The 144,179-nt window shown below is 39.3% G+C and overlaps 1 protein-coding gene across 4 annotated transcripts; it reads left to right on the forward strand.

Moving 5' to 3' along the window:
* The first annotated feature begins 6,876 nt into the window (after positions 1-6,876).
* On the forward strand, positions 6,877-107,845 carry LOC111562881 (zinc finger E-box-binding homeobox 1-like). Of its 4 annotated transcripts, none has more exons than XM_023261659.3 (8): positions 6,877-7,022; positions 72,947-73,126; positions 86,652-86,810; positions 91,878-92,080; positions 93,675-93,801; positions 99,606-101,422; positions 102,731-102,911; positions 104,344-107,845. In XM_023261659.3, exons 1-8 carry the CDS (start codon positions 6,965-6,967, stop codon positions 105,060-105,062), a joined length of 3,444 nt encoding a protein of 1,147 aa, XP_023117427.2. In that variant the 5' UTR covers positions 6,877-6,964; the 3' UTR covers positions 105,063-107,845. The 4 variants fall into 4 exon arrangements, with proteins under 4 accessions (XP_023117427.2, XP_035800069.2, XP_035800070.2 ...); XM_035944176.2 differs by having other exon boundaries at positions 102,734-102,911; XM_035944177.2 differs by lacking the exon at positions 6,877-7,022 and adding an exon at positions 7,149-7,719.
* The last annotated feature ends 36,334 nt before the right edge of the window (positions 107,846-144,179 follow it).

A 144,179-nucleotide genomic window follows, 5' to 3' on the forward strand; every position in this document is an offset into this window, starting at 1 on the left:
TTTTCATGGCCAGCATTATGACTTATTGCAGGAAAAGAGTCCTGATTCATTCAGCTGCCACAAAGACATAACAGCTCTTTGGTTTGTGAAGCTCTGACCAGAAATTAATCAATAAACATGACTGGAATAGACTTTGTGATGATCAAGGAAGATATTTTGTATTGTGATGCTAACATGGTTTACTGGAACGCTCCAACAGCCCACTGTGTATGTTAAGTCAAAATGCTGTGAAAAGGCTCATTATTACCACACAGTGTGATTGGAGTTGCTTAATTGGTCAATTTAAGCTTAAAAAAGACACTTTAGCTACAAATTGAAGCTATTCAGAGCTCATTTAGTCTGTAAAATGCACAGAACTAATTGCAAAGACTTAGCACGAGGTACCACAACCCAACACACATCATATCTTTAATTCTTAGATTACAGAAGAGAAATTTCACTCAGTCTCCATCACTGACTGAACGTAAGTCTGCACCGCAAAGCTATGTCATGTAGAACTTTAGACATGGAACTTTAATTTTCTGATCAAAATCGTGACATTTTCAAAGATTTCACGCTTAAATATAGGAGAAAATATCACTAGAAATTACCTGAAAGCCAACAAGTTATATTTCCACTTACTTGTTTGGTGAGGAGTTAAACTGAACTGGAGCCCACCAATATCCAAATCATCATCTCAGATCTTCGTTTCCTTTGTATGGTGTGTCAAGTTGAGTCAGTCCAAGTTGATTCTGATGGAATTCAGGAAATATGTTCCAGCAGCATCTCAGATTTTGCAGAGTTTACTTGTTTGTATTTTAGGACCCAAAAATTGGTATGAAATATAATATTTTGGCTGAATTTCAACTGGGAATTTTTGTGTTTTCATCCTAAAATAAAACATTTTACCCTTAAAGCCATTTTAAAGCTTCAATATCTCCATAAAAATAACACATACAGCCATGACATGTGGTGGGGATGCAGACAAAACTGTGTTCAGCATATCCATAAACTGAAACAGCTCCAGTAGAAGCCAGATTTTTACTTATTGACCATTAAAAATTGAAAAAAAAAAAAATTGCAACCAAAAGTGGTGTCGTAGCTCCAGAAAGTTCCTGTAAATGTATATATTTATTAGTGGTGGATGCGATTAAAAAATTTAATCTAATTAATTAAAGGCTTTGTAATTAATTAATCGCAATTTAATTGCCTTTTTGTCAAATAGCAATATTTGACACAATAAGTGAAGTTTTTCAATTCAAATAAAATTGTGGTTGACAGTTGAATCAATGAATAGACATATACGTGTTTATAATTTAAAATTTATTTAAAAAAACGAAAATGGGACATATAGAAAAAAGTGATTTTGATGACTTAAAGCCTGAATTTAGTTGTTGTTTCCACTGTATGGCACATAAAATCAGCATAAGTAGTTCAAGGAGCTTCAGAAAGTTGAAAATCCAGAGATTCATTCTGTTTTCATCTTTTCTGGGTCTGATAAATGGTGTAATTTTGATGGTTCTTTTTATAGGAAAATCAATTTTTATTTATGTAATTTTTTATGAACAAAAAGTTTATAATTACGTTATTAAAAGAGATATTTTTGTTGTTTAGGTTATTACTCCTCCAAGGAGGCAGAGCCTCGACGGAGTAAAAACTTAAACCACAAAAATGTTTCCTTTCTATTTATCTGCATTTTTCATCTGTCTGCTACATTCACAGATTACTGCAAATCTAAATGCAATTATAGCGATTTTATTCAGCATTTGAAGACTTTCTGTAAACTCAAGCACTGTCTAGAAAAGTTGTCTATTATGGGATGGCTACACCGTTAGCCGTTAGCATGACTCGTAGCTAACGTTAGCTCTGGTGCTAACAGCAACATGTTTTACATTGAGGTGATACCGTCGGCTTGAAGTGACGCAGTGATCAGAAAACTCTTTGTTGTACAATTTGCACACAACCAGGCTTTTATCCAAGCTGCCATCAGGAAGATTTTTAAAAGAAAACTTTCTGCCCAACAAGCTCAATCTCATCTTCCTTCACCGTTCACCAGTGCCTGACTTCACTCAGTGCTTCCTGTGCTTCTTCTTCATGGCTACAAACAGACTTTAGGTTCATTACCGCCACCTACTGGGCTGGAGTGTTCATCAGAGTTACCGGTGTGCCAGAAATGAGGGAACTGAGGAGGGTGCAATTAATCGCGTTATCAAGTTTTAATGCGTTATTTTCTCGGCAATTAATCAATCGAAATTAACGCGTTGCAGTCCCAGCCCTAGTATTTATTGAAGTAGACATATTTGTTAGTGAAAATGTCATCTTTGGACAACATTTCACCAACTTTGAAGGCTTCTAACATCAGTAGAATTTGATATGTGGCAGGTTTTATAAGACAAGGTTCCCATTTTTTGCTACTTTGCCAAAATGTTGATGTGGACCCACTGGTAGTACTACAAAAACTGTTGTTATACGTGCAAAGTTACTAGCTGCTTCCTTTTTGTCTTTATGTTGACATTTAACAACATCTAAGGAATATTTTTGCTACATAATAATAATACTGATAATACAAAAAATCCCAGCTCTGAAAACATGTAAGATGGAAAAAAAAAACCAGCTACAAATAAGTAAAATCTGAAAAAAAAATCAGAGATGGTGGAGCAACATATTTCCTACATTCTGTCTAAAGTGACACAAACTGTTCCAATAGATTACTACAGAGAGTTGTATGTTTTGGTATTTAAATGCAATAATATTTATATTAAAATGTTTCACCTGACATTAGAGACTGAGAAATGTATGTAAAATATCTAGAATGTTGATGATTAAATTGGTAAAATACTATGATAAATTGTCTGCTTTAGCAACAATTAAGCGTTTTCCTCAGTGTGCTTCCCACCTGTATAAAACCAGTATAATCCAGTTTATGTTTTCATTGTTGTCAGGCGGTTGAATGCACCAAACCGACCATGGAGCACCTTTACAACAATGGATGTAATCTCCAGCTTTCTGTCCTCCCGTTAAGCCTCTGCAGTCTAATTTCATCCCCCTCCGTCCTCCACACAGCAGCGCCAGGACGTCCAGGGAAACCCGGCAGCACCTGGTATGTCTGAACTGGAAACCTGATCGTCGGCAGGTACAAGAATAGCTCAACTGGACCTTAAAAGGCAGCTCGACTGACCTGCCCTGAACTGTCATTGAACTTCTGAGGACAAAACCTGCTCAGTGCATGTGAGAATATAACTCAGGTTTTCTTAGCTTGCATCTTAAAAGGTCCAGACATTTAAATAACTGATTGTTTTCCGTGAAAAATGTTGCATTGTTACGTTTTCACATCAGCGGTTAACAAACAATACCGACAATGGGGTGGTAAACAGCTTCTAGAGTGCATTTGACATAGGTTTTAGCTGCTTTAAAGTAGATTTCTATGCAGAACAAAACAAGAAAAATAGAATTTTATATCAGTGTAAATGGGGATAGAAGAATATTTAAGTTTTAGCAACTTACAATCAAGAAAAACTTTGAAAATGAGGTGATGTATCAGAGAGAAACCACGTGGCTGTTGGGAAAAAGAGCACAACAGAGGAAATGGAGTCAATGGATGCAAGCTTAAATTACAGATTACTGTTTTTCAATGAAAAACACCCATCTTCCAAGATATCTGCATAGAAGGAAGACTTTTCTTTCAAAATATTACTTATTTTAATTTGCTAATTGCATAACTTTCACCTACAATTAGCATCTTCAGGGGTGTCTCGGTAGGTGGATGAACTAGCTTAATCCCTCTGTGGCATCCTCATATATTTACCACACATCTGTTTGTATATATGAGCCAGTATGTATTGACATATATTAAAGTATTTCTCACTCCTTTCCTGCTCAAAATTTAAGGAAGCTTTTCTATACATCTGCACATGTATTGGAATAAATATTTTAGACCAAAAGTGTTCCACCAACACACAAAACGTACATATTTGTTAATGTCAAAAACAATAAATCAGCTAAAGATATGAAGTCAGTCATGTTATGGAACATGTAGGATCATTTTAGGTTTGTTTTTGGGCTTTATTACTTAACTGAATATGCAAAAAGGGCATAATGAGACACCACACAACATGAGAGTTAGATACTGGAGTATGAAAACGGTAAACATGTTTGGTTTCTCCACTTAGAGATGAGCTGTTTTTCTGTTATAGTAAGTTGGTGTTTGCTTCCTGGCTCCAATTACAATCTAGCAGGTGAAACAACAGATGCCCGCTGCCCTTTCACATTTAGAAAACCAAAGGAAACACCTGTGCAACAAGCCAAACATGTCAGTCAGTTCTTAACTTACTTTTGTGCATTCAAAAATCAGAAACTCAAAACTAAACCCACTCTGGCCTGCGTGAGAGTTTCTACTTTAGTTTCATTTTAATGTAGTGATAAAAAAACCAAACAAACAAACAAAAAACTAAAGTAAAAATGAAATTGTATTCTGAATAATGAAATTTCAATAAAGTATTACACTGAAGTACAAATTCTAGGTATTTGTACTTTAGTGTTTTTATTTATCAGTGGTGGAAAATGTGCTTAGATTATTGCTGAAATACCATTTAAATATAAAGGTAAGTTAGCTTTTTATTAGTTAGATTTTTTTTAAGGTGCTTTTTGTTATTATTAGATTCCATCCATTATCTATACACCGCTTAATCTCCATTAGGGTTGCGGGGACAGGGGACACCCTGGACAGGTCACCAGTCTGTCGCAGGGCGTTATTATTACATTGTTTTTAATAATTAACTTTATTTTTGACTTCCATTATTAGATGTTTCCTCCAATATTTCCATTAAATGCTACTTTATACTTCTACTCCACTGCATTACAGATTGAATTATGATCTTTGTTACCAACTGAAAAAAATAATTACTTTTCACTGAAGAAGAGCAAGATAGTCTAGCCGTTTAGATAATAATGATATTTTCTGCACTTTCAATTTTTTTGATTCATTTTTGGCTAATTTATTTTATGCCTGCCTATTTTTTTTAGGTGCTTATTTTTAATTTTTTTTGGCAACTTTTAACACATTGAATACAAAGATTGACTGTGGTATTGCCACTTGAACAAACTTTTGCTTTTTTGTGTAATTGAGGTTTATTACAATTTTCTTCTCTCCTCTGGCTCAAATATGTATTTTAAGTATTTTCTTCTTGTTCTCTCTTGACTAAAAGAAATTTGTTTACACCTTTTGGACATATATATTCCCACCCAAAGACAAACACTTTGCATATATATAATGTATTCACCACTGTTTTACATTATCTTTAACCATTTGATTTTACTTTTCAACTATTCTTAAGTATTTTTTAGGATTTTATGGAAATTTTAATACTTTAAATACAGTGCAGGACTGTTATATAGAGATTTTAACAAACTTTTGATTTCATTTGCATCATTTTCATTTTTTAATCTTATAAGTGATACATAAATATATTTAAATATTTCATTGTTTCAAGCAGTCTTCTTTGATTAAAACCAATTTGTTTACACTTTTATGACCCCTCCCCCCCTTTTAACATATTTATTCTCACATTCCACGTCTAGACAATCACTTCGCAGTTATATAATGTATTCAGCACTGTTTTACATAATATTCAACAAATTAATTGGATTTTTCAGTATTTCTGGGTAATTTCTAGGCTTTTCTGCAACTTTAAACACTTCAAATACAGTGCAGGACTGTGATATTGATCTTGTCTTTCATCACTTTCACACTTTTTCCAAGTTATGTGATAAATATATAATTTGGTTTCTCTTCTTTGGTTCAAGTTAAATATTTAATTGTTAAATACTGTATTTTTTTCAATCACTTTTTTGTGTAATTAAGAGTTATTAGAATTTTCTTCTCTTCTCTGGCTCATTTATTTGTTTCAAGTATTGTCTTCTTCTCTATTGACTAAAACCCATTTGTAGACATCTTTTTGACATATTTCTTCCGACATTTCCTGTACCTATAGATAAACACTTTGCAGTCATACACTGTATTCAGCAATTTTTTTAGATTATTTTTAACCATTTCATTTTAGTTTTTGACTATTTCTAAGTTTTTGGGGTTTTTTTGGTTTGTTTTTTAGGATTTTCTGTAACTTGTCACTCTTTACATACAGGGCAGGACTTAAACTTTTCAGTTTGTTGAACTTCCTAGGACCTGGCGTCCACATATATGGACATCATCCCCCCCGCCAAAAGAGCGTATTGTTGATAGTAATGATAACAATAAAAACAATAATAATAATAATCATAATAATAACAATGACAACAACAATAATAATGACAATATAAATCTAATTTTAATATAATACTAATATAATAATCAGATATTACATATTATCCAATTATTATATTTATTGATTACTCCTTATCCCAAATAACTAGAACAAATCTAAAAAGGAAGGCCACTCGAAGCTCAGGCCTTAAGAGGATAAGTAAAGGCTTTAAATACTTTCGTCATCACTAATTTCACTTTTAGAACTTCCACTTATTTTTCGTCTAACTAATAATATATTAATATTTCATTGCTTTGAGCAGTCTTTTTATTGTTCCTTGACTAAAACCCATTTGTGGACGTCTTTTTGACATATTTATTCCTGCATTTGCACCTGTAGACAAACACCTTGCAGTTACATATATTCTATCCAACGGTGAGGAGGACCAGAACTGTCACCGGGGCAGACCCTCCCTCCACAGCCTCTCAGCTCACCCTGAGCTCGGCCATGTGCGGCCAGTAGGAGGGGCCGTGTTCTGAGGTGTAACCAGAAGGTGATGCCGTAAAGGCTAGTCGTAGTGTCGCAAACCAGGTGTTTTCTTTTTTTTTTTTTTTTAAACAGGGAGGGGGGGGGAAGGTGATGTCGTAAAGGGGGAGGGGTGAGGAGGGGTGAGACAGGAGGAGGGAGGAGGGAGGAGGGAGGAGGTGACTCGCGGACGGCTGCGTTTCAGACTCAGCGAGAGGATCATGGCGGATGGCCCCAGGTGTAAGCGCAGAAAACAGGCGAACCCGAGGAGGAGCAGCGGTAAGTCCCAACTCCTCCGTAGCCGCCGCCGGGGCGACCCGGGCTCGGCCGCCGGTGGGCTTTCCACTCGGTAAAAGTCCTCGTGGGGACTTTTGGGAGCGACTTGGTGCTCGTTTGTGGGAGTTTTGTGGCGGAGCGGTGCGCTGGTGTACCGTTATACCTGGCTGGCTCCTCTCTCCGCCTAGCGGTGCATGTTGGCCGCCCGGGTGGACCGTTATATCCGCTTGGTATAATAACCAGAGGAGCGCCTGGTACTTGTGTGTTTTCTCCACTTTCATACACTTTTCAAGCCTCTTTTTTTCTTGTTTAGCCACTTTTTCTAGCCACTTTCCTTCGCAACACTTTGCGCTTTCCCCACATAACAACGTGGCCAGCTGAACGCAGCTTTGTAGCTTCTAGTTTTTGCTGGATGAAATTTTCAGGGCGAGGTTGTTGCGGGTTCTTTTTTTTTTTTTTTTTAGTTTCGAGCTAACTTGCTGCTCAGTCGGCCCCCGGATGAAGCTGCTCCTCGCTCCGGTTCACATCACCCAACTTTAAGCGTGTGTTTGGTGAAATAGTGCCGTCGGGGTGAATATATGAGGTTTTTTTCATGAGGTCTGGTCCCCGTCAGTGATGGCAAAGAGATGGGATGTTTATTTTACCTCCACTTCACCCTTCCCTGCTACAGCTGCAGCAGCACATGCTCCCTTTAGTTAAGGTAAGAGTGGAAATCACCTTGTTTATTCTCTGAAAGCACATTTGACGACTTTGTGCACATACATACACGCGTTTCCTCATTGGGCGCACCGGGTTGCGTTTAAAAATCTGGCGTTTTCCTTATTCGGCGTGTGTTTTGTGTTGATTGTGTTGCAAAGTGCTCCGAATGCACGTTTTCGACTTTTCTCTTTTGCACCTGTTAGTTCGGCTGTGTTTTATATTAGCAGTGCTAAATATAAATGTTGTTTTTGGCGCATTTTGGACACATTTTGTAGCATTTACGCATGTTTTTGGAGTTATTACAAACATTTGAGCACATTTGTGGTTAGTTGCAATAACCCAGTGGGTTTTATCTGGATGATATGTTGACATACATGATCTCAGAATGGGTTTTAGTGCGCTGGGTCGTTTTTATTAAGAAGTAAATGATGTATAAACAGTATTTACATGGAAATGGGTGTAATAACTTTAAATTTAGACAACCTTCCGCAGCCACATTCCCTCATTGGACGGTTCCTTACCTGTCCTCTCCCCCTCTTCCATCGCATCAACCAATAAAAAAAGTAAACCCATAAATATATATATATTTCTGGACACGGTTATGAGGTATGATGTGTGCAAGCCGAGGGGCTGGAAAGCACCTTTCTCTTTTTTTCCCCTTCTCTCCTCCTGCTGACGACACGACGGTGACTCTGTGCGTCTGTACAGGAGCCATCATCATCATCATCATCACCATCATCATCGTCATGTTTACCTGAACGCGGATAACGGAGGCTGACAAATGGCCTAGAAATAAGCAGAAATAACACCTGCGGCTCTGCACCGTTTAACGGAACAGGATCTGCTCGCCGTTTTGTCTAAAGGCTGTGCGCGTCGTGAGGAGCCAGAAAAAAAGCAGCTCCAAATGTCAACTTGTGCAGGTAGAGATGATGTTTTTTCCCCTCCTCCTCATGGATGCTCGCCTCCCTTCATTCTCGCGGGATTTATCGTTTCTGACCCACTTGTGCATGTTTTTTTTCTCTGCTTTTAAAAAAATATGTTTATTTGTGCACCGGTTGCCTCGTTTGGTCGAGTGCACTCCGCAGCTCTCTGCACAAATAAGCGCCGCACACGGTGGAGATTCCGCCGTTATTTCGTCTCCAAACACCGTGTGCAGTGAGAGTGCATTAAAGCGCCCACCGCCAAACCTCTCCTGTCCATCTATTGTGTGGAGATAATTCGTTATACAATTTCCAGAGCGGTGTGCGGAAGGGAATGGCGGTCAGTACCATTACTGCAGTGAAGGCGGGGTTGTGCTGCCTGCTTTTTTTTTTTTTTTTTAATCTGGACCGGAGACAGCCAGGTACGCAAGGTGATGCAACACCTATAAAGGTGTATTTTAACCCATTTTCGCGTCATCCTCTCGCCGCATAAGACACAATTTCCGCATCAGAACGTCCCCAAGTGTAGTATTATATCATAATTCCCGAAAATGTAATCTTAAATGACCATATATTGAGGAAAAAGGAGCCGGTCCGTGAGAAAGGGGCGCACAATCAAGATGGCAAAAGGTGCGCAGCGCTTCCTTCTGCACACCTGCATCTCTGTTTATTCTTCCAGACTTGGATTTAAAAAAAAAAATGTTTTAATCCACATGACACAGAATTAGAATTTCCAGAGAGCTCAGACATCGTTAATGTACCATGACCTCTAGCGAGACATCATAAGACAAACAGCTGTTTTACTGTCACAAAAGCTCTAATTTTGGGCTTGTAATCTTCCTGCCAGCTCACATTACTTGATAATGCTCACTTTTATGCTATAAATATTAACATTGGTGGCCATCAGATAATGGATAAACTCCTTAAATTGCATGCCAACCTTAATTTTCCAGGTGGTTGTAGATTTATTTCACTTTACAGGTTACAGATGACTCTTGATTAATTGATGCCACATTTTGTGTCACATAATTGTGGAAAATGTGCAAGAAAACATGCAAATCATCACATTTTAGAATTTAGAGATAGAGATTGTTTGCATATTTGCTAATTAAGACTTAAACCTCTGAATCTCAAGCAGCTTTTGGGTGTTTTTGCTCACTATTTGCACCTAAAGAGATCTGAAAAATGACATCTGTGCAGTAAGGCTCGGTTAGAATGCCATGAGTCCTGAAAAGGATAAAACTATAGCTAAGTTTTGTTGGTTATGAATTTTAAAAAAAAAAATTAAAAACAAACTTAAATCCACCTGTTCAACATGTATCCATGTGCCCACAGATGTTACCAGTACTGGGGGGAAAAGGTGATGTATTATTGATAATTTACTATTTACATTTGAAATTTGTTTCCACATTTGTCTCCTCTTCTTGATATACACTGCCTGCAGTTCAGCAGAAAAGTCTCAGAATTTTTGCCATGTCACTGTTGATTGCTGCTGAGTCACAAATGATTTCATGGTTGCAAAGAAGAGTGCAAAATATTTAATTTTTAACCGAATCTGATTAGTGCAAATAGTTGTTTTTTTGGCAAATTTTTAAACGAGACATGTAGAATAGAGTTAGTTTGATAAAACATTAAGATTTAATGCTTAGATTCGTGGAATTTTCACAGCTGGTCCACAAAGCATAGATGAGTAGTTTAAGGACTGTTGGAAAGTAAAAAATCTGACCTTTTTTTTTGAGTTTTTACAGTTTCTGGCTCTGATTAATAGTGAAGTACGGGTCCTTTTTTCAAACAGAAAATGTACTTCAAAGTTGGTGGCAGGTTTTGGGGTTCAAAGGGTTAGTCTGCTGATAGATTATTGGAATGATTGCTTCATTCATTTACGTCGACTCACTAATCATTTCACTAAAACATTAGTAGATTGTGATCAGCCAGGGCAGGTAATCCGTCATTGATGCTGGTTCGATGCAGAGTTAGCGGTGATGACAAATACGCTTTCCAGACCATGTAATTTAAGCTAATTACTGACTGCGCTCTTTGCTGTGGTGTCTTCTCTGGAGTCTAGTGACAAACACACCAGGAGAAAAGATGGATGCGAGCAGAGGATCATACTTTGATTTATCCTTGATTCATTTTTTATGCATGAGCCGCACTGGCAGTCAAGTCCATCCATCTCTTCACGCTTTGTCTGAATATTCTGAAGTTGTGACTATAATAAGCCACATCAGAGTTTGTTTTTCAAGTGCCACCAAACTTCAAAATTGCCTTGTGGTTGCTTATATAAACAAAGCTTTGAAAGTTAGCAGAGAGCTGACCTGGCTGTAGCTATATGCATCATGATTTATAATATAAAAGCCAAGCAACAACCACCTTTTAACCTAAATTAAACGTTTACCACCCGTTATTTTAGTCTTTAATATATTGTAGCAGCATGCATAGTGCATAAAACAGATATTCTAGTTTTTCTAGACGGACATCTTGCAGCAACTCAAGCAGAGGGGATGGTAGGAAGTAGTTTTTGCTGATTGTGTGCAGCTCTACTGTAAATGGCAGGTGTCGGCCCTCCATGCTCCCTGCTTGTTGCTGCAGACGCCGCCGCCTCGGTCATGCCTTATCATCCAGCTCTTCAAAGTTGCTCCGTGTTTGTCTGCCGTACGAATGCATTCTCAGCTGGACTGTAATCTAACACTGCAATTTATGGACTACAGGAATGCAGCGTGGTGTTAACATACCTTGACAGGATAAACACAGCGGCCTACTCCCAGCCTCTGGACCTCATACCTACGAGCCCAGAGCCTGGACTCTTGCCTTTGCCGGCGTCTGTCCTCTGGAAGTGAAAATTGTACTTGGGGATTGGTTTCGTTTTGGTTCTCTTTTTGGTGCTAGAGTTGCTGCTGCTGTGCTAAAATTGTTGCTCAGTTTCATGTTTTATTGTAATCCTCAGGCCTGTTTAAAATAGCAGATGTGCGTTTGTTGAAATTAGATGGGAGCATTTCTACGTGTAAAATTTACGAAAGCTTGCACTGATTCTTTTTAATAACTGCTGCTTAATATGAGACATATGCTGCTTGGAAAGTGTTTACTCTTTGACCAGCCTGCTGTTGTTTGATGCACAGATTAGTGGCATTTTATTTTCTCCATGTTTAGTCATTACTGTAGATGCTAACTACTGCTGCAGTGCACACTCCATCTCTTGCATCTTGTACCAGCAAGCTTTGCATCATCTTTTCACTGCTCAGAAAGAGAAGTTTTAACTATTAAAGCTGCAGCATGTTTTCTAGTCCTCTTTTGTCTTTCTGTGTGAATGAACCATGTTCTTGAGGTCACCCTTAGGTGCTCTAGTTACAGCTGTCTTAGAGAGGAGTCATGTGGGCGTCCATGCCTCTGGGGTCGTACTGAGCGTTCATTTGTAGCTAACATGTCTTGCTGTCAGCCGGGTTCATCTTTGTGCACTCATTAGATTAGTCTGATATCAAATAATTGATGCTGTGTAATTGAATTTGCACAAACTTGCTATTGCATTTATGTTTATGTGCACCCAAAGCTGCCGTGACGTAGAGGAGTAATTCTTCAGTCTTGTGCTACTTGAATGAATGTTTACATCTTGAGGGAGACGACAGGCTCAGAGGGAAGTAGTCTGAGTGGCATTAGAGAGGGGGTTGTGGTCAACAGTAGCTGTTAATTGATCCATGACCGGTGATCATTCATGTTACTTTCTCCTTGTGCTAAAGAGCCCAAGGCTGTGTGTGTCTGTTAGTGTGTGATTGTGTGTGTATGTGTTGCACAAATGGGCCTGTGGAATGACAAAGCACTACAGGATGTCTTTAGCGAGTCAGCATTAACCCCTCCCCTTCGCCTTTTATGGTCTGGAGGGGGAGGTTCGTAAGGGCTAGTGATGCCGCTGTGACTAATTGAGTCGTGAGTGTGTTTGTTTGTGCGTTGTGCTGCGTTGTGTGGATGTTTGCATCAAGGTGGGAAACTGCTGCTTACCTCCAGGCTTTGCATAACAACACGGGCCTGCTTGTTTGGATTTACATGCATTAACACGGTGCCTGCAAGGGAGAATCGGCGGTTCTCTGCGTTTCAATTAGATGACGCCGGCCGATAAAGGCACCTTGACAGATCAGGTGCGGAAAAGTTCAAGCAAACGACTCGATGCAGCCTAATGAAGACGTGTATTGGGTTTAAACAGGTTCAAGCAAAATACGCCCCCGGTTTTTGAGTTGTCATAGCAGGTTAAATCAAACAACAGAGGCAGAGTTGAGATCATTCTGTTCGGTATACAAGAGCTTTTTCTGTTATGTAACTGAGTATCTGTGGGTAACAAAAGCAAACATGCAAGTCACGCCTAATGAGCCTGAGGTGAGGGAAATGCCAAGTGTGGATTAATGATGTGGATTTGTCAGATGGATTTTAACAGCGAGGAGAGTTTGTAATGTGTAAAAGTGGTGCACACTGTAGAGGTTTGCATGTTTTTTTTGATCAACAGGAGGTAAACTGTGTCAAAGAGAGCAGCCACAATCGCAATCACAAGTTGCAAATGTCAAATGTCACTCGTGCTGCAGGTGTGATTTGCCACTCTCAGAATTATTTATAGTTGAGACGAAAGGGAAACGGTGCGCTGTCCTCTGATTCGGTATGAAACTGAAAGTGTGCCATGCGTGCCACGCTGCACCGAGTTGTCTGAATAAATATGAAAACCTCCTTCAGTGGTCTCGGAGGTCAGAGGTCAGTTGGTGGAGCAGCCCTGGAGCTGTGTCATGGCAACATGAAGCAACATGTACCAGGAAATTGACTGAGGATGCTCAGTAGGTTTTAAGAGTTTCGGGTGATACTTTCTGCTCAAAGGTGAACCGAAAGTACACAAAGACATACGTCAGATAGAAAGCGAGAGCATAGCATAAAATTATACAAAACGTGTGTCTTTACTGGAATAATCTCACATTTAACCCCTTGAACCTCAAGCAGTTTCTGGGTGACATTTTTACTTACTTTGGGCAAATTTTTTTACGGTGAGGTAAAGTTCTGCACCTTCACGGAAACAGCACAACCGTGACTAGAAGGACAGAGGACCCAAATGTATGTTGTGCAAGTCACAGTGCCGTAAATCATAAAAGAGAGACAAACAAAAGTTAAATTTCTTGGATTATTTATTCTACAAAATTTAAAAAACTATGAGTCAACATGTACAACTTTTCCCCAGGTGCCCACAGGTGTTACCAATATTGGGGAAAATGGTAGCTCCACAAGCTGTAAATATTTTACCAAATATATTTTTTACAATCTTGACAAACTAAGTGCTTTTCACACTATTCTGCATATCAACTCTGGAAAGATGTTTCCCCAGGCTGAATGTATCCTCCAACAACTTGACAGTTTGCTCCTCTGTATTTTGTTATTGAGCTGTACAGCCTTTATTTTATTTATCCAGTATGTTTATGTCCTATCTGTTCTATGTAAACACAGCCTGCAGTTCAACCGAAAAAATCTCAGAAATTTTGTCATGCGCCTAATGTCTCCCCAGTTGCACCAAAGATATTAGATTTTATTAGTTTTATTTTTGTCATAACCTCTATTTAGTGTGTAATTGCAGCATTTTTCAAAGTAAGACATGAAGAATAAAGTGGTTTTGATCAACTGGCACAAATTTTAGCTAGAATTTGATTATTTTTTCATTCAGGGCACGTTGAAAATCTGACGATTCTTTGTATTTTCACAGTTTGTAGTTATGACAAATGATGTAATTTTGTTTAAAAAAAAATTCCTTTTAAAAAGATACCATCCCTCTCAAACTCATCAGTGGGTTTTGGGGTTCAGAGGATTGAAAGAACTGTGTGTGGCAAAATGTAAACAAATTAGCATGTGTGAAAGACTTAAACTGCAGTAAAAGCTCAAAGATAGATGGACAGAGGAGGACAACGTTTAGAAGTAACTTAGTCTTTTCTCATTCTGTGTCCAAGCTGCAGAAATTATTTAATCTCAAGTCTTCAAATATTGATAATTTTGTGTAAGGAGGCCCTTACATTCAGGCATTATCCACACATGTAAGAGATATCAAGATTTTAATGTCTGTTCTTTCTGCATAACTCAAAAGAAAATGTCCCAGAAAATGTTGTGCTTTGCTAAGACTGAGGAGCTCAGGAGACCGTTCTGTTCCGTACAGTATACCATGTTGAAGTAAATTAGATTACAGTCAAACCAAATCCTGCTCCACATTTACAGCGCCGTTCAAAATCGATGTTATGATGACAAAGTTTGCTTGCTGCCACCTACGCTCCAAACAAAAGCCGAAATGTGGAACCAGAACTGAAATTCACCTCTGGAGCCGACGGTGCAGAAAATCTCTGAGGAACTGCCAAAGTCGTGTTTTCATTTAGGTGGCCTAACCCATTTCCACAAGTAACCTGCTTTGCTGTTGCCTTTCATCCTTCCCATTCAATCACCTGAATATTCATGTATTCAAGAGGCTCCCTGAGCAGCTAACAGCTAAAACTTTAATCTATCCAGTGGTGGAGGCTGATCTGCAGGAGAGACCCACTTTCTGCTGCTGCTGACCAGCTCCCCAATTAATGCTCATGTGTGTTAAAACCTTCATATATGTGTGCATCTGAAGACAAAACAGATGCGTGAACTCATTTGTGTGATTGTGTGTGTTACGTGTGCTCACAGGCCAGTGTGTGTCTAGAGAAAGAGACCCATTCAGAAGTCCTGTGTGAGTGGGAGAGGGGGAGCACTCTTTCACACTCACCCGGTGGGAAACTCTTCTCCTTCTCCTTTGGTGGCGCTACAATTTGCATATCCTGCCATCCTCCATTCTCTTTTTTTTCCTGCTGCCGCCTCAGAGGCAGAACAGAGGCTGAAGAAACCAGTGAAAAAGGCAGCCCAAAGCCCTGCCGCCAGCCTCCAGGCTCAGTAGTGAGTGGAGGGAGCCGTGCAGCAGGGACCCAGTCGACTTGTAATCCCAAACGTGCTGGTCACTGAAGTGGATTGCCGCCTGCCTGTGATAGCCAACTCACTTTGATTCACTTCCACTTAAAATTGGGACACATCTCTGAGGTAATCCCGAAAAGAAAGAGGTGTAGGGAGGCAGATACGAAAAGAAGCTCGTAGAGCAGGAGGGGAATGATGGAACTCATAAATAAAAGCAAAATAACATGCAGAAGAGTGAAAAATAACAAAAATCAAAACCAAATTTAACATTAGATTCCCTGACCTCTACATTTGTTGCAGTACAAAACTGATAAAGACATTATTGCTTCTTGGGGCTGCAACTAACAACTATCAGTTAATGAATTCATCAACAACAAAAGCACTCAGAGAGTGCAGTACTTTGCCAAAGCTGCTTATTTGTATCATTCTATCATTCTGTTCAATCTTTAAGAAAAAAATTACCCTGTGGTGAGCACAGGTGTGTGTTATGCATGTGTACGTTATGTACAGATACCGAATCATGACCTAAATATGTAGCGGGCGGTGGGTGATGGGGCTTGGAGACTTCCTCACAACTTAATCAATTGTTCCTTGTATCATTTCTGATGGACAAGTCCCGATAAGTCTGCAGCAGTCGATTTGTAGTAGGATCATAATCATGTGATCGTCAGCAGGCAGCTGATGTAGTGTTCACTTGTTGTCATAGTTACAGCGATGCCATGTTGCTGTCTAGCAGTGACACAGAAATCTTTAACAAATCTGTGGATCCAGACTATAAGCCACATCACTGCCAAAATCTATTAAGTTGGTCCTTGTGTCATTTTTGACCTTCCCTGAAAATTTCATCCAAATCTGTTTTTCTGTGTTTGAGTTGTGTTGCGAACAGACAAATGTACGCCAATCGTCACAAAACTCCACCGCATTCTTTGTTCCTTCCAAATGTCTCATTTTCTCTACAGCCTGAAGATATTATTGCTGTCACAGAGGAGGAATGAAACAAGAAAATAATCAGATTTAAGAAGCCTGAATCACAGAATTTTCTCAAATCGATTAATCAAATATCAAAATAGATAGCGATTAATAGCTGACAACTAATTGATAATTTTTTGCAGCTCTAGTGCCACTCAGTTGTACCAACAAAGTCTACTAACAACTAATCAACAGAAAAATATTGTCTTTAAGCAAAAATACTAAACATTCATTGGTTCTGGCTTCCTAATTGTGCAAGTTTTAGTTGTAAAGTGCAAATCATCCAAATTACTGACTGGTTTTAATAGAATACGGCTGCTGACTGTGAGACGTCTTTAGTCTGTGCTTTAAGAAAAGCATTTTTTTAACCTCCAACTGCATTGTATGTTTCGTAGAGGTCTGCAGTATATAGAAATGGAAAATATTTCTTTAGGCAAGTACCGTAGCGTGTCCGTTTTTGCCTTCTTACAGGAACCAGATTATTTTCATAGGGATGTGTTAAAATAACTTCAGCGAGTGATTTGGCATTTTATTACTTCAACAAACCGGAGCTATATAAAAGCTCAACCCAAACCACGTCATGCTGTGAGTATTCCAGGTTATATGTGATCGAATGAACTTGAAAAACACAGTAAAATGTACAGTAGGAGCGGAGGAGTCGACCTCCCAGCAGCCCCTGTTGGTCTCAGGAGACATAAATCATGAGCGGTGGACAGGTGGGTTAGGAGGGGCCTGACTCACTAAAGACACCCAGGAGACTTCAGAGGGTGCAGCAGCAGCAGGACAGGTGGGAGTGGAATAGAGAATTAGATTAGAGGCCCAGCAGAGTGATTTATTCTTCCCCCCCACTTTTGCACCGCTTTCCATTTGAGTCATTTTTTTTCTGTCTTTGAGGCAGAAAATTCAAGCAGACGGCGCAGGAGCCATTTTGTCGTTAAATGCATACATTTGTGTTTCATTTGCTCCTCAAACCAGCAAGCGGCACCTCTTTGAATAATTAGAGGTTGTATTTAAGGAAGTCGGACGCAGGTGTTGCTGATTGTACTGTTTTTTTTTTCGTGTGGAATATTCATTCCTGTTACAGCGGATTAAGATTGAAGATCAGCAGGCGGTGAACTGATTAAACACGTGACTCTGATCACGCACAAATTGATCATAAATCACAGCGATTTTCACAATAGCAGCACACTGGACGTTAATGAATTTATGCGACACATTGCATTAAGTAAAGAGGCAAATCAGCTTGCTGTTCAAAAAATGAGTTGTCTTCATTTATAAACCCACAGTTTTTACACCCCGTCTGCTCTCTGGAGAGTTGTTGCAAGGGGAAAAAGTCTGTAGTAACATGACTTTCTGGTGTCTTTCATGCTCCTGTAGCTTGTGGATGTGTTTAGCATCCTGGTAATCTGCACACACAGCTCTGATTGGTCGGCTGTTTTCTGCTGTACCGCTGCAGGATGAGTTCATTGCTGGAGTTGTGTTTCCATCCTCACGTGACAGTGGTCTCCCGGATCGGCTTGTGTTACACCACCGCTCCTGAGTCTCGTAGTAGTAATGGATGAATGCTTTTTGTGGCTCGGTTTACAGTAATTAAAGCTAAGACAGTTAAGTGATGAAATTAATGAGAAACTGTGTTGATCTCTTCTGAACCCCGAGCAGTTTGCAGGAGGGTTTTACATCTCCATGGAAAGAGCACAACCGTGGCTAGAAGCACAGAGAATTCACAAATGACAATTATAATGCCATAGATATTAAAAACCAAAAATGAGTGTTGAATTTCATTGACCATTTCTTTTACAAGAGTTAGAAAAAAAACCTAGAATACTGTGGAAAAAAAGGTTGCTCTGCATATTATAGATACTTACATTTTTAAGCTGCTTCAATAGGTGTCTCCTCTCTGTTCTATGTATACACAGCCTGCAGTGCAACCAAGTTCAACATTAAAGTGCCTGAATTTTTGCCATGTGACTGTTGGTCGCAGCTGAATTATTAATGACTTCACAGTTGCACCAAGATACAGAATTTACATAGTTTACAAGTTACAGAATGTGCATAAAGCAAGTAGTTTATTTTTTGCCAATTTTTAAAACGAGTTGCGTAGAGTGAAGTGATTTTGAGGAAATGTTGCCTTTTCTAGTTAAGATTTTTGAGTTCCCAACAGAATATTAAGTTACAGATGAGTTGAAGTTGAAAATCTTAGAATTATTTCTAATTTTACTGATAAATTTTGTAATTTTGGCTCTTTTTTAAAAAAAAGATAACATGCTTTTCAAACATGTTAGCAGGTTTCCAGGGTTACGTTTGTTAAATAATAGTTCAGTAAACAGAAAATTGATCACAAACTATGTTAAGTGATTAATTGTTAGTCATTTATTTTTTCAGCAAGAATAACAAGCATTCAACAGTTGTAGCATCTCACTGTGAACATTTGCCTCTACTTATCTTTCACAAACAGAATACCATTTAAATTGGAATTTTGAATTCTAACAGGCATTTTAATCATTTTCAGATTTTTTTCTGATTACCTAAAGAACAAATTTGAGCATATATGTGTGGATTTACCTGCTAATAATTACATGATTGCTTTTGCTTGGTGGATTTCTTGTGTTTTTTATCATGGCGTATTATTTGCTTTGCAGCTGAGGAGGGAGATGCTGCCTCTCTGTCCATGCAGGACGGATGGAGACTGAATATGTTGAGACAGAACAGAGGATTTGATTAGAAGCTCAGTAGAGATGTGCAGCGTTGACTCTCCCCGTGTCTCTCATTCATCCTGTGTCCTGTGTGCTTGATTTGCAGTCTGTGGAGCCGGCCAGATGATAGATGGCGCTCGTAAAAGCGAACACGAGAAGGGAAAAAAGGGAGAAGAGGCGGACGACACCTTACTCGCAAAACAAAATATGCGGGTCCATTCAAATCTCTTAAACTGTCAGGGTCGATTTAGATGTTGATGCAGGAGAACATTAAGCAGCGTCCCCTCTTTTTTGTAAATCACACAAGCAAATTCACGGCCGAGTGAAAGAGAAAGCTGGAGTGGCAGAAAGAAAGGGAGTGTTGTTATTGAATTACAGGTGATGGCTGCTAATTGGGCCCTCCAGAGATGGTGTGTGTGTGCGCTTGTTGTGTCGAGTGTGTGTCGGGCTCCAGGGATGCAGAGTTGATGAAGCTGTTAGGGTAAAGTGCGGGGCCCCAGCGCGCCGCCTGAGTGCTGTGCTTTAGAGGCCGTCCTGTCCCCGCGGAGGAGCGCTAATGGAGGCCACCCAGCCCTGATGAATAACACCCAGACTGGATGGATGGATGAATGGATGGATGGATGGATGGATGGATGGAGGGACGACGGAGCCGGGGGTGATGCTGCTGTAATTGAGGCGGCTTGCTGAGCGAAAGGAGTGCTCGGGTTTTGATGAGCTGTCGGCATGAAGCAACACGTTTGTGCCGAAGCTGTGACAATAACAGCATTAGCACTCTGCCAGGGTGTCAGCGGGGCCTGAAAAGTCATACACAACCAGCTGTAGTTTTAAATCCGAGTGCATGTTGCTTTACTATTACTGATAAACATGACAATAGCAACTCAGACTATAGTGTGACACTTGATGTCAAATCTCTGGGAAGGTTGTGTACAAACACACAGTTGAACTCTGCGCAGTTAATGGGTGCTATTTTTTTCCTCTTGTCACCTTTTTTCCTCACTGTGGGATCATTTTTCACTGTAGTATAAAGTCCTCCAGCTCTATGGAAACAACACAACCATGACTAGAAGAAAACAGAACTAAACTACAAAAAGCACTCAGAGAGCGCAGTACTTGACCAAAATTGTTCGTATGGCATTGTCAGAAATGCAGCTTTTGTTTTATTTATTTTTTTTAGAAATGCAGCATGTGCTTATTAGTTGTTGTGATCAGAAATCACAGCAGCATAGAATGGAAAACACCCTCACAATTTAATCAACTGTTCCTTGTATCATTTCCGACGGATAAGTCCTGATAAGTCCGCAGCGGTCGATTTGTAGTAGGATCGCAATCATGTGATCTTCAGCAGGCAGCTGACGTAATGTTCACTTGTTGTCATAGTTACAATGACGCTGTGCCACTATCTTGCAGTGATACAGAAATCTTTAACAAATTTGTGGATCCAGACTATAAGCTGCATCACTGCCAAAATGTAATCAGGTGATCTTTGGTGTCATTTCTGACCTTCCCTGAAAATTTCTTCCAAATCCATTAGTCCATTTTTGAGCAATGTTGTGAACAGGCAGACAGACAGGCAATCAGACGGACAAACGTACGCTGGTCGTTACATAACTCCACCGCGTTCCATTGCCGGAGTAATTACATCCTCTGTGCTGTATGACACAGTTATATTACTGGAAATCATTAAAAAGAAAACATAACAGTTTATTTTCCAAAAATAAACAACAACAAAAAACATTTTTCCAAGTGTCTCTTCTCCTTTGGTGGCACTACGATTTGCATATCCTGCTATCCTCCATTCTCTTTTCTTTCCTGCTGCTGCCTCAGAGGCAAAAAAAATATACAAATGCTGCGAATACAGTGACTCTCCATACTGTAGATATTTCACTATTAACATTAGTAATTTGTTTCCATACTTTCCATAACACATCCTGCAGTTCTTCTGAATTCTGCTGAAAAGTCACTGAATTTCCGTCACATGACTGTTAGTCGCAGCTGAATCAGTCGTGGTTTCTCAGTTGCACCGAGGAGTACAGAATAAAATTTTTTACAGAATCTAGCCCCAGCAAATGGTTAATTTTTGACCATTTTTTTAAGCAAGACAATGTAGAATAAATTGGGTGAAATATCCAGATTTTAGGCTTACACTTGGTTGATTTTCCAGACAAAACTAAAAGTCACACATGATTAGTTGAAAGATTGTTGTCGAAAAGGTGAAAATGTAGTGATTCTTCCTGTTTTTACAGCTTCTTGATATGACAAATAGTGTAAATTTTGTGATTTTAAAACAAGTAATATGTCTTTCAAACCTGCTGGTGGATTTACAGGTGGAGTGGGTTAACACAATATTCAGAAGAGTTAATTATATGATAATTATTTTTAGGTTTAGCATCGTTGATTTGGTGTTTGGAGGGATTTGGGCGCATTTTATGAACTAAAGCTGCAGTGTCCACTAGCTTGTGATTGGCTGAACACAGGTGATCCAGCTGGTCAGGTATTGGTGAAGCTGGGTGGAAATATGCAGCGACTGAGGCCTAAAGGAGGAAAAAATGCATTAGCTGCAATCCTAGCAGCCTCCAAAATAAACACAGAATAGAGCAAAAGTCAAGAGCATTACAGCAGCTGCCCGCCATGTTTTGGTTTCATTTCCTTTTCACATTTAGAGCTTTAACTGTTTATTGATTAGTTGATCGACATACAGCAAACCAGCTTCTCAGTTGTGAGGATTTGCTGTTTTTCTTAAGTGATAATAAATTTGGGTTTGGTTGAGGTTGGGTTAGTAGAACGATAAAATAATCAGAATATTAATGGATGATATAACAATTAGCTGCAGCCCTGGCGCAGTTTCACAGTTAGTGCACTGAGTATGAATGACTGAAAACTAATTTCACAGTGTTCCAGCCTTTTTGCATTCAGTATGCGTCCCCTTTTGTGAACGTTCAGGATGTGGGACACACGGTCGTCTCTGCTGCCACTGAGGATGCCGCCGAGCTCATCCACTTAGATTTCTGTTGATCAAAGCAGTTCTGGCGTCGGTGTTGATGCTGCAGCACGATTGCTGAGGTGTCAGCTGTTTAGTCTACCAGAGACGTGGAGCAGCGACGGTGCAGACGCTCTGGGGAAGGCCAGACCACCTTCATCAGCGTTGGAGTCTATGTGTTCTCTACCTTAGGAAGACAAAAGGTTGAATTTATCAAATGTAAACATGTATGTAAGTGGAAGTGTGGGATTTTGTGACTTAGGTGGCTTGTTGTGAGCATCAGGGTCTGTTCTTACATGGTTTTCCTGTGTAATACTGCTGCAGATGTGGAAGTTGTGTTGTTTCCATAGAGGTACAAAACTTTATATTGCAGTGAGTTAAAATGTGACAGGGGCAAAAAACTGTCCAGAAACTGCTTGAGGTTCAGACGGTCAAAAGACGGTAAAATTGTAGGATTTCGCCTTTGGTCTTAAAATGTTGGTATCAGCGTTATCACTCCAAATTAACTGTTGACTTTTGGAAACTCAGCCGGTGCAGTCGATGGGGCTAAAAGTTTAATTTCCTGCCCTCATCAAGCATAAAACTGGAGCAGAAGTCTGGCTGAGCTGCAGTTTCCCTTTTTGGGCTATCGGTGTTTGAGAGTTGGCCCAGTGCAGCAGCTTTTACGTCCTGACTGGGTTTCATCAGCGCTGTTTGTTTTCCTCTCTAGTCTCATGCAGCAGGCATCTTAATGTGAGCTCAGAGACACTTGGAGTTAATCTCACCAACCTGTAGCGAGCATGTGCACAGGCTCATTAGTCACTTCACCTTTAAGAGACAGAAAAGGCAGCAGAGGACCAGATTCCAACTGAAGGACCTGTTTTACAGGAAAACATCATCAGTAGCTATTAACGTTTTTGTCTTCTCCAAAGGTCACAAAGGTTAATCATTCAATTGGTCAATCCACAGAAAGTTATTCAACTACTTTGCTCATAGATTAATCATATTAATGAATTTTTAAGGAAAAGTGCCTAAAAGTCACCAGTTTCAGCTTCTTCACTGTAATTATTAACAGTTTTCTTAGATTTTTACTGAAGTAAATTTAACATTGCTTAGTTTTGGGGCTGCAAAACAAACTGAATAGATACCAGCTTATTTTACGATAAAATGTTTTACCAGATTTTTAGTGTTATCAGATCAAACAATTAATTGAGAAAATAATTGGCACAATTAAATGATTATGAAAATGATCGTGACTTGTAGTTAGAGCTGAAAAGTCGATTCGGATAAATTGTGTTGTTCCAAATACGAATAAGGAAAAAGGCTTATTTAGAATTTAATCACCTTAGTTTAAAATGAACCACTTTATCGAACGCTGCCGTTCAAAGGTTTGGGGTCATGTTTTCCATGAAAACTCACACTTTTATTCATGTGCTAACACAAGGGTTTTCTAATCATCAATTAGCCTTTCAACACCATTAGCTAAGTAGCATTAGAACACTGGAGTGATGGTTGCTGGAAATAGGCCTCTGTACCCCTATGTACATTAAAAATCAGCTGTTTCCAGCTGGAATAGTCATTTATAACATTAAGAATGTCTAGACTGGATTTCTGATTCTTTAATATTATCTTCATTGAAAAAAACTGCCTTTCTTTCAAAAAGAAGGACATTTCTATGTGACCCCAAACTTTTGAACGATAGTGTGGGTAATACTTTTGATGTTTACAAAGCAATGAATACACACTCAAATGAATACAATCACACACTTAAGTAAAGAGACATAACTAAGGGTAACGTAAAAATCACTTGGCGATTGTTCATGCAGCCAAACTGAGCATTTTCATTCGATATGTTTATGGTTTTTGCATCTTGTCCATTTAAATGAAACTACTGAAACCATTTTTGTTTTGCTATTGATTTAAGTTTCAATCACTGGTCCATATACCTATTGTTTCGACCAGGCCTAGCTGTAGCCTTAATTTGATTAATGACAAATGTCTCTTTTGAGAATGGAAAAAGGTAAACACAAGTCAACTTTATATATATATAGCTCATTTAAAACAACAAGAGTTAAACCAAAATGCTGTACAATTGTAAATAGCAACCCACAAGACATACACACAAGGACTAAAAATACAAATCTGAAAAATACACAATAAGATAAAGAAAAATAATATACAAAAAAGGAACGAATGGGTACAGTGAGATTTTTTAATACTGTGCAACCTAAAATGACCACTTTCTTTCCACGTCTTCCTTGGAAAGACTGCCACCTTCTTTTCCCTCCGACTGAACCCATGTCAAGACACGTCCAGTTTATTTATTTACATGAATCCCTCATTGGATTTGTCTAGCAGCACAGCGCTCAAATATATCTAATGCTGCAAGCTGGAAAACAAGCAGAAACAAGCAAACTGAAGGATTTGCTGTCAGTAAATGGTGTTTGTGGTAGCATGTGTACACTGCGGTGTGTGTGTGTAGACGTCGTCGCCAGCGTAGCAGGTGTGCCTGGGCTTCAGTTCCATTACAAGTCTCATAAATACCACCTGACACCGTTACAGCAGGCAGGCTTCGATATAAAACTCTCTTCCCGTGGCGTGCAGCCCTTCAGCACAATTATATTATACCTCACTTGAGGGGAGGAAAGCTACACCCCTGACCGGTACCTCCTAACAGACCGAGCTGGTCCGATTGCACATACCTTTCTCTCGAGCCGTCTTCAAATTTGAGCTGTTTTTATATCTCGACTTCATTAATTAATTCCACTTGACTTGATCTTGGCTTCTTTTTTAGACATTTTTAAAACTGGATTCCCCTCCAAGGCTATGATGTATATTCTCCGTCGCCACACATGTTAATTTGAGCCCTCAGCCCTGTTTAAAAACACACACAGTTGTATTATTACACACACTTTGAGAGGCATCAAGTGTACTGGCAGTTTAATGGAAAAACCAACACCAAGCAGGCCTGGGTGTTCTGGATTTTTAATGCCTCTGTATCCTTTAATTGTTTCGGCAAATTGGGCAGCCAGAAGGTGTTGTAATTATAAATATTTGCCCAGCATTTGCATTGTGCAGATACAGCCTCTTTGCCCCCTCTCCTGGATGACATTTCAGTCGACCGGCGATCTGAACGTGCTTGACATTTTGCTAAACTGCGTTCGGAAGGTCCTGCCTGTCCCTGTTTTCCTTCCCCTCCTCCCTGCATTGTGTGGCTGGGTAAACAGGCACTAACACACACACACACTAACACACTCCATATCCTCACAGTGCTGCTTATACATCTGGGGAGTTTGCTTTGTGTAGGATTATGCTTTTGTCTTTACAACAGAGCGGCATTGAGTTGTTTATTTCTGATGTTTTTCCCAAAACACACCTGTAAAGGAAAAGTAGGCTAGCATCTCATTATGCTTTTCACAGGAGGGTCTGTGCTGCTCAGTTCTTTTCTGAACTCAGGCTTTAGGAGTTGCACAAAGTAGGTGGAGCAACCTTGTAATGCACCACATATGACTGTTTGATCTGTTTGCATGTAACTTAATAGGCTGAAGATGATCTAAGACACTTTGTGGGAACCGTTCCCAACCACTCTGCTGCCTCTTCCCTCCATCCCAGAGGTCCTGTTGAACTTTAAATCTAATGGCTGTAGACATATGGGGATCAGACGGCATCAGATGGTCTTCATTTAGCGAGGACAAACAAATGGTGACTATGTACTAGAGATACTTCACTACTTACATTTTTAATTTGTTTCCAGACACAGCCTGCAGTTCAAACTAGTTCTGCTGGGAAGCTGCTGAATTTTGGTCATGTTTTTGTTGGTCACAACTGAGTCAGCAATGACTTCTCAGTCTCGTAGAAAAGCACAGAATTTTAGTTTTTTTACAGAATCTGGTCACTGCAAATGGTTTATTTTTGACACATTTTTACATGAGACATGTGGAACAAATAGATTTTTGTGTAAAATCCTAATTTTGAGCTCAGATTTGGTTGTTTTTTCAGACAAAACCAAAAAGCACACGATTAGTTTGAGGATTGTCTCAAAGGTGGAAATTTTGATATGATAAATTATGTGTTTTGGTGGTTCTATACAATAACATGTCTTTCAAACGTGCAAACTATTCCTAACAGTCACTTAGCTGCTGAATATCTTTAGGTTTTGCTTTGTAATTTGATGATTGGAAAATGGCCTTGAGCATTTTACATTTGGGTGCGTTTTATAAACTATAGCAGCAGTGTCCAGTGGATGGTCTTCATTTAGGACAGATAAATGGTGACTCTACGTAGTATAGATACTTCACTACTTCTAATTTGTTTCCATGCTTGTTTCCTGTCTGCTCTGTCTAAACACAGCCTGCAGTTCATCCTAGTTCTACTGGAAAGTTGCTGAATTTTGGTCATGTCACTGTTGGTCACAGCTGAGTCAATCATGGCTTTTCAGTCATGCAGAAAAGCACAGCACTTTATGTTTTTTACAGAATCTGCTGACTGCAAATGGTTTACTTTTGACAAATTTTTACACGAGACATGTAGAACAAATACATTTTGGTGTAAAATCCTAATTTTAAGCATAGATTTGGTTGTTTTTTTTCAGACAAAACCAGAAGTCACACATGATTAGTTCAAGGAAAATCTGATGCTTCATATTTGTACAGCTTCTTGAGATGATAAGTGGTATTTTTTCTGTGAATTTAAGAAAATAACATGCCTTTCAAACTGCAAAATATTCATAACAGTCATAGTTTTGTAATTTGATGATCAGAAGATGGCCTTGGGCATCTCAAACCATTTGGGCACATTTTATAAACTAAAGCAGCAGTATCTATTGTGCTGCTCAGTTCTTTTATGTGCTCAGGTTTTAGGAGTTGCACAAAGTAGGTGGAGCAGCCGTATAATGCACCACATATGACGGTTTGATCTGTTTGCATGTAACTTAATAGACTGAAGATGATCTAAGACACTTTGTGGGAACCATTCCCAGCCACTCTGCTGTTGTGCAGTGAGGGCTTTGATACGACGCCTGCAGCTCTGCCTCTTCCCTCCATCCCAGAGGTCCAGTTGAACTTCAAATCTAACGGCTTGAGGCATGTGGAGATCGTCGCCCTACCCTGCGACTCTCAGACATGAAGCTGTCCCTCGGCACCGGTACCTGGGCACCGTCTCATCTCCCAGCGTGATGCTCCCCCGCCGTTGACAGCCGTTCAAAGAGAAGCTAGCTGCCCGTCCGGCATCCAGACGGCAGCGGATGGTCTTCATTTAGCGAGGACAGAAGCGCCGTGCCAGGCGAGGCGACGTGCCAGAGCGCTGCCTGCGGAGCTAGCCATGGTTGCTGCCAGCTCCTGACATACAGTAGATGGGTGGTAGCGGTGCCAGAAATACTGTGGTCTGATTAAGTAATATGATGTAAGATGGTGGGATGGTGTGAAGCGGCCTGCTGGATGTGGAAGATGGAGATATCGTTAGCGGTGAAAGGGAGGGGGAGGCAGCAGCTCTCTCCGTTCTCCATCTGTGTTCTGATTATGAAATTAGGCTGCTGACTGGATATACAGACCCATTCATAAGGGCTTAATCTGCGAGGAAGGTGGGACTGCAGTAACAGATGGATTAGTGCAGCTACAGTATGATAGTAACACCACTTTATTACAGTATTTAGATTTTGCTAGTCACACCATCATCTCTATACCCAAAACTGCAGTCAAATTAATCTCACTCATTATCACTTCAGTAGCGAGTATGATTGTGTCTGATGTATGCTCGTGCTTTTGTTTTGTTTTTTTTGTTTTTTTATTTAGTTTAGTCGGGCTGCACAGTGGCATAGTGGTTAGCACTTTCACCTTGCAGCAAGAAGGTTCCTGGTTCGCGTCCCGGCTTTCCCGGGATCTTTCTGCATGGAGTTTGCATGTTCTCCCTGTGCATGCGTGGGTTTTCTCCGGGTACTCCGGCTTCCTCCCACAGTCCAAAAATATGCTGAGGTTAATTGATCATTCTAAATTGCCCGTAGGTGTGAATGTGAGAGTGATTGTTTGTCTTTGTATGTAGCCCTGCGACAGACTGGCGACCTGTCTAGGGTGTCCCCTGCCTTCACCTGAGTCAGCTGGGATAGACTCCAGCCCCCCCATGACCCTCGTGAGGATTAAGCGGTGTATAGATAATGGATGGATGGATTTAGTTTAGTCTTTTTAATTTATCCTATATTTATTTTTACCTTATATTTATTGTTACCTTTTATAGTATTACCCTTATTTCTGCACTGAATGGATGTGAGAAGTTGAGTTGACAAGGACTGTTTAATTCAGTTTTGTCTGTATGTATTTAGTCTGGTGTTGTTTGATAATCTGCTTCTCTTCAGTAGAAACCTGTTTGTTCTGAATTCCAGAAGCTGCCAGTGGGTTTTAAAAACGTGTTTTTAAAACATGTTTTCAAGGAAAAATTAACATTATCTAATTTATCAGTGCAAGAAACTGTCAAGACAATGAATTTTTAGCTTTGTCATAATCCTGAAACTGACCACGTGCTATATATATATATATATATATATATATATATATATATATATATATATATATATATATATATATATATATATATATATATATATATATATATATATAAATAAAAATATAAAAACTGCATTTCACAGTTTAAAAATTTGCCAAAAATTAACAAATTGTGACAAAAAAAACCTTTGCTAATTGGCGCAGCTGTGAAGCCATGACTGACTGAGCTGTGACAACCAGTTATGTAACAAAAATTAGAAGACTTTTCGCCTGAACTGCAGGCTGCGTATACACTGAAAAGATGAGACAAGCAGGAAAACAAAAGAAAATCTAATTGGTGAACTATCTATAGTATGTACGGTGGAGCCACCATTTTCTTCCAGTTTTGGTAACACTTGTGAGCACTTTTGTTGTTGATTCAATGGTTTCAATGATGGCATGTTGTTGTAGTCCATATACAGCAAAACAGGCCCAAATCATGAGAATGCCACCACTGTGCTTCACTGGTAGGATTATGTTTCTATACTGAATTGTAATGTTTTCCCTTCTCTAAACATAGTTACACAAAAATTTTATTTTGGTCTCATCTATCCACAAATTCCATCCATTCATCCATGCATTATCTATGCAAAGCTTAATCCTGATTAAGGTCGTGAGGGCCTGGAGTCTATCCCAGCTGACTTGGGGTGAAAGCAGGAGACACCCTGGACTGGTCACCAGTCAATCACAGGCAACATATAGAGACAAACAATCACACTCACATTCACACCTATGGAGTATTTAGAATCATCAGTAAACCTGAGCATATTTTTGTACTGTGGGAGGAAGCTGGAGTACCCGGAGAAAACCCATGCATGCACAGGGAGAAAAGGCAAACTCCAAGCAGAAAAAGATCCCAGGCCAGGATGCCACCCGGGGAACTTCTAGCTGCAAGGCGACAGTGCTAACAACCAAGCCACTGTGCATCCCAATGCTTTTTCAAGTTTTGTAAAATTAATAATCAAAGAAAGTCTGTTAATTTTTTTATGATTTATGAGATTGTAGCTGCACAGAATATATTCTCGACTTCCATCTACGTCCAGTCACGGTTGTTCTGTTTGAGCTGGACTTTAAGTTGAAGTGAAAAATGAGCCCATAATGAGTAAAAATATAACAGGAGTTAGAAAAAAAATCACCCGGAAACTGCTTGGAGTTCAGAAGTAGAAGTGTACAGTCTAAACTACCACTTGCTAGTACACATTAGTGCTTGAGAGAAATGTCAGAGCATCTTTAGCTTCTGTAGCGTGACTTTTTTATTCCACTCTGCCCTTGAAAAACCTGCATGATTTGTTCCAGAATGTACAATGGTGTCTAAGCTCATTTCTCATAGAGAAAAGCGAGTGTGTACTTTAAGTCCAGAACAAACATTTTGACTCCCGTTACCTTACAGTTGACCTCTGAGTGCCCAGACAGCTGAGGTCAGCAGTGTTATCCCAGAGCAGTTTTGACATGACAACAGCAGCCTATGTGTGCTACAGCGTGTTTGCCCTGACGCTGAGGGCAGTCTCACATGAGGCCTTGGCTGAGTGTTAAGCTGAGCGCTTAGTTTAGCGTGGCGTAACCCGCTGGAGCGTAGAGCAGATACAGAAACTGCTCACGGCGATACACACTTCCCCCACAGGCTGGCTTGTGTTGCACAGGCAGCGATCTCCTCCATAGACACAGCTAAACACACAGATGTCATGTTTTGCACATCACAATGCTCAGCTTTCTGCTGATGCTAAGCAGCTCTTTGTAGCCAGCGAAAGTCGACAGTTCTCCGACCTATTTCCCAAGGAGTTTTCTGCCAGCGAGGGAGTGGGTGTGATGTGAATACTGAGCAGGTGAGAGCAGGAGGAAAATGTTGGGGAGCCACTGGGATAGTGAGATCATGACCACAGTGGTGCAGCCGAACCTGCTGGGGCATAAATCAGCCTCACAGATATTGTTATTGATAAGGTGGAAATGTTTTTTTCCTGTTAGGACTCAGTGGCCGATGTGAGGTGAGAGAGGAGATTAATTCTGCAGCCAGGAACTGAAAAGCGGACTTTGATGCTAAAATGAGAAACATTTTAGAGCACTGCTTCAAAACAAGTAAAAGATAGATGGCTTAAATGCACATTGGAGCAAATTTCCCTGTAAAATCACAGTATAATACTGGCAGCTGTGGTTTGTCACTAGAATAAAAATTTTACAGTTTATACTGTAACTATATACAGTATTTATATATGTACACACTACATTTGCCAAGAATATACTGTATTATATTGTGTTGTCGTTATAATCAGTATTGACTGGAATGGTAATTTTGTCTCAGATTTTTCTTTTTTGTGTCGTTTGTGCCCTGATTTTGTGTTTGTCTGCCATTAGTGTAGTTTTGCTGTCTTATTTTTGTCCTTTTGTGACCCGTATTTGTTATGTTCTGTCTCATTTGTGTAATTTGTGTTGTTTGCATCTTGTTCATGTGGGTTTGTGTAGTTTTATTTCTTGTTTTTTTTCTTTTTGTGTCTGGTGTTTGTGATATCATGTCTTTTTGCGTTATTGTGTGCCTCATTTGTGTCATTTTCTCTACTTTTTGTTGTTTTGTTTCTCCTTTGTGTTGTTTTATGTCTCATTTTGATTTTGCCTCATTTGTGACATTTTATTGGTTTCTCTACGTGATGTTTTTGTCATCTGTCTGATATTTTGTGTCATTTTTCATTTGTGTCTCGTTTGTGTTTGTGTTTTGTTTTTGTGGGGTTGTGTTCCGCTTGTGTCCTGCTTTTGTTTTTTTTGAGTCTCGTGTTTGTCATGTCATGTCTCCCTTGTAGGTTTGTGTAATTTTATGTCTTATTTTTGTCCTTTTGTGTCTTATGTTTGCTGTTGTGTGCTCGTTTGCCTAGCTTTGTGCTTCATTTTTCTTTTGTGTCTTGCTTGTTTTGTCTGATTTTTTTGTGCTGTTTTGTCTCTTGCATTGTCTTATGTCTCATTTTTTTTGTCTTGTTTGTGACATGTTATTGGTTTCTCTATGTGATAGTTTTGTCTTCTGTCTGACGTTTGGGCCTCGTTTTTCGTATGTCTTGTTTGTGTCATTTGTGACTTGTTTTTGTATGTTTGCCTGGCGTTTGTGTCTCCTCCGTATAGTTTTGTGCCTCATCTTTCCATTGTATTTAATTTTTTGTTGTCTTGGGCAGTTTTTTTGTCTCATTTACATAATTTTTTGGCTTGTTTGCCTTATTTTCTCTCCTTTTGGTGATTTTGTGTCACCTTCATTTTGTTGTGTCTCATTTTTTGTTTTGTGTCTCTGTGATTGTTTTGTCTCCTTTCTGTCGTTTGTGTCTCATTTTGACCATGTGTTATTTCTGTGCCTAGTTTGTATCTCATTTGTGTAGTTTTAAGCCTTGTTTTTGTTCTTTTGTGTCTCGTGTTTTTCTTGTTGCATTTCACTTCTGTTTTGTTTCATTTTTCTCTTGTATCTTGTCCCTAATGTTTTGTTTGTGTCTCTGTGACAGTTTTTGTTCAGTTCACACAGTTCTTATTGTAGCCTGCTGTTAACGGTCATTCTTGTTTTTGATTTTACCGTTTTTAATTGTATTCTGAAACACTGTTGGTAGAATTTGTCTGTATTTTTACAGTAACTTATCACAGATTTGTTGGCAGATGTGTATTTGTTTGGAATAAACTGTAAACATCGGGGGAACCTTTTCCTATGCATTGTCATGTCAGTCCTGCTCAGAACTGGTCAACCATTCAAGAGGGCACTTTGCAACCTAAACATTTTCTTTGCAAAGTCAACACAGGAGCAATGAGGTGGCAGAAGCTGTCATTTATTGATCAGGTGTATGTTTAGCTGCATGTCTCTACATTACCTGACTGCCTATAGGATATCCTTTCAGGGAAGGCCTAATGGATATTCAATTTTTCGTTGTACAAATGGGAAATGCAGCATGATTTACAACCAAAGCCATATCTTGGAAATCAGGGCATAGATTCAAACACAGGAGGTAATACTGTCCCCCAGTCATCTGAGTGGCTCTGAAGCTCAGTTTCTCCCATTATGTTTTATGATAATCATTACATTGTAAATGTTTTTAATGCTGCGGCAGGCAGGAGAGTGCTATAGATGATTAAAGACTTAATAAGGTGAACTTGAATGACATTGTCAGTGTGATAACCCCAGCAGTGTGAAAAGTAAGGTCAGTGGAGATGGCATTAACATGTAAAGCAGAAACCAGCACAAGTCAAGTGTTTCCTCGTTGCTTTGTGTTTTCACTTTCAGTCCAGCTGACCTTGTAGCTTTTGAGCGTCGCCGGAGCATCTTTTCTTGCTGCTGCGATTCAGAGGTTTTTCCCTTTCAGACCTCACAGATAAAGAGAGGCCTGATTGAGAGGATATTAACTAACCTTGTTGCACCTACTCAGAGGTTGACCAACCCCCACTGGCAGTGTAGAGTGACAGTAAAGATGGAAGATGGAGGGCGGGGGTTGGGTCTTGTGTTAAAGGTCGCCAGGCAGTACTCCATGGACAGTAAACAGTGTGGACTGGAGCTTTCTGTCAGTTTGAGGGTTGTAATGTCATTTCACCTAATCCTTGATTGATGCATGTTCAAGAATTTCTTCTCTTGTACCTGGAGGTCACAGGTCAGGCTTGGCTGCATAACAAGCCATACATCGTTGGGTTGGTTGCTTGGGAAGAAGAAACCAGCTGTTCTCCATTCCCCGCTATATCAGTCCACTTTCCGTCTAACCATGCAAAGTTGTTATGAAAACTGCAGGACTGCAATACTTTCATTCAGTAATCTGTTATATATAATCAATTATTCCTCTGCAAAGGTGTTTTTTTTTTGTTTGTCTGTCAGCAAGGTGGAACGAGAGGTGTAACATGGCCAAATTAATAACCAGTTAAATTTTGGTGACAGTCCAGATTATTTTCTGAAAGATTTCAAGGTATTGCACTGGCCTTTGTGGACATCTGCGCTGGCTAAGTGCACATCAATTTTTCTTGCTTAATCCATAATCTATATTAGATCTCCAACCATTAGATGACAAATTGATTAATCTGCAGTTTGGATACAGTTTTTTCCAGCACAATCCCAAAGTCTGGAAGTTTCGGTCTTTTTTTAGTGAGGATTTGATTCTGTATGTGTAAAAGTCAAGACTGTTTGATAATATTAACAATTTAAATAAAAATTTAAAGCTGTAAATATGAATATATAGAAATATAAAAGCATAATATTGAAAAAAACAGATTTAAATTGCTTGTTTTGTCTGAGTTTACTGTTCAGAATACAGACAGAATATGAAAAAAGCTCCTATTTGAGAGACTAAAACCAGTGAATTTTGGCAATTTTGCTTAAAAAAAACTCAAATGATCAAGTGTTAAAGATAATGTGCATGCTGTTATCTTGTGTCTTGCAGAGCTGCTACCAATGCAGACTTCAAGTTTCTCCTTTGTGTTTCAGCTGCATCATTCTCAGAATAGACCTTTCTCACAGCAGACATTTTGACTTGTCACAGAGGGAAAGCAGAGCTGTATTAATGGTGAATAGAGGAGGGTCTGCTTTTCTACATGCTGGTTCACTGTTGTGGCTTAATGGGAGCCTAAATGGAAGTTGGCCTTCATTACATCCACCTGTGCTTTCCCTACTATGGCAAGTCAAGCGTTTTGCTGTGAGTTAGAGCTGCAACAGTGATTTTGATTAAATATTTGTCAAATTATTTGCCAATTATTTTTGATATATTGTTTGAGGAGTTTTTCAAAATAAAAACATCTAAAATTCCTGATGCCAGCTTCTTAATGTACATTTTTTTCAGTTATTTTTTCTCTTGTGTGACAGTAAACTTAATATGTTTGGGCGGACGACGAAGCAAGACTTTTGAGAACAGCATCTTGGGCTTTGGGAAGGACTAACTAACACTTTTCACCATTTTCTGACAATTTGTAGACCAAATAACTAATTGATCAATTGAGAAAATAATCAGCAGATTAATCGCCAGTGAAAGTTATCATTAGTTGCAGCTTTACTGTTAATAGGTCTATCACAGTCACTGAAATGACCAAGTAAAAAGAGATAGGGTAATTTGTCAAGACAGATTAAATAGTGGATGGAGACCTCCCTAGTAGTTCACTATCTCTTGAACAGTGACTTAGGGAGCTATGAATGAAATTAGGTAGGCAATATAGGAGGACGATCTAAATTTAGAAAATGATCTGCCTTCAGAGGAACTGTACAGATTGTGTCATTAAGGGTGCGAAATGTAGGTTTAGGGGCTGCAAACCACCACCAGCTTTGGTCTGTCCCATCTTGTGATTCAAGTCTTGCCAGGTCTTTGTTGTGTTCATCCTCAATGTCATTCAACTGCATTTTCAGCGTCCAACAGACTGACTCCAAGTGCACTGACTTGTGCTGCAGCTGGCGATTGTATTCCTTGTTCTACTCTCAGACTGGGGCTTCAGGGCCACTTTAACCCGAACCTGCAGCAGCAGGAGAGTTCATGGTTCATGTGCCGCTAAGCCAAGCTCATCAAGGCTGCAGAGCAGAACAAGGACGCCGTAAAGTCTACCAAAGCCAAGATAACTAACTACCAGTGCCAGCTGCAATCCAAGAAACTGGCCTTAGAGTCTGCCTGCATGATGAGAGACTCGCTGTAGATCCAGCTGAATGATATTAAGGACCAACACAGCAGCGATCTGGTCAGTCTGCAGGTAGACACAAGACGAGACAGGAGTAGCTGGTGAGAAGCAACTAAACTTTTAGTGACGGGGACATGAATCGCTACTTCCGGACAGTTTGACCTTCAGCTTGAGGTGAATTGATAGCCTTATATCCAGGCAACCATATGCACAATTAAACACAATATCGAATTAATTCAACTAAATCTGTGGAGAGAATTCAAATCGTTGACTGATCATCATATGATGTTGTGGACAGATTGCCCACTTCTGAGTGAGTAGAAAATGAGTTCGAGTGGTTGACTTAGGAAAACCACTTCAGTGTTTTTGCTTCGGAGCAGGTTTCTGCCTCTCCCCAGAGATTCTCCACAAACTGTTCAAAAAGTGCAGCAGAAGTATCGCATTTATTTAATTAAATCCCTGCTGAGAGTCACATAATATTCACCATCTAATTACAGCAAACAGTTGGTCCGCTTCGCTTTCTTTTTCTCATTTCTCGCAGTATTATACGACCACAAGGTATTGTGTCACATTGCTGGACTGTTTTTAATCCAGAGAAAGTTTACTCAGCACACAAGCTCAGCAGCTGCAGCCCGACTCATTCATTCATACAGATGGACACATTCAGACCAGTGTAATCACAGTCCTCTTTTTTTCTTTTTCTTTTTTTTCCGCTCACTGAGAAGTTGAAAAGTTTAGAGTTCAGTACTTGCTGAAGGAAGGCACAAAGAAGTGTAGGATTTTTTCAAAAGGTGTGGAAAGAGTTGAAAACACTTCACTGCTTTCGAATTGCCTTTTCATGCAGCCCCCAGTTTTGATGATTTATTTTCACCAGGTTGAGAACTTCCCATCCACTTTAATGATGAACTACTCTCTAAATATTCTCCTTTTGAATGCTAAATATGAAATCTTTCCGGCAAGGAGACAAGAAAGCAGTGAAATGGGCTTACGTGTTGACAGCCAGTGATTGAAAAGTTCCACCCGACTTACTTGATCTGAGATGTGACTCATCAATCAGCGTGAACGCAGGGATGAGGCAAAATTTTCAAAACCACCATGCTGTGAAACTACTGGGTCAAATACTAATGCTGAGCCTCTGAAACACAGCGATGACCTAGATTTGCTCTCACCACTATCTGTCATTCCTGCAGAACAACAGAGGATCCTCAGGGGCTGCAAAAACAAATTACAAATCCCCAGTATCTTCAGCGCTTTATAAAAGTGTCACCTGCAACATGTCTGCCTGTTTGTTGTTTGTTTTGTCGGATCATGAGGCGCCGTGGAGCGTCTGCACGGCAGCGAAAGTGTCGCATTGGCACATTTCAGCAGAAATCTGGGACTGGATAATAAGCTGTTTGGAGGACTTCCTCCAGATGTGCACCAGGTCCACTTAAAATGCTTTTAAGGTGACATGAAAGTATTTAGCTAAAATTCATCTCTTGGCAGATTTGGTTCCAGTTTAAAGACAAACCTGCACCAAATTTCTCTCTGTGATATTAGAGATGAGTCCAACTCCCTGCTGGTTAACAATTTTGATTTTATCTTTGGAATTTTTTGGTAGAAAATAGATTTGCTGGTTTCATTTTTCTCAAATGATGAGGTTTCCTTCGATTTTCTCTCTGTGATGTGACTGTAAAGTTAGTATTTTGAATTTGTTTGGCAGCTACACAAGACAAAACATCATCTTGGGTTTAGGGAAATTTTTTTGTAATAGCGTGAGCATATTCTCTATATATTTAGGCATTTTAAAGGATAAACAATCAAGAAAAAAAACATCTGCCAATGGAAAACTGTTACAAGTAGGGAATTTCTTAACCAATAGTTGGCAATAATTGCTTAATCATTAACATGACTGGGAAATAATTTTTTTTCCATATGCTGAGAGAGTTATTTTTAATGTTTTTTAACAACATATATGTGACATTCCTTGCAAGAATCATTTGTCTACATCAGCCAATCAGATTTTGGTGGATTTTGCTGTTTCTCATCATCATTAACGCTGGTCGGGGGTCATTAACCTCAACAGAAGTCTTTGTCATGGCACTCATTGTTAGATAAACCCCCACAATGCTATCTACCTCTCAACATTAACCGCTCATAGTCTGAGTGACGCCTCCTCGTGTCTCTACAGTATTAAACCTGGTTGTACAACTCATCTACAGTTTATTGACTGACGTCCTTCATCTCTTGCCTTATTGGTTGATATATTTGTAATCGGTTAATGAAAATGAATTGGTGTTGGAACAGTGGGCTTGAGACTAGACTCCAGCACAAGGAATAGCAGGGTTACTTGAAGCACAAGAGATACAGCAGCAGCTGAAACGTGAGCAGAAGTTGATCGAGGCGATGCTGCTACATGTGGAGACAGAATGATCTGGCTGGAGTTTTATGCAGCAGGAGGCTGATTGGAGAAAAGAAGTCAGGTGCGTCCAATCATTGCTGCCAGGGAGACGGTAACATTTGTCAAAAATAAACCAGTTCTGTAAAACACTAAACATTCTGCACTCCTCAGTGCAACCAGGAAGGAATTAGTGATTCAGATGCAACAGTCGCATTATAAAAATTTAGCAACCTTTTGACTGAGTAGATTGAACTGCAGGCTGTGTTTATATAGAGCAAATAGGAAGCCAATTAAAAATGTATGTAGGAAAACATCTATAGTATAAAGAGATAGCAGTTTTTATTAGTTTTGGCGACACTGGAGAGCACTTTGGAAAGTGCTGTACTGAATGATTCCATTTTTTGTAAAATATATAGTCAAATAAATGCAATTTTTGTTTTTTATGATTTATGATATTGCAACTGTGTTAAAAAGGACATTTTGGAGACATATCTACCTTTTCTTCTAGCCGTTGTTGAGCTGTTTCGATAGATGAATAGTACTTAATATCGCAGTGAAAAATGAGCCCACAGTGAGTAGAAATGTAACGAGAGCAAATAGACAACTAGAAACTGCTTGAGTTTCAGAGGTTTAATGTCCTAGAATATAAAATAAAATAAACAAGCTAAAACTGAATTAAACGCTTTTATGTACCTGTACTCTTTATAGAGACAGTGTTGGCAGATAAAACTCACCACATTTCCATGGCAGTGTAAGCAGTTTAATAGTTGTTTTAGTACATTCATGAAATCTAAGCTGCAATGACAGAATAAATAATTGCATATGAGCAAAGAGTTGTGCAATTGCTTTTGTTTTTAAAATGTTTTGTTGTGATGATTATGGATAGACAGTTAGCTTTGTAACTCCCCCCTCCTTCTCACTGTTCTAACTTTGGATTTTGGGGTCTGTTTTTCATCATATTTTTAACTTCAGGTAATCAACCGTCTGGCATTTGCACCCACTTCTTGCTATGATGAGCCAGTTGTACAGGGGTGAGAGAGATGCATGGGTTTGGGCTCTTTTTTTCACTTGTGACATCACAATTTCCATGTGTGACACATTGAAAGTGTTCCTGTGTTATCCTTAAATTTAAATCATATCGTGTCTTCCGTCTCACTGTGACGATTGGCTTTTCACTCCAGCTGTTAAGATGAGGTGTGAACATTTTATTTCTGTCATTGTTGGACACTTACCTACTAGTTTTGACAGAGCACAAACTAACTGTTAGTCCATTACATCCCACTTTTACTACATTTGCTTTGTTTCGAGGCACTTGTGCTCTCTGACTCAGTGGGTGGTAGCTGGGTAGTCGGATTCTGGCTACTGTGGTGGGAGCAATAAAACAGCCACTCTTTACAAAGCTGCAGTCCAGGTATTAACACTGTTGCATCCCTGGTACACATAATGTGCCAGCGAGGTAGTGCTTCCAGATGTGTTCTTTGGTAACAGTGAAAAAACAAATGGTCCCTGTTTAATACTTGAAATTGTAGTTTCATTGTTTGCTTATAAATAATGTAATTTCAAGTTTGAGACAGTTTGGGGAGTCTTCCAGCTTATTTTGGCAGATAACTCTGGCTGCAATGCAAAACCTCATGTAATGCTACAGTGTAAAATTGCGTCTGCGTTGATACCACCGAGGAAGATTCCCCCGCGTCTGCCGCATGATAAACTGATTTATATTCAAATGAATGAATTCAGGGAATGGTGGCTGGAGCAGCTCCAGCTGTACGCATTGCTGTGTTATTTCAACCACAAGCTAGCTGCCCTGCTCTCTTCTTCCCTTCAGAGTGTCATGTGGCTAACAGCCATGTGCTCAGAGTTCCTCCTCCCCCCTCCTCAGCACGCTGACCTGTCCTGCCTCCTCCTCCTCTTCCTCCAGCCTCCTTTTCATGAGTTGGCCTCCGCTTGCTTTGTCGCTGCTCGTTCCCAGTCAGTGGGCGCCGGTGGCCGGGTAGCGACCTTTCCGACCTCTTTAGAGCTGATTGGTGCAGCGTGGCTCTTGGCTTGGCTGCACTCTTTTTCCTTTCTAGCCTCTGGTCTTACGCTGAAACATGGCTGCTGCTCAATGAGGGGTTGCAGAGACTGTTGGTAACCGTCATCTGCACATCATGTTCATCGACGGTCAGCTGAGTCAACTTGGATATGCATGAATGGCGCTCAATTTCACGCCACATTTCGTGCTTACCATGAACTAGCGAATCCTAACTTACTTAAAATGCCGATTGCTTGGTATATAAAGCAGTCATTTACCTTAAAATCTGATTATGCTGGTAAAAGAATGCATGTAGCCTACGATATATTGAATTCTCTGTCATAATCATTAGGAAGTTAGACTCACCTAGATGGCATAAGAACTTGAATTGTGCATAGATCAGTTGATTGTTATTGTGAGGAATTGCTTACTGGCAGATTCACCTGAAGACTTTCCACAAAACAGAGACACTTGTGCTAATTTATGAAATGTAGGTCTGCAAGTCTGCGTAGGATCTTTGGCAGGAATTTATTTGTGTCTACTCCACTGTGCCCTGCTGTAAACAACGTCTTTGATTTCAAAGTGCCTGGAAAAGATTTGACCTCATTACCTGAAAAGAAAGTCTTGTTGTGAGCGCATCAGACAGCACAGATATCGGCAGGTCTGACCTCATTAATCACATGTATTGATCTCAATGTCACTGACAAAACGTATGAAAACTTGTTTCTAAGGTAAATTTAAGGTGGCTTTAAACTGCTGATTCCCTGCAGAAAAAGCCTCCATGTTCTTTACTTATGAATGCTGTTGTACGAACTGAACTATGCTTCTCTCTGCACCGTCTAATTTGTGCACATAAATAGTGAACAGCAGCGTGGTGCAGCATGGTTTCGCTCTGTATTCCCTGACCTTCTCCTGCTCTGGTGCCAAACCTCGTCAGCTTTGAAGCTTAATTAGCCTCAGTGTGGAAACAGTGTTTTCAGTAAACGTGTAGAAGGAGATCTACAGACTGCAGACTGGCTGTACTGCAGGTCACCTGGCGACTGATATTTGATTCTTGTTTTCCTGCAGGATTGACAGTGACAGTGAACATCCATCTTTCATACTGGTGATATGTGTTTTATAGGAGGTCTTTTGGGTAAATCAGGCTTTTTAATAAAGTCAGGGAGAGCTGAGTAACTCAGGTGTAATGCGGGTTGTCCAGTAATCCAGTAATCACAGGGTTGGCGGTTTGATCCCTCTACATGCCAAAGTGTTCTTGGGCAAGACACTAAACTTGTGCCACGGGAAACATTGTAAAAAGCTTTGAGTAATGCTAGTAAAGTTAAAAAAGCACCCTACAGTGCAGGCCATTTACCAATAAATTAAGAGATTTTCAAATTTCCAAGGAACAGAAAGCAGAAGTTGCCAGACTTCATTGTCATCACCTGTTTGTTACTTTCTTCTCCAAAGTCCTTTCAGTACCTCAAGTAAAAATTACACTTTATTTTCAATCAGTTATGAAATTTTAAGTTGTAACACTGAGTCCAGATGTGCAAAGAGCGAAACATATTTGCATTAAAACATATTGAACAACACATTTGGATCTTAACATGTTTAATATTGTACAGTCTAAACCTTGATTTTTCATTTGGGTGATTTGGTACAGTGTATAACAAGGTAGGTCCTTGTTGGTTCAAATAAATTAATGTAACCATCATTTTTTAAATTGGGTGATTTGGTACTGTATCTTATACTGTAGGTTCTTGTAGATTCTTAACTTTTAAGACTACATTTATGGTGCATATACACTACTGTTCAAAAATTTGGGGTCACTTGGAAATGTCCTTATTTTTGAAAGAAAAGCATTTTTTTTCAATGAAGCTAGCATTAAATCAGTCAGAAATGCAGTCTAGACACTGTTCATGTGGTAAATGACTATTCTAGCCAGAAACGGATGATTTTTAATGGAATATCTCCATAGAGGTACAGAGGAACATTTCTAGCAACCATCACTCCTGTGTTCTGATGCTACATTGTGTTAGCTGTTTGTATTGAAAGGCTAATTGATGATTAGAAAACTGTTTTGCAATTATCTTAGAACATGAGAAAAAGTGTGAGTTTTCATGGAAAACATGAAATTGTCTGGTTGACCCCAAACTTTTGAATGGTAGTGTATATACACAAATACCCTAATATTTAGTAAATTTGTAATTTTATTCTTATTTTGTACTGGAAAGCACTCAAAGGCTCAATGCCTGTTTAATTGAAATCTGCATGCAATTAAGTGCATAGATTATCTATTTCCGATAAGTAAAACCTTATTCGCAAATGTATTTTTCTCTTTTCTAGCGAAGTGTACTTATATATTAAATCATGGTGATGGGACATTGCCAGAATCACAGACGTTTCCTCTAAAAAATGTTCAGCAAAGTAAGCAAGAACAGTCGGCTGCTGACCACAGACTGCAGTAGGACATTTATAATTAACAAGCGCTGCCAATTTTAACAAGCAAGTCTTGTGGAAATCTGTCAAAACAAAAGTTAAACTGGGCTAAACTCACTTGCATCCTGACATTACTGCAAGAAGAACCTGTTTGCTGCAGGTCACGCTGCACATGCACTGCAGTCTGTTTGTGCTCGTAATGAAATCAAAGAGTCACATGCCAGTGATGTATGGATAATATATCGCCTGTCGTGAGCCTGAGCACTGTGAAAAGCAGCGCACACACAGTTATTTAGCGAGCCAACAAGATTTAATGTCTCAGTCTCCGATCTCATGTCTGCCAGAATGGAGACCAACATAAAATGGAATTACAAAAAGAAAGAGGGAAGAAAGGAAAGTGCAAGTGTGGCAGTTTTTCCTGGCGTGCACACACACACACACACACACACACACACACACACACACACACACACACACACACACACACACACACACACACACACACACACACACACACACACACACACACACACACACACACACACACAAACACACACACACACACACGCACACACACACACCTCTTTCTCTGAGTAACAGCTGGGCTTCTTAGGTAAATTCAATCAGTCGCTCCCCGGTCGGTCAGGCTCTTGTGTGGCCCCTGGCATGAAAACTCGTGCTATCAGATTGATTTTCGCTCCCTCGCAGTGCCCCCCCCTCCCTTTTTTTTTTCTCCTGCCTACTCTTTCAGTGATGGTCTGACTAGTCGACCAGATCCAGCAGAGTCTAGCCGCAGCTTATCACCGTATCACCGTGTCCTCTTTTGTTTTATCTCACGTAGACCCGCGTAGTAAGTCTATCCAGTCAGTCTGTGACAGCAACAGTGGATGTTGTACTTTGTATTGAGTGTCCTCTGGGGCTAAAGCTCCTGTAACCTCGCAGGGCTCTTATCCTCACGGGTCTGCCTCAGAGACTCCTAGAAAACAGGGTCAGTCCAGCTCCTCTTAATCGGTTATTCTTGGCGAGGCAGCCTTGACACAGACAGACACACACACACACACACACACACACACACACACACACACACACACACACACACACACACACACACACACACACACACACACACACACACACACACACACACACACACTGTCTCCTTGAGCTATTTTCTGCCTGACTTCAGGTCCTGCCCTCAAACCTGTCCTCCATCTAAGCCTTTGGACTGAGAGGACTATTAAAGAGATATTTCACCCAAATTTCAGCCTCCCGTTCCCCAGGCTGTTTGTCAAACCATGGGGAAGCATGTCAGACAGGCAGGCCGGCATGCTAGTCTCCTACTCATGACTGAGCCCATCAGGTACAGTGCGTGTCCTAAATAGTATTTTTAAGGCGTCCTAGGAATACAGCATCAGTGGACGGAGGGCCCCTAACGGGATCTACCTGCCCTCATCCAACCTCTTTCTTTTAGCTAATCTGAAAAGTTTATTCATACTATCAGAATCCCTTTTATAGGAAAAAATCCCAAGTAAAACTGTTTAATCCTCTTAACTCCAAACGCACAGGGTTTCAAAAGCGTGTTATCTTTAAAAAACTTGCCAAAATGACAGCTTTAATCACAGCCAGGAAGTGTAATGCATGCTTTCTGCAATCATGTTAAACTAAAAAATTAAGAAAAATAAGCTGCATGTTTTATCAATTTAATATGCATGTCTCATTTAAAAATTTGCCAAAAAAATATGAAAAAACAAAAAAATCTGCATTTTTTGGCACAACCATCAAGCTATTAGTGACTCAGCTGCAAACAAAAATCCCATTATAAAAATTCTAGGACTTTTTGGCTGAACTGCAGGCAGGGCAGAGCAGATAGGAGACAAATATGGAGACAAAATAAAAATATCTATATTATGTAGAGCCAACAATTTCCCCCAGTATTTGTAACACCTGTGGGCGCTTGGAAAAATGTTGTACATGTAAATTTAATTACATTTTGTTGCAATTTTTGTCATATATATTATCAAAGAAATTCAACTTTTATTTTTTAAAATGATAAAACTAATTTGACAATTAAATCATCAATCATTAAATCATTAAATTACTTTTTGTCTTAACCAAAATGCCAAAAATGAAATGGTTTTGGCTTTACAGATGTGTATTTGGAGCTTTTTGTTGTGAGTCACTCAGTTTTTTGCTCTTTTTGGATAAGAGCAAACAATTAGCTGGAAATCGAATTGTCTGATTATTTGAGCAAAAAATAACTATTAGTCCTAATTAGGTGAAATTAGTCAGTGCTTTAATGATCAGAAGAGCAGTGTGTTCTTTTCTAGATGTGTCATTATTTACTGATGATTACCAAAAGACATTTGAACATGTCAGAGTTAAAAAAGCACAAGTGTTATTAATTAGAAAAGATGGCTGAATTCAATTTAGTTGCTTCAGTTTCTGGGTCCTGGTGGCTCTTTGTAATGCTGCCATGGCTCACTGGGAGATGTGAATAGATCAGAGCCTTTGTTAAAGTTGTTAATTTAACCTGTGCTTTTCCTACAATGAAGAGTCAGAATGTTTGCTTTGAAATAAAGCCTGTCACGGAGGAAGAAATCTACCCAGAATAAGGCAGAAAGACCCGCTTCTATACCTTATTAATAATGCATGAGTTAAGGGACTTATTAGGACAAATAGAGGAGCCTGAATTATACACATTAAGGTTTCATCCTTACTTAAGTCTATTATATATATATATATATATATACACCTGCCTTCAGTTTTAGTGTCTGTTCTTTGGCTTGTTATTAGAAAAAGACACAAAAAAGCAGAAGTTAGCATGATTAGTTAAGGGAAAGCACCAAAAATGGGACACTCACAACATCCTGCCTTCCAAACTTGTCGATGTATAATTTATGGATTGAAATTCATTAATGAAGCAACATGTAAACACACGGAAAACTGGATCACAGGATAAGGACTACTCACTGTTGTGGTGCTACAGCTAACAGTTAATTTCATTGTAGGATAACCTCATCAGTGAGCCTTTCAACACCATTAGCTAACACAATGTAGCGTTAGAACATATACACATGAATAGTCATTTAACACATTAACAATGCTGAGACTGTGTTTCTGATTGATTTAATGTTTTCTTCATTGAAAAAAATGCTTTTCTTTCAAAAATAAGGACATTTCTAAGTGACGGCAAACTTTTGAATGATCGTGCACATATAATGTACATCGATTAGCCACACCATTAAAACCACCTATCCAGTGCTGTCTATGTTCCCCTCGTGCCATTATAGCAGCTCTGGTCTGTCGGGTAATGGGGGTGTCCTGTGGTGTCTGGGACTAAGATGTTGGTAGATATTGGATCCTTTGGGTTCTGTGGTTTACACGGTGGGCCTTCCCTGGATCAATCAGATTGGGTCTGGGAAGTTTGAAGGTTGGGTCGATGTCTTTGGCTCTTTGTCGTGTTCCTTATCCTGTTCCCGAGCAGTTTTTGTGGTGTGGTGGGATGCTGTGTATTGCTGGGTGAGATTGGTCTGCAACGACGTTAAGGTGGGTGGTGTGTGTCTAAGTATAATCCAAATGAATGCTAGGAACCAAGGTTTCCCAGCAGAACACTGCATTGAAATAAAATGATCGATATTATTCACTCCACCTGTCAGTGGTTTTGATTAAATCCTGACTGATACGTCAGTGGGACTGATATTATCAACCAATATTAGCCTGTCACAGATATTCATGAAATTTGGCTCTTATTTTGTCTTGTTTATGGCCACATGAAAGCTTTTTTTGCAGACTATAATACAGAAAAAGATGCTTTTGGTAATTTAGAACCTATGATCACACAGTTTGTCCAGCAGAGCACCACTGACATCACTGTTTACAGTCCTTTCAATCTGCAACACACGTAGCAGAATGAAGTTATGTCTTAATAGTAATTTGCTGGTTAGTTTGTGAAGTACATTGCCTCAAGGTTAATAAACAGTGACCCCATTATTTTCCCTTTTCACTATCAGTCTAACATACAGTATATGCAAGTAATAACATTTATACTTTTCTCGGTTGGTCGTGCCAGTATGTCACTTGGCCTCCCCTCAAATTGTTTTGTAAAATAATCAGGCATAGGTTGTTTCATCATTATTATTTCACATCAGGCTGGGACAGACTGACTGAGCCAATGAGGAAGAAAAATTACTGCTTTCAGCCACAGAAGCTAACCACATTGGCCTAAGTGACACCAAATCAGCTGAATGATTATGATGCACTCACAAATGCAACCATGGGAAATTTTAACTTTGACCTGGTTGAAAAAAAAGGTCACATATGCAACCCTTTCGGTCACAGTTTGGAGTCCTGGTCCAGCAGAGCAGCTTGTATATCAATAATAGAATTTCTTTTCCTTAAAATTTGTATCTGCAGTGAAATTCTAGTATTAGTCGAGTTCTAGTTTGATTTTGTTGTAAAAAATTGACTTTTTCCCTCCACTTCAGACCAAATATCAACATTTACCCTTTTTGTGATTTTTACACCTGCTGTTGTGAATAAATGGTATCAAAACACAAAAGCAGTTTCTATTTAAAGTAACATGAAAGCTCTGTTTCCAGTGAAGCAGTATTTTTTTTTTAAATCTTTGTCATAACCACAGTAAATTTAGCAGAAACTTGTCATGTCAAAGCTGATTTCCTCCCTCTCCTCTGAATATTTGAATGTTGAACTGTTGACATTTTGGTGACATTTTCTAGACTGAACAATCTCCTGAAAAAACATTACCACCGCATTAATCCAACGCAAATAACAGTTTTATGCGAGAATACAAATATGAACGTGTGACGCTATTATCATCTTTCTCATTAATCACAACCTTGTTGGCCTTTGTCTGAGGCTCTGCTCTGCTCGCAGGCTTAATTGACACGCAGGAGGTAAAACCCAGCGAGTTCAGTGTACAAACAGTAGCCGTACGCAATAAATCATCCATGATAGATTACTGTATGAAACCATTTAATCCAGGTGTAGAGCTGGTATGGATGGCCTTCTGGCAGAGAAGATTAGTGTGCGTGTGCCTCCTGATGCGGCAGATTAATGCATGTACTGTAGTATTAAATTAAATTTAAGCTCTCCTCTGCAGCCGCTGTGGCGAAGGAAGATGGGAGCCGCCCTGCCGGAGTGGTTGTACGAGGACGAGTGTGCGTTTTATGATGTGTGTAGGAAGTGAGAAAGTGAGTGGGAGGCGGGTGGGAGTTTATGAGCGAGTATGACAGTGCATGTTATGTGATCGACGGCCCTCAAACGCTCCGTCTCTCGCTCAGGCTGCAGGCTGTTAGGTACTCATTGTTTTGAAGTGTGTACTCCTGTTTCATCTCCCCGTGCATTTACAAAGAACTGGACTGGCAGCGGGGAGTTTCCACCAAGCAGCTCCGATGTGCTTCTTTTTATTGTGTTTTTTTTTTTTTTTTTTTTTTTTTGTTTCCTAGACGTGAATCAGAAGTGAGCGGGTGACCGGCGAGAAAGGAATCGGTCCATTAGGCCAGAAAACAGCTCCAGACCTAGATCCACCGCTCTGTGTTTCTCTCTGTCATACTTTATCATGTCAAGTGATGATAAATTCATGAAAAGTAACACCGTATTATTATATAGATTTTTTTTTTTTGTTACTGACACCAGTAATTCCCCAAAACTAAGGTGCTACTTATTCAGTATCTTGCCTCATTTTCCTACAAATTGTTTTATTGAATGAAAATTGAAGCACAAGAGCTTTGTTTAAAAAGGTATATAAAAAAAGACCCAACTGATGCAACAAGTGAAGAAGATTTAGAAACTGACCAGACTTTTGATGGCAATTTTCTCAACTTATATGAGATTGTTTTCAATACTTGGTGTTGAAGAAAGAGGATCTAGTTATTTTTGTCAGTGGAATGTTGTTTTTCGTCTATATTGCTTTACAACATTTTATTTTATTTTTTTAAATTAGGGAGCAGCTTGCATGCAGAGAGTTAGGGTATTTCCCTAATGCATTGCAGAGCTACTCAGTTCTCATACACATTGGATTGATTTTGAGAAGTTTTGTTGTAATTGAAGTGTGTATTTGAAGGTGTGTATGTGATCAGACTGGGAATCGACATCGTTAAACGACTTGGATTAGATTGGGGTGAAACTTGGTCAAGACAGCCTTAGAATTAAAAGATATCCTGAACTGCGGTATCAAAGTCTGTACTGATAGGGGGAAAGTTGGATTGGTTCTTGTCAAATTTTTGATATAAAGATGTGAATGTAAGTCTCACATGTCCGCACAGCGTGTTTTTCAGTGTTTTAGCAAAAAAGAAATACTGCAAAGAAAAGTATGTAAAAGACAACAGCTTTATTAGGAATTTAATTATATTGATATTCAGAATATGTGAGCACAGAGAGTGAGAGGGAAGCAAACAGATGCAAATACAGTGAACCCTCGCTATAACGCGGTTCACCTTTCACGGCTTCACTGTTTCACGGATTTTTTTAATGCAGTTTTTTTATGCTTTTTTTAAACAGTGCATTGTGTTCTGCATCCTGATTGGCTAAGGGACTGACCAACGTGAACAGTCTACACGCCTCGTCTTTGTACAGCTTGCCAAATTTACGTTTGCAAATTTTCTCCATGACAAACCCCACAATGTCAACGAAATGTTCTGCAAAGGCACCTGAGGACGCGCCCAAAAGGAAAGTTAGAGGAACGGTGAAATACGCAAGTCACAATGTGTCCAACCTCGTACTGACTATTAAAAATATTATTTTACAGTATTTCCAAAAACTATCATAGTTATTTGTTGAAAACGTTTATGTTTTTATTTTTTTTTAAATGCTTGGGCCTGAAAACAGGTTTTGGTCGTTGGTTTCATTATATACGTAGTTCAGTATTGTATAATAACTGTAAAAAATAAAGCTGACTACTTCACGGATTTCGCCTATCACGGGTTCTTTTTGGAACGTAACCCTCGTGATAAATGAGGGTTCACTGTAGTTTGTAACTCGTCGCACTGCAAAACAGCAACATAAAACTACACACATTGTTAGTTTATTGGTTTCAAGTTACAGTTTCCACCATCTCTGAATGTTCCCACATTACAGTTTATGAGGAGCTCTGACCTGTGGGCATACAGTCAAAGCTAATGGTAACATTAGGCATATTAGCTGCACAACATGCTATCATAAAGGACTTTCCTGTTGTTGTGGTTATAGTGAAATAAAAGTAATGCATAGTGTCCTGAATTCCTCATGTACTGGTAGTGCATGAAGACTCTCGTGTTCACTCTTGCAGCCAACAGCAGAACAGAGAGTTAAGGCTGGAATATACTTTCCGCACGAACGAGCCGCGCGAAAATCAGACGCACGGAAATCCATGCGAGAGAACGTATGTGCATTTATACTCCGTGTGGCATCTGCTCCCAAACTGCAGGGGGCAGTGTATCCCAAACACACGTCTACCTGGTCTACTCTAGTAATAAACTAGAGAAGAAGAAGTCTGTTTCCGAACTGCAGGGGGCAGTGTAGCTCAAACACACGTCTACCTGGTCTACTCTGGCACTAAACTAGAGAAGAAGAAGTTTGCCATGGTTTACAACACTTACAACATGGCATTTTACCGAATAAAAGCATTTCAGCAGTTAGTTTTAATTTCACACCATGAATACCTCATAACCCGGTAACCACGGTGATCTCTGTGAGATGAATCATATAAGTGCACGTATTTCTAGACTTCAGCTACGAGTAGGTCCTGGCCCTCCGCCATGTTTTTCTGCGCGGTTCCGTTCTGCGGAGTGGAAATTTTCCGCACGGAAAGGCTGCTCGAAGGTGCGTGGGTGCGAAAATGATGTAATTTTTCCGCACGGAGCTGGACGGACCTCGCGGACGCGGCAAGCATAAAACAAGCTTCAGGGTTAGCAAAAGCAGCTCTGGGGTTAGGGTTAGGGGTTAGGGTTAGGGTTAGTTAGTCAAAGCTAATGGTAACATTAGGCATATTAGCCGCACAACATGCTATCATAAAGGACTTTCCTGTTGTTGTGGTTATAGTGAAATAAAAGTAATGCATAGTGTCCTGAATTCCTCATGTACTGGTAGTGCATGAAGACTCTCGTGTTCACTCTTGCAGCCAACAGCAGAACAGAGAGTTAAGGCTGGAATATACTTTCCGCACGAACGAGCCACGCGGAAATCAGACGCACGGAAATCCGTGCGAGAGAACGTATGTGCATTTTTACTCCGTGTGGCATCTGCTCCCAAACTGCAGGGGGCAGTGTATTGCAAACACACGTCTAGCTTGTCTACTCTAGTAATAAACTAGAGTAGAAGAAGTTTACCATTGTTTACACCACTTACAACATGGCATTTTACCGAATAAAAGCACTTCAGCAGTTAGTTTTAATTTCACACCATAAATAGTTCATAACCCGGTTACCACGGTGATCTCTGTGGGATGAATCATATAAGTGCACGTATTTCTAGACTTCAGCTACGAGTAGGTCCTGGCCCTCCGCCATGTTTTTCCGTGCGGCTCCGTCCACGTTGGTCAGAAAAATGTGGAGGTGCGTGGAGCGGAAATTTTCCGCACGGAAAGGCCGCTCGAGGGCTCGTGGGTGCGAAAATGACGTAATTTTTCCGCACGGAGCCACACGGACCTCGCGGACGCGGCAAGCATAAAACAAGCTTTAGGGTTAGCAAAAGCAGCTCTGGAAAGTAAATAAACCCAGTGGACTGTGAGGCAGCTGCTCATTCTGAGTGAATCACCTGGAAGCAGATGGCAGTGTGGGGGCAGGGTTGTACAAAGTTAGAGCTGGACAGCAACTGTTTAGATACAGTGAAAAAAAAAAAGGATAAGTGAAGAAATTGTTACAATCTAGCAGCCATGATGCCATAAAAAACCCTCTAAAAAGCATTATGGAAAGCTGTAATGTTCAAAACTGTTGGAACTGATTTACAGTAGAACACGAATCACTTAAATTGCTAATTACAGATTATTTAAATAAATAGATAAACTTTTCTAAAAATGAACATTATCCACAGTTTTAAGCTTTTCTTTCTTATATGGACAACATGTCAGTGGATACTTTTTGTGATTTTGCTATCTGTAGTCTCACAAGTCATGGAAAATATGTGTGAAACACACAATTGTGCAAACGATTGCTGTTAACAATAGTTAAAACATTAATTTTTACAGTGTAGGTTGCTCGTGAATCTCGGAGGGGTTTTGAGGAATGGGAGAAATAAACATACTTGAAGTTTATAACAACCTTAGAACACGTTAAAAGTGGATTTTTACCATATGGGACCTTTAAGGGTTTGCTGTTTTTTATGCTGTTTGCATTATATATAGCTGAAATAAGCAGTACTTGTTATTTATACTGTAAAGTGCATCCAGTTTGTTCAGCTATCCTGCAAAGCTGTGTAGAAAATATACTTCACGTTTGAGTCAAATATACCTTCATGTTGACGCTATTTAAAGTAAGCAGTTGTACAGTTGGTCTCCACAGTGTCTATGTTAAAGCGTAACATCACATCCTTCTTCATTACTGTTAAATTTAATCTTCAGTGCAGATTAGGTCACTGAGGTGTAAGAATATCAACTTAAATGAGAACATGGGACGTGCGTCTGTACTGACGAGAGTGAAAGCAGAGTGGCGCTGGGAGAGAGGAGGTCTGGGTTTATAGGGGAAGACAAGGAGGAGGGAAGGTAAACAGGAAGTGACCACTCGGCCACGTTAACCCCTCGCTTCCCAATATGTCACTTCCTGTACGTGGACGCCTGCTTATTGTTCAGGTTGCATTTGTCAGTGTGAGACGAGGAGAGCTCGCCTTCTGAAGACAGATATGTGACACATTTTATTGCACATGACAAGGTTGGACTGTGACGTGTTGATATATGGGTCAGAGCTGTGTTTATACTGTACGTCTTGCAGAGGGAATGAATTCCTAACAGCAGCGTGTTAGCGTGTGACCCAGTTGTTGTCAGAGAGAGTTAAATCCTGCTGATTGTACACTTGTCACACACACACACACACTGTGGATTGTGTGTTTGTTAAGCAAACAGTGGTAAGCCAGTGTGGCAGGTGAACGTCAAAGATACATTGACTCGGCGAAGGGCTTTATACCGGCTCAGTGGGACTCGGAGAAATTTCAGATTCTGGCTCTGCTTTTCACTGCGGAGCTTCACTCACAAAAGCTCTGTTTCTTTTGTCCTGCTTCCCCCCTGTGGGGTCAGAGGTCAGAGAGCAGGGTTCATGCAGAGAAACGCCTTCAGACTGGCGACAGACAAACAGACGAGTTTTTCTGTTGAAAAACCTTCATTTGTTAAGGATCTATTAGTATTTTTTGATCATTTTACCAGACTTTTTCTCATCAGGAGCCTTGAAGATGATAAATAAGCATTTTGCGTGTTTGTAAAGCAATTAAAGTCTTCTAGCTTTATCAGACATTTTGTCAAAGGAGGAAATTTGAAGAGGATATTTGTTTTATGGCATTTAACCAGATTGTTTTCTACTGACTGGATCCTTGCTTGTGTTGTATCTACTCTCAGATGTATGTTGCTTTGGATAAAATTGTCTGCTAAATGAAATTGTAGAATTGTAGAATTTTGTAGTATTTTGTGTGTTTTTAAATCAATTAATTTAGCTGTTTTCTAGCTTTGAATCACCTGTCAATCAGTATAAATGCAATAAAGCCTCTGATCTAGTGTTTTGAAATGTGTTGCTAAAGTTTCCCTTTGGATTGTGCCTTTAAAATGCAATTGAAACATTATTTACACTGTTATGCTCAGCTTAGACACTCTCGGTTTATTACAGTACAGAAGAAGTAGGTACAGTTTGCATCCTGACTCTTGTTTTCTAGATGGAAAACTACATGTACAGAAAACAGGACCTTAGTTCTAGTTCATAGCTGTTTTTTGTGTGTTTGAAAAAGAAATGTTATGTTTAACGTTAGTAGTCTTTCATTAAGGAATGTTCAGGACATGTTTAAAGCTAAACTCACTTTGATCGCTGCTTCTGATATATATCTGAGAAACAGCAGCTCTCTGGACATGCAGGGAACTCTGAGGTGAAACAGAAACAGAAAGTTTCAGGTGAACAGAAATAACTTGTTTCTAGTAATTTGTGCAACTGCTTTACATAGTTGCAGTTTACTTCTCGTTAAGTTTGTACCCAAGCACTGAACGCTGTTTGGTATCGGTTTTGTGTTTTGTTTGCATGAATCAACTGGTAGTAGAAGTGTAATGCATTAAGAACATACACAGTAAAAATCTGATGTTGACATAAATGCAAAGGTCAGATTTTTACATTTGCTTATATGATCCTTCTGTGTTTGACGAAACTAAATGACATCAGTAGACTTTTTGTATGTCATGTAGCGCTGGTGAACTGCTTGGATTTTTAACTAGCTGATTACAGAAAGTTCCTTTAAATAGCTGCAGAGGTTCATCTGAGGCTTTACATATATTTCAGTCTGAGCCGCATCATTAGCGCACACGGTTTGGTGGTTTTAATGATGTTCCGGATTCTGGCTGATCTGTGAAACCTTTGAAAAAGAAGAAAATGATTCAGTAAACAGAGAACTTTTTTTTTAAGTCTTGTTTAGAAGACAATTTCTTTTCAAAGCCTTGATTGACTTGTTAAATAGAGCTGACAACAATATGAATCATTTCAAATGACCTCGCCAACTTGCAGTCCGGCCTTGAGGAGACTAATGACACCAGAGGATTTTGATGTAAAAGTCTTGCCCCAGAGCAACTCCAGTCCATACCTCATCGCCCATTAGAGCTAATATGACTCACTGATGAACTCCACTTGATTAGACAGATGATGATGTAGCGCAGAGGTGCAGTGAAGTTGGTGGATTTTCCAGGCAGCTGTGGCAAGACTGAGATCAGAGCTCAGCAGGTTATGTAATACCCCCGGTGCACTGCCACCCCCTGTTGGGAATGACTCATTACACACACAAATATCCAGCAAGTATGTATGTTATTAACCTGATGCTCTCATAATGGACTTTCACAAAATACATTTCATTTTGTCACTTTGTGCACCTGTTCGTGACGCTCACAGATGACCTGCTGTCCACTTCAGAGTAGAGTTTATTATTATTTTGAAGTTCTTTGAGCAGCTCTGACCTCCAAGTCCCAACATAAACCACTGCATGCATACACAAATAAAATACTGCACGCACTTTAAATGTAGAAGCAGAAAATAGCCCATAAAGATTTGCTCATTCTTGATGTCTTGGATGTTTAAATCTGAGTTTTACATATTTTAATATTTGAATTTGCTCAGGCTAATTTAAGCATGTGACTTTAATCTTCAGATCTTAATTGGTGTTCCTGAATTTGCATTTTTAATATAGTTATTGTTCACTAGTTGCATGTGTAGATTCTAGGGATACACCGATTATCGGTGTGGCTGATTATTGTGACCGACATTTGTTTTGTTTTTTTTCCATTATCGGTATCTGTATTGTATTGACTGATTATTGAAAAACTAAATGTGCTACTTTATGTCTAATGCAGCCTCTTCTCTCTGTCTGTCATCACTCTATCGGTCTCAGAAATGTCTCTCAAGCAACAAAAACTGAACAAGAACACAAACTGTTGCCACAAAACAGAAAATTAGCTTCTCTCACGGCTAGCAACTAAGTTAGAAGGCAGTCACAGATTGACCTGAAACTGAGCCTGGAAAACAATAATTAATAATGCTGTAAGATCTGGAGCTTAGTATACAATAAAAATAATAAAACAGTGAAATATTAAGAACACAGAGAAGAACAGCAGACATAACTGCAGGAGACAAACTGATCAATCTCAGCTGATTTCAGATAAACAGAGAACATTTAATCACTTACATTTCTGTTTTACATAATCAGTTATAGCTGACTTATTAATGAAGAAAGCTAGTTAAGAATGACAGGTTCTCTGCTATCACATGCTGTTACAACTCAAAATATCAAAATATCAGTCTTCCTTGGGCACGAGTAATCAGTATCAGCCCTAGAAATCCCCATATCGGTTGATACCTAGTAAATTCTAAAATATACGTGTAATAAAGTTTGTGAGATTGTTTTTCAGATTACAGTAAATTTAGGACGGTGGTTTTTAAAGTGGTCATTTTTTTGCCTCCAGTCATAGCACACTACAATAATGAATGCACATTTATATAAACACCTGCACACACACACACACACACACACATGCACGCACGCACGCACGCACACACACACACACACACACACACACTGACTGATGTCAGGGTTTGTCAGGTGTACTGTGGTCTCATGAGTCACATACACTCTTCAGTAAGTGAGAGCTTTGGGGAAATTACATCAGCCACAGTTTAGTACCACCCGTTACCTGTAAGTCACCTGACATCATCTGGGAAGTTTGATCTAAGAGTCACATAAGGCCTGAATATTTCTTTCTAGAGCAGCTTGACAGAAAATATCTCAGAGCAGATTCGTTTCCAGATGTGATATTCACCTTTTGGAAACATTTAGCTGCACCCTAAGAGTAACACAACATGCAGTCATCGTGAATCATTTTTCGGGGAATCTTGTTGTAATGGAATTTATCCCTCTGGCCTCTCTCTGCCTCTTGTATGTTTAATGTGGACATAAAAATGGGATTTGGTTTGAGTGGTTTAAAGCTTTTTGAAATTTGACTTTTTTTTTTTTCATCACGTCCTCTAGTTGGCAGAAACGACCACTGAGTGAGCGTCTCCTGTTACTGGAAATGATGTATTATCCTCAGTGTGACTCCCATTGAATTACTGTCTAGGAGCTTCATGCACAGGAAAATTTGATTAGTTTGTCTAGAGGTGGATGGATCACAATAATAGGAACAAACTTTTCTAGTCAGGCACAAAGTTTTGTCTCTTTGACTCTTGTACATATCATATCGTAGTATATCATATATCCTATCCTATCCTGTCCTATCTTATCCTATCCTGTCATACTACGGCTTTGTTAGTTTAATAGCTGCAGTTTTACTGATAGCACTGCTGTACATCCAGAACTTTACTTTTTGGCTTCTTTTCATCATCTTTCCACCAATTTACAAAATCTTTCTGCGCTTTAAATGTTTCTGTATTGACTGTCTGAATCTGCAAGTCCAGAAATTCTCAATATTCACAGGACTATTTTTGTCCTCATTATGAAAACTGTGGACAAAAATATTCCTAAATTTACAATACAAGGCTTGATCAAAACATTCAGAATTTGCGAATATAGAAATCAGAAATGGTAGTTGATTAACATTTGGCCGCCATAGTCTCCTTGTGCAGTGATGCACTGCTCCCAGTGCTCCTGCAAAGCCTGGAATGCCACCTGGAAGTCCCATTATGTAAATATATAAAGTTCCTTCTGCAGTTAACGCTGAATCTCCGAAACTGTGTAAAATCCTTCAGCTTGAATTTCATTTTAGGGAAAAGAGAGAATTCACAGGAAGCTAAATCTGGCTAGTACGGTGGGTGGGGAGTGACGATTGTGTTGATGTCTACAGTCGGATCTTGGGAGATGAACTCTAGGTCCACAACCCCATGAATGTTGAAAACAATGAGAATTCCTCCTGGTGTGTTGCTCACCTGATGTGTCTTCTCCAGTTTTAAAATGTTGGTTCTCCTCTTGGTGGTAGCTGCAGGCCGACCTCTTATGACCAGTGATGAAGTTTTTCCTTAATAATGACTCTTCACTCTTATCATGTCTGTCCTAGATTTGATCAAGTCCAACAAGCTAAACCGTATTGTACTTCAGAAATGCATACAAAATCATGCAGCCAAAGTAATTCAAAGCCTTGAATATGTCCACTAAAACTCTGGTCTCTCGTAGCTTTTTGTTTTTGCCCCAGGGTGGATGAAAACTGTTCAAATCAATCGCTCACACTTGACATTGGTGGCGCTGTGCTGAAAGGTCTGCCTTGTAAAGAGGATCCTTGATCTCAGTGGGACTAACCTAGATTCATGATGATTCTCTCACACTCTGAGACAACTGAGGAGGGTTTAGCAGGTGTTACTCTCAAATGAACCCCTTTGGTTACCTTCCAAGACTGGTAACGGTAAATAACAGATAAAATGCTGTTTTTTATGCAGCCAGCTGTTTAGTTGCTTGTTTTTATGTGATTAGGAAATCAATGCAGAGGTGATTAGACATTTGAAGTATTGATTCTGAATGTGCACATGGTTTTTGGTTTTGTTTTGGCTTTAGTGTTTCTGCTACACAAGTAGAGCTGTACAAGTGTCTATTAGAGCCTATTAATTTGATTTGTGTTGTTGAAATACATGTTTTATTCATTGATTTTTAGAATGTTTTTGTAGTTTTTCTCTACCTGCCTTGTAAAGGTGTACCTGAGAGAACTGGCACTCACATCAAATATTGATGTGATTTAGTGTTTTTCTGTTTACTGAACTTTGTATAAAGATAATTGAGAAATATAAACTATTCATGGGATTGTGTTGCTTTTGAAAGCATCATCACTGTATGGTACGTACCACTTCTGTGCCTGTACACTAAATAGAGCTAAGAGGCGGTTAGCTCATCATAAAGACTTCTAGCAGGTAGTATGTATCCCCCAAAAAAACCCTCCTGTTCACTCATGTGACAGACACTCAATATTTTACCAAGCTGTGAGCAATGAATTGAGATTCGGAACACAAGATTGTTACAATTTTGAGTGATCACTGACGTCTAGAGTTGCACCGATACTAGGAGGTGTTGCCATTAAAAATACTAAATCCTGAGAGTACTGATATTTTAATTAAAGAGCACATGAACAGTTTTATTTAGAATGAAAACACTGAACATAAATGACTAACTGTAATCAGGCACTGCATAGTGAAAATGCTCAAACCCAGGATGACTAGTCTGGTACACACTAGTAGTGCACTAAAATAGACTCAACATACATGACTCACGATAGCACAAACCTTGGCAGAAGTCTGAACTCTGAGCGCATTTAATAGTGTTCTATTTGGCCAAATTACAGTTAAAATGAAAATGAATGAGAACAGGTTCTCTCAATAATGAGTTACACTGTTCTAATAAAAATATTTATTGCAATAATGTTAATGTGATTTGATTGGTGCTCCAAAAAGCTCGGGAGGTGGTTTCGAGTCAAGTACTTTAAGCAGCTGGAATACCTGCAAGAGAATTGAAGTTTGTGATTAAAATGTGCACTAAAGTTGGTTTTTGCTTTGGTATTGTTTCAGTATTGATTTCTTTAGGCAGGGATTGTATCACAGTCATAATTTTGGTATTGTGATCATCTGTAGTGTTGTGCAGCTGCTACTTTGTGAGCTGAAGGTAGTGTTGTATGGCACGGATGCAACTTTTTCCTTTCATTTTGGAATTTCTTTGGCAGCTGTGTAACATTCATAACTTGAAAAGCTCAAATTCAGTAGTAGTATAAGTATAGTTGTACCACATAGTAAATAGGAGGTGATTAATCTAAATGGTTAACTTTTCCTCAGTGATCTCTAATGACTGGGCCATGGACCAGCACCAGGCCGCGGGTCTTTTGATACCAGGCCGCACAGAAAGAATAAAAAGCTTTTGGTTTTATTTTGTTTCCGGCAGAGTCTGCAGTGTGTCTTATTTTGAAAAATTACTAGATCGTCTTCCCATCACTTACTTTAGTGACTCTGTCATTTAAAATTTATTAAACGAGAGAGACTTGATGTTAAAATAGGAGAAAAAGTTAAGACATATTTAGCAATAAAAACTAATTTTATTCGTTTAGGACACATTTTTTAAATCCAAAAAAAGATTATGTGTGCGATGAAGGTTGTCTTGCTTGAAACCGGTCCGTGGTGTAAAAAAGGTTGGAGATTGCTGCTTTAAGCTACGTGATAAACTTTGTAAGTACTAGTCCATGTTAGGTCCAGTTTAAATCACTTCTCTATGTGCAAGTTGTAGGCGAACAGGGAGGCTGGTGAGCTTCTCTTTAGTTCCTACTATTGCTGAGGGGCTGGGCCTTTAAATGGAGAGAAAAGGCTTGATTGAGCACCTGGGCCAAGCAGGAAGCAGCTGGAGAGTCCTGATTACTCTGTGGACACACACATGTACACACACCCTCACACACAACTCCTGTGACAGGTTAGCCTTCAGCCACTTACCGAGGTGAACTACAGAGATTCACTCTTTAAGGGTATTAATCACACACATGCACACAGAGGTGGTTGATTTTTCTCTCTCTGTTACAAGCTCACATATATGAACATACACGTGGCAGATGCTCTATGTGGGGGGGAGGTGGAGTAGGGGGGAGCCCAAGCTCTATGGCTTACATCGCTGGCTGCAACCAGAGGGGTTTTCCTGTGCATGTGTGCGGAGGTGGTGCGTTTGTAGCTCTGCAGTTTGTGAGCTCATCCAGAGGTTGTCAGCTGTATTAAATAAAGCAAGGTGGGCACGGAAACCCAGTGTGGCGTGCCAAGGAAACAGGCGACCACACCCCTCCTCTGTCTGCGAGGATGACGCAGCCTCGGTCTTACCTCATGATGCTCGCTTTTAACAGACACCTCAGGAATATGACTCAGTGCTGCACAGTTAACAACTTCCAGTCATGCAGCGAGGCCCGGATTTGTTCTGTTTCAGCCACTTTTATAACCTGTGAGGTTCTCAGAGACATGTAGCACGGGCTCCTGCATTTTAACATTGATAGTTATTGTATATATGATTAAAACAAGCAAACAAAATGTTCCTTGACATATAAAGGAGCTATAGCATTCACACATTGTGATGGAAAAAGGTCAATTCTGATGAAAGAATCCTTCAAACTTCAGGATTCTCTTCAGGAATTTAAATATTCGAAGTAACAACAACCCTTTTGCAGCAAAATGTGACAGCATATATGGAAATGTTGTCTGAAAATTGATGGAATTAACAACTTTTTGCTTTTTCATCCTTTAATCTGCAGTTTATTGTGTTGTTAACTTGTTTAGTCGTACAAATGTCAAAAAATTGCAGTTAAAATGTTCCCCAGTCTAAAGAAATGTGTTTTAATTGGTTGTTTTATTTGAATGTTAATATTTGAGAAGCTGGGACCAGCAAATGATCTCTAAATTTGCCTAAAAATGACTATTTAAATAATTATAGCATCTCTGAACCTTAGCAGTAACAATACAGCTGACTGTAGAGAATATTTATCTTAACTTAAATGTTAATGGTATTGTTGTAGCTTGTCAAATGTGAGGATTTGCCAGTTTTCTCTGTTTTTGCACCTCTGTAGCCCTAACAGTTTCTGGGTGGTTCTTTTTTGTCGCGTTTTTGCACGTTTAACCTCACTGTGAGCTACTTTTTTGCAATAATATATAATGTTGCACTTCTATGGAAACATGACTAAGAACTAGAGGGAACTCAAGAAAGTATTTTGTGCAACAAGTTGAATATCTTTGATTATTTATTTTACAGACTTAAAAAAAATGGAATCAACATGCACAACGTTTTTCCCAGTGCCCAATACTGGGAAGAAATAATGGTTCTAGATATTTTACTATTTACATTTTAGTTTGTTTCTGTGCTTGTCGCCTATCTGCCCATGTAAGTCAGCCTGCAGTTCAGCTCAGTTCAGCTAAAAGGTCCCTACATTTTTTTAATGACTGTTGGTCACAGCTGCGTCTTCAATATTTTTTTATGCTGCGCCAAAGAGCACAGAATTTTAGCTTTTTTTTTTAACAGAATCTGTTTAGTGTGAATTGTTACTTTTTGGCTAATTTTCTAGTAAGACTTGTAGAATGAAATGATTTTGATTAGAGATCGACCGATATTTTTCAGGACCAATACCAGTACGATTATTAGTAGTTAGAGGAGGCCGATAACTGATATTTGGAGCCGACATTCATTTGCAGTAAAAGTGTAATAATTGGCGTAGAAAAATTTGAATAATGCAAACACTGATCTTGGTTTAAATGCCTAAAGCATGTTTATTTAATCAAACAAATAGAAAATAATAGCTCCAGAAGTGCATGGATTTCCTAGACTCAGAAGCATCTCTTATAAAATTGAATGAAAACTTAAATAAATAGCTCCCTGAAATTTTTCCACAGTAAATAAAGTAAAATTTAAATATAACTATAATGACTTATCTTTGTTTTAACCCTTAGGAATCTGGGGGGACAATTTGACTGAGGTCCATTTTTGACTAATTCTGATTTTACCTTTGTATTTCACCTTAAAAACTGTTGATCTTGCTTTGCTTTGTGTCTTTTTTTCGGCACAACCTCACCTGTGTGATTCTACAACTATTTATACATATTTATTTAGACATTGATATAATGTATGAACACACTTTACCTAAAATTTGCAGGAAATATTCAAAGTCCGAGTAGGAAAAAGTTAGATTTTTTTACTGTGGACACCATAAACGTGTGTAAAGAATCCTTTTCAAAACATATGCAAATATGTATTATATATATATAATGCATATATATATAATGCAAATATAAATTTTTTATGTCATAAAATAATGTGCACATTTAGCAGTCAACACAGTTAAATACCACTATTTGCACTAAAATGCAGGAAACTTTTAGGCGCTTTTGCACAACTATTTACAAAATCATCAGGAGTCACAATAAAATTTTACATAAATGAATTAGTGCCACTCCTAAAAACTTTTTCTGTCCACCACAGTCTCTATAATGGCAAAAAACAATAGAACGGGCTTTAGGACCATGGGGAGAATCTGGAGTCCTGGTGTTCTCCATTGCTGGAATATGTTTATTATTATTATTATTTTACATCTGAAGCAAAGTCTTCATTTTCTGTGCGTCTTGTGTCTTCTCTATGTCTGGCAGAGAGAGTGATCTGTGGCCAAAGCCAGTGAAGGACGTGCTGCTCTCTGAACGGAGCTGAGAGCTGCTCTCCCAAAGAGTTATAACTATCCCCTGACTAAAGAAAAATGATAGAAAGTTCCAAATCCGCACTTTGGCCGTCTCTCCTCTGTGTATTTCTGAAATATTCCACTCTCTTACTAGTAACACAGAGACGCTCTTACTGGGAGTGTGTCTGTGCAGCCGCTCCCAGTCAGTGTCTCTGTCCGTCCCCCAGCCGCTCCCAGTCAGTGTCTCTGTCCGTCCCCCAGCCGCTCCCAGTCAGTGTCTCTGTCCGTCCCCCAGCCGCTCCCAGTCAGTGTCTCTGTCCGTCCCCCAGCCGCTCCCAGTCAGTGTCTCTGTCCGTCCCCCAGCTGCTCCCAGTCAGTGTCTCTGTCCGTCCCCCAGCCGCTCCCAGTCAGTGTCTCTGTCCGTCCCCCAGCCGCTCCCAGTCAGTGTCTCTGTCCGTCCCCCAGCTGCTCCCAGTCAGTGTCTCTGTCCGTCCCCCAGCCGCTCCAAGTGTTGAGCATCTTTGTCCCAGGTGTCCCAGCGGGGAGTCTCAGACCTGTTTGTTTTTCACATGTCTCTCCCAAAGAGTTACAAAACTACCCCTGATGTTTCTGTGATTGTTTTTGTGTCGGCTACAGAAGGCTTCAAAGAATCTCCCGTTTAGCCGTGCATCATACGACGCATGCAACGTGCTCCCCTGAAGTTCGCTCGAAAGTACAGCGTTTATTATTGATCATAACTCTGGTTTTACTTGGCCGATCAACACGATTCAAAAACTGGTAGAAAGCTCAAAATCCGCACTTTCGACACAAGTTTAAAGGGAGACTCGTCGACACTTCATCTTCCTGCTTCGTTCGATTACGCAGAGGGTGAAGTAATTCACAGACATGTCGTGAGCTAATACCAGTTAGCAGAGCTGCCGCTAATGTTTACTCCGCTCTTACGTTATTCTGCTGCTCACTGTAATGTTAGTAGTAGTTGTGAGATGTAGAGCACTGGGATGTTTATTACAATTTCGGAAGAGTTTTCTGCATTTACTTTCTACACCTGTGTTTTCTCTCTGGAGCTTCTCACACAAGAAAACTTTCTCTCTGCTCTGTGTGTGTGTGTGTGTCTGTGTGTGTGTGTGTGTGTGTGTGTGTGTCAGGACAGCTTAACCAATCAGAGGGCGCTGGGTGGATGGTGCTGGAGATAGAAGGCAGGAGAGAGAGAGGCGCGACTGCGCCTGAGCCGAAATAACCCAGTTTTAAATTGATTTCTTCATATCGGCCCGTCAGATTAAAAAAAGGCCGATGCCGATAGATGTCAAATTTCCAAATATCGGCGCCGATGATCAGCCCGACCGATAATCGGTCGATCTCTAATTTTGATGAAAAATCGAGATTTTAAGCCTAGAAGTGTCCCAACTGAATGGTAAATCACAAATGTGTAGCTCAAGGAATCAGTCAATTCTTTTTTCATTTTGGTAAATAGTTCAATACTGGCGATTATTTTAAAGATAACATTCCCCTAGCTTGGATGGTGGTGTTGTGTTCAGGGTATTAACAAACAAAAATTTGATTCCAGTAGAATGTGATACATATTTTTTTTGCATCATTAGTTAATGACATTTTTGTTTTGTTTTTAAAAAAAGCTGAAAAAGTCCCCTCTTAATTATAGAATTTCCTCCACAACAATAGCCAGTTGTCTGCTATAAATGATAGAAAATGTGCGACTGTGCCTTTAAGTGGGCTGACTCTATCTGCAGCTGCTCACCATGTTAAAGTCTGGTCACATCTAGTAGCAGACAGGCAGCTTTAGTGATGTACACTCCTCTGTTTCTCACACACACACACACACACACACACACACACACACACACACACACACACACACACACACATACACACACACAGTGGGGTAATTGTCTGTTAGGGGTTTGGCAGAAGTCCCAAGCTGCACAGCTGCACTGGGTCAATACACACTCTGACACACACATGCACACACACACACACACACACACACACACACACACACACACACAAGCGCGCGCACGCTTGAAGTAACCTAGCTGTGGTCTCGTCATGCAGTCTGATGTTTTGCTCACGTCTTTCTTCAGTTGGGACTTTTTCATTAACGAATCATAAAGACGTTTTTCATTCTCGTACATTATAATGAGTGCTTGCTCAGCTGGAATAGCAAATCGTCGCTCTTTAGTGAACTATTGATGATGGAGCTATTATTTTCTATTTGTTTGATTAAATAAACATGCTTTAGGCATTTAAACCAAGTTCAGTGTTTGCATTATTCAAATTTTTCTACGCCAATTATTACACTTTTACTGCAAATGAATGTCGGCTCCAAATATTGGTTATTGGCCTCCTTTAACTACTAATAATCGTATCGGTATCGGTCCTTAAAAACCCATATCGGTTGCTCTCTAATCCAGACCATAAGTTGCATTGCTGCCAAAATCTAGTCACTTGGTCCTTATGTCATTTTTGACCACCCCTGAAAATTTCTTCCAAATCCGTTAGTCCGTTTTTGAGTAATGTTGCTAACAGACAGACAGACAATCAGACAGACAAATGTACACCAATCGTCACATAACTCCATATTTCCTTGGCAGAGTAATAAATCCCTGCTCAATCCTCTAGAAACCAGCGTTTTTTTTCTCTTTTCGTGTTGCTCCTCGACCACCCTAGACAGCCAGGTTTTAACAGCTACTAGTGATTTAGTAGCTTTTCTCCATCGCTGTCGTGAGGAATATTAAAATGACATAATACTATGACTTGTTATGAAGCAATGTTGTATCTGAAAGAGGTGTTGTCTTTGGGAGCATTTAGCCGAAAGTGATGCTGCAGCTCAGTACATCCTCACAGCTCTTATTTTTATCATCAGTGCTGATATAAAGTGTATTTGCAGTCTGATAGTGGGTCTATTTGTAGCTCTCTCCTCCCCCTCCTCCCCCTCTGCACAGCAGCTGACCTCTGACCCAGATATCAGACCATGTGGTCCGGTCATGGTTGTGTTGTGGTGTGTCGGACACACATGATTTCCTCTCCGGATCACGTGCGCTGATGTGGCTCAGGCCGTCTGATGCTAAAAACTGAGGAAGTCAGATGCTTTTCCACTCAGTCGGCTCTACTGCTGCCGCTGTTTTACCCAAAAGAAACTGTTTTAAAAATGTTTATTTGCTCCTTTTCCTTTCAGTGAAAGATGAAAGGAAGTCAGTATGTGAAGGGGCAGCTCTCGGTGAAGCATTGTGACAAGTGGCATCAGAGGAAGTGCTTATTTACAGTAGAGTGATTTTTGTAAGCACGTTTGTCTATTGGATGTGTTTTATTTTATTTTGTTCACCATCTGTGCTTTTTTCTCATTCATGTGTCATTGCAGAGACTTTAATTTCAGTGGGGCTATTTAATTAATTAAAATATAGATGAACTGAAGTTGGTGGACAGGTTATTATGAACTTCCTCTCTCTCTGTGTAGCATTTCCTTGATTTTAATTGACTGTGCTGTTGGCAGTTCAACCTGCAATTAGAGCTCAGTTTTATTATTACATGATGCCTGCTGGGCATCTTGTTACTCAATAGGGAGCTTAATTTAAAAAAAAAAAGAAGAATAAAAATGTCACTGCATAGTACCTGGCCAATTAAAAATATATGTCTGAAAATGTGTTTAAACGGCGTGAGAAGGGAGTCTGCCCTCCTCTGTTGTTTTTATTACTCATCTGCTTGCTTTATTAAGTTCTGTTTTGAGAAGTGGAACATACTGTACATAAAGTTCATCTTTGATATAAAATTCAGGTCCTCCGTCTGCCAAGATTTCAGCGCTCTGAGTAATTAAACAGGATTTCATTTGACAAACAGAAGACGGCACAGGAGAGGTAATGTTTTATGACAGATCTCCAGGCTTGGAGTGGCTGAAAAAAAGAAGAAGATGTGAATAAACATTAGTTGGGAGTAGTAATGAAGGGGCCTGTTATGAAACAGATTCTTAATCAGAGAGATGGATGGCAGGAAGGGAGGAATGCTTTTGTCTAGACTTCCCTCTTCCTCTGAGAGCGGCCTCTCGTCTTTACAGACCTCCAGATGGAGGATTAACAGTTCACTTGACGCATTGTCATGATGATGTGGACAGGTCTCTCTGTCTCTCTTTCTCCGACACAATAACTCTCTCCAGTTTACCCCATTGTCTTTCTGTCTCTGTTGCTCTTCTCGGTGCTGCCCCCTGTCAGCTGCTGTGGGAACTGCATGCTGCAAGAAAAAACAGCAGAGGTTTGGCAGGATCTCTGCACCTCTGGATCATTTGTATTCAGAATATGCAACTCTCACCTTGTTTGTGTATCATTTATCATTAATACGTCTCCAGAGCAATAGTTGGACTTCTGGAAAACACTGTGATATGTGAACCGCAGCGGCAGCGGGCGGGTCGACTTCTCAAAATTGCACTGAGAAGTAAATTTCTGACTTGAATGCTCAGAAGCCCTGAAGTCTAATGAAATGAAGCCACACAGCATGCTCCTGTCTGTTAACCTGATCAGCCTGTAATCGAATCCGGAGGAAAAAGAGAGGAAGCGAGATCTACTGTTGCTGAGTTCAGCTCTCTCCGGACAGAGTGCTGTTTTGTGTGTGTGTGTGTGTGTGTGTGTGTGTGTGTGTGTGTGTGTGTGTGTGTGTGTGTGTGTGTTTCTTTTTAGGTTTTGCTTTGTCACATTCTCTTGACAAATACCAGGAATTTATTTTGTGTGGGTGTAATGAAAGACATCTGTTACATTGCTTTTGTGATTTGGCATGATGGAATGGCTGTATAGTGCCAGTTTAACACATTGCACATTTTTAGGCAAAAGTTTATTCAGATTTGACAAATCAACCAGGTAAAACAAACATCATTTCCTTGATGGTGATTGTTAATGAAAATATTGTTCACTGAGAATGGAGAAAGTGTCTATTTAGCCAGTTTCCTATTTTAATTCTCTGAGGCCCAAGCAGTTGCTGGGAGTTTTCTTTATTTCTGTTGGATTTTTGCTCACTGTAGGGTCATTTTAACTACAATATAAAGTCCTGCATCTCTGTGGAAATAGCACAACAATGTTCTGCAGCACTGCTGTGAGATCTCAAAACTGTTTTTGTGCAGTATAATAAAGTCGGAGTGTCATCAACCATTAAAATAAAGGACAAAAAGAAGTTGAAAAAACTTTTTATCAAGATATACAACATTTTTCCAAGTTCCCAAAACAGAGGAAGATGTGACTTTATAAACTACAGATATTGTTTTATTTTACCTGTTTCATTTATCCTAGCTGCTCTGTTTAAACACTGCCTGCAGTTCATCCCAGATCAGCCCAAAATCTCTGAATTTTTGTCATGTCACTGTTGGTCACAGCTGAGTCAATAATGGCTTCCTAATTGTGTAGAGAAACACACAATTTTTCATATTTGAAAGAATCTGGCTACTACAAACGGTTTATTTTTGGCAAAATTTTAAATGGGACATGTGCAATTTTGATGAAATAATTTAAGCTTATATGTGGTTATTTTTCCAAAGGAAACCAAAAGACATGAGTAGTTCAAAGGCCATCAGAAATTTTAATATTCACTGATTTCTCTTGTTTTTACAATTTCTTATTATGATAAATGGTACAATTTTTATGAGTTTTTGTAATTTCATAATATCAGCCTTTCAAATCCAATAGAAGCTTTAGGTTTTCAGTCATTATTTTATTTTATTTTTTTACAGTAGTGCCGCTTTTTAAAAAAAATAAAATATACAACTTATTACAAGTTTGCAACACCACAGATACTTGAAACATGGCACATATAAGTAAAATGATCCAAAAATGTCTTGCTAATATTAATGACCGGCTACATTCAACCTTTCTGCTGCCAGTGTTAATTACATTAGATGCCGTAATTGAACAAAGTTCAGGGGGAAAAAAAAATGAACAAGTAACAGGTGTAGGATTTTATTCAGTGCCTTCTCCAGTGTTCAGTGTTGAGTTTTATGTGGAGCTCAGCTGGTTGCTGTTCCCTCCAGCCAGCACCGTTAAGAATAACTCATCAGTTTGCAGCAGGAAGCCTCTGGAGTGTGGAACAGACACAAGCTGTTTATCTGAAAGTGTAGACCTTTCTATTATTGGAGCTGCCACCAGTCTGTCTGGTTAATAACGTGTGTTTCTGTCTGAGGGGAGACACAGTTTGTTGATTTTTCGGAACTTCCTTGCAGTAGTGGCAACTTTCTGCTGACTGACTGCAGCGTAGTTATTAAATAGACTTTTAATCTACATCTGGCCAAACCTCAGTGGTTCAAGTTACCGTTTAGGTTTTTGGTCACACTGTACTTAGGTTGTCAAATATTGATGTTCAGCTTACATCGAGTTTTTGGGTAATAAAAAATGTAAGAAGTAGTCTGTCTTTGGGTTAGATGAGGTAACAGCAAATAGGCAAGCGACTAAACCAGCATTTATTTTTAGCAGTAATTTCTCTGTTGATAACATGTTGGACTTTATTTAACTGTGGTGCTCTTTTAGGATTAAAAAAGCAAAGTGTTCTGAATATATTCAAGCTCTTACACCCAATTCATCTGAATATGAGCTGTTACATCTGCAGACAGAAGAACAGGTTTGGTTTAGTGTACATCTGAGTAATAACAAATTGATCATTTGCAAGTCAAATTGAACTTGTGGGAGGAAGTTGCAGGCTGTTAATGGTCTTTTATGTGTTTACTTTGATTGCCTGTAGAGCTGACACAGCTGATTAACCGATTAGTTGACCAAGCTGAAATATTTTGATAATAGTCTAAGGAATAGCATTTTCTGATTTTATTTTCCTATTGTTGACAAATCCTTACAAATGCTTCATTTCATTCGATATCAGTAATTATTAGTACATTTTAATGACCTGTTTTTTATAAATGCCATGCAGAAAATAGTTTCATTTGAGTTTAACCACTTTAACCCATTTTCAGGTAATACTTTTAATGTTAACACAACAATGAAATACACACAAAAAATAAATAAATGTACACACACATAAAAATAAAAGGGAGTAAAGGATGATCTCACCTCCACGTGCATATAATGAAGTAAAATTTTTTTTTAAAAAAAGTAAAATTATCAAACATTCATTCACTATTAGTTATGCAGGTCTAATTAGTCTTATGAACAAGTATTTTCTTGGTATAAAAAAATTATTTATCTTAAATTTCTGCGCCACGGACCTCTGTTTTCACCCCAAAACTCTGAAAAAAAGGCATTGTTGTACCGTCTGATATGCTTCTTCATTACAAAAACAACAGAGATCTCTATAGTTTATTCAGAATCGGCTAGTAACATTTCAACATTTTGACTTTTCAGACATATGAAGATATTCTCTTCATGGGATTAGACTTTAAGAAAAACAAATAACCCATAGCAGGCATTTACATAATTTTTTAAACAAAAATTTACAAGGTTCACTGGCTTTAGCTTTCATGTTGGATCTAAAAGTGAACACTTGCTGATTTTCCTCATCTTCTGTGGACGAAATCTAGGATTCAGATGAAACAGGATATTTGGAGACGTCATTTTGGTGTCTGAGAGACTGTGAGTAATAAATCCATAGCTTAATCAATAGTCGGAATAGTCCCTAATTGCAGCTCTAGTTGACTGAATGATCAGAGCTCAGTCACAGTAGACCAAAGGATATGATTTAACAAATATCACTTTACTGAGGTGGAAAATGAGTCTCAAACAGGAACACAATCAAGGATTTGTAACAAAAAATAAGCTTTGTAAATGCCGTGTTTCTGTCCATCATCTGGCTTTATTTAATATCACAAACCAGAGCTCCTGCACATAATAATACTCTTCCTGTTTCACTCCATGACTCGCCCAGCCTCTCACATCGATCCAGACATGCATCGACCTTACCCCACACACACACACACACACACACACACACACACACACACACACACACACACACACACACACACACTCACATCTTTGCATTCCCAGCTCAGCTGATCTGTCTGGAGCGGTGACAGAATCATCTCCAGAAAACACCGTATCACTCCTGCAGGGGTGTGTCTGCATTCGGTGTGTGCCACAGTGTGGATGTAAGTGGTGTGTGTATGTGTGTGTGATCTGCTCTGCACTGCAGTCATGCAAAGAGGTGTGTGGTTAAATGTACTACCTGAACTACACATGTGTGAGGCTTTGTTTTGCGGTTTGGGACCCATATATGTGTGCGTGCGTGCGTGCGTGCGTGCGTGCGTGCGTGCGTGCGTGCGTGCGTGCGTACGTACGTGCGTGCGTGCGTGTGTGTGTGTGTAGGTGTGTGTGCACCTGTCACCTGTGAACAAACCGCCTGAGTTTTCCTCCTCATTAGGCGTCTTCAGCACCTCTGTAGAGGTGTACAGCCTCCCTGCAGAGAGAACCGTCATACATGTTCGCATGCTGGCAGCGAAAAAGCAATTATAGCAACGACCTTGTCATTGCCTACATCACCATATACCTTCATATGTCGCCTGTGTCTAGTACTTTTATCATAAACACACACATTTCTCCCTCTTAAGTTCCCTCAGCAGTCCATTCGGTCCATTTTTCACCCTAAGCTCCCATTAAGAGGCTGTACCCCACAGACAAACCCACTGACTACAGCACAGCGTAAAATAGATTTGCTTTCTGAGGCTGATAAACAAGTGATTATTTCTCCTCCTGGCTGCCATTTCTCCTTTTTTATGCCTTCTCTGCGCATATGAACAGAGAAGTTGTGTGTACCTCATGTCAGAGATTGATTAACGTTGAGACTGGTTTTAAGGCCCTGCAGCTAGTGCTGGGCAGTATATTGACATTTTAAGACTTATTGATATATTTTAGACACAAGATGAGATAATATTGTTTAAAATTGAGCAGTTTGATGTTTTTCTTCTGTCATGCCAGAGTTTGCATATCTCCTCTGTCACACTTTCTGCTCATCCTCGCCCTCTGTGTCTGCATCTGTGTAATTGACTGTATATATAGAGATGGATGAACCATCTGTGATGTCACCCTTAGGTTTCATGAATAGTAGTTTAGAAGCTCAGTATGGTCGGTGTGCCTGACTCCACCTAACTCTAATATCACAATAAGCAGAGGTGGAACAGTAGCAGAGCTGAGGAGGCCCATGGACTCCCACTGGTCACTTGATTATGTGTAGCTTAAAGCCTTAATACAATTTAAACAGGTTAGCTAAATCAAAATTCACGCCCAATGTCTGGAATAAAGAAATTTGCTATAAAGATCAAAACCCTTATTTGTACCAGGCTGCAAACAAATTCATTTCTACTGTAAAGTTGGACTTTTTAACATGGAGGTCTATAGGGATTGACTCACTTTTGGGACCAGCCTCATGTGGCCATTTGAGGAACTGCAGTTTTTGGAATTTCATAGCTGGCTTTATTTGTCAGCCCTCGAGGTCAAAGCTTGGTCTTTATACAAACCCAGTCATACTTGCTCACATTATCTTCTGCAATGTAGAGGGAGACACAGTACATAGAAAACTAATTCTGAGAATTTAACTATGAATTGTTTCTTTTTGCTGCGTATCATTGGTTGTACTGACAACTATCACTTTAATACAATATCACTGAAGAAATCCCGAAAACTAAAGGATTCTCAGGTGTTCTCATTCCTTCCCCATCAGTCTGTTGTAAATTACCTCATGGAAATGATAAAACTATCTCATTATCAGGATTAGGAGTGGAACAGTGCAACAAGATCTCATAATTATGGCGGTTCACTGTTACCAGCTAATGTAGTGTATTTAAGTTTCCAAAACATGTAGTTTAAAAGTTAGGCTCTATTTGCAGCACACAGTGTAATTCAGTCATTGTGTGTTTTATACTAGCATACCATGCTGGCAGGAATTGTCCACAAATTCTGATATATATATTGCGTGTTGCTATTTGGCCTCAAAATACAAAGATGTGATTTTTGTTTAACATTCCCCAGCCCAGCCTGCAGCTGCAACTAGTATTTCATAATCAATAAATCTGCTGATTATGTTTTCCATTAACAATTTTGCTTATAAAATCTCAAAGCATCTACAAAATGTTTTAAATATTTCACAGCTTGAGATGATTTCTTTCAATGATACCAGAGGAAGTTGAAATTACTGTTATTTATAACAAGGAAAGGTAAATCCCATTTTACAAGTTAGAACTGGCCTTTTTAGAATTTTTGCTTGAGTCAGATATTCTATTATCAAATTAGTTGTTAATTATTTTTGTCTGTCAACTTATATTTACAGCTCTTGCTGGCTCAGGTTAGTCGATTTAACATCATTTTGGTAGTTTAAGGTCATTTAATGAGATTTCTGATGACATGAAAATATAGCTGAACGTCAACATATTACACAGAATGAAGATTTACTGCATGTGCCTGAATCCCATTTGTCTTACAAAAGTGATTTGGCAGAATGGCTGCACTTCAGTGTTCTTTTGTTTTATCATGTTCAGTATAAAAACAGACATGCTCCAACATCAGCAGGTGCAGCGTATTTTTTGTCAGACTAATTTTGATCTTCGACTTGATTGCGGTTCCACATTTTTCTTATGAGTTCAGCTCATTTACATGTAAACTGGGTCCATAAGTGACACATTTCTATGACAAACTTGCAATAATGAATGAAAGACTGGTGTGACCAGCGTTGTATTTTTTTACAGCATTTATATTTAACATCAGGTCCATGTCCTCTATGCCTGAGCTGCATGTAAGAGAGCATAAACTATAACATTAGTTGAGTTCAAGAGGGTCTGTCTATGCTGGAAATGATTGAAGGGCAGACGTACTGTAGATTAGGGCACATAGACGCAGCACAGATTCCAATCACACAGCCGTTAATTGCTTTTATTCTGCAACCCAGATGTGCATCAAACCCTGATTACAGCAACAGGGTGCTGGTTCTTCAGCGCTTGGATCGAAAACAAGTTGGATATGGTCCAGCGGTTTAAATCTCCCACCGAGTCCATTAAATCATTTCTAAGCTCTCCATCTCTTTTCCTCTGCAGTGACAAACTTCAACAATGGCTTGGAGGCCAGTTCAGACTCCGATGACGAGGACAAGCTACACATTGTGGAGGAGGACAGTCTGCAGGAGCCAGAGGTTGCCGACACCGACGGGACCATGGCGCTGGACAGCCATGATGCCGCCATGACAGTATTACCCCACAATGGCTCCTGGAACGGAGGTGAGACCCCTCCACAAAAAAACAGGACGTTTATGTGTTCAGGTCAGGGGACAGGATGTGTTTTCGTGTACTGATTCTCACTGCAGTGGTAACTGTAATGTGTATTTACCCGTCTTAAGACCAGACCTTGAGAATTGATCTTCACATTATCTGTTAATCTGGGGAGGTTTGCTGAGCGTGTTTGCTCTTTCTCAGCGCTGCCTTCTCTCAGATTCACACAATAACACACATCCTCATGCGGGAGCTGCCCAGTCCACCCACAGGCTTACACAAGCTGTTTCCACACAGATCTGCAGCAGCACCGTGTCCTGAGTAAAATAAACTTTTACTCAGCTTCACCTTGGTAGGAGCAGCTCAGGCAGGTGAGAACATTATTTGCTCTAATCAGACAGATTTGTCCCTGCCTGAACCAACAAATCTGGACTGAAGGCGTTCAAGACAACAACCAGACTGCACAATAATTTGCACGAGAATGTCCATATGGCTGGCATAAAGCATAGAAGGTGCAGTGAGTCAGCACAGTGTCGGGTAGTACTTTCATCTTTATATCATCATGCTTTTCACTTTCAGTAGATGTATTAGAACAGAAGGGAAGATTATCCACACAACTGTTATCAAGTAAAACCAAATGAGGCAGAAGCAAACTTGTGTACAAGTGTTTTTTTTTTTTTAGCTCTTGCTTCCTAATTGAAGAATATGATCTGAGGTGCACGTACTGTACGTAAACACACAAACCAGGCATCCTGCTGCCAGTGCTGGAGGCATGAGTCAGCTGAACACGATCGCAGCTCAGTGTGGTGTGACATTTTCAGATCAACAGCGATCGGGAGGCCAAGCTTTTTTAGCAATGAGAGCAAATGAGGAAAAAATGCGAGGCTGAAAGAGAAAAGCGGGGGTAAAGTGTGAACATCTGAGGAATAGATACACTTCAATAATGCCTTCAGTAATGCATAATCTCGCCGGCAGTCATGCAGAGGTTTTCCTGTATAATCTCCAGCGCTCACATCCCTCCAAAAAAACTTGTAATAAATCCCGTACAGTCCCTAACAGGCTAACATGCCTTTTAATAATACAGCTCTCTGCCTTGGGGCTGCTCTTTACAAGCAGTTTGTGCTGCTCCTTGTGTGAATGAGTACTATAAGCAACACCTTCCATGTTACATCTTCTGACTAAGATCAGAGATTGCTTTTGGACTTATTTTACTTACAGACTTGTTTATTGTTTAGTATCTGCAAGACATAAAGTGCAGCGTTTTACATTTACGCGGGTGCTATGCTCGACATGCAGCACAATACAAATACAGCAGATGTGATTACTGAGCCACTGCACAGATCAAAGAGATGACTGGTGAAGTGCAAATCAGAGGGAAACTAATCCAGTCAGAGATTTAACGAAAAGGAAAAATGTGCCTATGGAATGTATTGTTATGCTGTCAAATGGGCACATAAAAACTGTTTTAATGTTATATTATAATGGACATATGTGAACATATGTTTGGTCTATCAGTTACTGTCCGACTTTTTGGAAGTTTCTTGATTTTTTTAGCCTCTGTAGGTCAGTTTTTAGTTGCCTAATCTTCTAAGAACCTGTTTATAAAGGATCCTATACACTGTACTGTTTATTGTGATTTGCCAGACATGAGGGTGAGTCTTGGGACATGTCAACCAAAAAATGATTTAGACGTTTTCTGATCAAAGACAGCCTGCATTAAAATTCAGACTCTGTCATAAATGTGACTGTTCCTACACCTCATGTATACTAATCAACCAGTCAGCATGAGGAGAGTACACTGACAGACAAAGCTACAGTGCAGATTTTTGCAGATTTTTTTTCCTGTTTAAATCATAGAGCCACCAGATTCATCAGGTATCCATAACTGTACAGTCTGACAGATTGCAACAAATATTTCATTAGATCTATCTCACAGTGTTTCATGAAATGAAGCGGCAATATCGCTGATGGTTTGGAGCTCAGTACTTTAGGAGTGTGTCTGAGTGCATCTACCTGCTCTGTCTTTGATCAGATTAGTTCATCCTCGCCTCAGCCTCAGGGAGTGCCTGCTCGCCTGCAGAGCCAGATGTTCTGCTCTGTCTGTCTCTTACTTTTAGGCCTGCCTGTACAGCACCTCATCCTAAAGACTAATCAAATGACTGCAAACTCACTCTGACACATTCTGTCTGTCCTCCTCCTGAATTGACTCTCCCCCACTCCATCTTTCTCTGATAAAACACAAAGGTGAGCCTCATCATCATCACTCCTTGTCATCTCCGGGCTCAGACTGGTGTCAGACTGCTTCTCTGCTCTCCCAAAACAATGGCTGTCTCGATATCAAGGCAACGAGTCTGAAATTCTGTCAAATTACCGAAATGTAAGGTCTTGAAAATGAAAGAATGTTGTAACACAATTAGCAGAAGACTTATTTTTAGTGTTCTTTTATGTCATCTTGGTGTGTTTGTGCAGGTGTTCCCTCTATAGATTATAGCATTGAGTGCTTTAATTTACATATTAATTAGGAAGAACAGACCTGTATGTTCACACCTTTATTACTTACATACATCCTTATAGCTCTTTTTATTCTACCTCATTGTACAGAAGCAGAGCTACAACAAATATGTTTTCCTTTTTGATTAAGCTGCCAAGTGTTCTTTGATTGTTTTCAAGTTACTGTTTAGTCTCTGAGGTGGTAGGAAATAGTGAAAAAACTGCCAATTCTTCAAGGCCCTTTTAAAGCAAATCAATGATAGACTCACATGTTCCCAGAATGTGTCTTTCTTTTGTTTCTGTTCTAAATGGACTTTTTTGAGTGTCTATAGCCTGTCTAGCACCTGAGCTGCTACTGTACACGCTCCCCTCAGGAAGGAAACTCTCCTTGCATCTGTGCAACCAACAGTGTGGAGCAAAACAACTGACAACAGATACAGACGAGAACGAGACCAGGACTTTCTATCGCTTCTGACTTTCTCACTGAGTGATTATTTGTCATGGAAATAGAGGAATTTTAACAGCACTACCATTGTTTTTAATTTGCGTTTGGTGAGTTTGCAGACAAAATTGCGGCTATAAAACTGGTATTTTAGAGATGCACAGCAGCAGACTGAGTAATGGCTCAGAGGTGACATCTGGTTAGCATGTAGCTTTAATTGACTGTTTCATTCACTATTTTAAATTCAATTTATACCAAAAAACACGCTAAAAATAGAATTTCACCATATGAAATTGTGGCATCTTTTTTTTGTCTTTATGCTTCATATTCAGACTGCTATTATTTCATTTGTTGATTGAAAAATTGTTGTTACAGACTATTTTTCTCTTTATTGATTAATAGATTTATAATTACTTGAGTTCTGCAGCTGAGTTTGTGTAATTAAACCTACATACCACGTAAGGACAGCAGTGCTGGCTTTGATATTAGTGAAATAATAATGTAATGACTTCTCTCATTAGCACTGCTGGGATGTTGGGTGACTGCTGGGAGTTGAGTCAGCTAAACTGCATCTTGTTTGTGTTTGCAGACAGGTTTCTCAGTGCTGCATGTCCACTTGACAGAACAAGTTTAGTCATGCAGGATGCATCACATCAGCTTTATTAAACACACTTGGATCTCATGTTGCTTCTAAATCAGCTTCCGTCTGTCCTTCCTCCTGCTCTGCCCGTTTATAGTTTCAGAGGTTTCACCAGCTGCAGGAAGTGCCGACAGAAATAGACTTTTTAGAGGCTTTGTGTCTTTATTTAGTTTTCTCAATTCGTTGTCGTCTTACTTCCAGACAGCACAGAAAAGCTCTTTAAAACTCTTATAATTTAAACCCTCCTGTAAGTAAGTTTGCAGGATCAGCACTTCAGCACAAAAACACACCTGAGCTTGCAAACAATACAGCAAAAGTGCCACCAGATTTAACAAGCAGAGGCAGAACCAAGTTTGCATTCAACAGCAGAGGTTGATTGGCTTGTGTTTACAGCGATTCTCAATGCCCTTTTAATCCTCGATTCCCTGCAAACAGCTCAGCCTACGCAAGCATCTGCCTTCATCTCAACAGCAGTTAGTTACAGCCAAGCAGGAAATACTAAAACCATGGAGACAGCGAGAATGTGACACTCAGAGATATTGCTCTGAAGGCTTGTTTCATTGTTGCTGAATAAAGCCTTACATGGTGTGAGCTCTGCTCATGACTGCTGCTCGCTCTCTTTCACTTTGTTTCTCTCCCTCTCTCTGCTCCATCCTTTCTCCTCTGTATACTCACTAATTCTCTGTAGTCGGTGATCCCCTTTCATTTCTTTGTGTTCTTCTGCTAGGCTTTTCCTCTTGCCTTCTTTTGCTTTTGTTTCCCACTTTCTCTTCTATCTCCTCCTTGCTTCTTCTTCTCCTGCTAAGTATCCGACTACAGATCCTGTATGAAAGCGTCTCCTCTGTGTTTGAAGTGATAGCTGCTGCTCTGGCTTTGGATTTTATTAATTATCCACGGACGGTTTGCTAAGCTTGTTGTTGTTCTTTGGTCAACCTCAACATTGCCATCACTTATTCAACTTTTTGGAACAAACTTAACTTTTCGAACTTGTTAAACCAAAGCACCAGCAGGTGATTTTGAACCTGACATCAGCATAATACATACCTATAGAGCAGGCTTTGATTGGGATTGGTAACTTTTCAGATGATAACTTGTAGAAACATGTATGATGATTAGTGTTACTATTAGGTCTGGCCTAATAGCATAACTAAGATCTAAAACACATGAACACACATTCATCTTACACTGTGATACAAACATGTAGGTTGTAAGGTTTTCATGCATTCTTGCTAACTATTCTTGACTTTATATTCCTACAGTTAAAAGTAGTATGCAAACAGACTTATCAGGATGCAGCTTTGCTGCTATTAGTGCTGCAATCACAATAACTGGAGCAATTTGTTTTTTATTGTTCTAGTTTATTTCTTTACTCCTCAACTTTCTTTTTTCCCTGATTACTGTACACAGAGAGCTGAGATTCACTGGAGTCTAATTCCTTATTGCGTGTACAGACTTGGTCAATAAAGTTGATTCTGATTCTGAAATGAAGAGTTTTTAAGCTTTTTAATAACTGAATTTTAGATGGTCACTTTTTTGTCTTTTCTAAATGGATGTCTGCTTTAATTAGCAACCGTATCCATCACTTCCTAGGACAGTGACCAGTTATATAATACCTGAACAAGGTTCTTTGATCAGTGGCAGGGACTTCCTCTGTAAACCTGTATTCATAAGGCTTTCATTTTTTTAACAACAACACTAAAGCCTTGTTACTGGAAATTTGTGACCAATGCTGACACCAATTTTACAGCTGGGAAAAGATTCCAGTATCGCTATATTGGATCTGTAACCAAACTAGTTTGCACTTCATGTTTTAATTGATGCTCTGTTCTAAATAACTTAATATTCACTAATGAAGAATTTGTCTTTATATGTAGGTACATCAAAAATAACACAAGTGAGGCTGAGGATTAAACATCTTATGCCCTCTCCTCCAAACCACATAGTCTCTACTCTATTAAAGTAGTTTTTAAGTTCATGTTGCAGATTTGTTTCTAAATATTATTACAGTGAATTAAACTCCAATCAGAAACTATTTTTAGCAGTTTATAACTGTAACAAACAGTAAATCAAGATTTGCCACTGCTGAGTCAAGACAAAAATGTGCCTATGTTGTTAACATTAAGGTATAACTTTCTATGCATCTGGTAGAAAACCAGGCTTAAATGCAGTGAGTGGAATTGTTTGGTTCGATGGGTGTATTAAATAGCCAGTGTTGATAATTTAGTGTTAGTTAAACTCATAATAATGTTATAATGTCTATGGAGAATTGTGTTGTATGCTAACACGTCAGCTTCCACTCGACTGACAACCTATGAAAGTAGCTGTGTTTGCGAGCTAGGTCATGTAGCAAGCAGGCAGAATATGCATGAGTGAGTTGAAGGTTGTCACAAGAGAGCAAAAGATGGGGACGTTGTTCTTTATTTTCCATCTCACCAACTAGGCGATGGTGTGCCATCATCTGCTGAGCTGAAGAATTAATGGGAATAAATGCTCTGATGCTAACATTTCCACTTCCCTGACAAGCTAGAGCTGGCTAGCTACATCACTAACATAGCAAACAGATGTCATTCAAGCTTGAGTGATATGACAGTTATCAGGTACAGGGTTGTGTTTAAACAGTTGTGTTTTTAAGGAAAAATTAAGCAGTTCTTGTCTTGACTGTGAGGACACCGCTTGACTCCGCACCACTGAAGCTGTGATACTTTCTTTGCTTGCTGCATGTGCTGCATAGTTAGAGTGCTCACTGCTGGATAAACTATGTGATGACACCTTTTTAAACTTATTCCAAGCTTGTTTTTCTGTATTATGCTCTTTCAAAATAAGCTTTGATATCAGACAACATATATGCTGACAGCAATATATCTGTGAGGACTCGAGACTCTCAAGAAAACAGTTTGTTATTGATATGTGTGGAGTTTCTACTTGTTTTTTCTACTGTTGCTTGTAGATCATTCATTGTCTGTGTTTTCTGACCCTTGGCCACTGTTGTCAGGTGCTTTTTATGGTTATCATGTAGGATGGTAAACCTGTGTGTGCATTTACACCCTCATTTTAGTTAATCTTTAGTACATGAGAGCTTTTAAATAGACAAAATGTCAGTGCAAGTGCTGCTAACAATGACATTATGCATATGTTCAGAACATACTGAACTGAGTCATGCATTGGCAGCGGTGCCTGTTCTGTTTCAGCTGCACCTGCAGTATAAAATCGGCCTGCTCGCTCCTTTAGAAAAACATTAACAAACCAGGAAAGAGCAACATTTTTAGTGTGTGTGGAGGAGCTCTGTCGGCATTGGAGGGGAGTCATGGAAAAGTCATGAAACGTTGCAGCGCTGCAGAGCCACGGTGGGAACCCTTCAAAGGCTTTCGCGTGATATTTTTGGATTGTCTGACTTTCAGTACTTTCTTTTTCTGCCCGTCTGAGGCAAGAGGAGAAGGCAGGGAGAGCAGCTGGTGATGAATTGGTCCTCTGGTGAGAGATCAGTGTGGGCTGCTCCCCCTGCAGTCTGGGCCGCACTGCAGCTCCAATCCATCCTGCCTTATAAATTCACCACGGACTCATGGTGACAGGTTCTGGCAAGGTATACGAGTGCAGTGTGTGCAGAGAATGTGTGTGTGCGTGTGTGTGTGAATAACTCTGCTGGTGTGTGTGTTTGTGTGCACCACATGATTTCCTGTTTTCATTCCTTTCTGATATTCCACATGTGTGTGTTGCAAGGTTCCTGGTCGTCATTACCGCGTGGCTTTTTTTTTTTTTTTTGCAAGGCATTAAGTGTAATTGTAGAGTGTGGTGGGAAAATATGCAGAGAAGGTGTATCGAGTGAAGAGAGGAAGAGGAAAGATGGAACAAGACGAAGCGAGCAAAGGAAGGAGATGAAGTCAGATGAGGAAAAGGCAGAGAGAGAAAGGCAACTATGAAAGTGAAGGAAAGCCCAATAATTCATGGTACATGTGAAAGCAGCGTGCAGCCACAGCAGTGTTTTCAGCTTGCTTTGGTAACCTCTATGTCCACACGGCAACAATAGAAACTCCAGTAAATCTTTTCTACATCTAAGTTCTGTTTAACAGCTTAGATCTGTAATGCTGGAAGGATAATTCTACTGAAGATTTAATCTAGAGACAGAAAGTTGGCCACTGTTTTGATAAATAAGAGATGGTGTTTTTTTCCAAGTAAAACACGATGTCGCACTTTTAGTCTGGAATTTGATGCTTTTCTCTGTTTTGTGAGATTGTAAATTGAGTATTTGCTTCTGGGATGTTTTTAACTTTAATATTCTGCAACTTAATGAAGTTGCATTACATGATAGTTTGCCTTAGTCGCTTTTACATTGTCATTTGGAAGCAGCTTTGTGTTTAGTCCTGTTCCACATGTGGACGGAACCGTCAATCTTGCAATTAGTGGACAATCAGCTCCATCACAGGAACCACTTTAAGAGGTTTGAAAACAGAAAGTTGTATTCCTTAATGTAAACACACAAAAGTCTCTAGTCAGGCCCAAATTTGGTATTTTCAGATTTACAATTCCATTCAAAAATTTGGGGTCACTTAGAAATGTCCTTATTTTTGCAATAAAATACATTTTCAATGAAGGTAACATTAAATCAATCAGAAATACAGTCTAGACATTGTTCATGTGATAATTGACTATTCTAGCTGGAAACTGATTTTTAGTGGAATATCTACATACAGATACTTTCCATCACGCCTGTTTTCTAATGGTACATTGTGTTAGCCAATTGTGTTGAAAGGCTAATTGATGGTTAGAGAACTCCTGTGCAATTATTTTAGCACATGGATGAAAGTGTGAGTTTTCATGTAAAACGTGAAATTGTTTGGATGACCCCAAACTTTTGAACAGTGCTGTACATATTTGCATGGAGGCTGTTTTCTAAAAGGTCAGTTTTCATGCTAAGACACTACCTTAATGTAGAAAAAGTGTAAGGGTTCTCAAGGAGGCTCAGGTGCAGAGAATGAGGAATGACAATACAGAGAGTAGTTTAAGGAATTTATTTACAGAAATAAGAAATAGAATGAACAGAACTACAGCTATGGACTGGGAACTACAAACAGAAGTGACGAACATAACACAAGAGTACGAGGGATACTACGGAACACAGCTCCTAAAGGCGGGCGGAGTATAAACTAATGACTACAAATAATATACAGGGAACGCAGTAACACTAACCCACGATAGGTACCACCTAGGCAGGAGAGAGTACTGAAACGAAGTAATGAGAATTAATACAGAATCTACCATAGTAGAAATATACTAGAGCTACGGAGGCTTTGCTGAACAGGAACGCCTAAGCACTAAGGTAATTAAATGACGAGTACAAATTGAATGCTGGTAGAGCATGCAGAACGACGAAGGCCGACAAGCGGCGCAAATGGTTGTTAAGCACTGCGCTAACCAAACAATGAGAATACAAGCTTAAAACTAAAAATATTTACAGAGAGACTAAACTGGATAGCGGCACGAATGATAAACTAATACGAAATACGCACGCATACTGAATTTCATGACCTAAATATGTAGCAGGCGGCGGGAATAAGTGGGACTTCCGATGGATACGTCCGATAAGACCGAAGCGGTGGATTTATAGTAGGATTGCAATCATGCGATCATCAGCAGACAGCTGATGATCGCATGCGTTGGATTATAGTCCTAGTTACAGTGACGCTCTGCCGCTATCTCGCAATGAGAAATCCTTAACAAATCCGTGGATCCAGACTATAAGCTGCATCACTGGCAAAATCTAATGAGGTGGTCCTTGTGTCATCACTGATCTTCCCTGAAAATTTCATCCAAATCTGTTAGTCTGTTTTTGAGTAATGTGCACAGGCAGACGGATTCACAGATTCACAGAAGGCCAAACGTACGCCAGTCATCACATAACTCCACCGAGGAACGTGGCAACAAACCAAAAACAAAGTCATCCTGTCAACTTGCAGGGTGGTGCTTTCTGTATCACTATTGATCCTTTGAATCGGCTTCTGGTTCAAATATGTGGCTGAATTACTTAGTAATACAGTTTGCCAGGTGAGCTGGTGTGCTTGAGCTGCAGTGAGCAATAGAGTGGTGGTGGTACAGAGAGATGGGATTTCATAGATCTGCTTATTCTAGAGAAAACAACAGTGCAGAGTTGTATCTAAGCCAGTTTAAGCCAGAAAACAAATTATTTTAATGGAAAAAGCTCCTCAATTTTTAACTTTGATCCACAGTGAAGAGTTTTTGACTTTGATCACTGCAGCTTGAGCACACCAACTCACCTACAACTCTGCTCAAACACTTTATAAATAAAAAGCTGTAATATTGGAGTAATTAACCATATGTGTTCAAACTGGAAACAGATTCTGACGAAAAATAAAGATTAAGAAAGTTGTCCTACAAGCAGACGGGATTAATTCCTGAGGTTTGCTTTGTATGGATCCCTGAAAATCAGAATCTGTGTCTATAAGTGGCCGATTTACTATGTTTATACATTTAAACAACTGTAAAAGAAAAGGGAGCATCCTAGTTCAAACTCTACCTCCTTTAATGTTTGGTTTTCAAGGCTGTATTTGTGATCAGCTTTGTTTTTGAGACTCTCTGTACACTGCAGTTTCAAGGTAGAAATGTTCATCCATGATGTCGGCTGTTTATCTGGTTCATGATGTGTCTTCTAGGATGTTAAAAAAAAACACCATATGGACATGTTAACAAGGTAATGATTATTTTTTTTCTACTGGAGAGGGTCTTTAGATATTGCTCTTACTTGGATTTCCTCCATTTTTTCCTGTTAAAGGGTTCCTTATCTAAATTGAGGGTCTAAAGCTAGAGGATGTTGTACGCCGTGAGAAGTATAAAAGTACATAAGTAAAACTGAAAGAAGCAGTGAGATAAGTAGAACTGAGGATCAGGAGGTGTGGAGAAAGAGGGAGGCGAGAAAACGAAGTGAGTCGAGAGAGGTGGAGAAGGAAGCTTGAAAGGTAGACGAGTGTGTCTCGGAGGGGGAACGGGAGATTTGGAAGGCTTTTGGATGAGATCATGGGAAGCTAAGATCTGTGTGTTTAAAATGAGGCTTAACAGGGCTCGGCCTGGACCCGCCTCTCCTTTATGAACACGCACACACACACACGCACGCACGCACGCACGCACGCACGCACACACACACACACAGTGCAACATACACTGGTCCTTTCTTTTTTACGGCTGTGATTGCAGGTCCTGCAGACTAACACACAGCTGCACCTGTCCCTGACATGGCTCAGCAGGAAGAGGCGTGGCCTTTGGCACCGGTCCTGCCTGCATTTAAAAAAAAAAAAAATCCTCCATCGCCATGGCAACGCTGGTCACAGTAATTTCACCTCGCTTGCTTGTTCTTATCAGCGTTTTTTTTTCTTTGTGCGCAGAAAGTGAAGTAACCTCTCCGCCTCAGTTCCTTCTCCACTGTTGTGTTGTAGACATGAGCGTATAACAACACCAGATCTTATCAAGGCGACAGTCATCAGGAGAGCTGGTCCTCCTCTCACAGTGATGAAAGCCTGTTTACTAATACTCTCACTACTGATAAGAAAGTTTGTGGAAACAGCATCTTTAAGAACAGAGTGGTTTTACATGAGTAAATCAGGATTACAGACAAAACAAAAAGGCTCTGGGATAAATCAGTGTCAGTATTTGAGTTAAAAACTGAATAAAAAAATAAATACACCATGTAACTAATAATAGCAATTGAATTTTGTAGCCTGAACTGTAGCCTCACTTGACTTTAAACTGAGATTAACCATGAGCTAATTTTTTACCGCAATGTAAAGTCCTGCACCTCTATGGAAACAGTAAAACCATGGCTACAAGAAGAGAAAAACTTGAAAATATTATTATGCACACTATGATGAAGTTATAATGGCATGAATTGTAATTTAAAAAATTAAGTTTAATTTGTTTGATGGTTAATTTAACAAAAATTGAAATCAACATAAAAAAAATTTAAAATTCCAAATGCCCAATACTGGGAGAAAATGGTATAGATATTTTACTGCTTACATTTTTAGTTTTTTTCCAACTTCCCTCCTATCTGTTCTATGTAAACACTGCCTGCAGTTCAACACAGGTTAGCTGAAAAATCTCTGAATTTTTGTCACGTCTGTTGGTTGCAGTCCACTCAGTAATGTCTTCTCAGTTGCACTAAAGAATGCAAAATTAATTGTTTTTTGCAGATTTTGATGACTGCAAACACTTATAAGTGTTTTTTGAACATTAAAATATGTAAACATTTTGTAGTAGAGCCAAAAAAAAGTCAAAGACACAAATGTGCATACAATGTACTTTATTGTCACTTTACAACTTTGACTGAGTATGACTGTTTGATTAAATGGTAATCCTGTAAGTGTTGCACAGGACAATGCAATTTTAACAACTTTTTCAAAACAAGGGCTTTGATCCTAAGCTGACATTTTCAAAATTTAAATTAATTTGACCTTTCTTTGCCATTAGCAGTTTGTATCAGTGATTTATAGTTATCATTGTGGATCTTGATGTAGCCAAACACATTGTATGAAATATAAATGTGGCCTTTTCTCCATTCTGCTCTGCAAACATCTGAAATCAGTTCCACGACACAAAATTACAGCAAGTTTTGGCTCGGTCATACTTGTTTACATCGTTTATTCAGAATAAAATAAATGTAAAATTGCATGAAGTAACCTTTGAAACACCTCTGGTGTTTAGTTTGTGGCAGGTAAATCTGTGACCGCATTTATTACCGGCTGTTTTGTTCCACGTCTTTAAGGTTAATTTGAATAGAGAAGTGTGTTTACTGAGACCAGAGGACAGACTGTCAGTGTGGTTCTGCCTCTACGTCTCTGGGTCACTTTCCTCCTTAAGTGCCACATTTAAATGAAGACCAGGGCTGCAATTATTCTTTGAAAGGCTCGTTATGGTTACAGGGAAACACAAACTGTCTCAAAAAGCAAAGCAGCTGTTTCAACTGAGCATCTTACGAGGATAGATCAGTAACAGATGACCTGGATCTAACAGTTGTATATGAAATTAAAGATTATTTCTGAACATTTAGTACAGAGCTCATAAAAAGCACAGGGTTTTAGTAAATGTCGCCCCACATGTAAAGTATTTCACAGTTCAGACATCGTATCCGCTGCAGCTTTTTCCTTCTAACCTTCGCCTGCTGAGTAATTTAGCACCTGAAAAGGTCAGCAGAGCAGCTTTAATGGAATATCTTAATGTGGGGTTTTAAAAATGTTAGCACACAGTTTTATACAGAAATTAGATCTTAAAGTAGGAGTGCTTTTAGGTGATTTTCCTTTCACCTTTCTCATCTGTAAATGTTGCAAAATTCAGTGACTGTTTATGTCCTTCATGAGGGTTTCGGCTTTTTAAAGGTGAAGAGTTTTAAATATTTGGCCAACATGTAGCTTTTTTTTTTCTTTGCTCATTTTAATTCCAACATTTGAATTTCTTTGCAGCTCACTTCTGATTATGTGATATTAATTGGTGGAAATTGATTTTAGGGCTATAAAGTCAATCTTAGCACCTTTAAAGGAAAAACTTCAGAGCCATTTCATTTCAAAAAAATATATTAAAAATATAAACTGCAGATTTTGCAGAAATTTGACATGAATGGTGTCTGTCTTGGTTCAAGAGAGGATCGTGTTCATTCCGTAGACAGTCTGTAGTTCATTCTATTAAGAAATCATGTGGCGCCCTCTCGTGGTGTTGCTGCAAAACAACATCACACAAGTCTTCAGATTGTGAAAATACAACATTAGATGCTTTACAGTGTGTTTGGAAAAATCAGTAACTCCAAAAAGTAAATAAATTTTAACTAGACTGTGTCTGTTAAAACTAAAGAAAGAGGTTTACAACATCCAAACCAGGAAATAAATGATCTCCACTCTCAGTTTGATGGCTTCTCGTGCTTCCTTTAAGGATTCGTTATCGTAACTGCTGTGAATCTGTGCTTGCAGTGAAAGAGGAGTGTGTGTCAGAAGAGGAGGAGGAAGAGGAGGCGGTGAAGGATGCTCTAGTGGAGGAGATCCTCCAGCAAGGAGACACAGCCATCATCTATCCCGAAGCCCCCGAAGACGAGCAGAGTCCAGCAGAGACCGGAGGCGCTGATGAAAATGGTAACTTACGAGCTAACACACTCCAGCTTGACTTAACCAGACAAGATTTGAAACAGATCAGCCGAACATCACTTTTTCAGTATTAAAAAGTTGGATTTAGTGTTTGTAGCACTAAATTTCATCAACACGTTTCCCTTTGTGTTGCTAAATTCTACCAAATTTCAAGAGTTCAGTTTGCTGTTTTTACACTTGTCTTTACATGTCCAAGCAGTCAAAATACAAACTATAAAAGCTTACAGATGCTGCTAATTTGTATTTAAATATGGAATTTCAGATGCAAGATCGGTTGCATCAACGAATTTTAAGCATGCTCCCTCTTAACTTAGAAACAGCCAATCGTATCTCTTGATAATTGAGCCTGTACAGCGTGTGATACAACTACATGGGCTGCAACCAAGTATGTTGTCCCAGACTGCAAGCACTTTTCAAAGATGTAGGCTGGTTCCATTTCCCAGAAAAGGGTTTGTTTTAAAAGTGTAAGCCATTTCTCTTCAGCAATGTTCCAGTGACTGTTCCTAAAGGATTTGGGTATGCCGAAACCATTTTTGGAATATGATGGATGAATTTTTGTGTTTGTGAGTTATGATTAAATATTCAAAATGGCAGCTGTATGCAAAATAAGGCTTTATTACAATGATAATGATCCAAGAACCACCCGTTAATTTAACAATTTTGAGGAAAATTATTCACATCCAAACAAAAACACACACAATTCTAGAAAATAATTTGACTTTTTCATTTTTTTGATTTTTCAGGATTTTGTGAAAATGTTACTAAATTGCAACAGCGGGTCTTGATGTAAACAAATATTACCACTTTATTTTTAACAAAGTCCACAGATGATTAGACATTGATTCAATAATATTAAAATATCATCTTATCTTAAAATGAATTTTATTGATATGAAATTGTTAAATATGGCACAATAAAATGCAAATTAATTTACCAAATTAAAACTGTAATTGCAATGCATGCTAGAATGCATTTCCACACAAAGAAAAACTGTAAGAATACGATATTATTACAACTTTATTGTTTTAACTTGCAAAAGTGGAATTTTATTACATCAGTCCTCTACAACTTGTTCATATTTACATTTTGGACATTGCTTGAACATCATAATTTCTGATGTCTGAGGACTCTTAATTGGTGGATGGCATTCTACTTTGCGTCTCCTTATATGTGAAACTGAAGGAAGCAGTTTTTTTGATCTGTGAAGCACAAACAAGCATCACACTTGTTGGATGCAGTCGATGTGCAGTACCAGTCAAAAGTTTGGACACACCTTCACATTTAATAGTTTTTCTTTATTTTCATGACTATTTACATTGTAGATTCTTACTGAAGGCATCAAAACTATGAATGAACTCAAATGGAATTATGTAGTAAATAAAAAAGTGTGAAACAAGTCAAAACATGATTTATATTTTAGATTCTTTGCTTTGATTACTGCTTTGAACACTCTTGGCATTCTCTGGATGAGCTTCATGAGGTAGTCCATACTTATGCTACTTGGAGCTCCTGTTCTTCCACCAGTTTCCGTGTGTCTCTGTCCATGTAGTTAGAAAAATTCGGAGGTGCACGACACGGAAGTTTTCCACTTGAGAAGGGCCGTGTGAGGGGGCGTAGCTGCTAAAATGACGTAGTTCGTCCGCACGGAGCTACATGGACCTTGTGGATGCAGCAAGCATAAAACAAGCTTTACTCCAAATCCAACATGAGATGCGTTCCGCCTCCTCCCCCATCCTACGAGCAGCTTGCTTCTTGCTCCGCTCATCCAGGCCCAGAGCTGACAGCAAACACCATGCCGACTTGGCTGGGATGCCCCGGCACCCAGTCTCCACTGGGAACAACCATGCCTGCCAGCCCTTGTCTCTGCACTCTTGGATTAGCGGCTGGTACTTTGAGGCCTTCCTCTCGTGGGCCTCTTCGCAGCCTTTATCCCATGGCACCATCAGTTCGACAACAATTATCTTCTGGTCTTTGATTGACCACAGCACAATGTCTGGCGGGACGGTTGTTTGAACCACCTCCAGGAACTGCAACCTCTTTCCTACATCAACACTCATCTCCCAAGAGCTTGCAGTTTGAAGGATGTTGCAGCTGCCCAGACCAGATGTAAAGGTCCACTGAGGGGAAACTTGGGGGAATGCCCAATCATCTTCATAGATGCTTGTTGGTCTTCCTCTCAATGACCTCTACGACCATCATGGGAAACAGTAAAGAGCCAAAGGAACCTGGGCAAGAGGCCATGTTGGTACAGCCATGTCTTAAACTTGCCCAGAAGTAATGGTTTATCGATCCTCTTCAGCCACTCTGCTTCACTGCATGAGCAACATTGGCGCCATCTGTCAGTGATGCATTGAACCACTTCCCCAGGCACTTTATTGGATTGTGTTTGATGGATGGAATGACCTCACCCTAAACTCGGAGACTGAACTTCCTGGTAACTCTGCATTTCTTAATAATCAAGCGCCTGGACTTCCTGGCTTTGAACAGCATCCCTGCCCATGAAGCAACGCTGCCCAAATTTTCCAATACCCATCTTGTTTGGACAGGAGTCACTGTTATTATTGTGATATCGTCCACGAATGCTTGCAGCACTGGCTAGACAAAGCCCAACTCCGATTTAGGGCCCTGGGTTATGCACTCTGCTGTGGATATCAATAGGTTCATTCCCATAATGAACAAGATGGGGGCGATGGTACACCCTGTTGGAATCCCCTTTTGGAGGTCCAGCCAACTGGTGGTGAAAAGGGCTGATGTAAATCTGAGTTTGAACCCAGCAAGATAGCTGGTGATCATGTCTCGGATCGCCACTGGGATGTAACAGTGGTCAAGTCCTTCTTGGATAAGGTCATGTGGGACTGACCCATAAGCATTGATGGTATGTCCAAATTTCTGACTGATAGTGCACCTGTTAATATACTGTTAATCCTATACAAAATTAATAGAGTTAAGCTTTAACCTTAATCCGATAACCTATAAATATACAGTACAGACACAGTATATTGCCATAGATGGCACAATTGATGAATTTACTCATGACTTAGTGATGGAGCCTTCTGTATAAATAAGTAGCACCCATTAAAGCCCAGTGTTGCATTTTTGCAATATTGAAAGAAATCCCTCAAAATCACATGTATTATACTTTTAAAAAATGTATTTGAATTGTGTCACGAAACATCTTTAAATAAATGTTGCAATTTTGCAACCATGGGTCTCAGAGGGTTAAGGTCTCACAATGAATTTTCAACAATTCTTGTACGACCACACCCATTTCCCACCAGAGCTCCCTCAGATCTGTTCCTATTACTGCTGTTGCATGGATACATATTTTTAATGATAATTTTACAATTTCAAACTACTACACAAAAAAAAAATGAACCTGTATGTCATAATACTATTGGGTGCTAAAGCAGGATTTGATCCGTCTGCCATGATTTTACATCCATTGTCAAGGGCAGTTTAGGCAAAATTTAACTCGTCATATTCATGAAATCAGTTAAGCACTCCATAAACGTCCAAAAAATGCAATATGCCATAAGCTGAAGAGAAATGCCTTGGGATGTGTACTTTCAAGAAAATGGAACCAGTCAAATGGCACTTCTGAGTGTTGAGAATCGGAGACAATGAGCTGTTGTCAGTCTGCAAGTTTGCCACAACGTGTGAAATCAGATTGAGTTTTTGTTCTAATATTGTTTTCAGCTATAATCCCCAGGTACAAAAAGTCTAAATAAATCTTTTTTCTCTTGACTTTTATTAAAAATCATGTAAAAATGATCAGTAATCTAATATTACAGATATGCATCAATATAACTTTGGATTATTGGGTTTTCTGTTTAGAAGTTTTTAACTTGCAATGTGTGGCATATGTTGTGAATATAAATAAAGCTGAATTAAAATGAAATAGATTTTGCAGCTCTGTCGCCCAGCCCTAGTTTGAATCTGCCCAAAAGGTCTGTATTCACATAAAAGTTCAAACACATAATTGGAGCATAAAAGATGGAAATGCTCAGACGTTAGCAAGAATCAATACTCAGTTATTCAGTCTAAGTGATGAATTGATGTCAACTTAACTTACATGTTTGTATAGGAGATAATCAGGCGCTATAGTCAGAAAACACAGACATATTGTCGCACTTTCCTAGCTACACATTCAGTTTCAAAGTCAAAAAATTGAATGTGTGAAGTGGTAACACTGCAAGTCAGTATAAAATGCTTCTTTAGCAGCTATTTGAAGCAGAGGATGAAGATGAGGTACCACAGGACTAACAAAATGAAGAGTCACAGAAAAAAAAATGAAATGCATAAGAAATACAAAATACTGCTCTAACAGATGTTAAAATAGTGAAAGATGATTAAATATGAGAAAGATTCAGTTGGCAAAAAGACAGTAGAGTCATGCACACTGTCTATAGTTTGTGTTGTTTCACCACATCGAAAATCAGTTCAGACAATTATTGCTTTCTTTACTTATACAGAGTAAAGATTTCATTGATATATATCCTCATATTATATCTAATATGTCTGTATCATTCATTTATGTCCTTAAATCCATATCTTATGTCTGTTAGTATAGCATGTTCATTACACCTGTTTATTTATAGCATCCCTATAATCTGTATTTTATGTCTGTATCCATTCATATATATCCCTTTACTATGTCTGTCGGCATAGTATAACAATCTGTAAATATGTGCATAGTACCTCAGTATTCGTCTGTCTGTACATTTTGTAAATCTTGCACTTGCTGATTTTTGCACTTCTGGTTAGATGCAAAAACTGCATTTCGTTACCTGTACTTATACATGTGTAATGACAATAAAATTTAATCTAATCTAATCTGCTGATCAGTAGCAGCATTAAATGGGTTGATGTTGGAGAAGAAAGTCAACACAATCCTCCCTAATGTAACATCAGAAAGGTGCGATCAGAGGATTTTCCAGAAGCTGTTTGACCATCGTAGAAGCACTTCAGATGAAATTTGCAGGCAGTTAAGTCACATGAAGGATGGTAGAAATGAAGTTTCCTCACTCATGTTCCTCTCCATCTTCTCCCCAACAGGAACACCAGACTCCTTCTCCCAGTTGCACACTTGCCCCTACTGCTCCCGGGGCTACAAGCGCAATGCCTCACTGAAGGAGCACATTAAGTATCGCCACGAGACCAGCGAGGACAACTACAGCTGCTCACACTGCAGCTACACCTTCACCTACCGATCGCAGCTGGAGAGGCACATGAGCCACCACCGGGGCACCAGGGAGCAGGTAAAACCTCCAGGCCTGACAAAGTCGACTCTCAAGTTGTTGGAAGTCTCTTTTTTAAATTTAAGTGTCTGTTGATTTTATTATTTTTTTTTTTTAAATACTCTTCATCTCCTATACTGCAGTTCTATTATTTCTTCAAAATTAACATTCAGCTGCAGCCTGTTACATAAGCAAACAGTAAAAATGTCTACCAACGTAATCAATGCTTCTTTTAAACCTTTGCTTTATTGTAAAACTTAAGGAAATCTTTAGCAAGTCTTTGCAAAGGTCAGATCTTTTACCAGATGTTCCGATGAAGTACTGATTTGATTCCAACAAAAAAAAGTAAATACAGATTTCTATATACACTCACCGCTCACTTTAGTAGGTACACCTGTTCAATTGCTTATTAACACAAATAGATAATCAGCCCATCACATGGCCACAACTCAATGCATTTAGGCATGTAAACATGGTCAAGACAACTTGCTGAAGTTCAAACCGAGCATCAGAATGGGGTAGAAAGGAGATTTAAGTGACTTTGAATGTGGCATGGTTGTTGGTGACAGATTGGCTGGTCTGAGTGTTTCACAAACTGCTGATCTACTGGGATTTTCACACACAACCATCTCTAGGTTTTACAGAGAATGGTCCGAAAAAGAGAAAATATCCAGTGAGCGGAAGTTGTGTGGACCAAAATGCCTTGTTGATGTGAGAGGTCAGAGGAGAATGGGCAGACTGGTTGGAGATGATAGAAAGGCAACAGTAACTCAAATAACCACTCATTAAACAAAGGAATGCAGAATACCATCTCTGAATGCACAACATGTCCAACCTTGAAGAAGATGTTCTACAGCAGCAGAAGACCACACCTGGTGCCACTCCTGTCAGCTAAGAACAGGAAACTGAATCTACAATTCACACAGGCTCATCAAAATTGGACAAAAGAAGATTGGAAAAATGTTGCCTGGTCCGATGAGTCTCCATTTCAGCTGCAATATTCAGATGGTCAGAATTTGGTGTAAACAACGTGAAAGCATGGATCCATCCTGCCTTGTATCAATAGTTCTGGCTGGTGGTGGTGTAATGGTATGGGGGATATTTTCTTGGCACATTTTGCGCCCCGTAGTACCAATTGCGCATCGTTTAAACTCCACAGCCTACCTGAGTGTTGTTGCTAACCATGTCCATCCCTTTATGACCACAGTGTACCATCTTCTGGTGGCTACTTCCAGTAGGATAATGCACCATGTCACAAAGCTCAAATCATCTCAAACTGGTTTCTTGAACATGACAATCCAATCCAATGGCCTCCACAGTCACCAGATCTCGATCCTATAGAACCTTTGTGATGTGGTGGAACAAGATTGGCATCATGGATGTGCAGCCGACAAATCTGCTGCAACTGTGTGATGCTATCATGTCAATGTGGACTAAAATCTCTGAGGAATATTTCTAACACCTTGTTGAAAGTATGACACCAAGAATTAAGGCAGTTCTGAAGCCAAAAGGGGGTCCAACCTTTCACTAGCAAGGTGTACCTAATAAAGTGGCCAGCGAGTGTATATGTATGTATTCATTTCTATTAAATGGATGCTTCTTTGTTCTGTCTTAGCGTCACGTTTCTCAGTCGACAGGAGGATCAGGAGGAACAGGTGGAACACGCAAATTCAAGTGCACCGAATGTTCCAAAGCCTTCAAATACAAACACCACCTGAAGGAGCATCTACGCATTCACAGTGGTAAGCTTCTACAGTTTGGTTTCCAATCTGCACTCAATTATAGGGGTGTACTGCGAAGCACGCTTCACATAGTCAGGCTAGTTCAACAAAACCTCAAACCCCAAACAGAAAAAATGGGCGTCACAACAGTAGTTATTAAGTTTAGATGTTAATCCAGGTTTTCTTAGCCAGGCTCTGTATGCACTCTCATAAAAAGGTGTGTTTTTATGGAGAAAAAAAAAGTAGGACTGCCTTATAGGGGAGATAAATCTTTTTTGTTTGTTGTTATTAATCATCACAGAGATTGATAAAGATATTTGGAAGATTTGCTATAGTTAAGACAATGATTGAAAAAGTGTTTGAAAGGCTCAAACCTATGTGTGCAAAGACATTTAACAAAGTTATCATTGTATTTTTGTTTTGTTTTGTTTTGTTATGTGACTTTTCTGCAATAAAATTGAATGGTCACCTGCATCATTTAAGAGGAAATGGTTGTTAAAATGAAGAGCCATGTGGACTATTTAAAAATCATCACACATAAAGAGCATTGTTACTGCAAATGATGCAAGAGGGGAATGCTTGTAGAAAATTGTTAACAGTGTAGGAAACACAAGGTGCTCCACAGATGAATTTGTTCATTTGTGCAATTTAAACTTAGCTTTTACTTCGAAAGGTAGAGTCACACCACTCTTCTGATCACCTGAGGGCTGCACCACAGAGCAGGTTTTAAATTGTCAGGCTTTTTTGTGCAAACTGGAAAAAAAACTCGACAAATCTAAAACGCAGTCAGCGATAGTTCAATTCAATTCAATTTAGCATCATGACGGTAGTTCTTTATTTATCTACCACATCTGTGAGCGTTCACGTGAAAGGGGGCATGTACTGTGTCATGTGACTGTACTTCCGCACTTAAATGGACCAATGAGCTTCCGCTTTCTTCACTCAACAGGTTGTTTCAAGGAGAGCAGCGAGCACCATTTACGATGGTCAAAGAAAGAAAGAAAGAAAGAAAAACATTCTGCTGCAAAATATGCGAGCAAAAAACTGCATGTCAATAATATATGTATTTTATCGATTAATTCAGTCGCTTATTTCTGAGGGAATCAATGAAAATGCGCACTTTGCGGCAAATCAGGACCAAACATAAAAACTTTTTTATGGGATTTCTGCATGAACACGTGTGGCAATGCGATGCAAACTGCATGGAATATCCAAAGTTGTTTAAATCAATCCAACTGGACTTTAAGAAAGTTCCTTGAAGATGTTTCACCTCTCATCCAAGAGGCTTCTTCAGTTCTGGTGGTGGTTGATGTTGCCTCAGCTTATAACCACTGTGAGGTGTGGTCAGTGTTATTCACATTCCGACGACCATTGCCAAGGCCCATCTGGCTCCTCAACGATGGTCGTTGGGAGCCAGGGAGTGACAAAGGGGGTCATTGAAATGCGAGTTTCACCGAGCCCTCGTATGCTAATGGTGGTCGTTAGCATGAGCCACCTCACCTGAGTCATTCTGCTGGCAAAAGATGATGTTGCAGACACCCCCACCCCCCCCCCCCCCGTTCAGAGATGGCTGACGGAGGACTCCCTGTCCAAAATCTGAACATTGGTGTCCTGAAATGAGTGTCCCTCTGGGATCACTATGTTGTTTCACCTGTTCTCCTTCTCTTCAATCCTCACTGGGTTGTTCTCCTTTCTGGATCTTGTGTGAGCCTTCACAAAGGTCCAGTCAGGATATCCACAAGTTTTCAGTGCCCCTTTCAGGTGTTTGTGTTCCTTTTCCTGGCCTTGGGTACAGGTGGGTAACTTGTCGGCCCTGTGTTGCAGGGTCCTGATGACCCCTAGTTTGTGCTTCAGTGGGTGGTGAGAGTCAAAAAGCAGGTACTGATCTGTGTGTGTTGGTTTCCTGTATACCCCAACACTCAGACTTCTGTCCTCTTCTATGTGGACCTCACAATCCAAAAAGGGCAAACTGTTGTCCTTTACATCCTCTCTGGTGAACTTGATGTTGCTGTCCACAGAGTTGATGTGTTCGGTGAAAGTTTGCACCTCCTGAATTCTGATCTTGACCCATGTGTCGTCCACGTATCAGAACCAGTGGCTCGGTGTTGCTCCGTTAAATGAGGTCAGGGCCCTGTGTTCAACTTCTTCCATGTACAGATTGGCCACAATAGGAGATACTGGCGAGCCCATGGCACATCCATGTTTCTGCCTATAGAAGCTCCCTCTGTACTGGAAATAGGTGGTGTTCAGGCAGAGGTCCAAAAGTTGGCAAATCTCGTCTGGGTTGAGGTTTGTTCTGTCACTGAGGGTGTTGTCTTGTAGAAGCCGCTGTCTCACTGTTTCCACCGCCTCCATTGTAGGAACACATGTGAATAGGGAGGTGACATCGTAGGATACCATGGTCTCATCCGTATCCAATCTCAGTCCTCTCACCTTTTCCACAAAGTCCAAGGAGTTCTTTACATGGTGGGGATTCCTCCCCACCAGCGGGGCCAAGATGGTGGCTACATGTTTGGCAATGTTGTAGGTGACAGAGTTAATGCTGCTGACGATAGGCCTGAAGGGGGCTCCTTCTTTAGAAAAGAAGGTTGTGGATTGCCGACAGAAGCTACAGAAGGAGGAAACAATAAACCGCTTGCAGTACCATCGCCTGTACCCTGGGGATGCCATTCCATGCATATATGGCCTCCCCAAAATTCATAAAGAAGGAGCCCCCCTCAGGCCTATCGTCAGCAGCATTAACTCTGTCACCTACAACATTGCCAAGCATGTAGCCACCATCTTGAGAACTGAAGAGAAGGAGAACAGGCAAAACAACATAGTGATCCCATATGTGTCTGGACTGTCTGAAAAACTGAGGAGGATCTTCAACAGACACTAGATCCCTGTCTTTTTTAAGCCAAATAACACACTCAGCCAAAGACTGGTCCACCCAAAAGACCCCACACCACACAGTCAGAAGAGCAACCTGGTGTATGCAGTTAAATGCAGCGAGGAATGCTCAGATCTCTACATAGGGGAAACCAAACAGCCACTTAACAAGCGAATGGCTCAACACAGAAGAGCCAGTTCCTCAGGACAGGATTCGGCGGTCTTCCTTCACCTCAAGGAAGAGGGACACTCATTTCAGGACACCAATGTTCAGATTTTGGACAGGGAGGACAGATGGTTTGAGAGAGGCGTGAAAGAAGCCATCCATGTCAAAGTGGAGAACTCATCTCTGAACAGGGGGGGTGGTCTGCAACATCATCTTTCGCCATTTTACAATCAGGTCCTTTCAAAACTCCCCAGAAGAACTACTCAACAGAATGACTCAGGTGAGGTGGCTCATGCTAACGACCACCATTAGCATACGAGGGCTCGGTGAAACTCGCATTTCAACGACCCCCTTTGTGTCACTCCCTGGCTCCCAACGACCATCGTTGAGGAGCCAGACGGGCCTTGGCAATGGTCGTCGGAATGTGAATAACACTGACCACACCTCACAGGGGTTATAAGCTGAGGCAACATCAACCACCACCAGAACTGAAGAAGTCTCTTGGATGAGAGGTGAAACGTCTTCAAGGAACTTTCTTAAAGTCCAGTTGGATTGATTTAAACAACTTTGGATATTCCATGACCTGGATGAATGAGAAACTACACAGACACCACATGGAATACTGTAATGGCACGACGTTTTTTGGTGCTTAATAGGTTTGCAGATAAAATATATTCTCTATAAAGAATCACAAGGAAACGTTGTTGAAGGAAAACGTTTCTTTCAGCCGATTTAACATAACTTGCCGCAAAGACTGCCACTCATCTTTAAAGCTTCAACTCTTCCAAACGTGAACACCAGCTAGTAAAGCATTACTAAAGTAAACACAGCCAAGCCTAAGATTTCTTATGTTAATGTGCATATAGTTTTTTTATTGGAGTTACAGAGCTGCATGTTGTCATCTGTTGCAGGATTAAGTCATTAAGTCATTGTTTAGGCTTCACACAGATTCGGAGTCTTGCATGCAAACTAACATCTTCTTTCCCTAATGTGGCTCCACAATCCTCTGAAAACCACACATGATCTGAGCTAAACAGATCACATCACATGGAGAGGACACTCAAACTTCCTACTCTTTTGTTGTGGTCTACCACGTGGGTTCATGTCCGACATCATGGTGAAAGCTCAACAAAGGGACACATACACACTTCAGTTCTCTGTTATGTGCTGTGGGTTTACACTGTTAAAATAATAGTAAATAATGTGTTTTGCCTGTATCTGCTGGTCTAATTAGTGTTGCAAAGACTGAATGCTGCCAACCTGTACTATGCAAAACTCCAAAATCCTTCAGTCTAACTATTAATATGGTAATAGTTGCTTATTTAATTAGTGGTCAGAATGTCAGATTGATTATTTAGAGTATTTTATGAGGCTGATTATTGAGACTGATCTTGAAAATGGTGCCCCAATTTCCAACAAGTAATTTATGGAGATTATTTTAATACCATAGTTGCACCTAGAGTAGTGTAAGTTTATATTTGTTTTATCACTCAGTGCAGCTGCTTATTCCTAATGTAACAGCTGCACATTGGAGGAAGGAAACTTTAACCTTCATACATTTAAATAGCAAGTTCATCAAGCTCTGACACAGTTTGATAAAGGATATGTGGAAATCACTTCAGTTTTTGGCCAAATAAAAGTGAAATCAGTGTTGTCCTCTGTGATGAATATTCAAACCCTAATCAATGTAAAAATCTGTGGTCAGTATGCTGCAGTACCAGCAGAACAATTTAGAACCAAGCATCAAAGCATACTAATGCATTTTCTGAATCACCAACTGAATGCATATGCGACACATACAGTTGGTGATACTGTAACTACACAGCTACCTCCTTTAGTTCCCCCTATCGTTTATATAGAATATGGTCAGTCAAAGAGTTGGTGAAATCGTGACAATTTCTATGGCCAATTTAAGTCATTAAGTCTGAACAGAACCTCCTCTAGAGCAGGTTAGCTGTGCAGCATTAGTTATTGTGGTGATATAACAGGTTAAAAGAGACACATTTTTGTGACATTGAAACTGGCATTAGGCTCAATATACCTGCAGACCCATGAATCTTAGTTTGTAGTACAGCCCTCATCTAAGTTTTCTGTATTCGCTGCTGTTGGCAAATAATTTTTATCATATCTGCACATTCATCAAAAGGTTTTAATGTATTTTTTCACTAGTTTGGCTTGAAAATAGTAGTTAATTTAGTTAGCTCTTTTAGGGATGTTCCATCAAGTTTCCAAAGTATGTATTTATCATTTTGTTCTAGGTCAGAAATCACATGCTGGCAAAAAATTACTAAAAAAACTATTTTTCTAAATTAATGCCAATGTGAGAGTCAAAATGTTGTGCTGATACCAGTAATAACAATAAAAGTATTAAATAGTACTTCTAAAAATGAATTACTATGTAACCTTGCACACACATTCTCAAGCAAATAATTTGCACATTCCTGTGCGTGGGAAATATTTCTGTTACTTTTTACATCTTATTGTCTCTTGATTACACTTGCTGCTAATTTGACTTTTAACATTTGTTTCTTATTTGTCTTGTAACACTGGCCGCTGACTTGCAACACCTTTTGAAGTCCATGTGTTACTGTTTACTGTTGTGCAGTAAAACACCAAGTCAAATTCCTCGTATATGAAAACCTTCTTATCAAGAAAACTGTTTCTGATTCTGAAAAATTGTCGAGGTTTGGTAGTCAGATGTATCAAAACATATGAAAGATTCTTGATTTTTCTTTTTTTTTTTCCCAAACATTTGCCTTGAAGTTTTTTCTCTTTCTGACCCTTTTAGGTGAGAAACCATACGAATGCTCCAACTGCAAGAAGCGATTCTCCCACTCAGGCTCCTACAGCTCACACATCAGTAGCAAAAAGTGTGTGGGTGTAGCACCTCCTAATGGTGCTGCTCGAACGTCGATTAAATCCCCCCAACCAACGACACAGTCCAGGCCTGTTGTAATCGCTCCAGCCCGCATGATTCTCAAAGAGAAGACAGAAAGCAAACCTCTGCAGGAGCAGCTGCCTGTTACCCAGATCAAATCAGAACCTGTGGAATACGAATGCAAACCAGTGACGGCGGCACCAGCGACGTCAGCTGGTAGTAACGGAGTGGTGAACGGAGGGACGACACAGCCGGCGGTCGTTCCCACGGCAACCCTTCCTCAGGGTGTAGCCATGGTTGTGCCGACAGTCGGCCTGATGTCGCCCATCAGTATCAATCTTAATGACTTGCAAAATGTACTGAAGGTGGCAATGGATGGAAACGTGCTCAGGCAGGTGCTGGGTTCGGCCAATGGGGTGGTGACGCAGGGGAAGCAGGGGATCGTAGTCCAGCAGCCTCAGCAGCAGATCATCAGCCTCCCGGCCTTCGTGGATCATGATGGAACCACGAAGATCATCGTCAACTACAGCATCAGCCCCGCAGCCGCCACCCCTGCCACTACCCAGCCTACTGCGCTAACCGTCAAAAATAACCCTCCTCCCCTTCCCGCTATCACGACCTCGGCTGCTGTAGCGACCATCCCAACCCAAACAGACAAACCCCAAATCCCAGAGGTGACTGACCTCACAATCGTCAAGGCGGAGTCAGAATCTGTTCCCATCACGGACTTGGAGACAGACGCAGCCACACAGACAGAAAAGGCAACTGTTCCAACTTCAGAATCAGCTCAGATGCCAAAACCCAACAGCAATAGTACATGTTTACTATGTGACGACTGTCCCGACAACCTTGAGGCGCTGCACCTCCTACAGCATCGCAAAGCAGCCAACGGTGAGGCCGTCGATTCGGCCGCTTTGGACCCTTCTTTCGCTGCTCTGCTGAGCGAGGCGGGAGTGACACTGGAGGAGCCGCCTGTGGACGACCTCCTTTCGCTCCTCAAAACCTACTTCGCCTCCAACGCCAACCCCAGCGAGGAGGAGCTGACAAAGATCTCAGAGTCTGTCAGTATTCCAGTGGACGTGGTGAGGAAGTGGTTTGTCAAGATGAACTCTGGGAAAAATTTGGGCAAATGCAACAGTGAAGCTACAGAAATTTCCAAAAAGACTGAAACCACAAATTCCAGCTCAGAGGACACTTTGAATCAGATTGAAGACGAAGATGAAGAAGTCATCCAGGAAGCATCCAACAATGCCTCGTCAGAGTCTGGCAGTGCCTCTCCATCGGACTCCACATCGCTCAGCTTGAACAATGGGGACCTCGTCATTGTTAAAAGCGAGCCTGAAGACCCAGAGGCCATCGACTCCCAGGCAGAGCCTCTGGACCTTTCTCTCCCTAAACATATCACAGCAGCATTGGAAAAGAAAACGACGACGCCTCCCGCCAAGCAGCAAGATCAGCCTCTAAACCTGACTTGCTTGAGGAAAGAGCAGCTGGATGGTCGAACCATCTATGTCACCACGCCTCAGACCGGAAGACCTGTTAACATCGTCACTGCCGCACAGCTGCCCACCTTAGTGGCCATTGCTGGTCAGGGCACCATGGGCTGCCTCAGTGCCATCAATACCACAACAAAGCGCACCATCCTCATCCCCCAGCTCACCTATACATATGCCACTACAGCCAACAGCGCCACTGGAGCCAAGACTGTCGTGCTCAACGGCCACAAGGTTGGTAGCGTTAAACATAATGTGTAATTACGACTCCTTTATCATTATTTCTGGGCAATATTACCTCTGTGGGCATTTATAAAATCTAGAAAGCTACTCAAGATGGTATATGTATCCTGAGGCTGCAGCTTTTCATATTTTATTACAACTTAACCCTTTTAACCCCAAGCATTTCCTGAGTCTTTTTTGCTTCGGTCACATTTTTACTCACATTTGCCAAATTTTTTACCGCAGTAGAAGTAAATCCTGCAGTCTTTGGTGTAGTAAGACACAATTATAATGCCATAAACCACAAAAACAAAGTTGAATTTCTTTGAGAGGAACTAACAGATCCAATATTTTTCCTTATTTTTCCGATGTACAGAGTTTAATAACAGTACATGGTATTTGCAATGGATTTGCTGTATTTGCTGCATTTAATACTTTAGATTTTGTCAGATAAATTAAATTAGGTCACAAATTTTTGTTATTCGACCCAGTGTTTACCAGTTCATCAAATTAACCTTATGTAACTAAAATGATTTTGCAGTAAGCATCAGTGGTCAAAAATGCATTTATCAGCATTTGGATAAACATTCAGTGCATTTCCTTCACTTCAACAGTTATTAGATTATTGATTGTTAACATGGTCAGTTAAGGAACTAGTTTAGACTTTGCATCCTTTGTTGAAGCAGTGATTAAAACATAGTTTCCTTCAAAACAACAGCTTAATTAACACCTCTTTTTCATAAAACAGCTCAAATATGCTTCGATAGGATGATACGATGATGAGAAATTTGCTTAAACATGATAACTTAGATTCCAGAAAGAAGCTATATGTCTATGGACTGGCTTATGAAAACCATCTGCATGTTGGACTGCAACAGAGATTACATCAGTAGATGAGAGTTGGAGCTTTTCCCTGATATCTGGAAGTCATGTATTCAAGCTCAAGGGATAAATATTCTCTAGTATCTGACTGTGCACTATTACATTACTGTGTATGTTTAAACTCCAGGTTTGACTTTCTTGTTTAAAACCTTAAACCCAAATGAATCACTTTTTAATCAACTTGCCTCATTCTCATTGAATTACATACTTTTGCACCTGATGATGTTCACTATTTTGTTAATGCTGACTGTTTAGGTATCATTTTTACAGACATTTCATTTCAGAAATAGATTTTCACATCAGCATCATCTGTCTACACCTCTCAGACATTACTGGAGACAGTACTGGAGACGCAGTCCTTGCAATGCAGATTTTTAGCAAACATGTCAGTAAATAATCTGACCACATTGAGAAATGGTGTTTCTCCTCTATTGACAGCAGGAGAAGCGTTTGGAGAGCAGCTCTGATGGCGTTTCAACAGTTGAGGAGCAAAACGACTCGGATTCAGTTGCGCTGATGAAGAAGCGGCGGCTGGAGCACGGCGTCTATCCCTGTGATCTCTGCTCCAAGGTCTTCCAGAAGGGCAGCTCCCTGCTCAGGCACAAATACGAACACACAGGTAAGGATCTTTTTAGGTTTTAAAATGAGTCCTTATTCTCATTTTGTGCTGCTTTAACATTGATGCACTTATCTGTTATCCCAAGACAGAATAATATAAATATGCCTGGTTTATTTTATCGAGCAGGATTTGTTTTCCTTTTTACCCCTGAGCTGCCCAAAAGTAGTTTTAGTTTCCAAAGCTGTGATTTCGCATATGACATCATCTCTCAATAAATATGCTGTACTCTAACTTTTACGGTACACCTGGCTTGTAAATGTGCCGGTTTGGAAACATTTGACATCGGTATTTACAGAGACGTGACTCGTGTGGTGAATCGAAACGGATATTTTCCCCGAAGCTCCAGCGAGTTTCATGTTGGAATGTGGTTTTATTGCAGTCTGTTAGCGGTTATCTGTGCACGGCACTACTGTGCACAAGTGTGTGTTGGTTCAGCCATGATATCATCCACCTTAACAGAAACCAGCGGCGCTCTTGTAAAACATGAGCTTCGTAAGTGAGAAACCTTCAGGGATTATCTGCAGTCCTCTAACAGCACTTTAAAATGCTTTTACACAAACTGATCACATCCACACATTATCAGAGGGCTTTATAGGGCTTTGATGGGCGGTGGTGTGTCAGCGTTTCTTGGTCAGGTGCTGGGATTTTAAAAGTCAAAGTTCACTTCAACACTTCTACTTTACACAGCTATGCATTACAGCTCCAGCTAGTACCAAACTAATTGATGAATTAAGAAAATAATCAACAGATCAGTCTTTAAAAATGGTGGAAAAACTCCATTCTGTGTTTATCAAAGCTCAAGATGACATCCTCAGTGTCTTGTTCTTTCCACAACAAAAAAGATATTCAGATTACTGTCATAAAGGAGTAAAGAACCCAGAAGATATTACATATTAAGAAACTGGAAAAAGAAAATGTTTTCTTAAAAAATTACTTAGAGCTTTGAATCAACATGTTCCAAATGTTAACAGGAGTTACCAACACTAGAAAAAGTAGTGGTGACTCTACAAACTAAACATGTTTTATTATTTACATTTTTAATTTGTTTTATATACTTGTCTCCTATCAAATCCTATCCTATCAAGTTTTAAAGTTACACACATAAAATAAGGAGATTTTGATAAAATATTGTAATATACAGCTTAGGTTTGTTTGCGTTTTCCAATGGAACAGCACATCTCAAAGGAGTAGTTTAAGGATCATCAGAAAGTTAAAAATCCAAACATTCTTTCTGTTTTTATAGTTGGTGATTCTGGTTTTGAATTTGGTTACTTTTTTGAGGATATCATGCCTTTAAAACCTGCTAGTAGATATTGGGGTTCCATAAATAAGATAATAACCCAGAAACCCTTGTAAAACATTTAATGAACACTTCTTTATAGAGAGAAAGCCGTTTGCGTCAGTGTCTGACTCCTTTTTGTTTAATCTGCAGGAAAACGGCCCCACGAATGCAACGTCTGCAAGAAGGCCTTCAAACACAAACACCACCTGATTGAACACTCGAGGCTGCACTCCGGGGAGAAACCCTACCAGTGCGACAAGTGCGGGAAACGATTCTCTCACTCAGGCTCGTACTCCCAGCACATGAACCACCGCTATTCCTACTGCAAGAAGGACGGGCCCAACTCAGGGCCCCCTGGCTCCATCTTGGGGCCATCTAGGGTTCAGACAGAGCTTGGCAGCCCTGGCGCCGGACCACAGTCCGACAGCCGGACCACAACGCCACCCTCCCAACTGGACTCAGACGAGAGGGAGAGTGAGGACGAGGAGGATGATGATGACGAGGCCATGTGCATGGACGACATCCGGGTGGTGCAGGTGGACGACGGCGAGTGCGAGATATACGAGGGGAACTTTGACGACGACGAGGAGGACGGAGAGGAGCTGGTGGAGGAAGAAGAAGTAGAAGAAGAAGAGACTGAAGGAGAGAAGCCAGAGGAGGAGTTTGTTTGTGATGTCGTGGAAGTTGAGCTGGGGGATGGTCACATGGAAATGGACAACGAGACGGAGAAAAGAACCGACGAAAAGGAGGAATCGGCAAGTGTAGATGCGGAGGAAATGGCAGACTGTGAAGCGAATACAGACAAAAGCATCAGGGGGGAGTCGAACAGCACCGAACCAACAGAGGAAGAGGTGACGAACGCCAAATAAAGGAAGGTTTCTTCGGGACAGTTCGAATGTGTCGGTCGATGAAGTTATTTTAGACAAAACCGCATCTTGCCATCAGAAGAAAAGTCACGGCAGTTGCCTGATCTTATAACGGTCCACTACTGTGTACAAAAACCCAGGTGTGCCTGAACTTGAAAAAAGAAAAAGAAAACACAAAAAAACAATGACTTTTTATTTGTGAAAAAGAAATATCAGTGTTTAAAATTGTTTATAGAAGTACAGATTTTAAAGTAGAACTCACCCGTCAACTTGTTAGACTTGTTACTGAGACATCCCAGGTTGTTTTTGTTTATTTTCATTCAGTCAGTGTTACTAATCTTGTTCTTGTTTGAAAACCTTTTAACCTGTAAAGATGAGAAAGATTTCTATACCTTTTTATTGCCAATGAATTTTCCTAAATCAGTATTTTATTGAGTTCTACGAACAAAAAAACCTCTGCACTACAGTAATCCTGGTTTACCTATGGATACATGCCTCATGCATCGTATGCCCTTCAGTGTTATATATGTACACTAGCTAGCGAGATGTCGTTTGTGTTAGTGTTAGTCTTTGCTAGCTAGCATTACTTTTTGTTTTTCAGTTCGACTGTTAGCCTTAAGGAAAACAAAGTATTCTTGGGGAGGGTTGTGGGCGGGATGGGGAGTCAGGGGATGAGAATGCGGCTTCTGTACGCCATAACCAAATTTGTCCTATCAGGGAAGGTAGAGTCAGAACCTCAAAGCCAGCATCAGGCGCCTTTGTTCCGTCCACCTAGCGAGGCCTGAGCAGGCGGAGTCTCCGGGTGAAGTTTCAAAAGCAGACTTCCCTCACGGCCCCGTTGCGGTTTCGAAACATCGGCGCCTATTCTTACCAAGCTTCTCCTTCTTTTTTTGGTTGACTTTTTAAGTTCTAAGTCCGTGTTTCAGTATTATTAGCTTGTATTTGAAGTCATACTGTACGTGAAGGATCGGGGCTGTTTCCTGCTCCACCCCAATGCCTCCAGCCTTATGCAAGACCTGTGTGCTGTTAAAAGTGCCATTGAACAGTGTTATTATTTCTTCTTCTTCACACATGTAGCCAGTATTATATCCCTTTTTGTTACTTACACAAGACCCATGTTTACTAATGTTTGTTGACTTGCACAGAACAGCAAATTTGTCACAACATTGTAAGGATACTTTCTGTGAAATGAAGTAGAACATTTGAGGCCTTTTTTTAAAGTATTAGGAGCCACTTGAAAGATGACCAACAGTATTTGGACTTAAACTAATGATTATATTAATTATCAAATAATCTGCTGACTGTATAATGTGTATTAATCAAATTATTGTGCATAAAAGACAGAAAGTAGTGTGTTATATTTCAGCAGAGCCTATTGTGGGGTCAACGCATGTCCTGTTTTATCTGCCAAAAACCCACAAATGTTCCGTTTTCAGTGATTAAAAAAAAAAAAAAGCTGCAAATCTTTACATAGGAGAAGCTAGAAGCAGAGAGTGTTTAGCATTTTTAGCAAGTTTTGCATATTTGTGCTCCAGCTACCCAGATTTACATATTTGCTGTTGAGAAATACTGTTCAGTTGTGGCTCAACAGCATCTTCCAACTGTAGTAAAAAGTTTTGAAGCGACAAAAACTGTGTGAAAACCTTCAGACTCCAGACTGAGCTTTCCTGTGGATGTAAAAATGCCTTGTAACCTTGAGATAATCCATTTTCACATGAACTCTGTCATAAATCTAAAGTTCATCAAATGTTTACATCCCTGAACGTGCAGGGAGCGATTTAACTCTAGCTTGACGTTGTGCCCCAGCAGGTTGGCTCAGGAAGAAACAAAACAAAACAAAATCCAGATCAATTTAACGTGAAATAAAAAGTCAGAAAAACTCAATTTCAGTCACACTTGTGCACTTGTTTTCAGATAGTAAAAGAAATTGTGGCAAATTAAGTCCCCGCACTTCAGGTAACAAGCGTTAGTGAATGTGGTCTCTCTCTGTTGAAGAGTTTTGAGTTGGTTTTACTGAACAGTGTTTATTAGTATTAGTCTGTTTTAATTTTTCTTGTTTGTTTGTTTTTAATGTGTGTCCTCTGTATGTTTTTGTCAACAATGGCAGTATTAGAACCCTTTTCACAGATTAAAAAAAATATACCTGTTTAGTTTCTAGAAGACTTTTTTATATTTATGTGTCTTATTTTTATATTTTCTTTTATGGTTATTTATTACACATTGTAGTGTACATTACTGTAGTTTGAATTGATACAATAATATATTTTAGTATGAAAAATAATCTCAAGACAAACAAAAATTCCCAAAATGTGGTTCTGGGAGATGGAGTTTGTTTTAACAAAAAAGGAAAAAAAAAAAGAAAGAAAAAGTGATAAAACATGTATTCTGTAAACTTGACTTATGTTTTAAGCTACAAAAAAAGAAAAAAAAGGCAGGAATGAAGTGAGAAATAGAAACTGTTACATGTGCATCTGCTCTTTGCGTCATTGTAAAGCTACTGAATTCTAAAACTCTGTGATTTTTAAAGCATGAGTCGTCACCGTTTTAATGAAGGATCTTGTTATGAAGACGTTACTCCTCCCGTTTTATTTTGAAGCCAAATTTTACATCGTCCCGCTACCCAGTTTTCTGTTCTGTGCCAACTTGTTCCATTGTACTGTTGAAGGTTTGCATAATGTTTGTCCCCCGACACGCCCCTTTGTAAATCCACTGTCTTTTTGTATTGTTTTTATTTTAGGTTTGCTCCATTTTTATGACTCCCCATCACAATAAAATGTAAGACAGCAGCTCTGAGTGACCTGATTTTTACTTTTTAACTTCTTGTTTTGTCTGTCTACGAGAATAAAAAGTGTTTTTGCATGTTAGTTTGGCAGATTTGACCTCCAGTCAATTTGTGTGGTCTGATTTAAAGGATTGAAACATGCCTGTAAAAGCACAAAATTTCCTCAGAAGGCTTCGTATGATGATTTCTTCCTTCCATGTTTAGATTCTCTAGTGAAAAAACTAAACAAAGAGGGACAGATCTTAGAAAACAGCACAGAGATGTGCAACTCTTAAATGCTGTATTGTCTTTAATATCCTCTTTTATCTGGTAATTTCAATGTTAAATAACATTCTTACAGTTGTGGTCAAAAGTTTAGCAGATTTGGTCACTTTTTCTGTTAACCCATAAAGAACCAAACTTCATGAATGTTTTTTGTGACAAAGAAGTATCTGTTCCAATCACTCTATCAGAGAAAAATCAGAGTTGTAGAAATAACTGGAAACTCAAGAGAGCCACGACATTATGTTTTTTGCAAGTGTATGTAAACTTTTGACCACAACTGTATGTCTTCTCGGGTAAATTTGCAATTTCAACCATATTTCTCTGTTGTAAATTGCTTTGGGTTAATATTTGTTGTTTTAATTTGCTCTATAAATATGGTGGCTTGATGTAACAAACAGAAACAATGGAACCAAAATTTCAGGTGAATATATCCACACATACAGTGGTTCTTGAAAGTCAGTGAAAAGTTTCTAATTTTCTGCATTCTTGCAAACTATCATAATTGCATTTTCCAACAAGTCCTAAAAGTAGATAGACACGTATATTATACTCGGCCATGATTTATTGAAGAGAAGTCTCTAATTTTGCATATTTCAGTGGGGAAACAGTGTGAACCTGTAGGATTAGTAGTTCATTTGAAGGTGTAATTAGAGTTGAGTGTTTTCAATCAATGGGACGACCATCAGATGTGTGTAACTGAACTGCTTGCATTCTTGCATGGGTTAAAAATCACAGCAGAGCTGCAGACTTGAGGAACAAAAACTTTATGAGATCAGAGTCAGAGTCGATTGTAGAGGAGGGTTTAAAAGAACAGTGTTGATCTGTAATAAGAATACCTTGTTTGTCTCATTCAGACTTGAGAATCCGAGTCTGAAGTGTTGAAGGTGTACAATCCTAGAATAAAGAAGATTCAGGACTTTGATATGAAGCTCTAAAAAAAAAAAAAAATCTGTTTTCACATTGTCCAGTTTCTCTGTGCTCAAATTAATGATGTAATAATGTTAATACAAGGAGGATTTTATGACAGACAACTAAATTTTGGCCAATAAGCCTCAATTAATTCCAACCTGAAAATAAACTCTTTAAAATTTAAAAATCTTCACATGACAATTATTTGCAAATATAAAAAATTTTTAAAAGCTAATTTAATCAATCTGGTGCAAATTACTACACGTCTTTAAATTTACATGGAGGAGCTCTTTAATTGTTTGCTTTTCTTTCTGGTGAGTTGATGTTTAAACCATTATGAACATATTTAAAATGAAAACGCTCATCAACATTCACCTAAAAAGACTTAAATGTGCAGGAAAAATAATCTTTCCCCTTTCTAAGATACTTCCTTGCACCAAATTATCTTCCGACAGGCAGACGCTGTAGGAAGAAGATATGCTCGGACCCTCTGCTGGTCAAGGTTAGATGTTGTCTGTTCTGTGACTAAGCAGACAAGTTGTCTCCATATTAGTCTCAGGTCTGAATCTGACCCATCTCCCAACTACAAAATGTACCCAGATCAGAGAGAATCCTCAGAACTGATGCTGGCATTGCTTGCATGAACTGCTGCTCTGTCGGTGCCACTTCTGATATCAGTAAACATTACTTGCAGCCAAAGTCATCTGAGTCTGCAGTGTGTCTCTCTGTGTCTGCCTCCCCATCTTATCTCAACCTAGCAGCATTAAAAACAAATCAAAGCATCAGAGAAATTAAATAGAATACAATTACTTTATTTATCCCCAAGGCTAAATTCTGTTGTTACAATAGCAAGCAGAAAGAGTAAAGTAATGACCACCATACAAATAAATAAGAAATTAGAATAACATACTAAGGTACAAAATGCCCAATAAAGTGTAAAATACATTGTTTTAAAAAAATTTTTCTTGTCAACTTGCCAAAGCAGCGGAGACGACCAATGAAGAAACCGGGGAATCAGAGGAGATTCAAATCCATATTTTCTTTTTATTGCCTTTTATGTATACCATATTGCCAAACAATACACCAGCATGTTCCTCTAACCAAATAAAAAGAACCCAGTGGCTCTTCTCTCCACTGACTTAAATACCCTGTGTCTATCAGGATGTACCACACGAGAGGTAAACACAGCGTACAGCTGGAGACCCAGCTGGAACTGCCCGCCATTGCAGCTGCAAACATGTGCTCCAACAAACAAACAAACAAACACATCACAATATATACCAAAATAAATGCTTTTTGAAATTAAAGGATGTGCTGGTTTCATTACAATTCACTATTTAACTGACCTCTGGTAACGGCAGTCCGTCGCTACAGTACTAAAGTGAAAAATGCATCTTGAAGTGTCAAATGCTAACACTAAAAATATACAGAGAATGAGGAAATTACAGTCCAATAAACTGCAGTGCAATATGTGCAGGTAATGCAGCAAAACACATAATCTGACCTCTTCAGTTTCAAGCTTTAATACTGTCTAAGATAGAAGAAGTAGAACCAGAAAATAAAACTGTGCAAGGGAGTTTGTACAGGATACTGCTTGATTTTGCAACTTACATCAATATGAAAATGCACCACCAGGTGGCGCTAGAAGACCGTCCTCAGAAACATCTGAGGTCTGCAGCCAGTCAGTCATAAATAATTGAGTTCTGAGCCATAATTATTAATTCCAGCCACTGTCCACTGAGTGGTGAGAAGAATGTGAGGCTCTGAGTATAAATCCATGAAATCTAAATTATTTTTTTCTCCCATGGGCAAATGACAGATTATCTGCATGGCTGCTTTCACTGTGCAAACGCTATTATGAGCAATTAGAGTAAAAATCAATAATATGATAGAGCGGTGGGGGTTTGGAGGAGACAAAGCAGCCAGCAGAGTTTTATCCGAGCCACCAAAGATTACCTGGAAAAAATAAAGAAATCAGATGGCTAAGAGCATTTTAAAAAGATTCCAAGAAAAGAATCGAATCACTTTTTCCATCTCTGAGAGTCTCCTCAGGTGATTAGAAGGAATGGAAGTAGGTTTTTATGGGAGAAAATCAGACAATAATGAACACATTCACCTACAGCAAAATAAAAGAAGATTTTTTTGCAGTTTAAATGGACTTTATATGAATATTCAGATGCACCTGATGTTGGTTTCACCGTCAGCTGCTGCTGTGAGCATGATGAGGGAAAAAAAGACAGAAAAACGTCAGTATTTAAACTCACTGTTCTTTTTGTTAATATGATGGAGTGACCCAAAACACAACAGGCGATTTATGATACAACAGTGGTACAAATTACAACAAACAGAAGATGAATGCTGCAGGTGTGTAGACATTTATGCTTAGATTAATAGATGTTTTATGGTTCTTTTTTGGCTGTTTTGTGGTCGTTTGGGCTTCTTCTTATTGTTTTGCATCTTCTGTGGTCATATTAGATCTCATTGTTGTCCTTTTGTGTCGCCAGTGACGGTTCAAGATGTTTTTGTAGTTTTGCTTTGTGCTTGGTCATTTTGGATCTCTTTGTTGTTGTTTTCCGTCTTTTGTGGTCATTTTAGATCTTTTTGTTGTTGTGTTGCATCGTTTGCGATAATTTAATAATCTTTTGTCATCGTTTGATGTTTCTTTGTGGTCATTTCGAATTTCTTGGTTGTTGTTTTCCATTGTGCACTTTGGATCGCTGTTTTTGTTTGGCATCACTTGGTCGTTTTCGATGTCTGTGTTGTTTTGTGAGTTGTGTTGCATTACTTGTGATAGTTTGAGATCTTTTTGTAGTGATTTTGCTTCACTTGTGGTCATTTTGGATCTCGTTGTTGTTGTTTTAAATCCCTGATGTGTTTTTTTCTATCTCTTGTTTTGCATAGTGTGTGTTTTTTTTGGATCTCTTAGTCATCTTTTTGCATCACTTGTGTTTATATCGGGTCATTTTCTGGTCATTTTGCTGTGGTTGTTTTGGATCTATTTCGCTGTCTTTTTGCATTTTCTGTGTCCAATATCTGAACTCGTCTTTTTGTTTGATTTCTTTGTTGTTTTGTTGCATTGTTTGTGATGATTTGGGATCTCTTTGTTGTAGTTTTGCTTTTCCTGTGATTATTTTGATTACCTTTGTGCTGTTTTACATTATTTCTAAAACAGTGCTTTGGATCACTTTGTTGTCGTCGTGTTTAGTGTGTAGCTGCTTTATATCTCTGGTTGTCATTTTCTGCCACTTGTCATTTTGTGTGTGTTGTCTCAGTCTGCAGTATACGATCATTTAACATGTAGACTGGCAAACCGGATCATCCGTGACCCTCAGATGTTCTCTTCCTTCTGGTCGACGGCTTCACTGCCCTGCATGCAGGACATAGAGGAGAAGGTCTACCTTTGTACAGAGGCTGGTCCAACTCCTCAACTCATCAACCATAACACCTCACACCCCCTCCACCACACACGGACTTTAACGTGGACCTTCTACGCCAATTTGCACTCTGAAATTTATATTTACCTTGATATATTTTTGCATCTACCTCATTGCCATATTGCACCTACTTTTTCATTCGTATTTGCACCAGTATGTTACTAAGCTGTGTTTTTTTTTGTATTTTTTCTTTTCTTTCTTTTTCTTTTTATTGTTATATTACTTGCTCTAGATTTGTAGATATATTTATCCCCATTTCTTTATTATGTCATCGCTGCACTGCCTGCTCTACGTGCCTTTTTAGTTGTTCCCTGGGGACAAATAAAGTTTTCTAAATCTGAATCTGAAGTTGTCTGTTGTTGTTGCTTCTCATCTTTTGTGTTCATTTTAGATCTCTTTGTTGTCATTTTAAATCCCTTGTGTTTATCTTTCAGGTCTCTTGTTGTTTTGCATCGTGTGGCTGATTTGGATCTCTTAGTCATCTTTATGCATCACTTGCGGTTATTTTGGGTCACTTGCTGATTGTTGTGGATCTTTCTTTTGTCATTTTGATTCACTTGTGTTAGTTTTTGATCCGTTTTGTTGTTTTCCATCTTTTCTGGTCATTTTAGATCTATTTTTTGTCGCTTGTGGTTTTCTTTGTTGTTGTGTTGCATTGCTTGTGGTAATTTGGGACCTCTTTCTTGTCATTTTGTTTCACATGTGGTCATTTTGAATTTCCGCATTTCACATCGCTTGTGGTCTTTTTGGATCTGTTGGTCATTTTGCAAAGCTGCTTTGGATCTCTGCCATCATTTTGGATCTTTGGCATTTTGTGGATCTCTTTGTTGCTATTTAACATTGCTTGTGGTAGTTTTGGGTCAATTTGTGTTCATTTTGCATCTTTTTTAGGTATTTTCTTCTCGTCACAGACAGCTGGGAAGAAAACTGCTGCTGTATAATCCATCCATCCATTATCTATACACCGCTTAATCCTCACTAGGGTCATGGGGGGGGGGGGCTGGAGTCTATCCCAGCTGACTCGGGCGAAGGCAGGGGACACCCTGGACAGGTCGCCAGTCTGTCGCAGGGCTACATACAGAGACAAACAATCACTCACACATTCACACCTACGGGCAATTTAGAATGATCAATTAACCTCAGCACATTTTTGGACTGTGGGAGGAAGCCGGAGTACCCGGAGAAAACCCACGCATGCACAGGGAGAACATGCAAACTCCATGCAGAAAGATCCCGGGAAAGCCGGGACGCGAACCAGGGACCTTCTTGCTGCAAGGCGAAAGTGCTAACCACTACGCCACTGTGCAGCCCGCTGCTGTATAAATTTATTTAAAAAACAAAAAGTTACATTTCAGCTGCAACCCAATAAACACTGTCACAAGGTGTTTTTGTATTGGTTGAAGGTAACACAACTGCTGTGACAACTGACAGATTTATTCGAAACATGAATTAAACTCATTTTCATTATGTAACCAGCAGGCGGCAGCAGAGGTTTCTGTCTCTGAGATCAGTTTTTCATTTAAGTTTGTTAGTGGAAGTTTCTGAAGTTTACAGTTCGGAGACGTTCTCAAAAACTTTAAATCTAAATGGAACATTACTGCAGCGGAAGTCAGTGCTCTTCCATCGAAATGCTTCACTTAAAGGCCTGAAAGGGTTGACAATGAAATATAATGAAGGATCCAAATAAGGACATTAGTTTGTTAGGACGGAGCACCGACAGACCTTTTAAAGGCTCTGTTTCTGTTTAAAGTGATCAGAGTTTGTTTAAGAGTTGGATATACAATAATAACTGTGGACATCATGTATGAAGTATTTAACTTAATCTGACTTGAACTTTTTAAAATCACAGAATAGAACCAATAATTAGCTGCAATGCCAGAAAAATACTGTTTGCATTGATGGATACCTTAATGTCATGAGATATGAGACTGACATTTGTTCATGTTTTCATACACTGTCAAACAGAATGGATCTACTGCTGTAATCTGGAGGTTTAAGTTGGTTGAAGAAAGTCTGATTTTAGCATTTGCTCTTTCCTCTGTCATTCTGGAGAAGAACTAAACTGATTTTTGGTGACTTTTTTTACAGATTCAGACGAAGAAATCGACTCCGTTTTGCTTTGTTATCAGATTTAACAACAGCTCTTTTAACTGATCCTTAATGACTCGTATTACTGCCTCTACACACACAGCTGTTTTCACATGTATGTCCTGATTACGCTTCCTCTCAGGTTTTTTGAAGGCCTAAACAAACTCTGACTGACATATTGTCTCACCTGTAGCTACTGATAATGCCTGCAAACACTTTTCTTTCACATGTATGCCGATTTTAGAAAGGCATGCATTGTGGGATTTCTGTTTTGGAATCATGTTTTCACTCTTAAAAGTCTAATTATGCGTAAGTGTGAAAGGAAAACCAGCTCTGCAGAGTGATGTGAAGTCAAAGATGGATGCTTTTCAGTGCCAAAGTAATGCATCTTTTCCTGCACAGATGGTCGACTACAACAACATATATTCAGCTTATCCACAAACCAAACCGCTGGAGTGCAACGAAGCACAAACAGCGCCGGAGCTGTAATAACTGGTAGCAATTAAAGCTAATTTAACACCGCTGCAGCTATTTGTCAAAATTAGTTGCGAAGCTCAGGAGAGCATCACAGTTGTCAGTCAATGTACAGAACTGCTGGATGCTGACAGAGGCTGCTGGGATTAATGGAGGGGAATGGATGGTTCTATGTCACAAATTTGTGGCAAAAACACAAATCTGTTATTGTTAAACAGCCTTTCAGACTACCATGTTGGGGTTTTAAATTCACAAAGCATAAATGAAGCAAAGAATAAAAGTTTGAGTTCCTTGTGGGGAAGTCCAGTTGCAGGTTTTGATGAAAAGAAGAACTCAAAAGTCAAACTGGCTTTAACTTATATGGCTGATTGTACATCCATTGCTTTAGTGTTACTACAAGGCCTTTTACTTCATAGTTAATGATTTCCGTCTTTGTTTACGTGTTTTTCAGGACGTTACTCCGGAAAAACACCTCAGTTGGAACATGTAAAACTGCAATAAATACAACAGGAATCAAACAATTTGTTGATAAACAGGGAAGAAATTAAACCATCCAAAGAGAGCCATGATTGTTGTTTAGCAGAAATTCATATTTTTTGTCTTTTCGTATTGTTATCCCAACATTAAACAAAACATTCCACAAACAAGTAGACACGGGAGATAACAGCTTTGACATATTGTCATGAATATATTACAGTTTAAATAAAAGGGGAAAAATCTCCAAATTGAAAACAGACAATGACATAGAATATTTACTTGAACCTTTTGGTTCAGCTTTTCAACCTTACGTCATAAATAGCGACAGAAGACTTTAATGGAAATCAAACCGAACACGCAAAGTGAAAAATTAATTATCAACAGGTGGCTTTCAGATGACAGAAGGGAAGTTTTTTCATCGTTGAAATGATTCATAGTGATGAACACAGATGTGATTTCAGTCTCCAGAGGTGACAGACAGATGGAGCAGAATCCAGCAGAAGCCACTGGAAGCTCTTCATGCATCAAAGTCTCACTATAAAACAGCTAAACAATGAAATGAATGTGGATGTTTACACAGGACACACTGCAGGCCTCGTCCTGTTTGTGTTCATTTACAGTCAGGTCCAGAAGTATTTGGGCAGCGACACAATAATTGTAATTTCATCTCCACAGTGGATTTGAAATGAAGCAATCAGAATGTGATTAAAGTGCAGACGTTCAGGTTTAATTCAAGGCATTTAATGAAGATGTTGCATTAACTGGAAATTTCAGACCTTTTTTTTCACACTCAAAACTAATTGGACATTTAACTGATAATCAGTTTAATGGTCAGGTGCAGCTGGTTTCCTCATTATTTCAGGACAAATTAAGGAGATAAAAGGTCTGGAGTTGATTCCAAAATCCCGTTTTTACTCACTGTGCACCTGAATCTGTAATAACCTGCAGAAAAATCTAAAGCTGGACTCATCCTTCAGGTTTCACAGTATTTCACTGTTCTTGTTTTAGTTCATTTGTTTGTTTTAAAAATTAAAAATGTATTGCATGTTTTACTTTCTTACTTGGCTACACTGTAAACGAGGCCTCTGTACTCTGAAAGTTGGCTTATTGAATGTTACAGCCACAGGGTGCAGTCTCGCTTCTGCGGTGGATTTTTGCAGCTGTTGTTTAGGGAGACGGCCTGTGTAGGTCCAGTGGCTGGTTTGAGAGCTCCAGAACCTCAGCAGCCAGTCACCTCAGCTGATGAGTCTGGAGCTGAAGACAGAAGGGCAGACAGATGGAGGGCAGAAATGTAGGACGGGCGCCAACATTGACCAGTTGCAGTGCCTTTTTTGGCTGCCTGTAGAGCCAATCAGGTCTTTCTTTCTCTTGATTCCCAAAGGAATAAAACCAGCCATCCATTCAGAATTCCAGTTAGGAAAATCGGGATATCATGCTTGGAAGATGGGGATGCTATTCCAAACACTGTGGGGTTGGAACGGATCAGCTTACACTGTGGAAAAGGACACGACTTGCGGGGCGCAAAGGGGATATATTCTGTATATTCAGCCTTTGTTATCTGTATGCCAGACCTGTCTGATTGGGCCACCACCTGGTTCCCTTCACCTTCATCCAATCAACTGCCACACACAACTGACTTCTTCCACATCCCATAGTTATTCCCCTAGTTCTGCTGCTATAGTCCTAGGCTGCTGGGGACCTCTCTGGATGCACTGAGCCCTTCTCTCATTACTGATGTATTTACTATATATACCATTATTGCATTACATTCACTCTGTTTCTTTCTGTGTCCTTTCTCTGAGTGTCCCTGGTCCCAGAGCTGGATGCTACAGATGTGTGGTTGTTCTCCCACCAACTGGTCTAGTGTCCATCATGTCTACTGTGGGATGCTGCTGCTGACCTTCCTCCAGTCCACTGCTTCCTGCTTCCCATTTCCACCTATCTACTCTGCATTGCCCTTACTATAGTGGATATGCTCATCTACACACTGTTTGAATCTTACTTACCAGCTATACATGTAGTATATTTAATGCCAGAGCTGTACATCATAACTGTAAACTTGTGAATCAGTTTTAGTGTTAGCTTGTATTTTGTATGTATTGTCTATCTTATCATGCATGTATCCAGTTGTGTGTAATATTTTCCTTGTCCACCACCCCACTCTTCTCCCATCCCTCTCCTTCGTCTGTCTGACACTGACAACTTGAATTGTTATTGGTGCTATATAAATAAAATTGAATTGAATTGAATTGAATTAGCTGTCATTTAGTTCTTGGATTTAGCAGCATCCAGCAGTCCTCGTTTCTTTATATTGTCACGTTTGCTTTGTTCATTACATCACTAAGCAATAAATTGCTTTACCCTACCCAGTAACATCTGGTTTCTTTGTTACACCTGGCTGACCATAGAGGCTGGCTGGGTCGTAACATCGAAATAGAAAGTTTCAGTTTATTTTTGATCCAAATGTTGGACAGTGCAGTGTCTCATTCTGCCAGTACAGGCCCAGTGATGATCTGGCAGCTTCATCCACCACTTTCTTAAAAAATCACTTCTGAATCAACTATTGAAATATTTAAAGCTCTTCAAGAAAAAGTCCTCAGAGTCTGATGCCAATAATGTTTATTCAATACAAGAACAAATATAAACGAAGTCTCAAGAGCTAAATCAATGCATTACAACTTCTTATGCACTTCACAGCTTTTCCAATTCTTCTCCTCCAGGAAAACCACAACCCATTCTTTTTACTGAAATAATAACTTTCTTTATATAGCACCCTTAAGAACACAATGTTCACATTCACAAAATGTTCTGACAGTTAAAACATGCAACACAGACAATCAAGCAGGACATCAGGAGATAAGGCAAAGTAGTCAATTAAAATAAATAGTAAAAATGATAATAAATTAAATGAATAATTAGCACGCATATTAAACAAGGGGACCTAGGCAGTTTAAAAATTAAAGAATAAGATTGAGGGTTAGAAATTAAAAATCAAAAAATTAGAGAATTAGAGACAACATCACACTAAAGAGCCAGGCAAGTAAAATTAAAATAAAATGTGAGAGAACATATAAAATAAACAGAATATAATACAAAATAGAACAGTAAAACTAATCAAAGCTAAAAAAAAATAAATAATAAAAGCAAGTCTATAAAAGTGGGTGTTCAGAAGTGATTTAAAAGAAGATACCGGCTCTGCAAGCCTTATCTCTGCCTCAGGCAGGTCATTCTAAAGTTTTAAAGCCCTGATGGAGAAAGCTCAATCACCCTTAAATTATGGAATGAGCAGAAGGGATCCACCTGAAGATCTAAGGCTGCGAGGAAGCAGATAAGGGGTCAATATATCACAAATGTAGTTTGGGGCGAGACCCTGGTGAGCTTTTAAAGTGATCAGCAAAATCTTAAGATCAATTCCAAAAGGAACAGTGATCCAGTGGAGGGAAGTCAGGATAGGTGTGATGTCATCTGTTAAAACCGGTAAGAAGCCTAGCTGGTCTTAAAAAGAGCAATCTGGACATTTCTGTCACCATTATGTTTGAATTTATTCATATCTGAGAGTATGTGACTCAATCGTGGTAAGTTTCCAAATAACTTTTTAAAAAAAGAAACAGTCTCCTCCAGGTTTCTCCTGTGCCTGCTAGCCTTAGAGAAAGTACAGCTGGAACAGAAGCATCTGCTGGCTTCAAATTCTGCAGTGGTCTGCTTTTTAGCTCGCCACGTCACCATGACACACACAAGCCTCACACAGGATTATTCATTTTTGTATACAACTCAAAGTAAATCATCATGTTTTCAGTTGTCATTTCTTCAGTTTTAAAAATCCCACAACAACCATCAATGTTTAAGCCTGAAACCTCTCAGCCATCAAACTTACTGCTTTGCCTGCTGAGCTACTCTAGGAATTTTCAGCGAATTAAATCAAAGACATTCAAAGGCACAGCTGATTAATATGACATTACTGGGCAATTATATATCTGTAGAAGCCACATTTAAGTTTATTTTTATTTGCATAGCAAACTGTTCTTTTTAAACTGGGTATTTATTTTGCAATATATCCAAATCATCTGTGGAAATTAGTCTGACACACTGCACCCAAATTCTGCAAGTGGTAAAAACAAGAGGTAAGAAAACCCCAATTTGAAGGTTTTTTTTTTTTTTTTTTGCCATTTCAGTGTCTGTTTGTAAAATCACATCTATGTTTCTGAAGAATCAGACTGTAAGAGTGAAATGGTGGGGGGCCACATGCTGTTCACTGTAACAGCAGGATCGACTACGATTCCTGCTCTGTAACTTCATTTTGATTCTTGGGTGGAAACCGCATGAGGTCCAATAAACTGTAACAGCTGAATTTCATCCCCGAGTGAGAAAACTGAGAAGTATATCGACTGGATGGACAAGAGATGGACATTCAGCTTCTATTCCCCTGTACCTTTTATCTTTATGTGCTTTTATTATCACCATTCATAACTCTGAGCTATTTCTTTCTTTCTCCATATAAAAGAACCCATCTGCTTTTATATACATGTCTTTGTTTTTGTATTAAAGAACCCAGCAGAGGTTTGGATTTTCCAGCAGGGAGCAGTGTTAGTATGTGTTGCTGTGAGAAACCTGCTGAGGTTTGTTTGTCCCAGTAATTTGTTTGTCTTCCTGTCTGTCATCAAAGCAGCCGAGCAGATAGAGAAACAGTCAGTCTGTGGCTGAGTTCAGCTTTTCCTCTCCGTCTGACTCCCTGAAACAAACATCACCTCTATGTTTGACTCTAATCGATGCTCTTATGCAAAGCAACTCACTCAAGAACTGTAAATCTAAAGATCTTAAATAAGTCTCCAAGCGATAGCGCAGCAAGAGCAAATAAAAAATCTAAATATATTATTTTTTATGCTTCACACGCACAAGGACTCAGACGCAGGCTTTGTAGCTTCTTATTACTTCAACAAACAAAATGTATTTCTCAGCAAGATTATGAGCACAATACAAATATGGAGGCTTACTGTAAATCTTTTTATAATGGGGAATAAAATTTAGCAAACCAGATACTTGAGGTTGAGAGGAACTGCTGAGTTACATGGGATTTATCCAAAGCTGTGCTGCACATCTGAAACCTGGGTACTCACTGAGCTTGGATCATTAATTTCAGGACAGAGAACTATAAGACGGCCTTTGCAACTATCCTAGTATTAATGACATGCAGAGAAAACAAAACTTTATGTTGCATTCTGAACGATTTGTGCAAGAATATGGAGTTTGTTATGTAGATCACATAGACTGGATGGTAAATCGAGATATTCTATGCAGGATGCCTTATTTGCAAACACAACATTCAAACATGGATCTTCTTCCTGGACTTAACGCCACCAGAGGCCCCTGATCACTTATAGGTTTGCAGGCCTCTAACTGAATCCACAAACTTAAAAAACAGAGTTTGCATGCAGATGTTCAGCCTTCAAGTATGTATATTGCAAACTTGCTGCACTGATATTACAGCTACAGACATAAATGTATAAATTTACTTGCACTAAGTCCCCAGTGATGAACTTGCTATGCTGGTTTGAGCCGACTGTTATTATCAAATTGGCTTCTGCATCAGACATTGATTCAAAGCTCAAAGTCAACACTACAGATCTCAAAGATTTTTTTTTTCAAAGTGTGAAGTATTTGCTGTGGTTAGTAGCATGACTTAGTTTCTACACACACTGCAAGCTATTATTGCAGGAAAGTGTAGCCAGGTGTAAAAAAAAAAAAAAACACACACAGTTATTTGAGTACAATCACAGAAGAGAGACTTTATTTTCTTTATCTTTATTTGTTTTGCATCGGTAAAGTGTTAGATGTCCTATTGCATTTGAATGCACCGCTCAGCTCACGTGGTCCCACGTGCGGTACCTAGCTCTCAGCAGCCAATCAGAGGCTACGCAGGCCACGCTCAGCCTGTCGGCTCAGATGCGAAGTGCAGGCACGCTGCTCTTCCGGTTCCTTCTGATCTCAGCCAGAGAAGCGAGGGCAGCTGCACAGTAAGAGGAAGAGAAAACCAGGAGAAAATCTCGGAGTTTACCTGTGAAAAGGAAAAAACAGTTTGAGCACTTACCCACTGGAGGTCCGGAGCCAAGTGACTGAACGAAGGAGAGAGTTACGTCGGTAAGACGAGTCAATTATCCGGCGGAGAAAGAAAACCTTGTTGACGCTTACCGTCGTCGTCTATGCTAATGCTAGCTCTGGGCCTAACAGGCTAACCACTTGCCTTTCACCCAGAGAGCTGCGGCAAGGTCCGACATCGGCGTGCTCCGCCTTGATACACAGAGAGCAACGGTGAGAAATGTGCCTTTTTAGCTGCTTTGGTGCTATTTTCCTCTTGTTTTCGCGGGTGTTGAAAGAAGGTAGCAGTGATGTTACGGTTATGAGAGTGAACTGAAGTGAATAATGGTGCAATACTTTTGGACATATGCACATTGTGTTTATTATTTTATGCGGATGTGTATGTAATTAAAGGGGAAGTGTTTTATTTTCCTAATGCCAATTTAAAGGGAAGAGAGAGTAATTTGGTATGTTGTGATGAATGTAAAACAATATGTTATTTTGTACTATATGATTTATTGAAAACATGTATGTTATTTCGTCTGAGTTTTGAGTAACTAGAGGGCAATTTTTGGTGCAGTTCTCTCACATGAATAGGCCTATATTGTAAGAGTAATTTAAGCACACTTCTTTAATACCTCTGTGTCTAACTCAAGATGTGTACTGTTATGTTTTTTTTTGCACATGGTTCTGACATGGTTATGATCAATGATATTTTGAATGTTAATGGTTACTTACCATAAGTATTATTGAAACACTGTTCGTATGAACAGGTAAATGTGTGAGCACTTTCGTGTTTAGTCCTCATAAATGATACACTTAAGACTGAACGTTGTACAACTGAGACAGAGATTTAAGATTTGAATAGCAATGAAGATTCATGTCAGAATTAGATGTAATGGTGTGCACTTTTGACATTTGATATCCCTGACGATGCATCTGAGAAAAGACGGTGTTGGATGTAAATTGTGTGACCTGTCTACAGGTCAGGTTTTTTTGGAGGACTGAAGAGTCTGAGGGGGCTGCACAGTGGCGTAGTGGTTAGCACTTTCGCCTTGCAGCGAGAAGGTCCCTGGTTCGCGTCCCGGCTTTCCCGGGATCTTTCTGCATGGAGTTTGCATGTTCTCCCTGTGCATGCGTGGGTTTTCTCCAGGTACTCCGGTTTCCTCCCACAGTCCAAAAATATGCTGAGGTTAATTGATTACTCTAAATTGCCCGTAGGTGTGAATGTGTGAGTGCTTGTTTGTCTATATATGTAGCCCTGCGACAGACTGGCGACCTGTCTAGGGTGTCCCCTGCCTTCGCCTGAGTCAGCTGGGATAGGCTCCAGCCCCCCCCGCGACCCTAGTGAGGATTAAGCGGTGTATAGATAATGGATGGATGGATGAAGAGTCTGAGGTTCAGGACAAACTTCCTGCTGTAACAGATGGCGAGCCAACCACCCTGAAGAAAGATCAGCACCGAGAAGATATCCACGTACCCACTCATTCACACACACATTATACATTTACATTACACTACAAAGACCTCTGGAATCAGGTGAACTTGCAATAATCCTACAACAGGAAAACCTGCAACAACTCCTATTTTACTTAAGGGCCCCAACGGACATTTTTTTGTTTCAAGTGTGCACACTGGGTTTTTTCTTATTGTCTTACTGTTTGTATTATTATTTTGTATTCTGTACAAATCAGACAAATTGTTTTATCTACTGTTAAAAATTATACGAGTGGCTACTCAACTGTTACCCCTGCGATTGCCTCATTATTGTTGCTCAGTACAGTGGCTTCTCCCGAATTTATTGTCTTCTGATTCTGGTCCAGGTATTATAAATAGTCCAAGTAATTATTACACTGTAATTCACTTTTACATCCCTGAAGTTGGTTACAAAAGCAACATTTATTTCAATAATCAAGACAATATTTTAGCAAGCTAAGCTAACTGCTGGCACCACAGATTGTATATGGTCAAACCCATTTGTACAAGCATTTTGAAGCTGTGGACACTATGCGTGTCCACATTGCAGTAACCAGCCAAAAACAAGGTAGTCATGTCCAAAAAGATTTCCTGCTTTATTGTCCATTTCACTTGAAATGGAATCATATGTTACAAAAAGAGCATCATGCTGTTCGGAAGAGGATGTGAAACTAGCAATTGAGACCATAAACTCATTAGAATAACATTTACTGAACAAACAAATCAAGTGAGAAATGTTGTCATTTTCTCATAGACTTCTACACAATCTGTCTTCTGGTTGCAACCAGAGGAGTGGCCCCCTACTGGCTGTTAAAAGGAGTGCAGGTTTAATTCAATTTGTTTCATTTTTCAACAAGCTTTGTCCTCATGGTATTTTGCTTTGTTTATATCTGTGGTTTCTCAACACTGTCTGCCATTTTTGTGGCTGCTTACAGTCTGGCACTGGATTGTTTTGCAAAATCCTGACGTCAAACCAACTACCACCCCTACTGCAGCCCAGAAACATCTCAGATTTAGCAAAATAAGAATTAAATAAGAGTCTATGGAAATAAATACACCAAACACACTTCTAGTGGGTCAAAAGTGACTTTAGAAAGAGGTTTTTGTTTGTTTTTGTTTTTTTAAGGAAAACCCTGCATGTTTATACTTTTTTAAAATTTTTTTCTGAAAAAGAAAGTAAGATTATCTAATAGTGTCCATGAATTACCGCTTTATTGTGGTGAAGGGGTTTGCAGGCCCCCCGTGACCACTGGAGATGTGTTCAGGGACAGAAGCTGCTAATCTCAGAAGGCAAATTTTCCCAGAAAGTGGGCAAACTAATCAGGCATTCAGACCAAAAACAATGGCTGGTTGCACCGGTGGGGATGTGTGGCCATAAATACTGATGAGATGATTACTCAGTTCAGGGTATTTTAAGCCTCAATACTGACGTTTTTCAATGCTTATAAGACCCCAAAACACTGCACAGCATTTTTACTCTGGAAACTCTCAAACGTTACCACAGTGCAATTTTATTCAGTGCTGCAACAATCAGCCTGTCAACAGCAGATATGTCACTCATGTGACACCGTAATCTGCCGGGAAATTGCACCTGCATGTATTTGATTGAACAGATGGCAGAAGATGCTGTACTGTGTTGGGGAGAAAATTTGGCCAAGTTTAAATTAGTTGAACTCTGCATTGACACCTGGTTGTCATGGCTCAAAACATTCTCCCACCGTGTCTCTCTGCAGCCATGTGTCCCAAAAATTACCTACCTGTACAACTACACTTCCTTCCCAATGACATTTTGTGGGAATCACATTTTCTGCCAGATTGTGTTTGTTTGTTATGTACCATAGATTAGTTCTAATCAACATGTCTTTGCAATTTATTTTAGTGCTTTACTGTCACTTCTTTCAGCCAAATGGTCACACATTAGATGGTGTGAGGCTTATCACCCTGGTTACCCAAAAAATGCAGGAGAAACTTCAGCTATGTGAAAAAGTTGTATTTCAGTCCAAACTGCACTATTTTCCCAAATCCCACCAAGTAATTTTGGTGCCTAAATGTCACAAAGCTTAAGCAGTTATTGTTGCAAAAGTGTCAAGCAAATTGTGATATTCACCTTAACCTTACCATGTAGTTTTATTGCCTAAATCTACCCAAACAGCAAGAAAAAAATGAAAGTAAATGTAGGTGGAAAAAGTCTAGGAATGATGGTTCTATGCAGAATGTAAACATCTGTTTCCTGGATGAAAGTTCTGTCACTGACTTATAATTCCATCCACCATTTGCAGTCTTTGTGCCTCTTTCAGAATGAAAAGTTTGCATTCACATTTTAAAAGAAATGTAATTTTGTTTTGAAACTGTTTAGTTTTGTAAGAACTTAATTTCTTGGAGACGAGATTGCTCTTCTTGTGTTTCTGTTTGTTTTTCTTCCTCTGTTCTGTTCTTCTAAAAACTTTGCCTTCTTCTAAAATGTCACAATTCTGATCTGGGTCTTTCCATAGCAATGCAATAGAAATGTTTGAGAAATTATTTTCTTATGCAGTGCAGCCATCTCCATGTAGAGCAATAAAGAATCGCTTTGAACTGGCTTCTTCCAGGTGACCTAATTTGGAACAAATGTCGCTTTTTGCAGATGATGCACTCCTGTTGACATCTGATTTTAACTTCCAGGTTTGCATAATTTAAATTAAATTAAGAGGTTGGTCATGAATTCTACAACTGAAAAGCATCCCTAGGGACCAAATAAGGAGATCCAGGAGAACGTTAGGCACTTGATCATAATCACAGCCTCACCATGGAGGGATTCTGGAACTGAGGAGACCTTGGGGAAACAGTGGAACTATATATTATTTGTATCTCACCTGACCAAGGAAGACTTCAGGATCCCTGAGGAAGAGCTGGAGGTAGCTGATGTAGCATAAATCTACTACTATTTCTACTTCCAGCTCAAACTGCACCAGGATAACAACTAGAAAATACATGGTTTGAAATAAGATAATACAAAATCTAAAAATATAGTTGCAAATATATGCAATCAATGCAAGCAATGTGCAAAGTGTGCTGTACAGTTACTTCAAATCTATACATGAAGACCAAAAGGGTCCAGTAACAGCGATTACAAAAATGTGTACTTGAGACATGATTCAGGATAATATAGTTGATAAACTGGCCTTGAAATAAAGGAATTTAAACAGCAGAACAGTGGGAATTGCAGGCCAGCACTATGTCTATAAATACTGTGCTGCATTTGATACTGCTTTACTGTATCTACATGGATCCTAAACAGAGCCATTATTCAAATAGGAATGTGGTAGAAAAGCTGTATCAACACATACAGCCTGTGATGGAGCTCATACTGTTGGGAGCATGATGTGAATGTGAGTGTGTTATTGGTGAGTCTATACTGTATATATGTCATCAGCCTTTATCTGCACCTCCCAGCTCTTCAGACATTTTATTTGCAGTATGTATGGATCATTCTCTGACAGCTCAGTCTATATTAAACCTGTTTATTTCCATCTAGCTCTCTGAATAATCCCCGAGCTGCTTCAGACTTCAGTCCCAGGTCTGTTGTGGTGCGTCTCCTCTCGCATACATTTAAAATGTAACGGTCCTTTCTTTTATAAATGAGATCTGGGAGCCTGTCTGCTTATTGTATGAAGAAAATCCAATCGCATGCCTGTCATTCCTGATCACAAGGGCTCCTCAAGCACCATGAATGGATTAATATTGCCTCCATTAGCAATAATTCAGATGACTAATATGAATGGGGTCATTTGCCGTGACAAGCAGAGATTCCAACTCTAAGTAGCAGTTTAAGCCTCTTTTAGTTTCTTGTTTTGGTTTTATATCACATGTTCTGTTCCACCATTTTTAACAATTTCCAGCTGCAGCAGCTATTTGCAGCAAAAAAGCAAAAATAAACTCTGTTGCTACCTATCCAACCAACCCATCTCCACAAAACCACACTCCTATACAACTCAGCTGCATTCTCAATAGTGCTTTGAAATAAATAATTTGTGACCAGTCACATGGTGGGAAAGATGATCAGTGTGAAAGAGTCACAAAGTCAAATTCAGGAGGAAGAACAGGTGGTTGGTGGCAGACAGACCATCAGTCTTAGAATTAGGTTTCATTTTCTGTTGTTCACTTTTGCTTTTTCTGGTTGGTGTAGGCACAAAAACTATGTTAAGTTTTGAAAAATATCACGCTTTGTAAGACAATTTTTATGTTAGACGCTTGGTTAAGGTTGGGCATTAAAGTTACCTACAATATTGGTTAAAATGTAACTTTCACTACATGTCTGAAGCGTCTCTTCCATTTTATTTGCTACCAGTGTCCCACTTCCACTCGTTCATTCAAGACGTTTATTTGTCACAAACACAATTATACATAGTATAATGCGCAGTGAAATGCATTGTGCACCTGTTCCAAAACCAAAACAATAAGAATAATGAAATAAAACACACTAGAAAGATGTATATATACATACATGCACACACACATACATATATACATATACATATATATATACTTATATATACATATACATACATATATATACACATATATATACACACACACGTATTTATATACATATATACATATATATGTATATATGTGTGTGTGTGTATATATATATATATATATATATATATATATATATATATATATATATATATATATATATATATATACATAAATGAACAAAATAAATATTTAAATCAAAGTGAAGTAGTGCAATAATATATATGTACCAGGTGAAAGTGAATGGGATATTGAATATTGAAAAGAGGTTGTATGTTGATTGTCGAGTCTATTTTTCAGGTTCAGCAGGAGGACAGCCTGTGGGAAGAAGCTCCTCCTCCTCCTCTCTGTGTTTGCCTTCAGGCAGCGGTAACGCCGCCCTGATGGCAGCAGAGAGAACAATCTGTGGTGGGTGGGTCAGCTCACTAGCAATCTTCCTAGCCTTTAACGTGCAACATTTCTTGTAAATGTCCTGCAGGTTGGGGAGGGTGGTTCTGATGGTGCGCTCAGCTGAGTGGACCACCCTCCTCAGGGCCAAGAAGTCCTGCTGGGTGCTGCTGCCCATATAGGTAGTGATACTCTCAACCAAAATACTCTCAATGGTGCAGGTGTAGAAGTTCCTGAGCACCTTGAGAGGGAGCTTAAAGTCCCTCAGGCATCTGAGGTGGTAGAGACGCTGTCGAGCTTTCTTCACCAGGGTGTTGATGTGACAGGACTACGCCAGGGTCCTGCATGATGTTAACACTCAGGTACTTGAAGCTCTCCACTCTCTCCACCTCTGTCCCGCTGATCCTGAGTGGGTGGTACGCTCTCTGCTGCTTCTTGCTGTAGTCCACAATCAGCTCCTTGGTCTTGCTGACGTTCAGGAGGAGGCTGTTGTCTCTGCACCAGTCCTCCTAGTATATGATTGGTTGGCTGAAAAGGAGAGACTGTGAAGCAATAAAATACAAGGGAGATAGAAGATATTTTCATTTCAAAACAGAGAAGGCAGTTTAGTTGTATAGGAATGTAATCTTGTTGGGACTGGGTTGGTCCAACACCCAAGAGGCCTTTTTCCTCCGCAGAATCATTGTGCATGTTCTGACTGCAAGAACCGCTGTGTAGAATGTCTTTTAGGGTCACCTAGGGAAGTGGCCTTGGAACACTGCGTTGCTCATCATGACTGGTGATGCTTGGAGAAAATACATGCTGATTGGTTAAACTCAGAAAAGCAAACAAACGCTATTTTTCCATCCTTCTCGATGTCATCGTCAAATAGCAATCTCCTATCTAACATCACCATCTTCAGCTAACATAACAAACCCTCCGATTGTTGGATTTCCTTCCTGCTTACAGATCTGGAGTTACATTCAGTAACGACTATTTACTGTTGTTTTGGTGCCTTCAGAGCTACAACAGTCGAAATGGAAACCAAAATGGAAAGGCTCAAAAGGGTTCCTTTCAGTGAAAGACCATCTAATGGCAAAGTTACCAACCTGCCAGAATAAGATCCTATACTCACTTTCACATTTTGGACAGTGAACCTTACAATCTGCAGATTGATTTTGAGAATCTTTTTCAAGATGATGACAGCAATTGTGTAAATATTAAGAATTATGGATGCACTATACAATTAAAGATGCATCATGGGGGCTTTGCAGATTATGAAGCTTTTGTAAGCATGAAGATACTGTAAGTTTAAGTTGTAGCGATCTGTTTTAGCTAAAAGGATGGACACAAAAGATGTGGTCAAATCTTTAATGACAGACGGATAGAACCAGGTTTTAGTAGACATTTTCTGTGATTTACTGAATGTGTGTTTGATCCTTTCTAGGTGGAAAATGGTGCTTTTAGCTCCAGGAGCAAAGTGAGGTAACAAATCAAGTCCAGTATCTGATTATACCACACTTGTCCGAGAGTGTCGGCAATCAGAATCATGTTATCGATCCTGTTACGCTTGATGACTTCACTCAGAGAGAGACGGACACGTAGAAGGATGAAAAATCAATGGCTGCGCCTACAGTACAGTCAACCCGATAAAAAGACAGGAGAAAGAGACAAAAGCAGCAGTCGAACATAAAAGATGAGCACATCCCATCAAGTCAGGCAGAATCCAAGTACATGCAGGAGTCACAATGATGAAGTCAACCTTGTATTCATGATAAAATATGTACATATAACACAGAACAGTGAAATATTTCTGTAGACAAAAGAGTTCGGCACACAAATTTAATCTCAGGGAGGCTTTATGTCCCCAAGAACAAAGTGGAAGAAAGACCTAGCTTTTCTTGTTCTGTGGTGAAAACAGAGCTCGGCTTATTGTTTTTCTCAAGAGAACAATTAAACCAAGTTGAGAACAGGTAATTGTTACCTGTTCTACATGTATAAATGGAATGTACAGCGGCATTGGACAGGTGTCGAGCCCTGCAGAGACTGAAAAATTAAATATGACATGCAAGCATTTCACTCTGGTGCAAAAGAGAATAATTAGTTAAATATGCTGCCAGTTAGCACATAGAGGTCTTGATGTTGTTTCCATTTCATGAATAGATTGAATGTTAAAAATGAAATGTTTATGTTCAGGGTCTATATGCCTCGCTGTATCATATTTTATCAAATCCTTTTCATTTGACGCCCTCAACAGTTGATCAAAAATTGTCAAGGTAAGACATCTATTTTCAGTATAAAAAAAGTTTGTCTTCTATATTGACACTATGTTAATGTTTAAATGTTAAAAATTACATTTTAATCTAGATAAATTCGTGTCAATCCAGACAGAATTCAGGAAGGCTGTTGCTGCGCCATCTCAGATTTTGTTCAGTTTACTTATTTGGAATTTGGGACCCAAAAGTATGCTCTGTAAACTATTTTTGCTTAATGTGGAGATTTCATATGCTATGACACCTGAAAATTTAGTATTTTCATCATCAAAACAAGTCACCTAACAGGGAAACTAACTGTGCAATAATCCTGTAATCTGTGTCCACTAGAACCGAAGCACCATCTCTATTTGCATATCATTATTTCAATTTTATGCTGTATTTAAACTTTAACACAATATTTTTTTTCAGATTTTTCTCAAATGTAGCATGTGTGAGGTACTGGATACCTTGATTTTCCCTAAGGGGATAAATAAACTATCCATCTTAAGGATTCGATATATCCAGAAATACAATTCCAAGACCATCAGATTTGGTGAGGCCACAGACAGTGGCTCCAACAGAGGCCAGTTTTTAATTTTATGGTGCGTAAAGATGCAAAATTTTCAAACAAGGGTGGAATTCAGGCTCAAGAAAGTTCCTGTGGCATTTTATGATTGAACAAATGATAAAATTAGACAAATGGGATGTGTGAATCAAATTTAAGAGTGAACACTGATAAGACTGGGACATCTAATGCCTCAACTGAAGTTATGAGTACACTGAATAATCTTGTGGAAAGCGGCAACCCGAAAGAAGCACATGAAGGCCATATAAGGCATAAGACAGGAAGTTCATGCCCTCTCTAGTCTGCTCTCGTGAGTTGAAACCTAGGGCACGCTGAGCCAACAGAAATAATGCCAACCTAGCCGAAATAAAAAGGAGGTGGTCTAACTTTTGGTAAAATTACATCACACACATTTTGATTGGTTCTGAAGACGATGGGTTGTGGCTTCCAGAACAGGAGTGTTTCAGAGAAGGTATATAAGATGATGCAACGCTTTGTGTAGTTAGTTAAAATCTCAAGATTTTGCTCATGTTTGTTCTTACAGCCTCTGTATTGAATAAACATTATTCGCATCAGACTCTGAAGACTGCTTGAAGACTCTTACTTGAAAACTTTTTTGAAGACTCCAACTTCTGATCCAGAATGATTTTTGACGATGTAAGTGACAAAGCTGCCTGATCATCACTGGCCCTTAGCAGGCAGACTGAGTCACAACAGTATACTAGTAAATGGATGTATCCATACTTCCTACAAAAAATACAACCATTTGCTTCCATTTCACCAACTTTAGAGGCTTCTAATTTCAGTAGAATTTGGTTTGTGCCAAGTATGGCAAGCCAAGGTTGTAGCTTTTTGCCAATTTCACATGCCAGAATGTTGATGTGGACTTATTTGTAGGACCACAACAACAACTGGTGTGCATAGGAGTCCATAAATTGTCATATGTGCAAAGTTGCTTCCATGTTTTTTGCTTTACCGCACCTTCACATACATAATCTTGAAATGAACACTGAACAGAGAATGTAATTCAACACGTATTATAGTATAGCAAATATAACAACAAGAAAAGTCAAACAGGAGATCAGTGCTAAAGGATTAAAAGCAACAAAACAACACAATGCAGATTAGATCATCCTTTAGATCATCCTTCCTTGGTGGATTTATGTTTCATTTATTTGACAAATTAACAGAAAAGCCACCATAAAGCATCTTAACATGGTGCTTAGCCAACACATGCTGCAAGAACAGATTGAGTGCATCTTGGCACTGATTCTCAAAGTCTCAGTGGGATGGAACACCTTTTCTTCTAAAAGATATTCCTTCTTTTAGTGTTTTCATGATGTTCAGTTGGGTTACGATCTGGTGACTGTGAAGGCCAAAGTATATGCTATGAAAACAAAAGTACAGTTTCATGCAGCGATAAATCTCAGCAGTGATGCTAGGAAACCAAAAGTGAAGCCTGCACTGGCAAAAATGGAAGAGACTTGGAATATTTCAAGGATCTACAATGAAAACAGTTCCCTCCTACCTGAACTCTCTCATTCAGGTCTACACTCCCTCCTGCTCACTGCGCTCGGCCAACAAAACGCTCCTGATACAACCACCACAACAGGGCTGGTCGATAGCTAGACTATTCTTCTCTGTGGCTCCCCAGTGGTGGAACAAGCTACCAAAAGCTGTTTTGATAGCTGGAGACCCTCTCAAATTGTAGAATCTCCAAGATCATCCTGATGAATCTGAGGAATTCTGGTACCAACATGTCAAATCTGTGAAGAGAAACTTGAGATCAGTGATGGCAAAGGCCTTCAAAGTGCTAGAGATTGTACCAACAACTGTTTGATTGCTGTGGTAGGCAAACTCCTAGCAACTGATCACTGAGCATGCACATTGTATTTTTTGTTTAGAAAACAGAAAAATAACACCTATAAATAGTTAAAAACTCATCATTAACTTCTAACAATGTCGTACTATTCTTTGTCACTTCCTTACAGCTGTAGTGTGTTCCTGAGAAGTCATTAGTGAAAGTCAGTAAAATTCTGTTGTGTCGTACGAGTCATTGGTAAATATGCGTCAGAGTCATTAATGGAAGCCTGTTGTCAAGTTTTATCCTAGAATAAATAAATAAATTTTTAAAAAGCTGATGTTCTCCAGTCATTAGCAGAACATGCAGCATCCTTCCTTCCTGCTGCGATGCTGTAGCTCATTAGCCTTTGCTCTTCTCCTCCAGACTTATTCCTCATCCGACCAGCAGATCTTTTTGCTTCAACCCTCCATCCTCTCATACCTCCTCCTCCAGTCCTTCATCTTTTCCTCTTTTTATTTTGTCCAGCAGAATAATGATGAGTTGGCTCAGCTCCATGTCATTTCAGTCATCAGGCAGTGAGTCGGTCCAGTGAGGCAGCCAGATATCACAGGATAATCCCTGATTCCACTGTTTGCTGTCACGGTTCGTCTTAAAACCACAGGAAAAGTCCAGTTTTTTTTTTTTTAACTTTCTGATTTTTTGTGGAAGGTGAAGTTAGTTAAGTGTTTGCTGTTTCCACCCGACTTGTAAGCGGAGTGAAGGTCAGGACTGGAAGGGATATAAATATCTCGGTTTGAACTTATTTTCTTGTCTTGTACTTGTGAGAAAAATGATTGAAAGTCAGATTGAAACATTTGAATGCTCCCTTGTCCAGCTCACCTTGTTACTGAAGCTTAAGCTTTTTGTTTGCAGGTAGACTGAAACTGCTTTTGGATTAAAGGCAGAATTGGAATTTTATATCCAGGGTGCTGAATTTAACGAAAGGCTTGCGAACGTCCAGAGCTAAAGAGCTACAGACAGATTTAAGATCAACATGCTTGCGAAGACATACATAGTTACACATCATCAAATCTTGTTTCCTCGCCAACTAATGTGATTATTAAATGTATTTAAATAAACATACATGTTTCAAGCTCATTGCTGCGTGTGAGTGGGCGAAGAATTAGATTATTATTTCTTTTTTTCCCTCCTTTTGCCTCTACTGGTCATCATTTCCCTTGAAATGCATTTTACTTTACAATACAGAAGCTTTAAAAAATAAGAAATGATAATGATTGATATGGGATTGGATTCGTTTCTGATTTTAAGAACAAAATAAGTACGAAATCTCATAAACAGCAACAAGACAGAGTCAGCAGCCATGATAGAGGTTCTGTGAGGATTGGAAAAGTTGAGGTCCAACATTTTGATTAGATTTTTGCAGTTCTTTAAAAGTGAATGCAATATTTGGCTAACTTTTTCTTGTCAGAATAAATCTCTCTGATGTAAAAGGTTGTAATATTGATATCCTTTACTTTAAGTTAAAGGCTGGTACAGAAATGAAAAAAAGAAATAAACTCCATTACAAGTGCAAATCTTGCATGAAAAATCCTCTGTAAAAACAAAACAAAACAAAACAAAAAAACAAAACAAAAAAAAGCATGAGCAAAATGCAGTTGAAGTAAAATTAAAATAATGAGATGGCATGACTAGATTATTAATAGTGAAGCATCAGTGTGTGAGCAGCTTGTTGCTGCTGCAGGTGGAGCCAGTTTGAACTTCTTTAAATCTTATTTTATACACAGAGACAGCAGATAAATCAGTGGAATAGAAGTTTATTCGATAAACCTGTTCTTATTTTTTAAGCATTTCTGTAAACTTTGATTTTCGGTGAGATATTGGATAATTTTTTTTTTTTTTCAATTAAACCATGAAACTTGGAGGAGCTTCTGGAGGTTAAATGTTTGTCTGATTATCACAACACTGAATTAATGTACACTATTCTATACATGTATGAGGAAAATGAGTAAAGCCAATGAACTTCAGTTCCCTTGTAAGTTTATTGGACATGATGCAGATCCAACAAAAGCAAAAAATTGAGTCTTTACCAAATCAAAATTGCACTTATACTACCGTTCAAAAGGGTCACCCAGACAATTTCATGTTTTCCATGAAAACTCACACTTTCATTCATGTGCTAATATAACTGCACAAGGGTTTTCTAATCATCAATTAGCCTTTCAACACCATTAGCTAACACAATGTAGCATTAGAACACAGGAGTGATGGTTGCTGGAAATGTTCCTCTGTATCCCTATGGAGATATTCCATTAAAAATAAGCTTTTTCCAGCTAGAATAGTCATTTACCACATTAACAATGTCTAGACTGTATTTCTGATTAATTTAATTTGATCTTCATTGAAAAAAAACTGGTTTTCTTTCAAAAATAAGGACATTTCCAAGTGACCCCAAACTTTTGAACGGTATTGTATGTACATTTTTAAAGGTATTTTCCATCACTGATAATCATGATGTGGGCACTTTACTGTTGTCCAAGGCAGTTTTTACATAAGCTTTTGTTACATGCCAACATTTTTAAAGTTTTCATTTTCTGTTGTATCTACACATGGCAACTACAGCATAGTTAGGGTAGTTAAAGACCAAACAACTATGGTTATGGTGTTCTTAGGAAATTAAGACACTTAGTTAAGGTTAGAGGAGTCACTTAACAAGGCAAACATTAAGTGAAAGTCTAGTATCATTTCTGTACAATTTATTTATGGGAAGAAGCAATGGACATAATTTTCAATTAACTCTGAGGTGGAATGTCATTAAAATGACTATTAGCAATGTGAATAGGCTGTTATTTTTTTGGCTTTGACTAAAATATTTCGGTCTGGACCACAGTTTTGTATCTCCTGATCAGCTAACAAATATTTGAGAGGGTTAGAAGCAGAGTGGTCTAAACCACAAAAAAAAAATAAAAATAAAATTCAAAGTGTTTAAGTTATGTAAAGATTTTTATATAATTTCTGTAATATTTCATGGTCTAGCCCTGTAAAGCCTGACCCATCAACAAATAGCCAGAAAATTCTAGTTTTTTTTGGAACTGAGATGTTTATTACCCCTTTTAACAAAATCCAATTTTTTTGCCATATCATTTTGTTTATGATATATTTTTGATACATTAGGCGTTTTTGGTAACTTTTTGCTCACAACAATCTACAGTAAAACTCCATTTGCTCCAGTCTACTAGTAGCACTGAGTGAGCTGACACACTTCATAGCAAAAAAAAACGTGTAATAATACATAAAATTAAAGACAGAACAACAAACTACAGGAACCTTTGTCTCCATCTCCCAGTGGATTCTCACACTGAACATCTGTAATAATCCCAGATGCATGTAGATGCCTAGAACCTGCTCTGTTTCCTCCTCATCCTCATCTTGATGATGGCATTTCATTAATTAAATGAATTAAGTAATCAAAAGCAGTGTGTGTTGATGACATTTTCAGTGTAATTTTTTCTCTCTTCTTCCTCTAGTCTTTCTGACATTTAAAAATAGGTCAATATAGTATAGCGATTATGATTTCAGAGGACTTGTTATTGTAGAAATACTCAGAATGCATTTGAAGATGGTATTTCATTAATTAAGTGACTTAAAAGCAGTGTGTTGATGACATTTTCAATGGAATTTTTTTCCTCTCTTCTTCCTCTAGTCTTTCTGACATTTAAAAATTGGTCAATATAGTATAGCGATTATGATTTCAGAGGAATTGTTTTTGTAAAAATACTCAGAATGCATTTGAAGATGGCATTTCATTCATTAATTAAGTTCACTAAGTAAGTATGTGCTTGTGTTTTCATAGGTATAGTGTAGATTACATTACAAAAATGGTACATGACAATTCAGGGGAAAAAAGTACGTTATAATCCTGAAGTATCATATATGATACAGACATTTTAACACAAGTTAATTGAAATATCAACAATGAATTAGTAAATATGCATTCATTCAATGCAGAAAATAATTGTTTTTAAAAAATGAGTAACAATTTAGATGCTATTTTTACCTTTACTTCTTGAAAATTAGCAATGATTTTCCTGAAAAATGTGTGTGGATTTCATGAGAGAAGCCATTTTTAAAAGGGGCAAAATACGACTTCAACTGCCAGTAGTGGAATGATTATCCACAAGGGGGAAGAATACATGTATCAGGTTACATACAACAGGTTTTTAAGGAAACTGTTTATCATGTTGATGAGATGGAGGTCTCAGAAACTCATGTATCAAATATGATACAAACAGCTTTACAGGGCTAGATTTTAGTGGCAAAGCCGTCTAACCCACAACCCAAATATAGTGTTGCAGTGTGCTTTGAATATTAGATCATTCTTGAAAACACAAAACTTTGAACCCATTTTTTTTTCTCAAAAACTACAGAAAATGGGTTAGACCACTCTGGTTCCAAACCCTTGACTTTCTTCATTCACTTGGGGAAATTCAAGGTATCCAGTAGCTCTCACACATATCGCATTCAAGATAGATAAAGAAAAATAATGAACAAAAGAACATGCAATTAACGTGCAAATTGTGCTAATGGAGAAATAAGGTGCCAAAAATGTTGGCATTCACCAAAAAAGGTGTTAAATTGTTGGTATTTACAATAAAATAGGGAAGAAAAGTACATTGACATTGACGTGTAGAAGCTTCCTGCTAGTGTGGCTAAAAAAACTAAACAAAGGAATAAGTCAGATGTCATGTAAAATAACCGGCCTACTGTGTGTACATCATACATCGGCATGTCTCACTTCACTGTGCTGCCTTTCCGGGATCCTTCGACCCGTCTAGCGCGAGAGAGGAAATAAGCGAAGCTGCTGGAGCTTGAAGTGCTGGCTGAGCTGACAGCACTCAGACTCGCTTTAAACAGGAGGTTGACACAAAGTCCTCATGCAGGTCGAACACGCTGGAGAAGGTAAAGTCCTCCGGCCAGCTGAAGGTCACTGCAGTAGCTTGTTGAGACAGTCCTTTCAAGTGCAGTGGATTTAAAGTTCTTTTGTGTGCTTTTTCCTGAGGACTTCATCAAACTGCTCTCAGCCTCCAGCTACATTTGTCTTCTGACCTTTTCTGTCTGGCTGCGAGCTAAATCCTCCGTCCAGACGCTCTTCACTCAGTGACAGGAAAACTAGTCTCCAGTGTCATCATCCCAAACGTGGGCAGAGTCGTCCTCTGAGGGACAAAAGTTAACATTCCGTGGTGGAAAATGACCTTTTAAAGTGTAACAAATTAAACTGGGTGCAAAATGCCTGCAATAATTAACATAATTTGGCATTTCCTTTTTTTTTTTTTTAAAAAGACACTTAAATGGAGTCAAATGTTTTGTATAAGTGTTCCTGCTTCACCCTGAGAGCTGCTGAAAGAGATTCATGAGACTCTGACAGGTCAGATTTTCTCTGCAATCTAGGTGTGAAAAATGGAAGTTTGGTCTGGAGAAAACACACATATTGTATATGCAGCCTGAAGCAGCAACAAAACTAATAGAGTTTAGAGGTGAAAGTTGTAGCAGGGACACAAAGTAAGAATGCAGCATGTTGAGTGGAAGGAATTTTCTCTGTTCATGCTGCCACTGGGAAATATCATCAGAGAGCACGAAATAGATTTTTTAAACCTGTACTTCTCACCTGATGACACTAGTCCAGCTAAGTTTTTGCCTCAATAATATAATTTCTGGATGTCACAGAATGTTCTGCAGCTTAACAGCAACAACACTGAGCTGTTCATTGCTGGTCCCACTTTATTTATTTATTTTTTAAAAAGGTGCCAGTGAACACAAAGCATGAAGCAAAGAACATCAGTGCCAGTTTCAGATCTAACCCCTCCTTTAAAACATAACTATACATTCATTTCTACCATCTCAGAAACATGTGCATCCTTTCTTAAAGACACCAGGAGACTTATTCATACTTGTATTTCCAGCACACTTGACTTTTATACTGCTTTGCCAGAGAAATCATCAAGCAGGTGATCAAAAGTGCAGCAACGTCTCTTCTCACCAAAACAAAATGTGGAATCTCTTGATATGTTGGTACATCAAAGATATTTGCACTATTTGGATTGTTGTTACTCATTTGCATCATTTTGAATAATCTGCAATGCCACTTTATCTCATGATCATGTTTACATTTCACTCAATTCTGCTTTTCTTAGTTCTAGTTTTGCTAGAAACTAGAGCTGTCTTTCTGCAGCTCCTGACTGTTGTAAGCATCTCCCACTAGATGAGGATTAATTTGTGGCTTCATCTGGGATTCAAACCCTCACCTCCTACGTGAAAGTCCTCCATTCTCAGTGTGAACTTTGTAGCTTTTCATACCATCTCACTTGACTGCTGGAAAACCCTGTGATTGGCTGAAATCTCCCATAAGATTTTCTAAAACCTCAGACCAGTGCTAGGAAGCAGTGTTGAAGTCTAGTTTCCTCTCAAACTACTCAAGTGCCAATTTGATGAAAGTTTAATATGGAATGTTTTGCCCAGTGATGCACAAAAAAAGTACGGCCTACTCCAGCTTAAAATGTTGCCCTGAGTTAGACAAAGATGTACAAAAATGCTGTGTTCTTTGTCACTGGCCTTCCTTTTTGGAATATCAGTGGAGGTCAGAAAACAATGTAGTTTACCAGTACTATACACATTTATTACAGATTTTTTTTTTCTTATGAGCATGTTTTATTGTTTTTAGATGTCTATTTTATTCTTACTTTTATTCAGGCAAAGCACTTGCTGGATGAACTGTGCTATACAAATAAGGTATTATTGCAACCAGACCCTGATGAAAAAAAATAATAGTGACACATTGTGGGAATTAAATGTATTTGTTGTCTTGCCAAGAGTTAGAGAAGATCAGTCTCACTCATATCTGCCCTTTACATATGAAGCTGCAGCTGTTAGCTTAGCATTAAGACTGGGACCTGCTGTTTCTCTCAGTAAACTTAGCAGTCTGCTAATATCACATCTGAAGCTCACAAATTAACATCTTGTTAAATTAAAATGTAAACAGCAACTTTAGTCCTTTAAATCTTAAATTTGCAACCAGTCAGCTTTAGTTTTTCTAATAATTGTTAGATATACAAGATATAGGACAGTGTGTTGTTTAGAGGAGCTCAAATGCAGTTTTTTCTTGGTACAGAACCTGGTGAGTTGTTTTCGCTTGCCTCGTTTTGAAGCTAAGCTAACTAGCTGCTAGCTGTAGTTTCATATTTGGTGTGCAGACAAATCAATCAATACATCGATCTTCTCATCTAACTCTCAGCTGGAAGGCAAAACCAGTCCTTTTAAGTTCAGAAAACCATCATGTGGATTTTATAGTTCAACAAAAGTGCAGGTGAAAGTGATCAAAGTGTTCTGAAAGTCTGATCAAAAGGAGATTCTTCTGAAAATAAAACACAAAGAAACAAATCATAGCAAAGATTAAACCCAAGCACAAACTCAGCAGACAGATGGGAGCAGTCTGGGTTCAAAGACTGAACTATTCACTGGGACCATTTCCTGACTGCAGTCTTCCAGCCTCCAACCTCAACATGCCTCCTGCTCTCAGACTCCTGCACCATCCTGCCACAAAACAAACCTTCCCAACCCTGCATTCAGCCTCCTGCTTCAGTCTGAGCTCCGTTTCTCACCTCTAAACTGTCAATCACCTGTGAATCCAGCAGACTGGTCGCTCTGTTTCCCACCTCAGGCTGCAAAACCAATTAGTGTCTGACAGTCGGCTGCAGAGCTGCTGCTCCTCCAGGTTCCTCACTTGGTTTTTATTTTTTTCTCCCCTTGACCACAGAACAATCTGGTCCTTTGACCCGTCAGTGATGGTCAGGCTGAGAGGAGTTGCTGCAGGAAACCTCAGTGTTATTGTGGTTCATTTGTCCCCAGACCCTCCAAACCAAACCGTGTTCATCCGCGATTGTCTCCAAAAAGGCTGTTCAGAGTCTCTGGTGTGGTTCATCTTCACCCTTTCTTTGCATTTACTGAGTTAAATCTGACACAGAGGGAATCACAGAGAGAATGCAACAATAAAAGCAAGATTTCCAGCAGAGTCTGTGTGAGTTTCTTAAACCGAGACTGAAATGACCCTGATGGGACTGATAATTTCCTTCAGCAGCGTGTGCCTGTTTTTATTTGCATATGAAATCCGTTTTATTGTCCTCTGATGAGACATTCGGCTCTGCAGCATTTAGAAAACACAAGTTTCCACTTCTGATTCCATTTGGCAAACAGGGGCAGCTGTGCGACTGTTCAACTGGCAAACCTCTGAAAAAGTTGGAAGAAGCAGAACATGAAACAGAAGAACGGCAACATCCATCATCTTTTCAGTGAATCATTTCATCAGCTCTTCTTATTGCTGGAAAAGACAGTAATTACATTACATCTCTGCAATTACAGAAGTCTCAACGAATGCCAGGAGGGATTTTTCCTCATTTAATTTTGTTCTAACGGGAAATGCAGCTTGCAATGCAAATGAACTGAGCATAAACTTCCTAAATGACAAACTGGTGAAGCTTGTATTATAAATTTTATTAAATATTTTAGTAAATGGACGGCATTTTAGAAATCAGCACTTCTCCACCAACTTTCCACTCAGAAGGCGTTTTATACGTCTCAAGGTTACACTTTGTCTGCAGAGTGGGCGCTCTGATTACATTGTACACCGCTGAGTGAAAGGACGGGGGGCACAAATAGCCAAAAGGAAAACAAAAAGATGAAAGGTAATTTTTTTTTCTTTACAAAAAAGGTAACCGCGGGTGCAAACTTCTGTGTAGGTCCTTGGGAATAAAACAAAAGTTGCACAAATTGGAGAAAAATCAAAAATGGGGAAAGTGAAGGAGAAGATGGCTGCAGAGATACTTCAGAAACACAAAGTTTGAGTTAAGTTTATTTCACCTCGAGTGCCTTTCAGCAGCTCTCTCATCATTACCTCCTTTCTTCCCTTCATCTCCAATCTCAGCCTCCACACATCTTTCACTCTGACCTTTCTCTGAACAGTTTCCACACGTTTTCTTTGCTCTTTGCTGCTCGAGTGGCAGTAATGAGTGCTATTAAGTAGATCGGATTGATTCTTGTTTTATTGTCTCCAACTTCTCCAATGCTGAAGACATCAAGCAGGATTTTAATATTATAAAAAAAAAAGTTTTTTCCTGTGTCTGAAGTGCTCTTTTCTGTCTGGAGAATTCATTTGTATGCTGCTATTTGAAAAATGTTCAGTGGTATTTTGACACCGACCACCATTATCATTCAGTATCTAATAATTATTCATTAATTTACTGTTTTGGTTTGTTTTTCCTGATATTATTGTGTACTTTGAGCCATCCTCAATAGTTTGTTTTTGAATATTCAGTTTGCTACTAAAACTTTTTGATTACTATAGTTTCATTTCTACGTCAAATTATTACATTGAAGTAATCATCAAATTAATACATTCTCAATGCTTTGAAATGAATGAAAATATAAAAACCTGGACTACATTTACATTACTTTTGTTTATTCATTTTCACATCATTTAATAGTATTCTGATTTTGTTTGTGCAAATATAGAGTCAGGTTTTCATCCAAATGTAATGCAAATTATAACAAAATTTACAAGAAATTTTGCAGAGAAAATGCAGTCCATTGACTAGAATAGTAAGAGTTGTTTATTGAAGAACTACCACCTCCAGCTGTTTATCTCAGTCAGGTGGCATTTAAGTTTAAATTATTGTAGAAGAAGAGTGTATGTTTGATTCAAAACTGGCCAAACATGTTGCTGCACGTTATATGATGGATATCAGACATTTTACTTGGGTTTGTTTCATGTATTACTTGGTGGACGTTTGCAGTTTTGTCATTCCTCAACACAGATCTGCTATTTTTTGGACTCTTAGATGTTCAAATCACATGCAACAAGTATGATTAACTCGCTGCCTTTTCCCCTGCGCTGTCGCTTTTCTTTTTTTATCAATGCACTAACTTTTCCATCTTAACAAGGTGCAAAAATGCTCACTTTTCATTTTTCTATCAGTCTTCACTCGTGTTTAATAAAAATGCTCATGAACAGATGGATGGACCTTTATTTGCTCTATGTAATCACATACAGATCAGTTCCAGGGTCAGTTTGGCCAGACAGAAGGAATTAGACTCCCAGAATGGACACGGTAATGAATTTTAGGCCTACAAACCCAAAAGTTTTCTTGTCCGTCTTCTCCTCTCGCTATCTTTCTTTATTCTCTCCCCCACAACAGGCTGCAGCCGGCTGATAGCAGGCCTTCAGTCAGAGCGGACTCAGCTGTGATGTTTCTATCAGCAGACAGACGAATGAATGAACTTCCAGCTGAGTCTCTGAAGCCACATCAGCCCTCCTCCTCTTCCTCACCACCACTCTGCCCTCTCACCTCATCTCTTTCTTCTGTCTTCTCTGTGCCTTCTGCCAGCCCTTGCCTTTGTCTGGTTTGGTCTTCCTGCCTCACTTTGTGACCGGCTTCTATCTGTTGCCTTCACTCCTAGAAAGTGTTTGATCCCCTTTGACTTCCTCTGTGTTGCAGCAGCCATGAAACATTTCCACATGAAGCCAGCAGAGTGTCTTTAATCATTTCAGAGTCTATTGTAGTCTTTGGGTGTCAGAGTTTGAATCTCTGATGTGGTTTGGATGATGATTGGGTGGAAATCAACAGCCTGATGCTGATTATCTGATCATTTGTCTAACCTGATGTGCCAACAAACTCACTGCCTGTTAGAATTTAGTGTTTAACAATTTAGGTGAATCTCAAAACAATGATGGAAAAGGTGCTTATAGCCTGTAGTTAACACTGCTGACAGTAAAATAAATGTCCATTGTAAGTGGTATTATTTTTAAAATTCGACTATCTGGTGGTTTAGTCCAGCGGTTCCCAAAGGATTCACTGGAAAAGGAAAAAAGAAAATGTTTGTTACAGAAACAAATCTCTATTATTTTTCTCTCATCTTTTACTTTTTTGTGTAATACTGGATAATATTCTATCTTCAGGGCTCAAATCATCATTTAAAAAGAAACCATATGAGAGTTTTTGTGGGTGAAATCACTCATTGATTAAAAAAAAAAAAAGCCACCAACATCTGAGGAGCCCAATCAGACAATGCTTTTGTGAAGACTTGAGCTTTAACAGATGAACTGTTGTTCAAAATAAATGAAGAAAAAGGGGGAGTTTCCTCTGGAACATAATCAGTACAAAGTGGCACAAAAATGGAAATATTATATTCAAGTACCTCAAAATTGTTCTTGTCGCCATTGGTTTTCCTTGTATCATTGGAAGTATTACTTCTTACTCTTCTGTTCTGGTCTTATTTAAGCTCACTGATATTTAGTTAAAGTATTGTATCATACTTACATCTTGTTTTTATTTTTGTCACTGCATTTATTCTCATGTTTGTAATTTTGTCTGACCAGTAACTGACAAAAAAATTTTCTACAAGATTAAGAAAGTTCAGTCCTCAGTCAGCTCTAAATCTGTGATGCCCAGCTCACTGGTTTCCAGTTTCTTTATAAAGCAGCTCTTCATATCCTCACCTTGCCAGACTGCATTTGCACATTCAGTCGACCAGTCCAATCTCATTTCGCTTTGCCCGTTTTTGACCCTTTGCCTGGTTTATGAGCCTGAGCA

This window comes from Amphiprion ocellaris, chromosome 10 (genome assembly GCF_022539595.1).
Source record: "Amphiprion ocellaris isolate individual 3 ecotype Okinawa chromosome 10, ASM2253959v1, whole genome shotgun sequence".
Taxonomy (NCBI): Eukaryota; Metazoa; Chordata; class Actinopteri; family Pomacentridae; genus Amphiprion; species Amphiprion ocellaris.

Excerpts from the sequence above, each read along its gene's own strand:
- LOC111562881 (XM_023261659.3), top strand. The coding sequence starts at position 6,965 with ATGGCGGATGGCCCCAGGTGTAAGCGCAGAAAACAGGCGAACCCGAGG. Across the intron at positions 73,127-86,651 it reads CAATGGCTCCTGGAACGGAG|TGAAAGAGGAGTGTGTGTCA; the intron begins GTGAGACCCCTC and ends CTGTGCTTGCAG. Across the intron at positions 93,802-99,605 it reads GCATCTACGCATTCACAGTG|GTGAGAAACCATACGAATGC; the intron begins GTAAGCTTCTAC and ends TGACCCTTTTAG.